The sequence below is a fragment of the Cheilinus undulatus genome, linkage group 2 (genome assembly GCF_018320785.1).
Source record: "Cheilinus undulatus linkage group 2, ASM1832078v1, whole genome shotgun sequence".
Taxonomy (NCBI): Eukaryota; Metazoa; Chordata; class Actinopteri; order Labriformes; family Labridae; genus Cheilinus; species Cheilinus undulatus.
The window spans coordinates 38,420,022-38,564,200 of NC_054866.1; the positions used below are offsets into that span (position 1 = coordinate 38,420,022).

Sequence of the window (144,179 nt, forward strand, 5' to 3'; positions counted from 1 at the left end):
TGCTAAATGCTAATAGGTTAAATAGTATTATGAGAATAGTAGTTCTCAGTCTCGTCATTTTTTTCTAACATTAAGTGTGTCAAATTTCTGATCATGCTCCACACCATTGTAAAAAGCCATTTACAAGTTCTACTCTTGGATATCTCACTGTATTTCTTCCTAGTCCATGTACCAGTTCCAGAAAAGAGTTCTAATCCCAGACATTCAGATGGGTCAGAGCAAGTCACCCCAGCCCTTCACAGGAGAAACTATCCCAGGCACTCGGTCTAAATATAGCGCCTCATTAGACCGCTTCAGGAGGCTGTGGTAATCCAGGTCAACCAGGGTCAAGACCTCTAACCCTCACACTCTACAAGCAAACAAGGAGCACTTGCCTCTCACTGACGGACAGGTCCCAGAGCCAGTGGGAGGAGGTTTTATCTGGGGCAGGTTGATGTGATTGGCCGTATGCTAATGGTGTGGTTAAGTAGATAAGGTAAATGAATAAGGAAATGGAAGCAGCACACTCAGCAGGTCGATAACTGCAGGATCACAGGCATGGGGAGGTGTGATTATCTCTCCGTGTGGTTGTATAACTGCAGGCTGGAGAAGTTCACTGGTGGAGCTCCCACTGTGTTGTGCAATAATTCTCACAGGGAGCTGTGAGGATTATAAAATTATTTTGTCCTACTTTACACCTCTGTATTTTAGAGTTTTAAGTTTTTTTTAGATCACTACTTTATTCATTTTTTAAAGACTTTCTATCTGTGGATGAGCATTGGCTTTTAGCTCAGGCTGTATTGTGTGGCAGAGGTTACTTTCTACAAGCTTGTCTCTCTATATATGAACATTAGATAAATCTCTGACAGCGACAAAGGATACAGAATATAGATTAAACTACTGTTTGTATGTACTAAGTAGCATGTTGAGTTAACTGATATCATCTGTAGCAGTGATTCTCAATTGGTTGAGTCAAGGGACCCACCATCAACTCCTCAAGGAGAATTGTGACCCAAATTTTGAGGAACTTTTCAGATGGAATCAGATGTATTTAACCATAGAAATAGTAGAGCTTGGGCCTAAGACAGTACAAAAGGTGTAACAAAACCAATGAAATAAAACAAAAGATGCATGTTTTATAGTCTCATAAACAATTTGGCACTATTTTTTTTTAGGCACAAAACCGCAACCCACTGAAAAGGGCATCACAACCCACTTTTGGGTCCCGACCCACCAGTTGAGAACCACTGATCTATAGCATTGGTTCTTAACTGTTCCAGCTTCAGGACCCACCAGTTTTTCAATGAAAAATCATGACCCAACTTTCCAAAAATATTCCACAATCCATGTTTATTTTATTGAATAATGATGCATTTTGGATCCTAAATTGAACAAAATACATGACCTAAAAGAGAGACAGTACAAACCTGACACATTTCACACCCCATTTCCCCACAATTACTGGTAAACTTTTGGTTATTTCAAGAAATCTTGTGAAATTATCTCACAAGAGAGGGAAAAGCAATTTTATTATTGCACAATTAAGTAATAAATGAGATGAAATGTTTAGAAAATATATTTTACATTTACCTATATTGAAAAATAATGTATAGTTGCATGTCCAATGCTTTTCATAGACTTTTTTCCTCTTTTTTTCCACACACAATCACGACCCACTGAAATCAGCCTTGCGACCCACTTTTGGGCCCCGACCAACCAGTTTATACCTGATATATAGTAAAGTTTATACAAATAACTAATTTGACCATCTGTTTTGTTTTAAAAAGACATTCAGAATGTCACTGGAAACCAGAGCTTTAAGAGATGGACTGAAAAATATGGTATTTTTGTCTGAACTGTAGTAAAGGTAAGGGCATAAGACTAATGCTTAAGTTGAAGCAGGGGTTTTTGTAGGTTTTTTTTTTTCTAGGAACATTTTTGGTTCTAACTGTTTAAAATCCCTGGAGCTGATCCCAGCTGTCGCTGGGCAAGAGGTAGGCCACACCTCAGATCAATTCAATCACGAGGTGGCATGAACAGAAAACAAGCAGCCATCCTCACTTTCACATTTATGGACAATTTAAAGTCACCCATCAACCTGAGGAGCACAGTCTGTAGTCTGTGGGAGGAACAGAATATTGTTTTCAGCGCTCTAATCAAGTTTTAGTTTGATGAGCAATAATCAATAGTGAAGTTCTGCACATCTTCAATATGATACTGTGGAAGAGATTTGACTCCAACACTAGGTGGTGCTGTTTCATCAGCTTTCATCTCAAGTTTCCTTCTCAAACGTAAGCTCAGTCCATGTGGTGTGGACAGGACAGGAAGAAAATAAGGTTGAAAAACTGAAAACAGTGGGAGGAACAATGGATTCATAAAGAGGGAAGTTCATAACTTAAAAGGATTACATGCAGCTTGTTTTGGCCATGCAGCATTTCTTAAAGTACAGACATAAGATGTGTTTTTTTTCTGTGTGAACATGGGTGTGTGCTTGGTGTGCACCACACCTAGTGCTCATAGTTGTGTCCAGGCTCTTCTGTAACCTTCAAACCCTCTGCAAACACTGATTGTTACTTCTGATTCTTATTGTGCTTGGAGTTGGTGAGTATTATGTCAACTTAATCAAACAATGCAGACTCTTTCATGATGCAACTCATTAAGAAAAAAATATGCCTTTACAGTCAAGAACAGAATCCATCTTTCCAAGGAGCATTTAAATACTATATTACACAGCGTCTTCCTCTTTGTTGATTCAGTCTTGCATGCTTATTTTGCAGATTGTGCAAACGTGACCAAGCAAACATTGTGCACACATTCACTCTCTCCTCTTTGACATCATTGCAACTGTTTCTTCCCATTTTTCTTTGTTACTGACACATTAATGGAGCCAAACTCAAATGGAATGTGCACCTTTTTGTTAAGATGTCCAAAGCAACCGGTCTGCACAGCACTGCTTCTGCACATCATCTGTCAGCAATCCGTTTTCAGCGTTTACAGAGAACAACATGGCACAAAGTGATTTTATGTGTGGGTGTGCCTTGATTCAGCGCTTACGTGCTGCTTTCATGAATTTGCAGAACATCTGGTCATGCATCTTTGCCCAGCATGACGCATGAACACATTCAGCACAACTGTGCTGTTTCCTTTGACGATATCTTCTCAAATAGTGACCTGAAAACAAAGCTTATGTTTTGTTTGGATTCCACAAGGGACCTTAAGAAGCAGAGCTTTCTCTCATGGTTTTTTTTTTTTTTTTTTTGTTATTTTCATCTTTACGGGAAGGCTGTTGGACTAAGAGAGGAAGGGGTATGACAGCAGGTCCCTGGCTGAATCAACCTGGGGATTCTGTGGTTCTGTGGTATCCTGTTGGTAAAAATGACACAAATTTATTCCTATACCTCATTTACCACTGCACTGGAAACACATGTTCATAGTTTTGCATTTCCCAGAGGCAACATTCCTTTACATTACATTTAAAAAAATCATGGATTGCATTGACAACAGGCTACGCAAGTTAATCCAGACCCTCTTCCCTGTAACATTTCACAACTTTTCCAGGGAAAAACTGAGACATACCAATTCCAGAAGGGATATTTTATCCTTCCAGTATATTCTGGATTAACCCTGGGTCTCCTCCTACTTAGAAATGCCTGAAAGCCCCCATCAGAAGGCTCCCAGGAATGTCTTGATTAGAAAACCACCTCAACTGGCATCATCAGATGTGAAGAAGCACCGGCTTTACTCCGAGCTCCATTCTGATTGAGCCCCTCACCCTTTCTCCAAGGCTCATTTAAGTTGCCTGTATCTCATTCTTTCTGTCATTACTTAAAGCTTGTGACCAGGTGAGAGCTTGGGACAAAGACTGATGGGAAAATCCATCCATTTTCTTCCACTTATCTGAGACCAGGTTGTAGTGCCAGAAGGCTACATTTTCCTCATCCTGGGGGATTTTAAGAGGTTCCCAGGCCAGTTGAGATGTATAATCTCTCCACTGAGTTTTCCCTGGAGTCTCCTCCCAGTAAGACACCTGGAAGACCTCTACAGGAAGGTGACCAGGAGGCAAACTAATCAGATGCCTGAACCACCTCAACTGCCTCCTTTTTAAACAAAGGCTTCTTTTGAGCTCCCACACTCATCACACAATTTTAATGCTTGAAACACCTGGTGATAATCAAACCCCTTATTCATACCTGAACATCATCAAAAGCTTTGTATAGCATTTTTTGTTTGCATCATATCAAAACTTTTCTTTTCAAGTGTTTCAAATTTCCAACAAAGAGTCCAGCAAGGACATTCAGCCTTTGCAGGTTTCATCATGTTTAAGTCACAGAAAGACATTTCTACAGCCGTAATTCATATTTTTGAGAAAAAGGACTCGAGTGTTCACGCAACAACTTGATTGTATCATATAAAATCACATTTCATATCTTTGCACTGGCGTGCTTCTTCAACAACTGTCTGTTGCACAAAACACGAGCTATGCGCTAACAAGATGTGAAGTCCACTGCTAGTTACTCTCACAGAGAAATGCTTTTAAAAAATCTCAAACTGGTTTAGTATAAATTGCTGTCAACACTGGTGTTGACATCTCAGTGTTAAACATTTTAAGGTTGATGTAACTCCCCAAGTGTAATTTTACCTCCATTCTGAGTGAAATTGGAGTTATTTGACAGTGCTTATTGATTTAAGCTCCGCCCACTGTCACTTCAAATCTGGGGATATGAGGGCAGTTTTCCCATGATGCCCTTGGGCAGGGTGTTTAGATATGTATAATTGTGTTTAGAGGTTGCCTGTTGTTCAGTGATCACTGGGATTCTTGTGCACATGTCTCTGATGGATTGTTTTTGTTTTTTATAGAAAAAATGAATTAGAATAGAATAGTCTTTACTGTCATTGTACAACAATGAAATCAAATGAAATCCTTATGGTGCCATGATAGTAAAAAGTGCTTTAAAATTGTAGCCATAAAAAATGAAAATAAATAAATAAATAAATAAGAACCATATTAAAACCCATAATAGAAGATATAAAAACCAAAGTTCCTAAAGAAATAGTAAAAACACACAACCACCATCACAGGACACATGATATTCACATTCTGCAGTTGTTGTTGCACAAATTTTCTTTGGTGTGCAAAAGATGCATATTGCACAAGCAGCATTCAAGACAGTTATCACTTTTGCATAAAAACATATTTTTTTAACCTAGCTGCTTTTAGTGTCCTGTATCATCTACCCAAGGGCGACTGTTCAAACAGATAATGTCCTGGGTGGGATTCACCACTCTATGAAATAATAACGTATAATTATGTAATATTACGACACATGAAGCAAATACTCGGAACTATTTCTTGAGTTAACCACTGGGCGGAGTGACACAGGGCAGCAACCATGTCTGGAGTGTAGTTCTGGCTTTGCATTTAACTTTAAAACATCTCCGTCTCATAATGTTCCATGATTATTTCATAGCGTGGTGAATGTGCAGGTCACAACTTGTCCACGAGAGTGTTTTGGAGTTGTTGGATTTTGTATTTGTTGAGTTTGATGAGGGAAAGCAAAAAATACTGTCTGCTAACATAGTGTTAAATGTGCAGCCGGGATATCGGTCACCCCAGATCTAGAAACAGCTTGCACCGACAACTAAAGGAAACAAACCTATTACTAAGACTATAGGAATTATGGCAATGGGCGAATTTGCCAAAATGTTGAAGTATCCCTTTAAGTTTTAACAACTCTATTCATTGTTAGTGAGTCTTCCAACTATCCTGGGCTCAAGCCAGACCCTTGACCTCTGCTCTGTGTGATCCTCCACTCTCCTCCCACATGATTTCCTGTTTTCACTGTCTTGTAAATATGAAGGCAATAATGAATACCCATTTGAAATATTAATAATTTGATCAACTAAACAGCCAATTTTTTACCTGGCATTACTCTGCATTACTTAAACACTGTTAAATACTACCTAACAAATGAGTGGTTTTACAAATCAGAGAATGTTCCTTTAAATATTTCTAATTTTGAACAAATTAAAGGAATCTTTGTGTGATTCTCCAAGAAAAAAAATCATATTTATAAATTCCTCCCCCAGCCTTTTGAAGCTTGGTTCCCCTAAGTTTATAATGGTTTCTATTCAAAAGGGACGTGGACTATTGAAAATTCCCTCATGACCCATTTTCAACTACAAACAGTACTACAAAGACTTTTTGTTTTTCTGAACTTTATAGACTTGATTTTTCTCCAAAATAAGCAACACAACTATGTACGAGTACGTGAAGAACACATAGTAATAAAAATAAAACTTCTTTAAGCTCCTGTGAGGAAATTTTAGCTCTTTGGAAATAAAAAAGACTGAAAGTATCACTGATACACAGGGCATTCAGAGAGTACTCTTTTGTTATGTTGCAGCCTGATCCAACAATCATTGATTCATTCATTTTTCTCTCATTAATCTACACTCAGTACCCCATCACCAAAAGCCGAAAACTGAATTTTAGAAGTTTTTTCAAATTTATTGAAAAAAAAACAAAAAAGAAATAGTATGACATAAGTATTCAGACCCTTTACTCAGTACTTAGTTGAAGCACCTTTGGCAGCAATTACAGCCTCGAGACTTTTTGAATATGACACTAGCTTTACACTCCTGGATCTGGGGATTTTCTGCCATTCTTCTTTGCAAATCCTCTCAAGCTCAATCAGGTTGGATTGGGGCATCAGTGGACCGCCATTTTCAAGTCTTGCCAGAGATAATAGTTTAAGTCAGTGCTCTGCCTGTGCCACTCTTGGACATTCACAGAGTTGTTCCTAAGATAGCCCTGTGTCGTCTCGGCTGTATACTTAGTGTCACTGTCATGTTGGAAGATGAACCTTCAGCCCAGTCGGAGGTCCTGAATGTTGCAGAACAGATTTCATTGAGGATTTATTCGTACTTTGCTTTATTCAGCTTTCCCTCAACCCTGACCAATCTTCTAGTCCTTGCCTCTGAAAAACATCCCTTCAGCATGATGCTGCCACCACCATGCTTCACAGTGGGGATGGTTTCTGGCAGGTGATGACATAAGGTTTAAAACTGAGACCAAACAGTTCAATCTCGGTTTCATCAGACCAGATAATCTTGTTCCTCACAGTCTGAGAGTCCTTGGGTGTTTGTTGTTTTGCAAACTCCAACCATGCTTTCATGAGTTTTGCACGGAGGAGAGGCTTCAATCAAGCCCCTCTGCCATAAGTCCAGGTAAGGGGAGGGCTGCAATGATGGTTGTCCTTCCAAAACTTTGTGCCATCTCCACACAGGATTTCTTGAGCTCAATCAGAGGAACCATCAGGTTTTTGGTCACCTCTCTTGCCAAGGCCCTTCTGCCCTGATTGCTCAGTTTGGCTGGACGACCAGCTCTTGGAAGAGCCCTGGTTGTGCTAAACTTCTTCCATTTGACAGTTATGTAGGCCACTGTGTTCTTGGGAATCTTCAGTGCAGCAGGATTTTCACAGATCTGCACTTTGCAACAACCCTGTCTCTGAGCTCTGCAGGCAGCTCATTTGACCACATGGCTTAGTTTTTTCTCTGATATGCATTGTCAGCTGTGAAGCCTTCTATAGAGAGATGTGTGCCTTTCCAAATCATGTCCAATTCATTGAATTTTCCACAGGTAGACTCTAATCAAGTCGTAGAAACATCTCAGCAATGATTACAAAAAATGGGAGGAGCCCAAAATCTGTTTTGGCTTAATGGCTGTGGTCTATATCCAAAAAGTTGTTCATCATAAGCAAGCCCAAGCCCAGAGCTGCTCCCTCACTTGCTCACTGATCCTCAAAGACCATCAGTCTGTCAATTACTGGTACGAAAGAGCAAACAGGAAATGAAACGTCTTTCTTTGAACACTTCTGGGAAGGGAAACTACACTCAATATCAGGGATTCTCCCTGTCTTGAAGTGATATTTCACTTTGGTGTTTTCTTTTTTCATTCAGTGGGATATGACGAACATCTGTTCAGGACGTCAGCAGAGACAGTATTTCATTTCTTATTTCTCACAGAATGTTTAGTAACCATGTTGATATCCCCCTGGAGTCTTTTCTGCATCCTTGCAAGGATTTATCAGTAGGGGATCTGGCGAAACTGTGCAGCCTTTTAGACAATCTCACCATTGAAGCGCTCATGAGGGGGCATCTATTTCACATGCACCCACCAACACACGATGTGAGGAATGAAAAAAGAGAAAGGGTCATGAGCACCTCATGAAGTAGCAGCCAAATAATCCTAACACAGGTAGACAGAGAACTCTGAGCCTCAGTGTAAAATGATTTAACAGGCTCTTAGGTATTTATACAGGTAATTTAAAGAACGCTATTATACCCCACTGATGTATGTTTCCTTTGAGCTCGGTCTTCCCAGGAGAGAATTTTCAAGATTGCATAAGTGAATCTGAAGGTGATGAAACTGAGCATCTTAAATGTCAGTCTATGTGCAGAGAGTGAAGTGTGAGGTGACGCCATGCCAGCGAAGGCCTGTTTAGACAGAGTCTGCAGCGAGAAGAAAAAATGTAGCCTCTGTTAGCAGAGAAACATCATCAGATTCCATTCCGTCTGAATTACACCAAACAAGGTAAACCAACGCAGGCCTCCTCCATTATTTCTGAATTAAAGGTGCCTGTGTACTGTCCAGCTCATTAGTATAACTCTCCTGTTCCCACTGTGCCATAACCACATCTGGGAAATCTTTGATGACTCTGCTGTATGTTATTTCAGCTTAATCACTCAGGCTTCAGGAAATCACTTTGTTTAAAGGCCTTAGGAGTTACAAAGTGTATTTCAAAACAGTCTGGCTGCAGACCGTAGCTCTCAGACCACTACAGTGGGATGCCACATGTGCCAGAACTGAAATATGCGCTAAAACTGTCTAAACAATCGGTTTGAACTTCCAGTTAGGGTTAAGCTACAGGTAAGAGTTTAGGATACCAAGAGTCAAAAACCTGACCTGCAACACCTAATTACACAATGCTTAATAAAGCCAAATAAACAGTTGGTTCATGAGAAAAGGATGTCTTCTATGCAAACACTTTAATGTAGCTAATGTAGTTAAGGCTCAAGCTACTGAAGCAGATGACTTATGAAGCTAACGTATCTTGATCTACATAATAAAACAACATTAGCTATATAGATGACCTATGTAACTTATGTAGCCAAATCTAAAGTTAAGAAAACTATGTTAGCCAAGTAGCTATCATTGCTAATTCTAAAGTTAGATATTATGTTAGCAAAGTTAATTTTCCATATATTCTTGACTTATCGTACACAAAGTGAAACATTTCACAATGTTTGTTTTAATCTTCATCACTGTGGCTTACAGCTCATGAAAATCAAAAATCCAATAATTTAAAATGTTATGATATATGTCCAGAAGACAATCATTGTCATCCTCCACATGGAGGGTAAGCCACAGAAGGTCACTGATGAAAGATCAAGCTGTTCTCAGAGGCTGTATCAGAGCATATTCATGGAAAGTTGAGTGAGGTAGGAAAAAGGAGCACAAGCAACAGGGATGAGCTCAGCCTTCAGAGGACTGTCAAACAAAGCAGATTGGAGAACTTGGAGGAGCTTTGCAAGGACTGGACTGAGGCTGGAACCAGTGTGTCAAGAGCCACCACACAGATGGATCCAGGAAATGGGCTACAAGTGTTGTGTTTCTAGAGCTGAGCCACTCCTGAACCACAGACAACGTCATAAGCATCTCACGTGAGCTAAGGAGATAAAAGTTAATTTGCATTTCATTTGGAAATCAAGGTCCCAGGGGAGGAAGCTCAGAGAGGCGGAGAATCCAAGGTGCTTGAAGTCCAGTGTTTTCAGTTTCCACTGTCAGTGATGGTTTGAGGTGCCATGTGATCTGCTGCTGTTGGTCCACTGGTCTTTATCAAGTCTAGAGTCAATGCTGTCAGCTTCTATCAGGACCTTTTAGAGCACTTCTTGCTTCCATCTCCATCTTCATTTCCAGCAGGACTTAGCACCTACCCAAAAGAAGCCAAAACTATCAGAAACTGTTTTTTCTGCCATCCAATTGGTCTGACCTGAACCACATAGAAAATCTCTGTGGTCTTGTAAAGAGGAAGATGAGACACCAGACTCAACAATACAGATGAGGTGAAGGCTGCTAGACTGATAGGCTCCATGCCACCTTGCATTGAAGCAGTTATTTGTGCAAAAGGCAATTAGTGAGTGCATAGATGGGCATGTTTCCAGAGGGTCAACATTTCTACATCATAAATCATCTTTTTGGACTGTTTTTTGTGATATTCTAATATTTTGAGATAGATTTTGTGAGCTGTAAGTCACAATCATCAAGATTAGAATAGAAAACGTCTTGAAATATTTTACTTTGTAATGATACATCTTGAATATATGGAAGTTTCATTTCCTGAGTGAAATCCCAGAATAAAACAAACACTTTCATATTGTAGTTTTTAGATGCACCTTTATTTCTCCATTTTTGTATCGATTTATAACTGCAGTGTGAGCTATTGTTAAATTCTGCATCTTTGAGGATATGTGAGGGTAGAAAGTTCAATCTGTAGTTTTAATAGCTCATTACACAGTTCTGTATTTCTCTGTATAAACAGTAACATGACCAATATGAGATTTATTCATACTGCAGACTCATTTTAATGTTGCAAATCACAGACTAGACTGGGGCTGAAGAGGTCAACCACTTGAGCCTTTTTATAAAGATCAAACTGCAGGACTTTAAAAGTTTATGGAAAGTTTAAATGAGCTAGAAAATTACACCCAGACCTCAAAACGGACTCACTTCCTCCATCACGAATCTCCAGGTTAACATGATGTCACTACAAATAATCATCAAGTAACTATTTTGTATCAAAAGGCAAAATATATCCATGCACCTTCACTGCTGTATCAGTGCTTAAATCTCTTTCTTATTGATTGTTTTCTCAAAGTAATAACAATGTAAAGAACTTGTGAGTGCTCATGGGTAAAAACCTCTCAGACATCATGTCTGAAAACATCTGCACACCTACTAAATGATTCAGTGATTAGCATTTCCATGACTTACAGGCCTGATCGTTATCAATCTATGGAAACACGCTGTTAAAATTACAGAGGAGACTCTTAACAAACAGCAATCATGCTGATTAAAAATAGAAACAATAGATGAAGGCTTGGATCTTGTTTTTATTTCCTCTTATTTTCTCTCTTTCAGCTGTTCTCTTCTTATCCTGCCTCTGCATTCAATTAGGAATGAACCTCAAATGCAGCCAAAACCAAACATCCCTGGGCTCCCTCTGTTTCACAATTCTGTTCTTGACAGTGCAATGTGATAATTCCACTGTCTTCAAGTGAATTATGAGTTATGATAAATGCGCAAGGTCTTCTGGAAAGTCATCCATTTTGTGGTAATTATGTTCATAACCCTGGTTCTTTCAGTGACAGCAAAAAAAAGATTAGACATGGTCATATCAGACCTCATTCTCTTCTAGTGCCGTATGGCAGGAAGATGATTTCTCCTGGATTTATCTGAAGGACAAATTGGAGTTTACCAGACCAAACATATCAATGTAATAGAGCAACAAGTCTTGACGAGACATGCATATGTGCACATACCACGGGTCATTTTTCTAATGCAACTGATCTAATTGGTTAAAAAAACCAGCAGTATTGATCTGGGGTTTAGATTCTCTAATCCTCTTCCAGAACAGAGTGCAGGGAAAGCAAAGTCATATAATTTTTTGGATATGATGTAATATGTTTTAAAGTTTTGCTCCAATAAAGCATGTATCTTAATGCAGTTATGTTAAAAAGCATTTTACTGAGCAATTTTCAATCAATTTCTAGTGACTCATTAATTTCTCTGTCAAGTGGGTGTAAAGAGATCCAGATAAATCAATATGTACAAATCTTCCAATGTTCTTTCTTCATCCTTGATTCTATCTGTCAACCAATCTAGTCATCATTGTCTCTAATGTTTAGCCAGTGTTTGGTCCATCTTTTAAACCATCAACCCAACAGTCGTTCATCCTAATCAAAACTCAAGAGATTTTATACATTGTAATTTTTTGTCTTTTACCCATCCATCCATCCATCCATCCATCCAATTTATCCATCTACTATCATCTATCCATCCACCTTGCCAATCTATCCATCATCCCTCATCCATCCATCCCTCCATCCATCCATCCCTCCATCCATCCATCCATAATCCATCCAATTTATCTATCTATCCATCCATCCATCCATCCATCCAATTCATCCATCCATCCATCCAATTTATCTATCCATCCACCCCTCTTTCCATCTATTCATCCATCCATCAATCCATCCAGCTAATTTATCCATCACCTATCTATCTATCATCCATCAATCCATCCATCCATCTGTCCATCCAATTTATTCATCCATCTATCATCCATCCATCCATACATACATCCATCCAATTTATTCATCCATAATCCATCCATCCATCCATCCATCCATCCATCCACTTTATCCATAATCCATTCAATTGATCCATCCATCCATCTATCCTTCCATCTATACATCCATCCATCCATACATCCATCCAATTTATTCATCCATCCATCCATCCATCCATCCATCCATCCAATTAATCCATCCATAATCCATTCAATTTATCCATCCATCCATCCATCCATTCATCCATCCATCCATCCATCCATCCATCAATCCATCCATCCATCCATCCATGTCTATCTCAAAACTGATCAATTTCTCCGGTTCACCTCTTCACCCATCCACCCACTTACTGGTCTAACATTAGCCATCCTTCCATCCATCCCATTAGCCTTCATACATCCTAAATTTGAGTCTCTATTTCATCTGTTCTGCATGTTTTTTTAAATAACCCCGAGTCACTACACACTGACAAACACCAGCAGCTGCATCATTCATTATAAACGTTATAAATAATATAAATTAAGCTCTGTTGCACTAAATGTAAACTGCTTATGTATCATTAAAATAGTTGTAAACTACCCATGTGTTATGATGTGTCTCAGGTGGTATGTTCACAAATTCTATAAATTGTACAAATAAATCTGCATCTCTGTCTGCTGTTTGTTTAAAGTTGCCATCCTGCTTTGTTCTATGATCACAGCCTCTGTAAACAATCTGCATGCCAGTCATGTCTTCAGGTGGCACAGTAGTGTTCAAAGTAAAATAGATCTTTGTCTTTCAGAGAAGGAGAAATGCTTGGAGAGATGAAGTGATACTGAAAAGGAGATATAATAAAAAATAAATATTTGCATGTCTTTGTGTAACGGTATAACAGAAGCCAGTGCCAGTGAGCTACCACCCACTACCAGCTGTGTGACTGTGAATCAACACTTTTATTTACTGCGTAAAACAGGAGAAACCCGACTGCCATTAGGACTCATGAAATCATCATGTTCTGACAATTTACAGAAACAGCAACAGGAAGTGAGCTGGTGGAAGAAACTGGTCAAATGCAATTACTTTGTTGCAGTTTGGATTCATGGTTATTTTCCTGGTTGTGGGAACCTTATTAGTGCTATGTCTTATTTAAGCTGTCAAGAAAAGAGACCATTAAGAAGTAAAAAAGGCTCCTGAAGTCCATTGTTCCCTCTGGCTACAGTAGTAAAGGTGACGTATTCATGTGTTGTTGCAATTTTCCACAGCGCAACTTTAAGAAGTTTTGCGGGTGTATCTCTAAGGATTTTGCATGCAGATGGTTCTCCTATAATCTGACCTCTGCTGAGGTTCAGTTTTGGATTAGATGTTGGAAATTTTATTCTTTAACATGTACCAAAAAGACTTTTACAATAGCCAAAACAGTGTTTTTTGTAATCTGCACCTCTGTTTTGGGCTGCAGGATCCATCAGTCAACCCAGTTTACTTGACTGAAAACTGCAAAAGTTGAAAAAGTACAGCAGTACTGCTGTATTAAAGAGTGCCAAAGTAGATCATATAATAAAACTATTGGGGGAAAGAAATGATTATTCAATCCATTTTTCCTCACTTTTATTGAGGAAAAAACATCTGGTGCAGATGAACTTCACCAGACACAGAAAACAGCATTGTTGAATTAGGTAGTTCTTGTTTGATATGACTTCAGGAAGTAAAACTTAATGATGAAAATTAAGGGGTTTTATGGAGCTGTAGAGGCCATAGAAGCAAATCAAAATATCCATGTACTGCCAGTAGATGATGGATTAGGGAGGCACCGTTGTATTGGTGATTAATCAAGGTCCACATTTAGTGCACATATTTTTTTTATCGCGATTAATCTCATGCTTTTTTTGGCCTTTTCACACACTTTGGTTAAGCCATGTCAGCGTCTTTCTGCAGCAACAGAGATGTAAAGTAGGTCCAACATTTTTCCCTTAATGTCCCATTTCACTTTAAAAACTCACAGACAGCTCAGTGGACAAGTTGGAAGTTATCTGCACCTTATGCTTCCTTTATGATCCATAACAAGTTCTTTTTTCTGTAGTTAAGTTTAGGTTTAAATGTTAGATCTTCCTATAAAAGTAGGAGATGGGGTGGGTGCTCCAGAGCAGGACCATTCTGGGCACGGCTCGGTGTAGCACAGCTTGGTGTGGCCAAAAGTCATAGTGGAAAAGCCTCGTTTGACCAGTAGACAGTACTGGCAAACTATGACATGCCCTCCTCTACCTCAGATTGGCTTACCTTAATATTCTTACCCAACCAACAAGGCAACAAGCAGTGCTAGTTAATTAGAGAAGATCATGCCTTCATCCTGGGAAGTAATCTGGTCCTGAGCTCCTAACACATATGGATCTATATCATTTATCACAATCAATTTTTTTTGTTTTATGCTGAAATCCTGTTTTATTCATAGAGTCCTTTTTCATTTCCTATTTGTTTCTCCATGTTCCCCTCCTTGATCACATGCTGTATAAGACATTCAACCATTTTTCATTGCAGTTGAAAAGGTACCAGGAAGAAAACAAACCAAAGGCGTTCCTTAGAAGACATCATCTCACAGTCTTCAGAGAAGGTTTAATCAAACAAGATGCATGTATAAAATGGTCAACTCTTATCTTGGCTGTTACTAGAGCTTCCCCCCTGGGTCAATCACATCAATCGAACCAAGCCTTAAAGACGTCACTCTGTGTTTTTTTTAGTCATCACGGGTCACACGTGGGCAAACACATGAATGAGGTCTTTCTCCTGTGGGACCGAAAATTTAATCAGGAAAACACAAGACAGACACAACACTTCCTGCCCTTGCTGTGTAACACATTTTTTAAATGAGCTTTCTGTATAGTTGATGACATTTCATACTTTTACTACACTAAAATTATGTAAGGAAAATGAAATATTCTATTCTATGATTCTATTATGATGAAAAGTGATGATTCATTGTATAATAATCAAAGGTGAGATCTCCAAACAACATCAAATTATCTTATCCCTCAGTAACGTGGGAAATGTTGCAATGGAATCCACTCTCAAATGATAAAATGGTAAATACAATTACAAAAAAAGATTACTTAAGATCATTACCTGTGGAGAAGCTTTGGTAATTATATCTAATAATAATTGTCAAATGTTTCTGTGGGTTTTTGAGTTTTAAAAAGTTCTTTAACTTGTGTAAAATGTTTTACTTTTCATGTGGTATAGTTTTTTGATATGATAAATGATGTAGAAATGGGTACTGTAATACGGGGGTGTTGTGTTACAGTATACTGTCACATTTAAACTGCTGACCTTAGGAATAAAAGCTTCTGCTATGCTGATTGGGATAAACAAAGACTGAGCTACTTCAGTTCGGTTCTAAATAGGAGGAGGACTGAGGACTCAAGGTAACTGCAGAAGCTCGGGATCAGACCTGACAACCTTCCGATTGCGGGACTTGACCTACTGAGCCACAGTCACCCCTAAAAATAAAACACAACTTCAATTTCCTCTTTATGTTATCATTCTCCAATCTGAATCAAATTGTGTTATGTGCAGTTCTGTGACCTGTGTGCTTCGTCTCATTCAGTTTTTCTCAGCTGGTGGGTTGGGATTTAAAACAGGGTCATGAAGCCACCTTGAAGTAGGCCACTAAAGTCTACCTGAAAAAAAAAAAACTGTGTCAATAGTCTACTATGTACAGAGGGCCTAACCTGACACGCCGGATAGAGCGTTTTGAAAATCCTCTGCATGGATGTATTTCACAGTCATCTGGGAAACCTCTCATACAAAGTGTTTAGGAAGGCAGGACTTTTCAAAAAATCCCCAGAAGGTGATTGGACAAATGTTCTGTCTGTCACATTCATTTGGGCCAATTAGAGCGTCAAGACGCAATGAGGTAGCACGCTGCTATGGTAGTAATAGGCGCTGCTGTAGTTTATGACATAGGATCTTGTCGGCGTAAAACACTCAAAACCAGACAGGAGAAGTGCAAAAACATCTTCTCTGTCATGAGAAGTTTTCAGTGTGGCTCTCTGCTCTTGTTTTAATAAAGAACTGCTGCTATACAATAGCGACATCTGAGCTAATCACAGCTACAGCGGCAACCATACATGCTGGTTTATTATACAACTCAACCCTCCCTTAACTATCAGAAACTCATGCCAAAGCAGGTCAGCAGAAGAGTGAAAACATCTTATCCATCATAAAAAGCTCTCAGTGTAGCTCTTTGCTCTTGTTTTAAGAAAGAAATGTGGTCAGTTTCTGGTAAAATTGCTGCTATACTATAGCTACTGTTCACACTGATCCTGGATAGATTAAACGTTACGTTTAATTTCATATATATTTTTTATATTCACTATTTTTGTATTTATTAATGCTCTTGTGTACACTACTTTTATTTGTCCTCTATTTCTATTGTGTTATTGTCACCAATGGCCCGCTTTGCCTAAAATACTTTTTGCTGCTGTAAATTGGAGTTTCCCCCTTTTGGACTAATAAAGGAATAACTTATCTTATCATAAATTCTTAGTGTCATGAAAGCCCATTGGAGCTGGGCATATGAGTGTATGTATGATACAGTAATAAAATAAAAAACACTTCTAAACTTACAAGTATTTTATTTTACACGTCTTACATGATACAAGGTTAGGTTGATTAGATTGTTTTCTAAAGACTGCAACTTATTTACGTTGTTATCTTGGCACAATAAAGCTGATTTTCCCATCATAATGTGCTCTCAAAAAAACAACTTAAATTTACGAGTTTTAATGGGAAACTGAGTAAAATGAAATGTAAACATACATGTCCTTCCAGGGCCTCCATAAGGAGGCATTTTTAACCATAGATTTTTATCCAGTCTTTATGCTTAATCCCATGTCTTGGTCCAGATAGGTCCAAAGTGCAGTATTTTTCCATAAATAAATAATGTTGGTTACAAACTTAAACTAAAGGTCATTATTTCTTACTATGAAGGAGACAGTATTCAGGATCCTGAGACTGGTCCAGTTAAAACCAGAGGTGCATTTGATGATTATTCCATACTTTTGTTGTGGTCAGATTTAAATAAAAGACATTTACTGGTGGATTCCCATACCAGTACTCTTAATCTTGGTGTGAAAAAAAATCTTTTTCCATGTTTTTTCACTGTCATGTAAACATTAGAACTAATTGTATTTTTGAAATAGCACTTTCTCTGGTTTCACTTTTTTCTCTTTTCAAGAGGGTCAAGACAATAATCTTCACCCTGAGGAAGAATGAATCCCCCCCAGAGTTGCTGATCCACATTGTTGAAGGATTTACCTCGTTTAGCTTTCAGTTAAGGCTGCACAAACATTAGTTAGGAAACCATTGTTATGGAAATATTTGCACATAAGGAGCTGTATAAAGACTAAATCATAAAATATTACTAATATTACTGTCACAAACTCTGTGAAAATACCAACATCAGAACTGTTAACCCTCTCCTAATGACACTGTTATGTGATCTGGCTGTGGGACTATGTGGGAAATGTGAACAAGGGGCTAAAACTGTTGTTGGTTGTGTTAAATGTGTTAACAAGACCAAGATAAACTCACACAATACAATCAATTGATACTAAACATCATCCAAACTCTAGAGAATAAAACTGCTGAGTCGTAACTTGTGCTGGAAATGTGAAAAATGAAACAGGAAGTTGCTTAGCTCACTTTCAGGAGTGTGGTTGGGCCATTTTCCATTTCCTCCATTACACACGGCATCCAGTATCACTCTTAGACACATATCTTACAAGATTTGCCTTTGCTCTGACAGAAATTATTTGATTGTTTTCGTGATTATAAACTTGTTTTTTTTTTTTTCTTCAGTGTCTGCTGCTGTATTTGTTTATGCCTACTGGATTTACATACTGGTGTCGGCCTGAATGGCCGTGCCATAATTTCTGCATCCTCAAAACACAAGTGTTTTTATTTCACGTGAAACACCTGTTGAAAATGTATAGTGTTTATTTGGATAGTTATTTTTAATCTTTGTCTTAGAATAAAATGTTCTATAGTTTTAGTTCTGTTTTAGTCAATAAAAATTATTTTCATTTTAATTTTTACCTTTGATTTAAAAAAAAAAAATCTATTCTCCTTACCTGAATCTGGTGCCAAGTCATACTTGTTTGATCTGTGCACCTGGGATCCCTGCCTTCTACAACTGAGAAGTAGAAAAGCTACAGATATACAGTGCTGTGAAAAAGTATTTGCACCCTTTCTGATTCCTGATTTTTTGCATATTTATCACACTTAAATGTTTCAGATCATCAAACCAGTTTTTATATCTCACAGACAACCCAAGTAAATAGAAAATGCAGTTTCTAAAAAAAAGATTTCATTTACTAAAGGAGGAAAATCTAAACCTATCTGGCCCTATGTGAAAAAGTAATTGCCCCTTCTTGTTGAATCATGACTTAACAGTGTTGAATCTCCCCAAGAGTGGTCAGCCAAGCAAAATTCCCCCAAGAATGCAATGATGACTCATCCAGGAGGTCACATAAGAGCCCAGAACGACATCCAAAGACCTGCAGGCCTCACTGGCCTCAGTTAAGGTCAGAGTTCATGACTCAACCATGAGAAAGACACTGGGCAAAAATGGCAGCCATAGGAGAGTTCCAAGGCCAAAACCACTGCCTACAAAAAAGAACACAAAGGCTCATCTCCCATTTGCCAGGCTTTGCTATGTAGCTTACATTACATAAATTATTCTTAATCAGGAAAACATTCTCAATATTTTGTGTTTTTAAGAAAATAAATCAATTTTAAGAATATTTATGCAAAGCTAGAAACTTGCATTTTAACTTAACACATAGCCTAATTTCTTTTTAAATCAAGGGAAACCACTGCCAAACCAACAAGCGTATGCAGAACTCAAAAATGGATTATACTGGGTTTTCAAACCTAATAATAAGTCAATAATGAAGCTCTTGGCAGATGAAAATCCAAATTCTAATCTTCTCTGTTTTACCGCGATAACAAATAATGTCCGTTTGATTTATATCTTGTTCATTTATGTCTTTTCACGAGATAGCACTAATGGTTTTCCCGTGATAACGGCTTAATTTCTCAAGAAATTGATAAAACAAATCAAATTTACTTTTTATCACAGGAAAACAGAGTAGAATAACTACCCTGGTTGCTTCTCGGGGCTTCCGTACAGTGCTAAACAAGCTAGAAGTGTTTACAGTTCTCTAGTTGATTTGTAATATTGAGGGGGGGTTTCCTATGCTGAAATGGAAAGGAGGTTTTATACAGATTTTTTGACACTCAGTGCCTTTAGACGCACAAAATATCACAAAAGAAAAAGTTGTTGCCGGGATACAAAGGAAAAACGTGATATTTCGAATTACCAAACGTGGGTTATCTGTGAATTTTCAGCTTCCTTCTGGGCATACATTGAGTACAGTAGGCGGGATTTAACATAGACTGGGAGGTGCAGATAGTGACAGAGGGTGAAAGTAAGCAGAGCCCACACGGAGCGCGTGCAGTCGCTCTCTGTCGGTTGTAACAGCGGAACGTTACCGGCACGCGGTACTTTTAAACTCCGTGGATAAATATCGGCTCACACAAGGTGTAAAAGTTTTTTAGCGACGTGTCTGAATCTTCTGAGAGAGAAGAAAGAAACTGAAGGAGAAGAAGAAGGAGTTTACAGCCGAGTGTGTCAGCTTACTCATCAAGATAAAGGTGAGTTAACCTGTCACAGTGACAAAGAAGTTAGCTTAAATGTTTTACATGGAGCTGAAAATGCTAACATGTCTAGGTAAAACGGTGCAGCCTTTTTGTACGAATTAGAGTTTTAGGAGTCTTAATATTTCAAGGTTTTACTAAGCAGCACTTCTTTCTTTCTTTCCAGAGAATAATGTGTGCATGAAAGAGCCCCAGACAGAGAGGAGGACAGATGTTTATCATGTTTCACGTCTACACAGCATAGTTGGTCTCACTAAACATCCCTGATTTCTTTAAGGCCACATAATGGTATCAAAAGGTCAGACTTCCCCTTTTCTGTCAGGGGATTTCTTATTTATCCCAAACTGAGGAGCCGTACTTCTTCACAGTAACTTAAACATTACCAAAAACATGCTTCCTAGTGAATCATGCCATAACATCACCTGCAATACCACTCTGACTGTTGATGGCGATGGCACTCCGGTAACAAGCACCATCATGTTCCTGGCTGCTGTGGTTGGAAACCTTCTGGCTCTCTTCATCCTCGGCGTGCACCAGAAGGAACATCGCTCCAGGTCCTCCGTCTTCTGCATCCTGGTGACCGGCTTGGCCCTCACTGACCTGCTGGGCACCTGCATCCTCAGCCCCATGGTGTTCATCTGCTACGCCCGCAACTTATCCCTGATCGGGCTGGGTGGTGAAAGCCTGTGCAAACTCTTCGGCTTTGCAGTGATTTTCTTCGGCCTGGCGCCCACACTCATCCTGTGTGCCATGGCTGTGGAACGCTGCCTGGCTCTCAGTCATCCTTACTTTTACTCAGGGCACATTCGCCGCAGCTTTGCAAAATTCACCCTTTTCTTTATTTATCTATTTTCTTTGACTTTCTGCCTCCTGCCATATGCTGGCTTTGGCAAATTCAGACAGTACTGTCCTGGGACGTGGTGCTTCATCGACATGGATGCAACAGGAGATGTGCGGGCCAACATTGTGAGAGCCTTCTCCGTGTCCTACTCCTCACTCATTTCTCTGCTGATCCTGGCTGTGTTTGTGTGCAACGGCTCAGTCATTGTCAGCCTCTGCAAGATGCACAGAAACCAGCTGATGAGACGCGGCTCGGTCGGGTCAAACGCGAGGAAGAGGAAGCTGAGTTTGGCCTGGTTTGGACAGGGAGAAGAGGAGATGGACCACCTGGTGCTGCTTGCTCTCATCACAGTCATCTTCGTTGTCTGCTCCCTGCCGCTCACGGTGAGTTCACCTCTGACCTTCCCTCAGTGTGTGGGGGAGCTTGATTTCCCTTTTTTTTTTTTCTATGGTTAACGCCCTCTGTGTCACACTTTGTGGCCTGTGCTCAGCATTTTTTAGATTTTGACCTCTGAATCACATCATGTTACTTGTGAAACAAGTACACTGGAAAAAGAAAGGGCTAACACCCTGGTGTGTCATGTAGTCCATGAGTTGAGAAACTTCATCATGCTCGGGACCCCCCACATGACATTTGCCTCTGGTGGGGCCGTCTCCTGCAAACTTTCTTAAATTTCTTGTACATCAAGACTCCATTTATGAAAAAATAAACATGCAGCCTCTTAATATATTTCCATTTTTAACATTTATGGTCTTGTTATTCATTTATTCAATCACTTCAATGTAAACAGTCTTTCGTAATTCATCTACCAACAGTACCAGCAGCAGTACTTGTTTAGAATTTCTTTTATTAAAATGAATTTGTTACATTCATCAAGCCTAACTTGATGCAGTAAAACCGTACTTAATGTATGCAGGCTCATACTGGTTGATCTTCTGCTGCTAAATCATATTCTGTAATATTCTCCAATTTTAAAACTTAAGATTTAATAAATATTTTAAACACAAACCAAACTTTCTCACGAAAACTAAAGTTAAGTGGTCAGCTTTTCCAAAATATGATACTTTGCTGGACCACCCAGCTTATTTTCAGCCACCCAAGGATATTTGCAGACCTTTTTTTCTTTCCTAAACAGTTTGAGAAGCGTTTTAATATGAAGATCCTTATGCCATTGCATTAATATTTTTCTGCAGCTGCTTGCTGCTTTCATATACCTGTATCCTGTGCTATAGATAGAAAGATAGATAAACTTAATTGACTGTCCAAGAAGTGACAGAAATTCTTCTTTGGCAAGGCTACAACATAAATAAAAACCTCATTCATTTGTGGTAACTGCAGAGGGAATTAAGTATTTTTTGTACATGTTTTTTCTGGATCAAGGGGACTTGGTATTGTCTGTCTGATGGCAGTTAGTGGAAGGAGTGGTGGAGGGGGTTAGAGGGCTCCTATGTGATCAAGGTGGCTTTCCTGATCACAGAGCAGTCGTACACTTCAGAAATAGGAGTTAGAGGTTAACTGATGCACTGCTGGTTGTTATATGCTACCTCATCAGCAGCTAGACTTACCACACGCAGCTCTTCTGTTATGATAACAGATCATCAAGTGAGTCATTTCAAAAGTTGAGTGATGGTAGCATCTTTGTCTAACATACTAATGATAAATGCTATTAAAGGAGTGTTAACACACAACAAAAAAACACTACAAAATGAGGTAAGATGGGTTGAACCCTTCTGCCATGCTGTTGCCTAAGTAAGGTGTCATTCTGTGGGAAATGGGGAACAGAAAACTGGAATTTTTAGACCATGCTTTTTTTGTTTAGTTATCATCAACATGAGTCTCAGATTGTGAAAGTGTCTTCTCACCGGCACTAGAGGGGAGTTTCCAGCATGAGACACAGATGTTTCACTGATTTGTGAATTTTCCCCTCAGATATACTGTGGATTTGGGAATCTACCTATTTCCAGTGTACTGATCGCATACCAACACCACCCGAAACAGCATCTGTGTACAGATAACACTGTATAGAGGTTAAATTACAACTGTCAGTGCTTTATTGCCTGGTTCAGTGGTTTTATGACTGAGGACTTCCTTTTAATTGGAGGTTTACCAGTCAGTTACTCAGAACGGTCATAAATGTGTAGAATTATGAATAAAAAAAAATCCTGTAACGGGAAAATGAAACAGTTCTTGGTCCAGTGATAACCTAAAAACAGGTAGATCAACCACAAACAAACTAGGATGTGCCAAAACTCCATTCTCAACTAATGCTACATGGTTTGTTTTGACTTTATGAAATATGGATTACAAAAATTCATTTTTTTTTGTTGCTTAATAACAATTGAAAACTTGTGGAGTATAAAAATGAAACCAATGCTAAACTATGAAGCAGCCCACTTGAGACTCTGAAAGTTACAGAAACCCCATTTTCTACAGCAGAAACTAACATCTTTACAGCCCTGTTCCTGCAGGGGGATTTTTTTATGCATAAATTTGCTTATCTAGGAGCAGTTGAGTTTATTAGTCAGTGGTTGTAGCTGTGTGCAAAGATGCTGAAGATCCGCCTTAGCCCAACCTGTCTTTCTGTTTATAGATTGATCAAAGTTAGGTTGTCATGCAAGCAGCTGGCTGGCTCAACTGTTAAATTCAGATCACTTTGTATTAAGGACCAGTTTTATAAGTTGGTTGATCTATTATTAACATTTTTTACAAATTCAGGCTTTTTTGTCAAACGCTCTTTCTAAATACAAAATAACCTTCTGCTACTTACAGTTAAAGAAGTTGGACTCAATGACTACTGCCTCGCTGCCACAGTGCTCTTCAATTCAATATAAACAACAACTAACTGTTTTGGCATTGATAGCATCTTATGGGAACTGTACAGTTTAGCTCTATTTTGATCAAGGAAATGGGAATGAAGTTGTCATGATGCAAGGTAGTGAGGGACCCAAAAGCAGGCTCCAGCACGGAAGATGACACTCAAAAACAGAACAGGACAAAAATTCGCTCTCTGGATAAATCACATACCTTATGTGTGTTTGATCCTAACACTTGAATATGGGTAATAAGTTGGTGAGTGTGTGAAAAAGTTGTTAACAGGTAGGCAGACCACAGCTCCTGCCGTCACAGAGCAATTGTAGCTTACAGTCAGAAAGAAAACGGCACCGATCCAAGATTTGCTCGCTTTACTCTGCTCTAGTTTCAGCTAAAACACACAGAACTGTTCTTTGACACTCTTGTCATTTGAAAAAAGCATATTTGCCTTAAATTACAGATTTTTAAATTTTTAAAGCACGAAACACAACAAAATGGCTTTTAATTTTATTGTGACCGCTGTTTTCTAACCTACTGCTATTCAATCTGAGGACTTGTTTTCCCCCAGACGGGGGTGAGGTCATACTGGAAAGCAGGAAGTGATGTTGCAATGCTCTTATTCATAATAATAAGTCTAAAGACTGCGTGAGGTTATTCTCTCATATAACTGACCATATTCAGCACAGGATCGTTGATGTTAACCTGCAGAAAGGATAAAAGGCTGCAGATGAAACCTCTGCAAACCAACTCACAGTGACAATACAAATATAATTTGCATTTAATCTGATGGGAAGTTTTTGCTTAGGGACATCACTAGCTGACATAGCATCTCCTTTATGCAGGGTTCCTCCAGATCTTTAAGAATTCTTAAATTGCTCATTTGAAATTTAATTACATTCTGAATTTTACCATTGAGAGGTAAAACATGTCCTTATCCAATCTTTGTTTTTAAGCCAACCTTACGTAATTCTAACCATCTTCCTGCATAAACTGTTTCATAAATATTCTCCATAAGTCAGGAAATTTAGTTTAGGTTGATCTAAATTTTCTGTACTGTTGTGAAACACTAGCCCAGTGCTCTAACGTCTTGGCTACCTGGTTAGGTACTTAAAGATTCTTGCAGCCCACTCTTATTTTAACAGGTCTTCCCTGAAAAAGGCATTATTCTGCTTTTTAATAGTTAAACTGTATAAAATTAGCTCAGCAACAAAATGTGTTATGATAATTATCAGTTTACTGCACATTGATAGAATATATGCATTAAATGTGCAAGAAATAGTCCCATTTGAGTGTTTCTGACCCCAAACAATCGCTCTGCCCTATTCCATTTGACATTTCGTAAATACTCATGAAATCAGAAAATTCAGTCCTGGTCTAGTGTACCGAGAAATCTCATGCCTCTCATTTTTGACAGTTTACTGTGCAAAAAGTGGTATTAATTTTTCTTCAGGTCTTAAAAAGTGTCTAAAGTCTCCCTGAATATGGTGGACACCATAATGCCTCTGCAGAAACCAATGGATGATGTCACTGAGACTACGTCCATGCCATATACAGTCACTTTTCATGAGTACAGTACAGCTTGGGGTGCTTGCATGTGGTACTGTTTCAGAGCGGTGAAAAATGAGTACTTTCATCTGAAACAAGTAGATTTTTTGTGGGTTATATGGTGAAAACTAGGTACTGTATTTTGGAAGTAGGCATTTCTGATACTGCTTTTGTTATTGATTTGGCTCTATTAGGAGGTAGGTTTGTTGAAGTCTGAAGGAGATTCCCAAACTCTTGAGCTTGTAAAAGTAGTTCCTTCCATCTTAGAGAATCGTTGTGTACTCAGAAAGCTCAGCTGGCATGGTGACGGTTGATATTTTGGTCTGTGTGCTCTGTCGGTGTCTTCTTAATGGTTGTGTTTGGTTGTTCTGGCTCCAGCAGTAAAAGGTGTGACTGAGAATGCAGCCTTCACCACACAAGGCATGCTGTCACTGTGCATGAGTGTATTTGTTTAGCACATTTGTCTTCTAGGCTCCAATAATGTCACTGTTGAGAAGAGTGTGCCAAACCTGGAGGACTGGTCCAGCCACAGGGCAGAGCTTTTCTTGTAAGAAACTTAGATGAACCTTTCTCCTGTCTGTGCCCCCCAGGAAATATTGTGCACCAGCTGAGAGGATGTGATTCATATGATTTATGTTATTAAGGAATCTCTGCTTTCAATTATTTTGGTCAGCCTTTTTAACAACGTCTATCCGATGATGAAGCCATTTACAGGAAGAACTTGGAAGTGTTTGTTCATGCTCTCAGTCTTTTCCAGCTACTCACTGTCTGCCCCGTGATGGTTTGTGGCGAACTCAGCCTCAAGGTTTGACTAAGCCACAGTACATGCGAACATTGTGACTGAGAGGGCCCCAGGGGAATGGACGGCAATGGGTATACACACTTGTCAACACCGTCTGAGTCAGACTTCAGGAAACTGAAACCATAACTTCAACATTTCTGCTTTGGCTGTAGAAGTGTGTGTCGTATGTGTGTCAGTTGGAAATGAACTGAGAAAACGTGCTGTTTCGAAAGGTCCGACCTATTTTCATGCTTCAGTTAATGGCCAATGACACAGTAAAAGGCAGGAGAATAACAATAAATTACTATACCAAAAAAAAGGATTTAAATATTGACTATTTCAATTGATTTGACAGAAATGTATACTGTACTTTTTTTTCTGTCAGAGGGCACGCTCTGCTTTTGGCTTTGTTTTTTCAACATCAGCAGCTAGAGAGAGGCGTACAGACAGGCATGTGAAAACTTTGCGGTTGGAAGTCATGGTCTTGTTGCAAAGTGGGGGTGTTGAAGTAATATGAGTAAGACATGGATAAGACAGAAACAGTCTGCAAAAACGCAAGAGAAGATCAACATGGCAGATTGCATATTAAATATTTTACAGCATGGTAAATGGCAATAAGCTGAAAGCTTGAGACACCAAAACATACTGATAAATTGGCTAAGAAGCATAGCATGTCATCCAACTTGTGATCTTAAGTCCAGTTCAGAATAAACACTGAATAACATGACAATATTTTATGAACTGGAGGATAAAGTGTGTGGTGTAGAACAGGAGGATCAACACAGCACACCAAACACTTACAAATCTACAGACTAGCCAGGCCTTGTCTCTCAAAACTGGTTAATGGTTGTTAACCAGATATTTAAAAAGGGATATCGAAGCTATATGCTCATGTAGAATACAAAAAACGAGTAAGATATTGAACGTGTTTTGAAAAAAACAGTTTATTTGCAACCTGGGGTGACAGCACTACATTACCCAGAATCCCGGAGCATCACAGTGATGTTTCTGATTGGCGGAGCTGCGAATCATGGCTGTCGCCTGCTACCAGTGAACTTAACAGGTAAAAAGTCGGCGATAACGTTGAGCTCTTTGATGACGACAGATGGCGTAGCATAGATCACATGACACAATAGAAAAATTTAAAAACAATTCAATTGCAGCAGACAGTTTCAACCTGTTAATATATATAATTTTAACACAAAATGGTGAAAAAAAAAAAATATATATATAAACAATTATTAAAAAAAAGTGTTAAAAACCATGTCATGAACCCAGCATTGTGATATATGTCATATCATGGCTTGAGTGCATTATTCCTCTCCTAATAAAGAGGCAGTTTTGTTTTAGAGCCTCCCTTTTTGTTGCTATGTGGCACAGTTTATCTTCTAACCCTAATTTTTAGACATTCTCATCAATTTTCATCAGTTAATCATCTCTACAAACCTGTCTACAGGTCGGTCAGATCAGCAGTTTGTCATTCTGAATAATTCAGTAGCCTATCATTAGGTAATTAGTGATTCATGTGTCGTCTTAGTTGGCGTGTATGTGCTCATGTGAGCCTGTTTGCTCCTGAACATGTACAAGTTTGTGGTTTTGACAGAAAGAAGTGAGACAGAGGTGATAAAATGCATTTCAGCAGACTTCACGTTTCCAGAGTTGGCTTCATGATTAACACCAAACGTGTTTGTTTTCTTGAAGCACAACAGGTGCTGAAAGAAGAAATAAATCTGTTTAGTGCAATGAAAATGTAGAATTTGGCATTTTCAATGAGAGCTACTTTGACACCTTTCACATACACAACACAATCACACTGCCGCATTTTTGTGTAGGTACATAACAGTGTGTCAACACCAAATGTGTTCCAGCTGCAGCATGTTTCTGCTTATCCACTTATTTAAGAGGACTTTATGTAACTGTATACACCTTGGAGAAAGGCGCTTTAAAATGAAGAACAGACTTCCTCGCAGCAGGTGTCTTTCATTAGCAGAGACGTAAAACAGGCAATACAAAATGTAGGCTTGTAAAAAAGCATGAAAAATTGACAATGACTAAGATTATTTCCCTTTCTCTTTATCTCACAGAAAGAAAAACAATATTCACTTGTATTTAAAGATCAGGTTGCAAAATCTTATTTTTCCTAAATTACTTTTGGATGAAATCAGAATGAGGGTATTCATCCTTGTGTTGGCAGAAGTTCACGTGATGCTGAGGTCTGGAGGTGGTGAAAGATGCTGATCAGATGTGTGGGAATTTCTCAGAAAAGGTTTGTAGTTTTTTTCGTGGCGGGTTGACCTGATTTCAAGTGCAGAATCCTCTGTCTGAAAATGTTTTACCTCTACATTATTCACACCAGCTTCCCAGGCTGGTCACTCTACGCAGGACTTGGATGTTTTATGTCATTTCTGGCTGATTTAAACCAAGTGTCGTGCAGTTACAGTAAATAGGTGGTAAAAGATAAAGTGTCATAAACCAATTAAAGCAGGTGCAATGAATGTTATCACCGCTGCTGGTCTTTGAAAGATGTTTGATTTGTTTGAGGTCACATGAAACATGCAAATCCTTGAATATAATACTACTGCTGGTCAAACGTGAAAATACAGCAAGGAAAATTCATCTCCACTTACTGTTAGAGCTCCATTATGTAACTTTACTGCTCTTCATTTACTAGATCACATGCATATTTTAGGAAGAATAGACGTGGTTTTGTTTGGTACTGTAGAATCTAAAACAATACAGTGTGATACAATATGATGCATTTCATTGTCTTCTTTGGGATAAAGAGTCAAAGCGGTAGAAATGTGAGTAATGTTCTGAGTAAAACAAAGATGCTTTTCAACAGATGTAGCTTACTATTATCCAGTTTATTATCTGTAGTATCTGAGCAGAAAAATAGCAACAGTAATACACAATATGGAGCAATATGGTCTGACGTGATGCTTTTAGGGATGAAGAGTAAAAGTAACTGTTTCCTATAGAGTTACACTGTAGTTCTACGACTACCAACTTGTATATGTTAACTGGGCTTTTTCCTTCCATTCTCTTAGGTTATGTTCACACTCCAGGCCTTAATGTTCAATTCTGATTTTTTAACAGATCTGATGACTAGATGACTTTTGTTTGTGCAAATTATAAGCATGTTATTATATCTTTTCAAGCATGTAGTGGGTCAATGAAAGCTTTCACATCAGCGACAGCAAAATTGTGGCTGATATGTTTTGAACCGTGGTTTATTTTTTTCATAGTTGCACTCCTGATGGACACACATGTGATCAATCAAAACACTAGTTGTTGCCTGAAGAGGAGTTTAAAGGCAGACATAGGAGCAAAACACTGCACGATGTTTGTCCCCTGTTCATATAAATATTTGTCTGTAACCAGTGTTAAGATGTTTATGTTTTAAATTAGATATATGTAGCACAGATTGAGACATGCAGCAGACAGCTGGAGCTGCTTACAAACTAATGGGGCTTTGCTTTTAAGACACATTAAACAACAACAGACACATGACTAATCACTGCTCGGGGTCAATCAGCTCCCTGATATTACTCCTCTGACCAGTCTGTAGCACGAACAGGTGAGCCAAATTCCCCTCACTGTGAACCTCAATGTTATCGTTAAAATTATTTATCTTACAGAATGAATAAAAAGTTTGTCCTGTCTGCCAACTTAGCTGAAAAGAGGGAGCACTGCATAAATGACAGTGGAAAAATGGGCACTGACCTCCTGGATGTGCGTACTCTATGCACATACTTCTATTTCAATTTACCAGAGGTAGAGCAAAACACTGCAGACATTTGCATGTCTTTTTAGAATGTGCATGATTTATTATGAAAGCTGGGTCACTCCTGGTTTGCATAGAAAGGCTTATCAAAATTCTCCTATGAATTATTTGACTTTTCGTGCCGTTTATTTACATGATCCCTGATTTAAAAAAGTCCTGAAGACTCCTAGTATACCAACATTTTCTCTCATGTTTGACCATGACATCAGAGCAGAGTTTGTCTAACTGAACACTTTTCTGCCCTGTAAAAATCTCTTATTTGAATAAGCAGCTAGATATACCAGATGCCAGAATTAAATTGAGTGGACACAACAGATAAACATCATTTATTGATATCCGTTCATGCCACATATAATGATGACATAACGAGGCATCGGTGCATCCCTAGTTTTAGAATGAGATGTTGCTCAATCAGGAGGGACATGCCAGCAGATATCTCTGTGCTGCTCTCTTGTGCGTTCTCTCACATTGATGCAAATCATAGAAAGATTAACACTATAGAACACTGAGTAGTAAAAGTTTTGTGTCTTAAAGTATGAAATTGGTTTGGCTTGCATTGAGTAAATTTAGAGACAGTAATATAAATCTTAAAATGAAACTATGATGCATCTGTAGTTATTACAATGCATTTTTTCCTGTTAGGGACAAGAAGTATAAGTAGTAGAGTAGTCCTTGTGAATATAGAAAGAGTTTTGGATGCTTGAGTAAGTTTAGAAACATAAATGGATACGACACGGTACAAAACAAAAGTCAAGTGCTGCTTCCACAGACAAAATGACAACTTAAAGCAGTTTTACTGATCTACTATTTGCTGATTCAACTTCTTTACAATTTTTTATTTGTTTTGTCCATTTTATCAAATAATATAAGGTAATGATTATTGGGTTGATGTTTAAGACAGCCACCTCTAATTACACCTCCATGTTCAATCACCCTTCTGTCTTTCAATTGGCCTTTTGGTCTTAAAGTATCTCTGGTCTTTTTTCCACACTTCTTGAAAGAAGGTTTCCTCTGAAAGGAAAATCAACATCAGTTCATTAGGACTTTAATTTCCTCCTCCTCGTCCTGTCCTCTGCACTTTATAAATGACCAAAGCTGTTTGTCTGGGGGGGCAGGTACCTGCTGATAGTGTATTTGACAGCCTCCACCACTGTTCCCATGGGAACCACAGAAGCTGCTTGGGGCCCCATATGATGCAGGTCGATACCTGGATCAATGAAGTGCTGCACTCCTGCCACTAGCTCTTGTTGAAATTGGAAGTGAAAGCTCTGATTTCTCCTGTTGTTGCTCTGATCAGTAATTAGATTAGACTGTTATAGGTAGCACTATAAGACCTCAGACCATGTTTTGTTTCTTTGTGACTTTTGTAGCTGTAATCAGAGCAGCCCTGTGGGACAGAGCTGAACCTCTAATGAAGGTTTTCATAAGGGTAGAGCTAATGTTTCTGAGTCAGCACACGAGTATTGACCCAAACATGTGTAAGTGAGATTATATGGCAGAGAGTGTAACGAGGAGTCATAAACTAAATTACATACCACTGCATGTTGAAAGCTTTTGCAGTAGCAGCTGTAAAAAGATATTCTAATTGATCAGAAAAAATGTAATCATTTCATTCATTTCATCATTAAAGTTAAAAATAAGAGACTACAAGCCTGAAAGCTTGACAGGATGAAGAATTAAAGAAGCCCTGTAGAGATTCTATACAAACACAGTTTAGTTTTCATGTACTGTTTTGTTTGTTTTTTTTTACTAAAACCCCAGTGTGTTCACTTCAAAGCAGCTCTGCTGAATGCATTAACCTCCTCTTAAAATAGTTATTTTTTCTAAGCCAAGATTTGGAGTCATGTGAAACCTCTTGTTTACAGCTTTGTTTGGTTTCCTGCTGTTTTCTATATACATTCACAGCAGACAACCAGCAGAACACAACTTTCTTTTACAGATATTTTCTGCCATTTGTGTCTTTTATTAGATGAGGCAGGAAATGCTGGGAGATGAGAGTCAGGGAGGAAATGTGGTGAATGTCAAGGGTCGGATCTGCACCCAAAGGCCGCACATCCTCATGGTTGATACGTTCTAACGGCTACGCCAAATTATCCCCACAAGAAGCAAACATTTTAACAGATATTCGAGCTCTATGTAAAGAAGAGATACTCAGTGGGATACCAACACACTGTGACCTCATCCCTGCGCTCTCACCCCACTATTTTTTTTATAACTTTATTTTTTCAAAATGTGCTCTCACCCCACTATTAACTTGCATAACTGACCACATAGTCCTTTGTGACCGTGGCAGAGCCATCGTCAACAGATGCAGGCCCTGTTCTTACAAGTGCCAGGATTTTGTGTCACTAATTAGCGATGCACGACGAGTATTTTTTTGAACCGATACCAATAACCGATAATTTCCCACTCCTGATGGCTGATAACCGATCAGAGCTGATCTTTTTTTTTTTTTTTTAAGTTGTTGATTTAACAAAAAAAGTTTATTTAATGTATTTATGCACACCTGGGGGGGTAAGAGGGGGTTAATATATAGTGAGCAAAGATATTTATAAGTAATTCTAACTAATATCACTTGGGATTTTCAAAAGAACAAAGAACTTTTCTGACTTTATAACTGTTATTATAGTTAACTTTTTTTTTTAGTTAAATATATGTATACCAAGTACAACATACACAAACAACTGACAGGTTTTTCCCTTGAAATGAATTCAAGTATCTTGACAAGTGGTCAAATCTGACATTTCAGTCAACTCAACAAGAATTCAGCTGACTTATGTCAAATCAGACATAAAACCAAAAGATAACAGGCTGTCATGCTTAACAAATAGAGATGCTTGGGGGTCTGGGTTTTTCTTTTTTTGCTGAATAAGTCAGAATTAAAGAGAGCTGATGTTTTAAATAACGATTAAAAATATACACTGATATAATTAATATCAGAAATAGGTTAAAAATGTCAAGTACACCGTGGTCTGTGGCTAAACTTTCTGTTCCTGACATCGATCAGACTGAATGAAACCACATCAAACAGAGCAGGCAGAGATACGTCTATGAAAGTAGCGGTGGATCAGGAGCCTGTCAGACTGATTTTCTTATTATAACTTTGCCTTTCGCCTCTGGCAAACTTTCTGTAGTTTCCAGTGCCTGCTGAATCAGCTGCCTGGCATTAGCCTTTGGCTCGGTCCTAATGCCTACGGCTGAGGCTAGTGGCTACTGTTGCTTCGTTTTAACGTCATTAGGATGATGACTTTTAGATCCGCCAGGGCAAGTTCTACAAACTTTGTCTTGTTATCCTCCCCGTAAATAATGAATAACTCCACTGTGTTGTAAGCCTCTTAGCACTGAGGCTGCTTCCTCTTCTTCTCTGGTGCTTAACAGCGGGTCTCGTACTGCGGCACCACCTACTGTTTTGGAATGTGTAGTCTCGTGAGGAAGACAACAAACGCCTTTATTATCGGTGGATTTTATGGGTTAATATTTTATTATTGGGATAATAAAATATGTAAAATATATGCAATATCAGCCGATAATTTATTGGTACCGATGATCACCGTGTATCCCTATCACTAATAGGGCTAAATGAAAAATATCTAATTGCAATTATTTTGATGCATCATTTGATATGATTGTTTCATTGGAAGGGAGTGATCATTTTCCTGTCATTCTCATTTTGATTAAGAAACATACAAAAAAAGGAAGTAGGTTTTTTGTGAACTATTTTAAAAAACACTTGATATCACAATGGCATGATGTGTAAAGGTAATGATGTTATAACACAAAGACACATGTAGCAGAGCAGAGACATTACTTTGCAGTGAAATTAATTAAATATGTTCCTGTTCTGTTGAACAAAAATGAGTGAAAAACTACACGAATTACTAAGTCCAACATATTTTGTGCCTTTTATTTAGACTGGCTGGCTTTCATTGAATTGGTACAGCACCAAAATACAGCATAGAAACTTTGTTTTGATTCGGTTTGGTAGGTATCAGACATGTTGGCACAGGTGCCACATTAGTACCAGACTTCGGTATTCATCCCCACGATTGACTAAAAAGGAAGATTACTCTGGAGTGTGTGTGTTTCACATCCAGATCACTGCGTGGATGGAGTGTGTGCAATCTGAGGGTTAGTTAACTTACTTGCATGATTTTGGATGCATGACATCGCCTACAAAAGTGAAAACACACAAGTACTTTAAAGGAGTCAACAGTAATCTGTCACTTGGCATTGAAGCCAGAGCTGCTGCTGGAAGATTTGTGTCCATATAATGGAAAATGTGTTGCTGCACAACAGCAGATGTAATAGGGGTTTGTTTTGTCTTGGCTTTTTGTACACTTCCTCTTCACCATGGCTTCCTAATAAAAATTGAAATGTGAAGACAAAACTCAGGGTTTCACAAGAGCACAGTACACTCTGTGATTTGGCAAAAAGTTCTGAGCAAACTTGGAAAACATGATGATGAGCACATTACAGCAGGGCATCTTGTCTTCAGGGTGCCATGCAGCACCTCATAAATCTGGGGTTGTGTACATGACAGACTGGGGAGAGGGAAAGAAACTGTAAAACAGAATCAAGCAAAACATTTGGTTCTTTTGAAATGTCAGACTTGATAGTTTGACTGTTTAGGGACTTCAGAGAGAAGCAGGAACCACTTGTTTGGAAGCTCATAATAGTGAGATCATGCTTTCAAACATTAAGACAATAGTGAGCGTTTATTTCCTCTAAGGCCTTTAATCTAGAGCACATAACTAAATCAACAATAGAAGAGTTACATAACAGCCTGGAGCTCTTGAGTCTATCGACTAGCCCCGACTTGAATGCCTTTAAAATATGCAGAATGACAGGGCGATAGCTATTCAGACACTCCCCACATCCAGATGTAGTAAAATCAGTGTGAGCCAATGGGGAAAATCCCCAAAACCAGACGTATCTTAGCTGACTCAAAGCTGAAATCCTAGTAATATCTTCCAGAGGTGGTATGGGATGAGTGTGCTCCTGCAACAACTGGAAATGAGGAGACAATGGATGAAATAGGTCTTTGTGTAGTGAGTGGTGACCTTTGCGTATGTTTGAGGTGAGAGGCGAGTCCACACTGAATGGGAGTGTTTCATTTAGACACGTAAAGACACAGGAAAGATAAGAGGCAGCTTTGTTTCTCAAACTGTTGTCCTGCCTGAGGTGTCGCAGGTGCTGCTGGGAGATAAATGTCAGTGCAGGTTTCCATAAGGAAAGATGATGCTCTGCAATCAGCAGCTGGCATTGTGTACCAAACAATGAGGACTAGTGCTTTTATTTAACGTATGCACGCATACAAGGATGATCATAAGCACACATATACTTCTATTACAGTAAACACAGGGCTGCAGCTTTTCATCCTCTACCCTTTTCATTTTGTTTCTTGCATGTTATAGAGGTTTACTCATTTAAAATAGAGCTTTCAGAAAAATCAAAGTCCCAGGCACCATGTATTTGGGTAATTTGCATTTTTATTCACCAAAATTACAAGTAAACTCATACACACTTCCTCTTAATTGACTTTCTATGCAATTTTGGCAGTATGCAGGAGTTTGCCTGTGAATTTAGATAGAGTCCTTCCTCCCTTATGTACCCGTCTCATAAAATCGGTGTAGATCTGTACTGTTTTTCTGTTTTTGATCAATAGAATAACAGAGATTGCATTATTGTTGCACTTGGTATCAAAAGTGGTGTATAGAAAAATTGTGACACCTTAATTTGAGAGAGTGGGCAACAAATGAAATCAGTATAGGTCCTCAGGTTATGAAGGAAGATGATATTATAGTGTTTTAATGTGTTATTGAAGTGAATTGAAGAAAATGTCTGCAGGGCAGGCTTTAATAGGAGAGGTACCGCTGCTGTAGAGGGTTGAAAAAGAGGTCAAAGACATGTGGAGATCAGATCACAGATAGAAAACAGGTCAGAAGTTATTAATCCTTTAAATGTTTTATTAACTCTTTAAATGAAAGGCTGTTCATATGTCAGCTGGTATGTCCTGCTGACCTAAACAAAGCGGATGCAATATCAGGGCTTCCTATGTTGTGTCAGAGCAAATAAACTTTATTACCTTCATAAGATTTTGACCTAAATCTGCATCTGAAACTGGGGCTGTCAAATAACAATCTGTAAATACTAAACATGAGCTATCTCTTTAATCAGAGTTTTATTTACTCTCCTGGCAGATACAGAACAGAATTTAAAATCATTTGGAGTGTTAATTATGGTCGTGTAATAGATGTCAGTTAAGCATTCACCCTCTTTGAGTTCTCTTTTTGGTCTCCTCTAACTTTTCCAGTTTAATTTCATGCTTCATCACTGCTGTTTGGTCCATTTTATCAAACCACTGTCTTTTTTCTTGGGCGGGGAAAGTGTGAAGTGAATCTTTTTAGCTTTTGTGATAAAACAACTCCCTGACATAGTTAGAAACTATCCAGAAATAGAAAAGAATTTGTATTAAAGAAAGCAAAGGCAGTAAGATGAACACATAGGGCTGAGCATGGAAGCAACTCGCTAAACACTACATAGAATAAAGAAGGCTTTTTATACTTACCCCGCCAGGGTAGAAACCATAATTTAATGTTATATTCATATTTTATATGCTAATATCTTCTTTGCAATCATGTGATCCTGAATGTCCGTTGAAGGTCAGGCAGAGGAGGACACATGTTAAGAATGAATGGGAGCAGAGGAAAGTTAGAAATACACAGAGCAGGGTAAAAAGGGTATTTTTACCACCATTTCACAGATTTACCTGGCGTGGTGGAGGTCAGTATCACTTATTAATCAGCCCTGCAGGCCTCCTAGTGTCAAGCGTCATTTCGCCAAATGAAGAGAGAAATGAGTCTTGAGGAGTCTTGTACTGAGCTAAGAGGCTAGCTGGGCCCACTTTGACATAGACATGCTTTTCACTGAAACGGTGATGCATGACCAACCAATTAAACCTTCTAGGGTTAGCGACCAAGTAATGATGTGCCGTTCACAAACGAGCCTGCTCTACAAAATGGCTCTTTGATGTGAGCCATGGTAGCTAGCTCCTATTTGAGTGCAGTTTCCTTTCCTCTACGCTTTGACGTTGTTTAATCTACATTTGAAAAGACAAACTGGGACCAAATGAAGAACCGTTTTGGAGTCACATAACCAGCTCTACTAAGCTGAGCGAGGTGATCTCTAAATAAGACAGATTTCCTGTCACAATGAGCGAGGCTAGAGGTTGGTGAGACGGACTTCACCATAAATAGATGGGCCATACATGAGCAGCGGTCCAGGTTCGAGATGGAGACTTTTTAAAGAAATTCCTGCCTTCTGCCGTTTCTCTGTGACTTTTTCAAAATTTTTAAAAACTTTTTTGCCTCAATATTTCACTACTTTTGGGACACCAAAGTAGCATAAGAATTGTGACTTTTTATTTCCACGCTTTGAACGTATGGCAAAGTCATAAACGGCTCATAAAATGGCCTTTTCGGCAACGTTTCTCTGTGTAGAAATCACTACTTGCCCTTCAAAGGGATGTTTTCTGCTGCTGCGTGACGTCATCTGCAAAGAACTTGTACAAAGTAACACCTTTTAATAAGCTGGCACACTTTAACATCCTAAATCAGTAACTCACTTGAAAAACACGACAGCCCTGTTTTCACCGTCTGCAAGTGGTACTCTCACCATCATGCCACCTATGGAGTGTGGCTGCTTGAGCTCCAGAGGGTTAAGCATGATGCATGATGCATGATGCAGTAGAGATATTCAGCCTGTATCGATGAAAGTACAGATACACAAAATCAGGGATGTCCCGATCCCGATCACGTGTATGGGATCAGGGTCAACCTAAAACCTAAAACTATTTTTTCTGTTCAGGAATGCAAGTAAATAACTATAATTTGACATATTAATCAAGAAATATTAATGTGCTTTACTATTTTTTCAGTTTTTTTGTAAGTCAGTAAATTTGAAAATTCATGGATAGCAATAATAATTATATTTTAGCATTAAAAATATCATTTGGGTTAAAGAGCTTCTACATATTGGTGTATTAACCATTGCAGAAATATAAACAATGATTTTGGTTTTTACCAAATTTTACCAATGCTGTTACTTTAGGGCAGCTGTGGCATAAACCTTACTTTGGGTGGTGGTCTAATAAATTTGTTATGCACTGTGTGTATATATATATATATATATATATATATATATATATATTAGGGGTGTAAAAGTACGTGTATTTGTACCTTATCAATATGGTACGGGCCTCTCGGTACTGTACAGACATGTACCGAATGGATACATGTTGAACGAAGCTCATACACATGGAAAACCACACAGCAACTCACTATCATACTGTCCTGGCAACCACACAACCCCAGCAAACGACAGCAGCAGCCTGAATATTCCCAGATAAGTGTCCTGTTTAGGAACACTTTGTTTCCCAGTAAAATACAACAGTGGACAAAGACAACAACAGTAGTCCTGACATTATTCAGCAGTGTCGTTGACAGCACGTCATCCAGCGGATCGATCAAAGCATTTGAAAAGGCAACACTCAAACAAAAACATCACTGTCATGAGGAGGAACAACAAAATGTCACACCAGCCAGTTATGAATTTCCCATGGTTCAAGATCTTTTATTATACTAATGGTGCTCTGGGTTTGTGAATCAAATTAATTCTAAATGCGTACCTTCAACCGTCACCCTAGGAGGAGGGGGAGAGAGGACTCCATCATGTCTGCAGCTGCGTCACAGGTAAAGTTATCCTCAGATTTCACACAGCTCTAACTGCTATATTCGCCAAGATGGGCAGTGAAAAGTTCTCACAAACTTTGTAGTAGGTCCCATAGGTGAAAAAGTAATCCAGTGCTGAAATCTGTGTTGAAATCTGCAGGATAGATGCTAATTAGCTTACTTGTTAAGTTAACGCATGGTTGTATGATGATGTGTTCAAGATGGCTGGGAAATTTTAGTGTTTAAAGAATGGGTATAAATATGTCAATATATCAATAACCTATTATTTCAAAAATGTATTGATTTATTAATATTTATATTAATTGAAGACCTTTTGGGAAGAAGTTGCAGCATTATTAATAATTTGAATGTTATTTATTCAGCCTATTTATTTTAGTACAATTTAATACAGTTTAAAAAATACATAAATTCTGTTATTTATTCGCTTTAATTACCATACCGAAAATGTACCAACGGTGACTTTAAAACCGAAGTATGTACCAAAGCGAAATTTTTCTGCACCGTTAGACCCCTAATATATAAATATGTACATATATACATATATATATATATATATGATTGTTCACATAGCCTTCTGTTGCACTTACAAGTCATCCTTTGTTCTCAAAACATGCTTTTTTGATTGTCTTAGAGCTCTGTTAAAAATTGAGCTGTTCTGTTTTTATCTTGAAGTATGAACTATGAAGCCCTTTCTTTAACCCTGTGGCAAATCTCTGAAAAGAAATTAGAGCAGAAATTCAGTTGAACACCAATGATCGACATCCTGTTTTAGTTTTCATGTTTCGTGCTCTTGTTTTTCTTTGTGGCCTGGATGTCTACCTCAAGTCGAACAATTTACCACATTTTTCCTCTGAAGACACATATTGAAACCATTACTTGGCAGTGTAATGGAAGTTAGTGGTGAGGAAATTCCTTACAGTGCTCTTACTTCCCATCCTTTTGTTTTGAACCGCCAATAACCCTAAAACTGAATGTCATTAATTGCTAAAAATCATTAAGGCCAAATACACTCACATCTTTCAGTGCTGTTCATGATCACTATGTAGCCTTTGAGAGATGCTCTATGGTGATAAATGATTCTTTTGTCAAAATTGGAAACATTGCATTGAAAAAATAGTGTAATGTTAGTTCAGGTAGGCCACAGAGTCAAGTTCTGCCACATCATTGAGATCAGCTGATCTCACGTTAGCCCTCAATAGCCAGCTGATAATAAAAAGCTTCCAGCTGGCTGAATGCACTCATGCTGCCTTATTCAAGCTCTTCTATCATGGCTACACTTTGCTGCTCCCTCTGCAAGCTGATTTTTGCAACATTCCTCCACCCCAGCTCCTATGACTCTTATTTATTTATTTATATATTTATTTATTTTTGGTACTCTATTTGATTATTAACAAACATTGAAACATTAGCCACGTAGGATTAAATCTTTTTTTTTTTTATCTTTTTCAATTTTTTTTTTGTTTGTTTTATTGAGTGGTGCAGGACAGAACCTGACAAATGAGGGACAACACATTTGCAACGATACTACGTTCACTGAATCACTGTCATTCTGTTGTCACTGATGCCTTCTCTGCTCTGAGATTTTGCTGCATCTCTCTCTACTTCAGGCTTTCCATGTATGAACAAGGAAAGGCAGGAACGTGTGCTGCTCCAAATCAAGAAGAGGCATGCTGCTTAGCTTCGCCCACCTCTGTTGCGTGCTTCGTTCTTTTTTCAATTCAGATGTAAAACCTATTTCCTTTGGAACTTTGCATTTATTAACCTTAAACATTAATTTTAATTGAATGGAGGAACTTCACATCATGAAGGAGGTGAGCTGTTAAAAATGGCCTTCCTGGTTTGTGCGGTGAGTGATCCCAGAATGCTTTGCACATTGCTGGTACCACAAGCTCATCCATGAAATGAAAACAGGGGTTTATTATTAAGTAAATTATACACCTTATGGCATGAAGTTTTTACTGTGAAGAGTTCCTAATATGAAAAAAATAAGTGAGTAGTGGTGATGAGTGGAGTCGAGCAGTGCGCCTGTACTTGACATCTAATATTGTTATTTGTATGGAGAGCCCCCGGTGGTGGCATTTTCATACCGATAGTTTTCATGCTGTTGGGCTCAGGATAAACATGGTTAGAGAGAAATCCTCTGTACATCAGTCGTAGGTTATCTGTGCAGTTTAGTTTTGCAGATTTCACCCATCATAGATGTGCCATTGATTTTCCATTTAGTGACAAATTTATGAGGTAATTTCTAAGAGATTAATGTCATTTAGAATAATCAAAATTACTCCAAGAACATAAAACCCAAGTGCTGCATCGGTATTAGACGACTTGGTAATAAAAATGGGCTGGTACAAGGAGTTCCCCAGCCTTCATCAAACCAGTTATTACATTGACCAAATAATAAAAGGTATTGATCGAGGTGAATGTTATTATCTGTGCTATTTCAGGAACAGCAGAAACGTCAGCTCAGAATAAATCAGTCTTCTCTAATCGATAAACGCCTCAGGCTCATCTTCATCCTCACTGTAAGTGAGCAGTGGGCTCAGCAAGACAAATTTGGTATTTTTTTAAAATGCTTCTACTTTTAAACTTTAGTTTTACATTATATCAAACACAAATTCTTTTGGCCTAGATTTTTACTCTGTTCTGTACCACCTCAGTGTGCTGTTTAGTTTTTTTATGATAAGCACTAGTCTATCTGATCTGATGTACATTGCAGCACTTGCAGCTGTGTACAAACACAGTTCCTCTCTAACGTGACAAAGGTTTCACTCTTTATCTAATCTAATGTCTAAATCATGACTTGATCTGATGTGGTCGAGGATATCTGCAGATAAAGATTGTTTCATGAGGAGAAAATGTTCATTCTGTTCAAGTGAGAGATCAGAGATTCAGTGATACACTCTACTAACAATAGGCTATATATCATGGTTCACAGTATGATTTAATGATATTTTTGTGATGAATTAGATTTAACTTGATATAATTGCATCATTCAATTGCAATTGTCATGCAAATGATTATATTTGAATTGGCGATGCGTCACGATTCATGCAAACGGCTGCATCCTCAGTTAAAAACAGGGGTTATAGTCTACTAAATTAAATTAAAATAATAATAATACAAATATCGAATATTCCCTTGTTTCAAGTTAAAAGGATTGTATTTAAAAAATACATAACAGACAATTTTTGGAAAAGCATATTACAACAGTCTTAAGCCTTCAAAAATATATAAAAGGGTTGGTTGCATTTTCATTTCATCATGATTTTTAGTACAAGTTTTCAAAAATATTTGTAACCTTTGTGATGTCCTCATATTCTGTGTACCCCACCACCCTTGTGGGTCAAAATATCCAGCCTTCACTACACCCCCAAAATAAAGCTGCTTTAAATTTTAAACACCACATCTATTCTGCTTAAAGAAAACAACCTGTCATTCACCATAAATTGTGTGAAGACCCGTCCTCACATGGCAGAAAGGCTGCATTTACTCAAGAGACCCCACTTGTTTCTATGGTGCAGTCAAATGTTTTCTTTGTATATTTATTCACTGTAGTAACTTTAATGCAGCATTTATATAGTATTTCTATAGCCAAAGAAAGTGGCCAAAAATACTTGTGAATGCATTTTTATTCATTCACGTAACTTGATCCCAATAACAGACTTTGCCAGAAAACAACAAAATTTACAAAACAAATATGTTCACATGTTAACCCAAACATCTTTATACGGTCAACTAATTTGCTCATGTAGTGCAATGTATGCAGGTGCACAGCTTTTGCAGTTGTATGCATTTTTTACACCTCCAGCATACAGCATGTATGATGATTACATCTTGGATCTTCATCAGTCCTCTCTGGTAGCAAGATCACTGAGTTGCATTGTGCTTCCCTCCTCATGTGATCTTGCACTGATTTGTGCAAAAGCAGCTTCAGTTATTGTTTTTAAAGCTTTGGATGCATGGCTATCCTCAAGTGTTTTTCATGTCGTTAGTTTTAGAGAACAGCTGAATCAGAGGTCTACCAAGTCTGTCAAAGTAAGCATCTAAAAGGTTTATAAATTATTTAAAATAATCTGGCTGTTGACAAGACTTGCAGGAAATACAGGTGGTGAGTCTTTCTTAACTAGCCAGTAGTCAGTACACAATATCTCAAGTTTTCTCTGTTTGGCCTTTTGGTTCCTTGCCACTCGTGTTCAGTCAGGCTTGTTCATCCATCTGCACCTTTATTGTTCACACTGCATTGTGGGAAATGTGCTCCACACCCAAGTGTAGAGTTTCTCAACTTAAGGGGTCACAGGGTAATCATGCAGACGCTGATATTTTCAGGCTCTATCATGTTAGAGGTACTTCATTTACAGTTATTGTCTCACTGCTGCTTTTTTCCTTTACAAGAAAGCCATGTTATCTGTCAAAAAATCTCCCCCTGCATTAACCCATCAGCTTATCGGACATTTTTCCCTGGAAAATGTACAAAAAGAGAGACTTTTTTGGGTTGCATTTTTTTACCAGATATAAACTCGTCACACTCCTCAGCTTTTAAACTCCCTCATACACCAGCTTTACAAATATTTAACAACAAATTCAGGAACATTTTTCAAAAGGTGATCAGCCAAGCATGAACAGCACCCATGCTGTTACAAGCCCATCCCTGTCGTACTTTCTAATTAAATCTTCAGGGAATGTATTGGTGTTAAGAACACAATAGGATTACGTGTTCATACCTCACTTTGCTGTCTGTCTCTGGAGAAATATGACCTAATAAAACTTGGCTGAGATGCAGCAGCGAAATACAACACCCTGACATCAAACAAACCATCAGTGAAGTAGAACGCGAGGATCATCTGTTCTCCTCATGTGGAAAAAGAAACAGCTGACTTATAGTTCAATTAAAGACTGATAAAATAAAACGCTCAATAATCACAAGAGTACTGGGGAAAAAAAAGCAGAGAAATGAGGAAGAGTAATTCATAAAAATCTATCTTTTGTTGTCTTTTGTCAGAGCTGGGTATGTGCCTCTTTGTCTGTTAAGTGCTACAATTTCTCAACATTGACATTATTTTGAAAAACAAAGATTAAAACTTTGGTCTTTGAGTAAGTTTGTTTTTGTTGACAGCGGTTCAGCTCATTTGTCTCTCAGCCCTGGAAGGGAAAGTAGGAAAGTCTGTGAAAGATGTTAAAAATGTTTTCCACTATGAGATGCCAGTGACTTACATTGCAACAGCTGCTGCAACAATGAAGACGCATTGAGTTTATCCAGCGTCTTTTTACCTGAGAAAGAAGGAGAACTCAAACCCTCGTCCACGCTTTTTTTTTTTTTGTTTTTTTTTCCCTTTACACTTGGGTGGCTGCCTCCTAATCTTACAGGACAAACTGTGCTATAAAGAGCTCAAATCTGTTGACTCTACAAACAGCGGAGGTTTTTTTTTGATAATGTTGATCCACGTTAACCTTAGTTAATAATTCTAAGTCAACATTTCTGTTAACACCTCGATGATTAAGAAAGTTAAACTTTGTCAAACTGTGCCAACCTCTGACTGCTATAAAGAAAGTACTGTTGTTATTTTAGCTAGTCATATTTATTCCATTTTGTTCCATGAAGTTGGGCGTGATTCATGACAATTGCACTGAAAAACAAATGAGTTGATGAGTCGTGTGGTTTAGGGCAGTGGTGGGTGTTTTTCTAGCAAAACAGTAATCAAAATCAAATTTTACAGACTGTGAGTGACACAATGCTCCTTGAATCACTTAGCTTTCTTTTTCAACAATTAATCATTCTTTTGTGTTCAAAAAACTGACACTTGCATGTTTTACAGCTCATTTAGACCTGGAACCATCCTCCTTTAAAATGTTACACGATATTTTACATTCTTGGAACAGCTGTTTTAATTTTGCTGTCGTGGTTTGACCGGAATATTTTCTGATATTAAAGAAACAAGCCTGAGTATGTGGTCCACCCGGACTAAGCAAATCAAAAGAGAAAATTGTAACCAGACAGTGCAGATTCTGTGGTTTTGGGATTTATAGCTCATTGAGCTCAAGCTGATGTTTACAAGTGCACAGGACCTGAAAATATGTGATGGGAATAAGATCCCTCTTCTCTCTCCTTGGAGACTCCCTAAAATACTGCCAGTGTCACGAAACAGCTCAGTGATAAGCTTTGTATAATACTGAAACAATGAATAATCCTCAGATGACTTTATTGTGTGTGGCAGGGGTCGTTTTATTCTGAGGGGTAGGGAGAGGAATTTGCATTGTGAGAAATAAAAATAGTGCACACATCAGGCTTGGTGAGGTCTTATGTAATAACTATTGTTTATATACAGCAGAGCTTTTTTTGCTCTTCTGCCAGCTCAAACTAGCCTGGTCATTCTCCTCCAGCCTCTGCCATCAACAAGATAGTTTGGCTCAGAGAACTGTGTTCACTGGATATTTTCTCTTCTCAAACCGTTCTCTGGTAACCCGGGGATGGTTGTTAGAGATGTGAATCTTTATATATCTCAAGATCTAATTCGATTCAGAATCGATTTTCACTTCAAATCGTTTCCTGATTTACAACACATTCCCTGTTTCAGTCTTACAGTTTTACTTGATGGAGAAGGCTCTGCTCAAAAGATGCTCTCTGGGTCAGTCAAGCAGCATGCTTTGACTTTCCAGGGAGTTAATAGCCAGAAGCCCCCACATGGATAGATACACTAATGAATGTGTACTGAAAACAATAAAGTTAGTTGAAAAGCCATTAGTAGCATGAATCTCAATATGAGGGTGTAACAAGCTTTATACTATAGAAGAGGAGGCTGGGGTGGAGGAGGTGAAGCTTTGCCAGTAGCTGCAGCAGCATGGTGCATCAGCATTAATGCAAGCGGGGATTAGTGAAAAGTATGTCATATTTAAATATTCCGCTGTGTAGAGAGAAAGAGCTGTGATTGGCAGTGGGAGCTGGAAGGCAATAACTGGGATCAGCTGGCCATCAGCTGATCACGGCTGGTCATAAAACTACTGTGTCCTGCATGAACTAACGCTGAGCTTCATTTCTTATAGAGGTGATATTTTCAGCATCTGCTCCGGTCTCTTGTGCATTAAAGGGCAGAATGTCTTCACTGGACTTGTAAAAGCTTAATAAAATATGCTCAATATTATTATTTTTAGCATATTTGTAGTGATTTTTTAGGGCTGACACCTTTCATTTGACTGATAGACACAGCAGGGGAAAAAAAATCAGAAATAAAAAGCCTTTACTGGCGATGGAGTGCAGTTGATGATGCTGTAGGACAGCAGGTGTTGTGCTTTAACAGGTGACTGTGTTAACTGGTGTCTTTTAAGCTGAAGGTCTCAGTGGTTGTTCAAGTAACGACATTGTTACAACACCTAATATTTTGTTATGTCTGGGATATGCTTAAGAGATATGAATTTATTGAGGTATTTATTGGGGTTCTTTAACTTTTTGATATGGGTTATTAACCCAGATGCATTCGTATAGTCACCAGTTAACATGGTCAGTCATTAAACCGTAACACCGATCATTGATGTGTAACCAGATGAAAGATCAACTTATTTTTATTTTTCGTTTATTTATTCTATTTTTAAATTTTTTTCATTTTTCTTTTATTGTTTGTGCTGGTGAGCAGTTTTTGGCTGGTATTCACTCTGTGTTTGAATGAATGTTTATGTATGATGTGAATTTGGGCATATGAACCATTGCATTTAAATGCAAGCAACTTTAAAATTTAATTCTCTTTCAGGAAATCTGGTTGAGTTGTGGGTTTTATGTTTTTCAGGAAAGCATGCTGAGTCACAGAATGATTAGGACAAAATAGGATAGAATAAAATACATACTTATAATGAATGGCTGGCTGTACAATCTCTAACAAATTAAACCATTCTGTCTTTGATGACTGCACTGATGAATGCCAGGTGTACATCCTCATTAACTGAATGTTTACCTCAGATGCCCCTTTAATGCTGTTTTCCAACTTTCGCCCACTCCACACACAGCGGGCACAAATGCATGTTTAGGATCCTCACAGCACAGAGAGAAAAACTTGGTTAGATGTTGATGTTGAGGAGTACTGGACACCAAATCTCCTGACAGGGATGGTTTTGAGAAGAAAAGGAATTAGCAAACTTTCCCAGGATGCAGAAATAATTCTAGCTAGATGTTTGTTTATTCTCTGCACCACTTGTCATGATGAAATTACAATAGGTTGTTTTTCTTATTCCATGTTTGCAGCATAAAGACGGAAATGAATCATTGAACACAGACAAAGTTAATGAAAGCTGCCTACAGAACAATGAACATTTTGTCCATTCTACTGTATATACAGTGACATGGGGGGTAAGTATAGTTTATTATGCAGCAGTTTACATAACTAAAGCAAACCCTAAAGTTAGCCAGGTTGTTTAGCCTGCGATCACAAAATTCAGCTTAACTAAAACAATGTGGTTACACTGTTTTCTTTTGTTATTTTAGTTTGACAAATAGTATCATGTTTTGTTTATTTTTGTAAGTCCCATATATCCAACAGATAGTCTGAAATGACAGATGGATTTGTCTGAGGCTTGTTAAAGAAACGACAGTCTGGCAGCACAAGTACAGAGTTGTTTTTGTCATCTGTACCTAAAGTACAGTTAATTGTTTTTAGAGTTTGTTTTCAGATATGTACAAACAGACCTGCCTTTTTAATTAGCACCTATCTATTTAAAGTGGCAGGTGTTAACAGACTTTATTGTTGTAAGTGCTGTCAGCTGCCAACTAGACAGAACATCACCGTGACAGCGTAATAAGCAGAAAGAGCCACAGTATAAGCGCCAGCCCTAAAATCTCACAATATTCCACTACAGACCAGCCCTAAAATCTCACAATATTCCACTACAGACCAGCCCTAAAATCTCACAATATTCCACTACAGACCAGTCCTAAAATCTCACAATATTCCACTACAGACCAGTCCTAAAATCTCACAATATTCCACTACAGACCAGCCCTAAAATCTCACAATATTCCACTACAGACCAGTCCTAAAATCTCACAATATTCCACTACAGACCAGCCCTAAAATCTCACAATATTCCACTACAGACCAGTCCTAAAATCTCACAATATTCCACTACAGACCAGCCCTAAAATCTCACAATATTCCACTACAGACCAGTCCTAAAATCTCACAATATTCCACTACAGACCAGCCCTAAAATCTCACAATATTCCACTACAGACCAGTCCTAAAATCTCACAATATTCCACCACAGATGACAGGAAATTGCTGTGTGTTAGTAAGTGATGGTCATTTTAAACAAAGTTATGATTTCAAAAGTCACAAGTTATTAAAAAAAAAACAAGAAATGGGGAGCTTTTGAGAGAGATTGTGTAAGTTGGTTAAGAACTATAAATATATGTATGATATGTTACTCCAGAGATCAGGGACGAACAGTCTTGTACAGAAGAGCTGGGCAGAGAGCAGATGGGGTCTGAATGTCCATTTGACTGCAGTGAAAGAAGAAGTAGAGGTCAGTGTTAGGCTGTGCACTCCACTGGATGTATTTTTTCCATCATAAAGGATGCATGGAAGCACAGTCTGTGAGGGTTTTTTTGTTCAAAGCGTAATAATCTGTTTTGCATTTGACCACGCTCACCCGGTCAAGTTCAAAGGACAGCCCCACATACTAATTACATGTACAGTGGGGGCTGATATACCACCAGATTTTTTAAAGTTCAACTTTTTGATTTTATTCTTTGTATGTGCAATGTATGCTTGTGTGTAGTCATGATGAATAATATTTCAAGTCAAAGATATTCTAACCATGCCATATAGGCCTGTCAAACTTACCACCCCCCTTTTTCCCAGGCTTTATCACTTTACGGAAATCTAATTCACCATTGGGGATTTTAATTTACTTCTTTAACCTTTATGTTGTCCTTAGGCCATTTTGACCCGCTTTCAAAAGTTTCTATGAAATAAATATGGGGTTCTTTGATGGAGCTGCCTAAAAATAACATGGACGGTTCCCTACCACCCACTTTACAAACAACCAGTGGTGATAAGTGCACAACTATTGTACTTAAAGTACAGTTGCTATGTTTAAAATGTACTTAAGTAAAAGTAGAATTATTGGTCTGTAAATCTACTCAAGTAAAAGTGAAAAGTATTTATCCAAAGTAAAATACACAGCAAAATCACGCTGGTTTAACTCATACAAGAGTTAAAGGTGAGGCTTTTAAAGAGTCTTTGCAGGTCCAGACAACATATAGTTAGACTACACTTTTCACAGAGCTAAATATTACACAATATGACAGAGTAGCAGTAACTCTTGAAAACATCTGGCAGGAACCAGAGAGTCAGCCTCATTGCCAGCCAATGCATACTGATTCTCTATACATCCTGTAGGAGCACCTTAACTCACAAGCGGAAACTCTAACCCAATGGATAACTTCACTCATGGTGCAAATGTGTCTAACATAAAAACGACAACAACAACATTTCTAAATGGCGCTTTAGGGCTGAGCTCATGATGGGTTAGTATAAGGCCTTTGTAAATGAACCAGAGAGTACGGTCTAGACCTGCTCTTTGTATGTACCGTCTTGTTATGAACGGGTGCTATGCAGTTAAAGATTGATGGATTGAATGTATGCTATCTGGCTGCCTTAGCCCCTGTCTTATAATTAAGAAACATTAACCCACTGAGTGCTGGATTTAAACTAAAATAACAGAAACCAGGTTCTGTAAGCACAAGCTGTGCATGGCAAATGTAAAGTTTAATTGTTGTCTTTTGCTGGCTGCAGGGTGTGGTTACTTTAAATGTTGACAAATGAGGTGTTTAAATGCACTCTGAAAAATGACAGACAGGTGATTCTGTGCAACTGGATGTCACAGCCAAGTTGAGCAACCTTAAAATGAAGTAGAAGAGCTAAATTGACTCCAGTGAAGGGAGTAAACACAGGATTAGCGCAATGATAAATGCACAAATACAAATCATGACCTACTTTCTTAGTATACGACTGATAACATCCCAGTCACCTTCCTTATGTCAGATAATAATCTGCCTTTATCTCAAAGAGACAACAAAATATCAAAAACAGTCATTAGTCAATCATCAGCAGCATCATGTACTGTGGGTTCAGGGTTTGCTTGGCATACTTGTCACTTAATCTCTGTTGAAGAGGAGCTGCGGTCAACGCCTGTTTAGTGTTCTTGTTGCAAAAGCAACAAAGTTTCTCAACATGTTCATGACCAGCCTTTTCACAAGCCCTCATGTCCCTCTATTTCTGAGCACGGTTTTCAGCTGTTCAAAGTTGCTTCCACTTCCTCTTTAGCACACAATTTCTGTCAGCAATTTCTATTTCCACATATAAAGCAAACAGAAACTCTTCCACTGTCTGCTCTTTAGAAATCTCATGATAGCAATCAGTTTGACCTAAATCCCTAATGTAAAGGTTGTTACATTTATAATGGATTCTTTTGCACAAAATGAAGTCGAAAATCACTTAGGCTCACCTACATTATGATCTCATTTCAACAGGTCTGCCCTTCTGCCACACACTCATCGCACCCTTTCTAGATGTCTTGTTTTTCACAGCTCGCCCTGCAATTTGTCTCTGTCACTTGCTAACAGAGCAACCCAAACAGAAAGTTAAAATCAGAAATTCACAGAGACAACTTCAAAACAAAAACCACCTACTGACTAACAGTCATAAATCCCATCATTACAACACTGTTACATCAAAAAAGGAAGCAAATGGACAGCCTTGGACGGGAATAGTAAGATTTTGTTCGTATGTTCTTTTTTTAAAGATTTATTTTTGGCCTTTATTTGATAGGACAGTGGATGGAGTTGGAAACAGGGGAGAGAGCGGGGAGAGACATGCAGGAAATGGTGCCACTGGCCGGATTTGAACCCGGGTTGCCTGCGTATATGGCATGTGCCTTAACCACTCGACTACTGGCGCGCCGTTTGTATGTTCTTTTAATTACCTGGTGAAGCTCTGGACCTGTGATTCACCTTGCTTGGACCCAGTAGGAGAGGGCCTGCGCTGTCAGACAGAGCAGAACCACCGCTCTGACAGATCATAGCACACATGATCTGTCCTATGGATTCAAGGGTAAGGCTATATCTAACCAAGGCTCTACATGAACCCCACTGCCAAACAGGGAATCTAGATGAGCAACAAAAGCCAACATGTCAAGTTCAAATATTCTTGATACCAGTATAACTCGTATAAGACAATAGCAAACCTGTGAGAAAAAAACTGAGAGGAGTCTGTAGAGAAATGTTAGAAAGATGACCGGAAAGGCAGAGCCAAGGAGAGAAACCTGTTGGGTAAGAGTTTACCCCTGTCAGGTTAGACTGCCCACAATTAATGCATTAAACAGCAAGCATGATTAATCAAAGAATGAAACTGTGTCTATAAAAACTACTCATTTCTAGACGTATCAGATAGCTGACAGTATTCAGATACACACTGCTGTTTGTTCTCTTGAGGATTAGCTGCTTCAGTACCTATAAAAAGTAGTCACCCCCCTTTTTATTGATTTTATAAATCAGTCATGGTTAGTATAATTTAATGTAAAAGTGAAAACTTACAGCCCCTGGAAAATAAATGCACCATCAACCATTTGTTCTGTCATGTTTTCCTGACAGCAGTCTGCTTGCATAGAGCAGGTTAAAGGTCTAATGTCTAACTCACCACAGCCTTGGGCACTTCTTAAAGAGAGAAACTCACTAATGGATATTCAGACAGAAGTATTCCCCTGGTGAAACTTGTCTCAAGAAAACACTGACTTTATTGCTTCTCTTTGCTCACTCATTAATACTTAATGTTGTCTTGCTCTTGAAACAGAGCACATTTAAATTTATCATTATATTTATTAACAGCTTAATATTGCTAATCATAAGCTCAGGAAATTAGAGATGGATTATCTGACCAAATAAAGCCTGAGGAGAAACTTGACTAATGAACAAATTGATTTTATGCAGCAGATGCATGCAAACACCTACCCACTCTTTCCTCCTCTCTGAAGGTTTTTTCTGTTCCTCAGATTGCACAAGCCACCTCCTCACGGACTTCTCAACAGCTGCCCGTGGAGCGATGAAAATCCCCTTTAATGTAGAAACGCTTGACCTTTATGTTGAAGTTTTCACTGTATGAGTCAAAGATCCATCAAGTCCTGCAGGAACGGAGCACAAAACAGACAGAGATGTTAATGCTCTGGCTTGGAGAAGAAGTTTTCTGAATTCTATGTGCTCAGAAGGTTTGCTATAAAATCATTTATTACAATATTTAACTGGATTTTACCAGTTTATAGTGGGCAGACTCTAACCCACTGTGTGGATAATTCAAAATTAAAGGCATACATATTGTGCTTTTTTACGGCAAAATTAAGAGGCTTAATCTATAAAACAAAAATAATTCTTTTAAACAGTTTTTAGCTCTTTAGTTATTGAATATGTGTTGCACTGATTCCAATTTGATTGGCCAATTACTATTTTAAATATTTCCTGGAGCATGCATAACACTAAGTTTCAAAGCTTTATCTCCTCTGCTAAAAAACACCCAACTTTTTAAGTAGATCTCAGAGTCTGCGACTGAGCAGCGTCTGTCCACACTGTCTACTTTGGTGCATCGATGACTGTATGCAGCATGAAAAAAACGTGCATGCATGCTTTTTGAATCAAAGCTGAGCAGGGCAGAAATCAGCCCTGTAAAAATGCAATGTTTGCATTGGCCGGCCGCTACAGTCTTGGCAGCAAATGAGAAATGCTAACATTGATATCAGTATTAGTAAGAAACAGTGACAGTAAGGTAAAATGTCACTTGTTTGTGAGGTTGGAGGATCAACTCAACTTTTATATATGTTATATATACTCCTCACCAAATTGAAGATGCGTGAAAAGATATTTGAGTTTGTGTTGAACCATTTCCCACCTTAAGGCTGATTTACAAGAAATGAGAAAGGGAAAGTTTCTTAGATTTAAAAGATTCTGTACACGAGAAAGATTGGAGGTGTGAAGGTAAGAGATCAGAGAAGAGGAAGGAACCATTATCAGTAAACACAGTTTCACACCTTTTTGATAACTAACTGTAAACTTACTTACCGACCGGATGTTTGTTTAGTGTGCTGAGTTAGACTGCTGATCATTTAAAAGGAAGAGTGAAATATTATTTAAAGTTTTTTAATCGTCTTTCATAAGAAAACACCAATCCTGGGGCTTGAACGAACAAATTGACAAATGAGTAAACAAATTAAAAGATGAATAAACAAGTGAATAAATAAATAAACGACCGACAAAGTAAATAAATAGATAAATAATCAAAGTGGGAAAAATAGCTGTCCAGTGACACAAAGTTAGCCATTTACACAAATTCGCCCTCAAGGCAATAGGATCAATGCTACTACATTCATTAAACTGATCTGAGAGTTGTGAGAGTCTGCAGGTGTCCTTTAGAGCAACAGTTCTCACCTGGTCTGGTCATGTGACCCACTGCCACCTCCCCTAATGTGAAATCGCTGGCCAAATTTCCAAAACTTTCAACACCTAAAATTAATTTTATAAAAAATGTTGTATTCTGGACCCTCGATAGAGCAAAACATACACCTGAACAAAGATATCAATGAAAACTTTGGGAAGACATGAATGCAAACATGTCATTCTGTTTCCCGTGATAATGTAGGCTAAGTTTTAGTTGTTTTTATGTTTCTGATAAATAAAGAAATTTCAAAAAACAGCTTTCTTGGTAGTATTTCTATCTGAGATAAACAGTCAAAATCCTAAGAAAACTAAATCTAATTTTACAAGCACAGAGCTGATATTCATTTGTTTCATTGACAGATGACTAGTAGTTAATTTGTAGCTTCCAAAAGGGTGAATTACTCCTTTGATTGTATCTTTAGCACTGCAGCATATACAGTATCTCCCCCCGTGTAGGCGCTACTGTAGATAAACAGCTGTCTCTACAGGATCTATAATCACCTCGATGCCTGCCTACACCCTCATAAAGATCTCGCAGTGAAACAGAATCAGAAAAAAGGTTCGGTAAGAGTCCTCCAGGACCAACAAGATGGAGATGATGGGCTGCAGAGTGTAGACATCCATTAGGTGGGTTGTTTTCTGAGAGACCCATCAGTCATCAGCCCTAAACAGCTTCTCATGTGTCTCTGCCAGGATGAACCCATTTACAGTTGAAATTAGGTACACCCAGAGTCACATGGGTCTAATAATACCTAGGGACCTCTGGTAATTTTTAATAATCTCACAGATTGTTTTTAATCCTGTGTGAATCGACCATGTCTGTAATTTGTGGTGTAAAGATTCCAGGGCAAATTACCTACCATAATTCAGCACACACAGAGGTCCACGGGTAATTCTAATCCCATAAGAATCAGCATCTCTGTAATTTAAAGTGGTAATTATGTTTTTATTATTTTTTTATTCTTTTTTTTCTTTTTTTTTTTTTGTTTGTTTGTTTGTTTATGGCCTTGCAGCTTTCTCTGCTCCTTTTTCCGATTAGAAAAAAATAGAAGAGGTTTGGCAAGACATTGTTAGCAAAGTTTTGACACATACAGGTTATAAATAGTGCCTCTCTTTCAGATAATATCAGCATGTGTAAAAATTCTCTTTTACTTAAATTATTTATTTAAATTCTCCAAATATGTGTGTGCACACCGCTGCTTTCTTCATATGCACAGCTCTTCTGCTCTTTCTGGTCTTAGTATTATGTAGCTGTACATGACATGCATAACACAATTCGTGATTTGAAATGTGTCTTCATTTGGCAATGAAGACATTAAGCAGCTTTTCTTTGATTTATGTGATAACAGAATTGATATCATGGGTTAAAAAGCTACTTCATGTTGCTTTGGTGAGGACTTTTCATTGTTTTTGTAATTATACAGTCAGAGAATCTCCTCTTACTCAAACAAAGCTACATATATTAGCAACATTTGAAAACAAAAGGAGTAAACCAAGCTTCAGAAAATGACTGCAGGTAAAGATGGCTGAGCAGTGACTGTGATGGATGTGCATGTGTTAATGAAACATGCCAAAGGCTGTACACTCTGTAATGTCCTGTTTACATCTGTTTGTTCAGGGAATATATGAACGTATTCACCTTCCCTTTATTGACATGTCTGTAAGCAAACTCATGGCATGTTCCCTTAAAAACTTCTCGTAAATGATGATCATGATCATCGTTTGCGGTCCACTGTCTCTGGACATCTCTTTGAACACTACAGTTTGAACACGCTCCTGTTTAAGGAGAGCCAGACACCTCATCATTCTCGGCCCCACAGCCTGCAGCGCTTTAAGAGGACAGTTTATAATAAGTGTCCTCTCTGCAGAGCTCCAGGTCTGCTCAGAGGACCATAAGAGGCAGGGTGGCATGCAGGAACAGGAGCAGGGCTGACGGTGGTAACCTGAAGGCGAGGACGGTGGCAGAGCATGTGATTCATGTCTGTTTGAAATGTTTCTCTCAACACTACATGATGGATAACGTGTGTTCTGAGCACAAGAGACTTTTGTCTTTGTGTTTGTGGGTGCTTTATTCCAGTAACCTGAGATTTAGTCTTATTTGTTCTTTTCTGGCCATTCTTTAAACAACAGATTGCTCACGACTGAGTCATAAACCAAGAAAGTTAACACCATTGTGATTGTCTGTTTCGTTGTTTTTGGAGCTTTCTGCTGATCAACAGTCTTTGAACTAATAACTGAGTAAAAGCCATGGATTTGGAGCAATTATAGCAGCTCTAAATAAATCCAATCTGTGTTTTTTATACAAATAAATAAGATTAAAGCATAATTACATTAAGGCACAATCTCACTTTGTTGTATTGAGACTATTTCATAGTCATGGTCTAAAGTTAAAGTTAGCAAGGTAACGGCTGATACAACTTTTAGAATAAGAAGTTGCAGAGGTAAGTTATGCTGTATTTTGTTGGAGTGTCACCTCTTGAATTGTTTTTTAAAGTCCTGTCCTTCCCAAACGCTTTGTACACTTGTGTTCAAAATAATAGCTGTGTGTTTTAAAAAAATGAGTAAAGCTCAAAATCATTATAGCTTTTATTTCCATACATGCAAATGCAATGGGAATGGGAACACTGAACATTCTATTCCAAATAACAACATGTAGAAAGATATATCACTTTTGTTATTACTTTAAAGAAAGTGAAGAAAAAGGAGCATTATACTGTTGAAAAAAATAACAGTGTTTGCATTTTTTATTTGCAAACTCAAATATTTCCCAGATGAATGGGAATTGTATCCATGCATTGGATAAATGAAACAATCTGCCCCACGTGTCAGGTTAAGATGTTTGATAAGTTTTGTGGGAATCCACCTGTCAGCCATTATGAGTGAATAATCAACCAGGAGTAGAGCTACTGATCTTAAAAAACGCTGTGCTGGTTGTGCACTGAGTTGTTGCAGAGGTTCAATCTAATTGTAAGAATGAGATTTCTACTTGAAAATCTTCAACCTAACAAACTTATTAAACAATAGTCACACAGATATAACAGTTCTGTAAGCTGGCATACACACATATTTATCAGTCCATTCTTGATCAAAGCTGGGATTTTCACACTCTTTGAGAGTGCAGTTTTCCTTGCTTGATGATAAAAACACAAGCCCTGTTTCCTGTGCCTGTTTTTCACCTGTCATGACAAGTGTTGGGGGTAACGCGTTACAAAGTAATCCATTAGAGTACTCAGATTACTTTTTTGTTGTAACAAATAAAGCAATGTGTTAGTTTTACAATTCAAGTAGTTACATATTCATAAAAGTAATCCATTATTGAAAGAAAAATCCCAAGTTTCCTCTCTCTTCTGTGGCTTCAGAAAGAGAGAAATTAAAAAAGGAAGCTCATTGAGACATCCGCTCTGTTTGCTTGTCTTTCTTCCTGTAGTCATTTGGCACGTGGCGCTGTACCATTCAGCGCGCATTGTTAGCTTGTTGAACCAGCGAGATGACAGAGAGGACAGCAGACCACTGTGGAATTATCCCCATTATGATGGATTTTTGGATAAAAGGGACAAGAACTAACCTTGCAAAGAAGATGGATTGCCCATTTCCTTGTTTCTCACTGGCAAATCCATCTTGCAAAGTTCCAGTCTGAACCATTTGGGCCTGGTTAGAAAGTGACAGGACCAATCAGCGACGAGGGGCAGTTCTTTCGGGCGCGGCGGAGTCATGACATAAGCAAGCAGCAACAAAAGGCCGGTACCGTTATGGCAGAAGACATTAGAGGGGATGCTGCTAAAGCGCCAGTTTTATCAGAACTTCACGACATTTCTTCGTTAGAGAAGAACAAAGAACAGCACTGAGCTGTTTTCTTTTCAAAAACTATAAAAGTCATGTACTGACATGTCTACAGCCACCATGGTGTGCGTTATGCAGTTCTATATGGAGTTTAGTCCTCGGGAACTGCGCACGCGCACCTCAGCAGTGGCGATGACGTCATGTGTTTTGTTGCTCTGATTAAACTGTAAAGATGTGACAGACAGAAAAAAAACAGACCAAAAATGAGTGTTTTTCCAGATGGATGTGTGAAACAAATCCATTTGGCTTGTCAGGGGAGACAAGAACAGCATCCTGGTGAAACGTAAGTTTAGCTCTGTGTGCTTTTATTGAATCAGCTGTGCAGCCGGCTGAAGTCAGGCCTGTAATGGCGAGTGATGAGGGCACTTTTGATGGAAAGGAGGATTAACACAACCCAGGTTGTGCGTTAAATGTCCATGCATGGGAGAATAATCTGTTGAAAAAATAACAAAACACACACCGGAGTAAGGGGTGGGTGTGGTTTAAGATAGTTGCAAGTGTATTAATGGTTTTGAGTATTTGGTACCATAGGTCAAATTCTGAAATGTTTTGTAGGTGTCTTGTGATCATGTTATAATCGGCTGCTCTGAAAGCAAACTCTGGCCTCCCAGTCTTCAGTTGTGACTGTATGATTATTATGTTAATCCTTAAGTTCTTTATGTAGTAAAACTGTGAGATCAGAGGAGCCAAACTTTATCCTCCATGACAACGGTTGTGCAATCCAAGAAACTTCTCACAACTTTAGATGAAGTAATTACTTCTGTAAAAGTTAAGACCATCTGGCTGCGTTTTGCCCAGCTTTGACCTGTAACCACTTCTGACACAACCAGGATGACAACCTTGTTCAGAGTTTAGAGATATTTTGCCGCTAAGCTCAGCATCTTTTAAGAACATGATAATTGCAGTTGTTCTGGGTTTGCCTCTTCTGTTTCCTCTCTCTCTCTCTCTCTCCCCCTCCCTCTCTGGTGGGTAAATCTGAACATCATTAACCTATGAGAGTGAGTAAATATCTGTGAGTTCAGCCTGTAAATGAGCACAGCATAGACATGCGTCTGGTCCCTCCATCATCCGGTTTGTCCTAGCTCTGCTCCTTCTCTCTTCTGCTGCTCTCGCTGTCTCCAGCTTATTAGTTTTCAGCCCAGGCCCTAGCAACAGGGAAACATTTACAGAAATGAACATTGTACTCAATCAGCACAAGGCATTGATTAGGTCATGGTTTGTTGGAAATCTCATAGAGGAAATGGAGAATTGTTGATAGAGATAAAGAACAAGGTGACAAAGATACTCTTTGAGCCAGCTGCTGCTTCTCCCTGTGTGATAAACTAGCGGCCAGCTGCTTCTGTCTGCAGTCTGTCATACCTTTAAGGTTAAACAAAGGAAACCTGTGGTTTGGTAATGTAGTATTGTCTTCATCTGTATTCAGGACACTTTGTACTTTTGAAATAAATGCATGCTCATACAGAGCCAGTAGTTTTTTTCTGTGTGAGGATGATGACATTTTGGAAAGCTTATCATAACAAGATGGACCGCAGTCGGTACTGACAACAAACTAAACACGTCACACATTCTCATCTGGTTTTAACACCAAAGGGCCGACAAGTTCGTCGTCTTCTGATCTCAGAGAAATGGATCTGGTTCAAGTTGGCTCCATCCAGCACACAAAATGTTTAATCTCATGGAGTGACATTTCTAACAAAACATGCCAGGAAATTAGTTTCCATTTTGATATTTTTTAGTGAATAAATCAGTTCTTTCACAGGTATTTTAATTTGTTTCTAGACTTATTATTTCTATATTGTTACAATCGATGCCACCCTTGTAGTGGGACATTTTTAACCACACGTCCAAGACGCCGCATGACCACGACTCGAAAGTCTTTTCATCGTAGTCTAGTTTGACACCCGGACCTGACATCAACTATGTGAATCCTGATGCCTTCCAGCAGGAGAGCATTTACTGGTATCTATGCATCATCATTTACCAGAGTGACATTAAACAAGTCCTCACTCTCTCTCCCTCCAGAGATTTATGTGTACATACAGTGATCTTCTTGGCATGTTATCACATTCATACCTCAAGTTCTATTTGAAGAAGAGCCAGTCCATACAGTCCTCCTCTTGATACATCAGAAGGAGTCCATAATTGCGTCTTGTCTGTTTTTTCTTCTTGCCAGAGTAAAGGACCACTTGTGTCACACAGTGCGCTTTTGTTGTAGCTATAATTCTCTGTCTTTGGCCCCACCAAAAGACCTGTGAACTCACCAGAGGTGGAAGAAGTACACAACTGTTTACTCAAGCTAAAGTACATTGGCTAAAAATTAATTGAGTAAAATCACAGATCTATAAATCTACACAAGTAAAAGTCAGAAGTATGTAATTTAAAGTTTACTTCAAGTACTGAGTAGTTACTGAGGAATTGTACAGTAAAGTATGACTAACCATATTGGCAACAACAACAAGGGAATAGATCTCCAACCAGGTCGCCCAGGTAGAGTCACACTTTTATATTAAAGTTAAATACACAGAAAAATCAACAGTGTTATTTAAAATGATTGAGAGCTCATTTTAGCACTGTACCATCTTTATTGGTTCACAGCACATACAGTTAAATGACACTTTTGAAAGTGTGAGATATTTTACAATATGACAGAGCAGCAGTAACACTCAAAAATCTGTCTCCAGGCAAAAACAAAGCAGAGAGTCACCTCATAATAACACAATACCAATGAAGAATACGTACTAGGGATCCTGTGGAAACACTCAAAGTCACATGCAGGATCTCAGTGAATAACTTCACTCATGGTGCAAATGCCCACATATCCCCCAGGTTTGTAGTAGTAGATGGTTTGGGCAGAGCTTAGGTCAGTTTACTCTTTAGAGAGTTGAACTAACACAGGTCAAAAAAACAAAAAAAAACTGATGACTGTTTCACTCAGAGTGGAGTTAACATTACACTTTAGAATTTAAAATCAACTCAGAAATGTTTAACCATGAGCTATCAACAGTTTTTGCTGTGTACAGCAGCTGTTTTTGGATGTGATGTGGAATCATTCTCTGCTACTTTGTCGTCAACAGAGATGAAAAAGTACCAGAGTACAATACTCAAGCAAAATTACAGTTACTCCAGGTAAAACATACTGAAGTAGAAGTGAAAGTACAGATTTCAAAATGTACTCAAAAAGTACAAGTAAATGTAATTAGTTACTTTCTACTCCTGGGACTTGCACACAGTCGCTCTAATCATGAACCCACTGCAGCGTAGTTTGCATTCTTCTGATACATGTTTGTGAATCTATGGGAAGAACTATTGATTATTATCAAAATTATCATTGATTCAAGGTGTTTCTGTAGTTATTACAGCTCCTGTGAGTGTTTTTAGTTAGTGTTGTTTGTCAAGATTTGGACCCTACCTGATCAACAGTATTACTAAATCCTTATACACAGAGGTTTGTATCAGAAATAAGTGTTCTGAGGGTTTGCTTTTTCTTTAATTGAATAAGAACAAAGCTTGCTTAGAGTTATTTTTTATTTGTGTTTTTTTTTCTTTTAAAGCAGGAAAAAAAATCACTGAAAATTGTGAAATTGGTTTGGTGTAAAAAAGATACCGATTTTATTTTTGGGCTTTCTCACTCAGCCCGGGCAACAAAAATAACAGAAATAATCATGCTTCTCCCTGATAGTCTAGTTTAGTTTACTTCTATAGTTCCTATTGAGCCATGAGTATTACTTTCAGTCTTTTCTGAAAGAGCAGTAAAAAAAAAAAACAAACAAAAAAATTCCTCCCAGGAGCTTCAATTAAACTGAACTTGTAGATCCACATAACTTTTGACAGCTTGTCCTGACTGCTTGTAATTAGTGAGAACATACGCCCAAAACACAGAAGAAAACCTGCTCTGAAACAGACAACACCTACACACCCACAATGCAAATTTCTCAAAGCCATAGTCTGTCTGGAATTCAAATTCTATTATATGAAGTTCCTAACATATGAGCTTACAAAACAAATTCTGATTACAGTAAGAAATAATAGAACATTGTCAAAGCTGTAATAAAACAATACAGGAGGCTATGTGACAGTTTTTAGAGTTAAAGACAGCAGATCTGCAGAAGAGTTAAAACAACAATATAAAGTATCCTTCAGGGTGTTTTGTGTGAACTAGGTCACTCATGTCTGACCAAACCTGCTCTTAAGTATGTAAATGTTAAAACCCTGCATCTTTAGTGTGCAGCAGCAACAGAACTGACCAACAGTCCAGCTCAATCAGCATTTCAGCCTGTCTAACCTCTGCTGTCTCTCCCTGTAGATCGCTGGCTTCATCAACGCCATTCATCCATTCTGTGGAGACACGGAGAACCTGACCGCCTTCCGCTTCTACGCCCTCAACCCCATCGTGGACCCCTGGGTATTCATCATCTGCCGCAAGTCCGTGTTTCGCCACCTTCGCTCACTGCTCAGCTGTCACTTAGGCAGACGAGCGGTGAAGACGACGGCACACTGTGCCCTGTCTTTACCTCTCGACCATCACATACGGGCCAATCCTCCTGATGTGACACTTCCTCAGACCAACATATACCCCAGTGTAGCCCTGTGACCCACAGAAGCCCTCTGCTCCACAGGGTGAGCAGAGGCCTGGAGGCTTTAACGTCTGATCATTCAGTGAAAACAGTTTTGAATGAAACATTTGGGTACATGTTTCATCTGAAGCCATAAAGACTGGGATGAAGAAGACAGAAATCTTAGGTTTGTGGCTGTTAAAGTTTCACTTTGAACTAACTTTGAAAAAAATGATTGCACTGAAGGTCTTAAACTTCAAATGAATGATGGACGCTGTTTCAGATTGTGCTGTAAACTAAACAGCATTATGAAATTCATCAAAACGTATCCTGTCATGGGTAATATACTGCAAATTGACAATGTATGCACTCAATTTACCTCTGTGGGTAAACTATATGCATGAATGTATTCTCACAATTTTCTTTTTGCTCTGTCCTTAACAAAGGTCGTAGTTCAGAATATTATTATTGTATATAATTATAAAACAATGTTATGTAATTATAAGTATAATTTATCAGCTACGCTTGAGCAGGATCTATAAGAGAGGCATATTTTATTTAAGTTAGACGATTTGAATAACAGAATTCAAACCTTTAAGTTTCCCAGATAAGATTTTCTGTATTACAGGTCAAATAACAGAAATAGCAACCTAATATCTAGAACACCTTATTGCTTATACCACCAAACGAAGAATCATTAGCAAATGCTAAACGTTATTGTCAGCACGCAAACATATTCACAGTGAGAATGCAAAGTGGCTCACATGCTGTTGATCTAAACTTTTTATCTGCACTAAAATTGTTATTAAAAAAAGCAAGGACCACCAAATGAAGCTGAGGCTTAGGGTAATGTTGCATAGTTTTTGTCATACACCAAAGCACCGAATAATATAAAAATGTGACCGTTTAATAGCTTTAAAGGAGAAGTTAAAAAGTATAAAGTAATTTTTGTTTATTCTCTTTGTGCCATAGGAAACTGAACAAAATATAACAACAACTAACCCCTAATTTCCACTGACTTCAAGAACCATGCAGTCTCCATTTACAAACATTTATGACACAAAATGGGTCGTTCTGAAGAGCTCAGTGATTTCAAGTGTGGTACTGTGATGGATGCCACCTTTGCAATAAGACTGTTGTGAAATTTCATCCCTGCTCTATATTACAGTCAGCTGTAAATTATGTTATTAGAAAGTGGAAGCATTTAGGAACAACAGCAGCTCAGCCACAAAGCGAAAGGCCACCTGGAATCACAGAGTGGGGTCAACAACTGCTGAGGTGCATGGTGCATAAGCCTCCAGCACTCTGCTGATTCCATAGCCCAAGAGCTGTGAACTTCCACTGGCATTACTGTAACTGCAAAAACGGTGTGATGGGAGCTCCATGGAATGGGTTTCCATGGCTGAGAAGCCTCACATTACCAAGTTCAATGCCAATTATCCTATGGAATGGTGTAAAGCACATCGAAACTGGACTGTGGAGCAGTGGAAACGTGTCCTGTGGAGTGTGAATCACACTTCACTGTTTGGCAGTCTGGGTTTGGCGGATGCAGGGAGAACATTCCCTGCCTGACTGTATTGTGCCAACTATTAAGCTTAGTAGAGGAGGAATTATGGTATGGGGCTGTTTTTCAGGGTTTGGTCTAGACCTCTTATCTCCAGTGAATGCCAATCTTAATGCTTCAGCAGACCGAGGCATTTTGGACAATGCTATGCTTCCAACTTTGTGGCAGTTGGGGAAGGCCCTTTTCTATTCTAACATGACTGTACCCCAGTGCACAAACAAGGACTATAAAGACATGGTTTAATGATTTCTTTATGGAAGACCTTGCTGGCCCACACAGAGCCCTGACCTAAACTCCTGACCTAAACTCCAGCGAGCTTAGGATAAACTGGAACAAAGATTGTGAGCAACAAATTCCCACAAAAACACCCACAATCTTCTGGAAAGCCTTCCAAGAGGAGTGGAGGCTGTTAAAGCTGCAAAAGCCGGACCAACTCCATATTAGCCTACATGTATTTGTATTTGTATTTGCAATGTCATTACAGTCCCTGACACTTTACATGGTCAGGTTTCTGAATACTTTTGTCCATATAGTGTACATGCCAGGTCTTTGGCCACTACCATAATGCATCAGTCCATGTAAAGCAGATCCAACCAAACAGGAGGAAGAACAAACGAAGTGTCCAGTCAACTTCACAATGTGAAGACTTACGACTGTATATCTCATCACTACTTCAACATCACGTCTCCTCCTGTGGAAAAAGCCACAAGTCATCATTCAATCAGAGGATCACGGGCTGTGTCCACTTCTTACACATTGTCTGTGTTTTTTAGCCATTTAATTAACATGCAAACATCATGGATATTGTGACCTTTTTTAGTGGTTTTGTATGAGTCAGGAGACTCAAGCTTCTTGGAAATCTGAATGTCTGCAACAGATTTCATGGCCATCAATTTAACAGCTGTTGAAATAAATCAGTCCAGACTCTGCTGTCGCAAAAGCAAAAAGATCATTCTTTGAAGACGCTCAAAAAAAGGGTGAAACAAATAAACACACAAGTTGAACCTGGATGAGCTCATGTGGGACTTTTGAGCCTGAGTTTGCTCCAGCTGTGTTACTTTTTGATCTTTGAATCTTTTTTTTTGCTACTGCAAGTACTTTTGAGACTCTTAAGGCTTGTTTCCTTTACTGTGATTCACCAAATGTTCCAGTTTTATTCCTGCACCTGTAAGAGATACAACCAGTACTCTGAATCTTGGGCAAGAACACTGTTAAAAATGCCACATTTTCAGTAAATTTTAAAAAAGAAGTGGTTATGAAAAAGGTCCCATCTTATCTCTTAATTCTTTGCACTGCATGAAACATTTGATTTCATCCCTCCTTTACCTTATCACTGATTTCTAAGCTACCTGATAACCTGTGAATGTTTTTAAGTCTTGTATTTCAAAAATGCTGCAAAAAGCACCGTGAGAATGTCTTTTGTTTGTATTTTGATGCTGTAGCTGCATTAAATGTGGTGTATTTATGGCTTTTGCACTGTGCTATGATGGTGTGTATCCTAACAGTTGAATTGCTTTGGTTCATTCAGTGGAGTACAAAAATATTCTGGTAACAGATGTGGTGTTCAAGCACATTCACGTTTTTGCTTTAAAGTCTGAAAAGTCTTAGTCATGCATGACCCTAGGTGAGTCAGTGAGATACGTTCCCACTCGCATATGGTCTTTGAGGGTATAAATGTGAGTTGTATAGTGTAAAAAATTATTCTTTATATGGTGCACATTTTGTTCATGTGGAATAAAGTATTGATAAAAGAAAAAAGGCTGAGCTGACGCCTATGTCTGTTCACAGAGAAACAGATTTGTTTAGGGACTGTGATATTTAACAGTCCTACCTGTTAAAACATACCGTTCTCGACGTAGTTTGTGAGCGTCAGGAGACTTCGCTGTGCGATTACAGTTCATGAAAAAGAAGCAATGACAAGATAAACAGAAGATCATCATGTTTAAGTTGAGAATGTGATTTGTTTTGATTGTCTGAATGCTAACGTAGGTCTCGACAGTATAAACTTACGTCATTGTGTAGTGTCTAAGGAATGTTAATAAACTGACAACTACACACCAAAAATATGATTGTGGAGATTATTGCAGCACATCAACTAGGGCTTTCACCAATAATGAATTAATTGTGATGTGATTAATGTCCATAATTCTGCATGTATATATATTTAATAGCTTGATTTCACTTTCAGCACACTGCAACATCTGCAACAAGGACAACACCACTCCTTAATGCCAAGTCAAGTCATCTGCACCTTGTGATATTAAACATTTCATTTTTTACCATTCCCTTGTTTCCTTTTCAATCCATAACAAGTTCATTTTTTCATGAGTTCATGTAATAATCTTCAGTCTACCTTAAATTGCATATTTTCAAAAAATAAATAAATAAATAAATAAAAATTAAAACAGGTCTGAATCCAAACAGGTGAAAAAATACTTTTAAGGCAGTACAAAAATGAAAGTTTAAAATGCAATAGTGGCATTTCAAAATGAGACCCCAAAAAGGGGGATGGGAATTAATCTCAGTTAACCACAGACCTACTGAGATTGTGTTTTAAAAACTGTTTGATACCCCTATAAGAAATCTGAAGATGCACGACAAGAGATGAGCACACAGATGTTTTGGTTCGGATGTCTGGCTGAGAAAAGAGACAGCCAAAATTTATTTGTTGGGAATATAATTCCTTCAATTACCCATAGTGTCAGTTTTGAGTAAGCCAGCCCAGTTATATAAAAGTATGTCAAAAGAGGCTCTTCTGAAGTAGAATTTATTAGAAGCGCTGCGTTTCAGAGTAATAAAAGCTGAAGTGCTTGCAGAAAAGCACTTGAAAGTTGATTTGTGTGAAGACAGCAATGTTTCAAAACATTTTTTTTCTGCTGAGGTTTCCTTTCAAAATCAGAAAAATCTCAAGTTACCCTAATCAAAAAGTGCTGATGATCATCCAATCTCCACATACCTGCTCAGCAATTTGTCCAGTAGTAGAATTAGCTAGATAAATCTCAAAGGCAATCTCTTAAGACAATCAAAATGCCTAAGCCTTTAGAAAAGAAAACTTAGTAAGCAGGTCTCACTGGAAGATTTTAAGAGGAGGTTGGTTGACTTGGAGGCAGTCACATCTGGCTGCAGATGTTTTGAATGAAATATTTGATTGTAGTTGCTCTTAAATACTTGCTTTTTCTTTCAGTGTATTAAGGTGGTGTTAGACATTTTATATATATATCTGCTCCTTGTTTGTTTGTAGCTTTGTAATTTGACTGTGATGTCACCTGTCTTGACAAGGATACTCTGGAAAAGAGATTTTTAATTTCAAGTTTTTCTCCTGGTTAAATATAAAAAATAAATAAAAACAAACATGCTTTGACATGCTTTTGGCACACCTGCCAAACTGGGGAAAATAAAACAAAATTCTTGCACAGTGTGTAATGCTGTGGGTGCATTCACTTCTGACCCTGATGCTGGCATGATATGAGGAGAAGAGCATGAGACAATTTGGATTATTTGGGCTGGGATAGCTAATAATCTGCATATTTATAGGCATTCTTGGATGAATTTAAACTACTGTGAAGGCCCCTGATGTCTTAAGGTACATGGGACTTCTAACAATTACAGTAAAATCAAAATCTGGGCAATGACAGCAAGAAGAGAAAAACTCATCTGTATCAGTATGCCTTCATAGAATATTGATTTACTTATTTAACAAAAAGTCTAAAATTACTGTGGGAGGTTGAGGATTAATGATGGTCCTACAGCACCACCTAGTGGTCAAAACTATACACTTCAATGTGAATATGAGTCTAACCAGTAGATTCCCGTCAGGCAAACTCCTCTGTGACTGTACCTTACTAGAAAGGATTAAATAAATACAGCTGCAAACCTTAATTTACTTTCCAGACATGCTTTATTCAAAGGTCCCCCACAAGGCCCGATAAATGAGAACTCATATGCAGGATTAATCATGGCTCACAGTGTGGTTTGTTTTATCAGATCTGACACGATGATTAATAGTAAAACCACAGCAGCTGTTTTACCTAGTTTATGCTGTGAAGCATTTATTCTGAGAAACTGAGGCTGAAATTTCAAAATTATTCAGTGTATTATCAGTGTGAAATTCAAGTTAACTCAGATGCAGCTTCTTCTCTGAAATTCTTTCATGTTGTGAAAACAGGAAAATTATCCATGTCTTACAGGTACATGACACCCAAAGAGTTTTAACAGCTTGTTTCTACGTGGTTTATAAGCAGTGAACTTGTGTTGATATAAACAGACTCTGTGTGGTTTTAGAGCTGACTAATTTTATTTTCAGTGACCTCTAAGCACATATCTTCAGAACTTAAAACCAACTCTCAAACATATATCATTGTTTGAGGAGAAATTCTCAAACCTCCTCAGAGAAGCTCTACGAGTAGCTTCCTGACTCAAACAGTTTGATGACGATGGCTTCATGGGGCCGCAGTTCCAGCAGGTCCAGAGTGGTCGTCCCCAAACGGTCCATATCCGTGCTGGCTGAAAACACCCCTGCTTTGGGCAACCTTGGCGCCCAGGCAGGATCCAGAGCTTGAGGTGTTGGCCCGACGTTGAGCAGGATGAGAAAATGGACACAACCCCAGGAGCGCAGGAAGGCCAGGACAGGAGGAGGTGAAGGGGACAAATTTGAGGAGGAGGAGGCGTTAGTGGAGGCGTTGAAGGGGAGGAAAGTGCAGCTGCCATACAGTAGAGCTTCTTCTCTGGCTCTGGAGTGACTGAGAGAGCTAAAGAGAGCTACAGCCAGATGCTTTCTCTTCTCCTTGTCCTAAGGGGTAAAAGGAAAGAGTTAAATATGACCAACAACTTCATTTGTATGGTTCAAAAAATGGCTAACTTTCTTAAATACTCACTGTCTGACTGTCTGATGGTGTGCTCGCTGCAGTGGATGAGCCGACTCTCAGAGACATGTTCTGTTGACAATATTTATTTGTCAAAAATGTTCTATACAACTGATAATGATTGAACTCAAGTCTGAAACAGAGCCTCACCTGTCTCCGGTCCAGGTCTTCATCATATTGGACTACAGGTGATCCAGGCAGTGTCATCATCAGCACCAGGAGCAACTTCTTCAAGTCAGGAGAGACTTTACCTCCAATCTACAGAGACATGACAGCTTAATACAAAAAAAAAAAATCAAAATCTAAGTGCGTATAAAACTATATAGCTTAATACTTCTGGTGTCTGTCGGTCTGGTGGACTCCAGCTGTTGGGGGCAGGGGCAGAAATGGTTAAATGGAAACCTGATGTATACAAAGGGGCACCAGAAGTGAAGTTACAAAACCTGGATAAGACTCATCATTTTTTATCATGATGACGTCTACTAGAACTCTAAAACCAGATGAACTATTAACCATATAACCATTTATTTCACAAAGATGCACAAGGGAGGAGGTTAGTGAAAATAAAGGTAACAAAGGTAAGGAAGGTAACAACCCTTACCCTGGATGGCGTTTAAAACTTGTCCACTGGAAGGGCAACATGGTTCATCATAGATTGTCTATTTAAAAGGCAAACTTAAGGGCACTTTGCCAAATTTTTCAAACATTAGGGCACCAAGGGGCTGATCACCCCACCAGTGCTTCTGCCTGTGATTAGGGTTGGAGTTATCTAAAAATAAATAAATAAAGGTAGCCCTCGCCATGAGCAGAAAAAAAACTGCAGTCAAAAATTAAAGCCAATTGTTTTTTCTAATCAAATCCTAACAGAGTATGCCTACAAGCCTTTACTCTGGCCAAAAGACCTTTGTATAACTACCACGCAAGTGTCATGGTCATTGTCATGGTTTTAGTGGCTGTAGTTCATATGTGAAAATCTAATTTTGACAACCTCACATCAGACAAAGCCTCACACCTATTTGAGATTTTTGTTGCAACCTCAGGGGTCTCAGATGACAGGTTTTCATTCAGTGACTTGTGCTGCACAGTTAAAGCTGAACTATTCAGTTACAAGCATTTTTTTTCAAATTTCAAATCAATTTCCCTTGTTCAGCTATATTACATGTTGGCAAATGGATACTCTTTGAATGTAAAGGGGTAATGGGAATATTCAAGTAGTCGTCTTGAGCTCTAGGGCAGAGTAATAGGCATTTCTCACTTTTGTTTTGACACTTGAGATAAAGTGGGCCAAGTCATGTGTATAGTATAAACATTATTGTCCCTTTATTAGGACTATCATAAGCATCAGCTTTTCTTCCTGGGGTCCAACAGTCTTGCACGCCTACACGTCAAAAACAAAAAACAGCTCCTCTTAGAACATATGAAATATACTGATATACTGATTAGCCCCCCATGAAAATTTCCTTTTTTAAAAATATTGCTCCAATACTATTAAACATGTCTCTTGAGGAGTCCCAGCCCATTCTTCTTTGGTGAATCTCTCAAGCTCCTCCAGATTTGATGGTCTTCTGACTCAGACCTTGGTCATCAGTTTACCCCACAGATTTTCAATGGGATTCACTGCAGGGCTTTGAGCAGGCCAGTCCACAGCACTCACTTTGGTCTTCTGGAGGTAGTTCTTCACCAGGAGTGACGTTATGTTTTGGGCTGCTGTCATGTTGGAAGACAAAGCAACAATCCAGACCCAGTTTTGCTGCTGGCTGCTTGAGATTTTCCTTTTGAAATCTTCACATATCCTCTCTATATGATTCCCTCCACCTTAATGAGGTCACCAGTTCCTGATGCACTGAAGTATCCCTACAGCATAATACTTCCACAGTGTTCTTCAGGTCATACGCCTCTCCAAACATAGGCAACATTTCTATGGCCAAAGAGCTCTAGTTTGGTCTCATCAGACCAAAGGACATGCTTCCAGAATGTATAATGTTTCTCCAGATTGTCCTTAGCATAATTCAGTCCAGCTTGGAGTTGTCTGTTCTGCAGAAGCACAGTTTTTCTTGGTCCATTCCTGTGCAGGGCTCTAGTGATGGTCTTCTTTGAGACTACAATTCCTGACTTGACTAAGTCATTCACTAGTGTCTTGGCAGTTGTCCTGGGGTCTCTAACTAGTTTTCTTTACGGAGACTTAGAAGTCGTTCTCTTCCTACCTCCTTCCTACCGTGCTGTGTTCATTCCAGTTCTTGACACTTGTAAACGCTGTTATAACTTTGTCTATCCTTCTCCTGCTTTGTGAGAATCAACAATTATCTTCTCAAGTCTAAACTGATTTTTGTTTTTCCCATGATGCTCTCTCCAGTTAGCTCAAACTCTTACTGGAGTTTTCATACTGTGTGTAAATTGGAAGGTATCTCTCAGTTTTAACTTGAATTTACAGGCTTTGAGCATTACAAAGTTTAAGCGCATCATTGCACAACAGTGGTTTGTGCTATGTCTCAACAAAAAGGACATTTCTGTAGGGAATTAACAACTTGGACCCTGCAGCATCCAAAATAAAACTAGGATGTTTGAAAAAGCTGTGGTAAAAGTCCTTGCTCTGATCAACAGCACTTGGGAAAACAAAGATGGAAATTTTCTTAGGGAAGCTAATAATTTTGACATCTGTAAATAATTGAGTCTAGGCCTGCGCTGTTTGAAAAATCTAACATTTATTGTGAATTGAAGCTATGCTAATAAAAAAAAAAAACTGGCTGGCTGAAACCCCCAGTATTGCAGTTAGGAGAAAGAAACAGAATAACTTTGATCTGATATGTAAAATTATGCCTCCTGAAGCCTAAAATGTTTTTGGTATGCTCCAGGTATTTAAAATGAATATTAATGATATATAGCAAACATATGGTTGAGAAAGGCAATATCTTTTTTGTTGAAAATGTACGTCGGAAATGACTACCATACGACCACGAACAAAAATCACTAAAATACTTCTGTTTGCTTCATTTGTTAAATACATGCGTCTTACTGTCCAGCTGGGCCATATGTCGCCTTCTCTTGATTGCAGGTGTTTCTCTATAGCATTAGCAACTTCTGTTGCAGACAGGAGGCTGTTTGAAGAGGGTAGAATTGATCTCATGACCACATCTACCAGTGTAGTGTTGTTTATAGGAAGCAGTACATCTCTGGTCTGTTTAACCACCACAATCCTGAAGAGACAGAAGGGCAAGAAGAAGATCGCAGCCTCATTTTATGATTATCAGAAACATCCACATGTGCATGCATAATCATACCTTTCCTCCCCCTTACTGCTGAATTCTGTGAGGACACTCCTCCACTCCAGCAGAGTCTGAAATGTAAATTTATGAGTTTGTGAAGTATCTGCTTACTGGAAACCAGAACATTACTGAAAGCTTGTTACCTTTTCTGAGTATGTCGCATCTGTGTCACAGATTGCGAAGCCTGCCACACCCTGCTGCAACCAGAACCGGAGTCCGTGCTGTGGAAAAAGTAAGTTGAACAACAGAAAGAAATGGCAGAAAGAAAAGTTGAATAGCATAGTATTTAAGCAGGTTATATCACGTGTTCTGTAGCTGAGTGGTTTGTCGACGATTTGTCTGTTACATCCTGAGGTCCAATGACATCCATGCCACAAAAGTCAAGCACCACTCTGAGACCTGAAGGACCAAAAAACTCATTATAAAAGAAGTCTGTCTCTGCAGCCAGTTTGACTCTGTAATGACTCTTTTACTCACCTGCTTTGTTGCTCTCTGTGATCAGATGCTGGATCTGAGGCAAAGTCCCCAACTTTTCATGAGATGCCGTGAGGTTTACAGTAGCTGCCCCCTTATCAAACAGTCCGTCCAGGATAAGAGCACCTATACCCAAGACCCTGAGGTAGGGAATCTGCTCACACAGGGCTAGAGAGAAAAACAGTCTATAACATTTCTGTTGCTACTTTATTTGAATACCTCTTCGCTCTTTACCCAATCTATTCTTTTAAGGTAAGGATTAATGTTTTAAGTATTCCATCTTGTTTAATGTTTCTTTTGTGTGTAAGAGACACTCATACTTCAGTGAGGGCATTGCAGGATAAGTGCTAATACAAACAATGATTCATGTAATCATTTATAGAGACAATCATATAATATAGCATGACATCTAGTTGACTAAATAACACAAGATGATCAAAAAGGTTTACTTCAGGATTAATGTATTCAGTCACTACAGGTTGGTCAAAGTTCAGCCTCTTATGCTTTATCATCACCCTTTTTTTTTTTACGCTTTTTATTTTCCTTCTTTCTTCTTTGTCTTCTGCTGATTTCCTACCATTACTGTTACCCTCATTTATTTAAGAAATGTCACCATAAGAAGAAATCAATTTGGTTTTAAAAAGTTCCACTTCATTTTTAATCAAAATAGTAGTATTTGGCTTTTGGTAACTGGACCTCTCACGTCAGGACAATACCACTTTATCAATATTCTGTCCCACCCATTCTCATGACACACTTTAGTCTAAGGTCTTCTGTTCTTCTGCCAAGTTCTGCTGCTTGGTTTACCTCCATAAGGATACATGGTATGCAATATTCATTGAACAAATTAAAAGCCATTCTTCTCTTTTAAGTCTACTAAATCAGTTTTGTCTTAAACCTTTACAAAGACACCTGTTTGTATGAGATAGTGGACATTTGGTTTGATGAAATAGATGTGTGCAGCTCTCCTGGGCCATTCATGCAGTGTTCAGCCATAGAGTATTTACACAATCATAGAGCCTGATCTAGCTATGTCAAAGGTTAAGCTGTTGAGGTTGGTCTGATTATTCCCATGCTGTGAGAACATGACTCTCTGATTACTTTCAGCGAGATTTCATTGGAAAAATGAAAACATCACCACTCATTAAAACAAAAACTCTTCAGGGTCTTGCTGTAAGCCAACTTTGCGTGTACAGATTTAACCCATTTAAGTCCACTGGCAACAATAGTTGCCAAAGTTTGTGCTTGTCATTTTCCCCTCCATGAAAACATTTTTAAATGATGTGCATGCTTTTTCTATCAAAGATATGTAAGTAGACACCTTGGGAAACAGTCTTAAGAAAATAAATAATGCTCCAACTCCATTTTATCAAGAGCATAACAACGCCAGCTCCCCGAAACAAAATATAATTTTCACAAAAATAATGTTTATGTGGTTGATTAACCTTGCAAAGCAGATGGATACGCCCGTTTCTGTGTCTTTCACTGACAAATCCATCTCGCCAAGCTCCTGTCTGAACTGTTTGGGCGCGGTTAGAAAGTGACAGGACCAATCAGCAATGAGGGGCAGTGAGGTGGAGTCGTGACGTAAGCAAGCAGCAACAAGAAACCGGTGCAGTTATGGCGGAAGAGATTAGCATGGATGCTGCTAAAGTGCCAGTTTTATCAGAACTTAACATTTCTCCGTTGAAGGAAGAACAAAGAACAGCAGTGAGTTGTTTTCTTTTAAAAACAACAAAAGTCGTGTACTGACATGTCTATAGTCGCCCTGGTTCGCGTCATGCAGTTCCCTATAGAGCTTAGTCCTCGGTAGGGCCACAGCTCTATAGCTGCTACGTCACGTGTTTTGTTGCTCTGATTGGCCTGTAAAGATGTGACAGACAGAACGTTCATCCAATCACACTCCAACTTTTTTTCAAAGGCCCTGACCTTTTCCAAATGCTGTGTATGAGTGGTTTCCCAGATGGATGTGTGGAACACATCCATCTTGCGTGCCAGGTTAGTGGTTGATAACATCTACGTAATCATGAGTCTGTACACTAACAACAAGACTAGGTTTAAACATAGATGGCTTACTGCAACTATCTGGGTTGCCTGTTGAAATGCTGGACAGGGGAGAGGAGTAGCTCTAACTTGACACGCAAGATTGACTGTTTGAAATATCCATTGCATGAATACATTTTTTACATTCGTCTGGGAAAACTCCCATGGAAAGTGTTTGTGAAGGACAGGACTTTCAAAAAAATTCTCATAAGGTAACTGGAGGACCGTTCTGTCACATTCATGATGGGCCAATCAGATTGACAAGAAAAAATGACGTTGTACATATGCGATGACAGTTACTGCTGCCATGACTGTCAATGGCTGAGCTTCTTGGTGAATAAAATTAATGCCAAGGCCCATCAGGAGACATGCAAAAATGCCTTCTATGCTAAGATAAGCTTTCTGTGTGGCTCTTTGCTCTTGTTTTATGAAGAAATGTGGTCCAGTTCCAATTAAACTGCCACTTTCCTACAGCTACATCTGAGCTAACAGCTACTGCGGCAGCAGCCAGTGGATACACCAGCAAACCCCACCCGTAACGATGGGATATGGATACAACCACTCACACAACAACTAACCCCTTCCCCCTGTAACTCTCACAAACTGATGCCAAAGCAAAAAAGCAAAACATCTTTCCTATCATGGAAAGATTTCAGTGTTGTTTTATTCTTTATTTCATGCAGGAACATGGTCTAGTTCTGCTAAAACTAATGCTATACTAGAGCTGTATCTGAGTAAATCACTGCAGTGTAGGCAGCAGTTGAAAATGGCTTTCAGTACAACTAAACCCCGCCCATAGTTTCTGCCTTGTTTTCCTTAATTAACCCTGATTGGCCCGAACAGTGTTCTTTCTGGTACAAACCTTGTGGATTGGAGCTTTTCATGATGGATTTGCCTGATGAAAGACATGGAGTCTGGCAAATCTATCTGCTTTGCAAGGTCAGAGTAGCTCCACTTTCTCCCAAAATAAGGTATCCATAGCGCTATAGACAGCAGAGGTCCACTATGCTCCATGAACCACCATTAGATATCACTACTCCTCCGCTGGCACAACTCTGTACAGCTCAGAAAGCATAGTCACTTACTCAAATACCCAGCCAGTTATTTAGGCAGGCAGACAGTCGCATACAGATCCATGTGTAGTGCTGACCCCAGCGGTCAGCCAAAAAGTTAGCTGACTGACATTTTTAGTCACAGTTTTAATCAACAAAATTAACACCGATCGTTATCATTTTTTTAAATAATATATAAAAAGTGACAGCACCAAGCCTGTAGCCAGTGAGGTTTGGAGGAATTGAGAGACCCACCTCTCTTGGCCAATGTAACAGAATTTAGACCGTTTTTTTTCTAATGTGTCCCCTTTAAAAAAAAAAAAAAAGAACAAAATTATGTTCAGGACTTGCCTATGTAACAATGTACAGCAAAGATGCAAGACAAAAACTGCATAAAGGCCCACATTTTTAGTGATGCACGATATTATCGTGGTGACATTGGTATTGGCAGATATTGCTTAAAAAAGTGAATTATCTGCATCAGCAGACATGAACATTTCTGAAGACATCTACAACATATTTTGGCTACAAAAACCTGGCTATATCAGCTGTAAATATTGGCTGAAAAAACAAAGAAGTTAGTGGAGTTTGAGGCTGGACCAAGTTTTTCTTCATTCATCGTCATTCCATCCACTTTAAAGTGAGTTTAAAGACTTAAGTTTTAGATCTGAAGTGCTTTTTAAATACCGGTAAAGGAAAAAATTAATATGTAAATACTGGCATATTGGATATAGGCAAAAATCCAATATTATGAATCCCTGCTTTTATTGGAATAAAAAGAACCCCTTCCACCGGGCTGACTACAAGTCAGAACAACATCATTAAATCACAGATCACCATAAATAAGACAGATAAGAGTAAAGCAAACGCTGAATAAACGACCAAACCATAAAACCACGGACATACACATAGGGTTATCAAATGGGGTTTTAAAATCTCCAATGATTTCTAAGTTATTTTTAGCTTTGTGTCCATGCAATAATTGGATTTGATGATAGTTTCTATTTTGAATTATTTTTGTTTCCTTTGCATTTGTGAACAAAATATCTGTCATTATTATTATTTACTAATCCAAGAAGATTTTTTCCAAAGGTAATTTATTGATAATGACTAAAAGACGTGTTATATGATTGGCTGCTGTATGTATGCATATATATACATGAACATATAAACGTTAAAATATTATACAGACGATATTTTTTCGGATTTAAAAGTATTACCTGTTGTCAAGAATACAAGAGGAACACTCTTTTGTCCTGGCGTGTTGGTGGGGGGGTTTGGAGCTAGAGCAAAAACACCCTCTATAAAGTATTATCCGATATTTTCTCACCATTGATGCCCTCCGACCTGTCGGCCTGCTTGTCCATGAACAGGTCTGGCTGCAGCTGATAAAACAGGGACTTCTGCCACCACTTGAGCTCAGTAGCGACCGGCCTTGGGCTCAATACTATTATTGCAATGGCGGTGGCTAGCATGGCAACCCAGGACATCCAGAACAGCAGCACCAGGTAACAACGGACCTTCCTCCACCCAGGACCTCCCGCGGCCGCCTCCAACTCCTCCTTGGACATGGGCACCCACCTTTGGACCGGCTCTGATGCTGGTTCCGGGATGAGCAACGGGGCTGACTCCGAATCCCCCACAGCGACTGCCAGCCCGGGGCCGGGCACGCTGCCGTACCCGGGGTCTCCAGCGTTCAGCGGCATCCTGCCCGGCTACAGGTGGGTTGAATAAGGAGAGATGGTTAACGTTTGGTTAGCACGCACGTTAAAAATGGGATTTTTAGCCGTTAGCTAGCGGCCACTGGGTGGAAGTTTCTAGGCTGTTTGGGGAGAGTTTTTGGTCATAAATGACAGAGGAAAACGCGAGGAAGAAGACACCTTTTTCACTGTGCACTTTGCGAAAAAAGGTCGAAGTTTTGAGAACTAAAAGTCAAAATGTCCTCAAAACGCCCAGAAAAAGCATTGAGGTAAACAGTCGAAATGTGATGTAAAATAGCCTAACTCCTAAAACGAGTTTTAAGATGTTCTCGACTTTCTATCGACATTTTAATTTGTTGTTTTCATTTAAGTGCATAATGATAACAACAAAGTTCAGTCCTGAACTCGGTAACTCAATTAACATACCGTTTTAACTGTCTCCTTAGCCGTCTCTTCTTCCATGTTAAAAAGCACAGGACTACAGCCAATTACACCGCAGGAGTTCACTTTATTTACGCTAAAACGCGGAGAAATTCGGCGTTAAGGACCACCATGGCATACAGTCAACCTTCCCTGTAACAGACTGCAGGTTTCACACAGGTGTTTCAGCTAATTAATTAACTGCGTCGACACACTGAGGGCAATATGGCACAATGGCCATCTCTGGTAAGCCCCCAAACATCTGTAGAACTACAGTCACTGATAATGTTTGGATGCAACTGATTTTTGGGTGATTTGGACACAATTATGACTTATTTTATCCATCAAAGAGAAGGCTAAAGTACGGATGGACAAGGCTACCTTTACGGGGGGATTAAAGTTTCCTGGGGCCCAGCCAAACAGGGGGCCCATGGAGGTCAGCAAAATCATGGCCCACTGTAAAATTAAGCTGTGGTAACCGTGTTTTATTTTTAATCTGAACAATAACCACTACTATCAAACAACAAAAAGTAAAAATGCATTTTATTAATTTAAGCTGTATTATATTCAAGACTTTCTCAAAATGTAGACATCTTTTTTAAAAATATAAATAGCTCTTTAATGGTAATATTAACAATGTGGATGGGCACACTCATGTAAACACTTAGGGAAGTAATGTCAGACAACACAGCTAAGGCAGTATGTGCAGAACTATCAGGATGCCAGAAAATAAAGTAGAGGAAATGGAGAAAACTATAATATAATAGTATTGAATGAATGTTAAAGGAAAAAGTAACGTGGCATAAGTGGCTTAAAAGTGGCAAAAAGAAGTTGCATAAATTGATGAAAAGCATTGATATCAAGTGGCAAATAAGAGTTGGGAAACAAAAATGGCTTGATAGTGGCAACTGGGTGAAAAGCAGCAAAAAATGGTTAGAAGTTTTAAAAAAGTGGCAAAATAAAGTAAAAGTGTCCAATAAGGGCAAAAAGCTAAAAAAAAAAAAAAAGGTTAGAGTGGAAAGGAAAGATGTGGGAGATTAGTCTAAAGCAGCAAAAATGGGTTTAAAGTGGCAAATATGGGTTTAAAAACAGGGAAAATTGGTTAAAAGTAGAAAAATGGCAAATAAGGGTTAAAAGTGTCTACAAGAAGTAGCTAAAATTTGTAAAAAAGTTGTGAATCAAGTTAAAAGAAACACAAATGAAGAATTTTAACATCATTCAGAACCCAATAATAGCTTCATGCACTTATTTAGCTCCAAAATAAGTTACTGCTAGCCAGGACGTTAGAACCAATGCTACTGATCCAACATGCATGCATTGATATCATCAGCAAATCACAACTGGGGAGGGTCCATTCACTGGGTTTTTCAGGGGCCCAGCCAACTCAAAATCTCATTCAAAAATCCTTTGGCTGGCAAAAAACTGGAATCTTAGTGCTCTTCTGTTGTCACGTTGTCAATTTTCAATAGATTCTGCTAACAAAGAGGAAAAAAATCTATTTATTAGAGACAAAGTCTGGATTATCCTCTTAGTACTTAAGCTTTTGTTTGGAATGCACCTTAGTTTCATAATTTGGGTTTAGTAGGACCTAATAAACATCAGCCTTGTCTTTGAACAGGGACTTCTCAGAAATTTTCAAAATCCACACAAATTGTCTAAATTTGCACAGAAATAACTTTAAATGTCAGTAAAAATTGTCTAACATATTTTTGAAATATCCCATAAAAGTGTCCCAAAATGTATTCAGACATTCCCAAAATGTTTCAGCGAAACTTTATCCTAAAGCCAAAACAATTCATATAAAAATTCCCAGAGAGTTATATTAAAATTTCCAGAAAAATTCCAAGCAACTTTCCCCTAACAATTCTCGGCATATTCCCAAACATTTGCAAATACAGTCCCCCAAATTACAGAAAAGTCACCCAAATTAACCAAACATTCAAACAAAATCCCTTAAATTTCCATAAAAATCTTTAAAATTTCAAAGGACAACCCCTATTGCCAATCTAGTTCCCAAAATGTCCAAATACATTTCTCAAGTTTCCATGAAAATGCCTGAAAACTCCTAAACAAATTTCTCTTAACATCCTAACAAATTTCCCAAATTCCCATGAAAATACCAAAATAAATTCAAAAGCAAATTTCCCCCAAACTTCCAATGAAACTCAACAAAATGAACACACAGATCCCTTTAATTTAAATGAAAATACTCAATATTTCCAACCAAATTGCCCAAAATATCCAACAAGTAAATTTTCATTTTTAGCAAAATTACCTAAACTTTGATGAACATTTCAGACATTATCTCAACAATCCTAATTACATTACTGTGTTATAGAAAAGCCGAGATGCACCGTCCTCATATGTACATGCAGGGTCTGGGTAGGTTGTAGTTATTTTTATAGTTAATCTGAAACAACACTGACATTTCACTGAGTCCATTTTTGAATTTGACATTTTATAGATAGAAGTCTAACCTGACAGTATCTGCCCAAAGGGCCACGACTTGGCCACTGCACAACCAAGAACAGCTAAGCTCACCAGTATGACTTCCTGTCTGAGAGAAACCAGAGCACCCAGAGGACACTCAAAATGCCACCCAAACCCAGTCTTTACTCACTGCAGTCTGATGTTTCTTGGCTTTTCCTCTGGTCCTTTTCTTCTTTTCCTTCTTCTTTGTTCCTTTTTCTTTGTCAACAAGTGACCAAAGCTGAACTGTGCTGAACTGACCTGTTGTGTATTTTAGAGGGATCTGAAGGGAGAGAGGTGTTTCGGCGTTTCGTCCAGCTGAAGCTCTGCACAGTCAATTAATACAGAGGTGCCGAGTCTCACCACACCCTCACAGCACATTCTGAAAAACCCATGACTGCTGAAGAGAGCCATCTAAAGTCATTTGTGATGGAGTCACATTAGATAAAACTGTGGCTACCCTCCATGTATTTTTGGTCAAATTTACATTGTACTTAGGCTACTTGGAGAATAGTCTTATGTTTAAACAGCTTTTTAAAATTTATTTCCTTTTTAGTTTTTAGTCTGTGTGCTCTCACATTGTCAAGGTTTGTGCTGCCTCGACACTTTCTGGTACCATGTTTTTTAGAATGGTTACATTCTTTTTTATTAAATGATCCATTGTATTAAGAAAGTGCCAAAGCTTTGCAAAACACTCAATATCTTTATTTGTCTGGTATTGTTGCTATGGCATCGAAACAGATTGTTAGATTCTTACTGGAAGTTTAAATTCTGTTTCAGAGTTAGAATACTGGTGTTGTGGGTGCTTTGGGTGCTGGTTCAGCTCAGTGGGTGGAGCAGATCTCCAAATACAGAGGCTATAGTCCTGAATGCCATGGTTGTGGGATCAGTTCTTGGTCTCTGCACTGTTTGGGGCATCTCTTCCCCACTTCCTCTGTCCTCATGTTTTCTGGCTCTCTTCAGCTGTCCTACTTAAAGAAGTTGATTTTGATGCATTATTAGTTTTTGTTTAGTCTTCAAACAGAATTTCTAATCAGTTAATTACAAATCATGAACAAAATTTTGAAAGAAAATTTCAACAATGCTTATATATTTCATGAAAAATGCTGCATTGCACTGTCAAAATGTTTGATTTATTTCCATTAATTAATCGCAGGTGAAAAATGAGATTAAAAATGTATGCTGATAAATCTCTCCCACTCTAACACGGTCATACTAGCAGCAAAAGTACCTTTGTAACCTTGAGAGCACGTTTCTGTGCCCTCAATTTTTATAGTGCAATGGACAAAATCCATATCCCACTGATTAACACCATCCTAGATTGACTAGTCTGTCCTCACCCTCCAAGTCAAGAAAAAGTTTTAATCCCATTCAGAAACAGGTCCTTTCTGATTGTTTTGTTACTATTATTATTGAATCTACCAGAAATGCAGTATTTCTCAAATTATTGACATATGCAAAGAATTGCAATGAATTGATTACAAAGCCTATAATTAATTAGATGATTTTTTTAAAATCAACTGACCACTGATTTCTGATCATTGGTGGATCACAATTTATGAATGAAAAGGAGACGGGCCAAAAAAAAACTACACTTCAGACCCCTTTTCCCTGTAATAATGTGTCGATTTTTGCCAATTCTCCAGAGATCTTGTGGAGTTACCTCATTATAATAGAAAACAACAGCTCTTTATCCCATTAAAAAGGAGATAAATGAGGTGACATGTTGAGAAAATATCTAATTTTGCCTAATATATCTCTAAGACAGGGTAAAATAAATCATGTGTGTCCACTTATGGTCTCAGTACTTCATAGGTTTTTGCCACCATTTTTTTTTCCAGGTAAATTGTGAGTCCTGACCCACCAGTTTAGAACCACTACTTTGGAGGTTTATCTTGTTAGTTGTATAACTACACAAATCCCCTGACAGTCGTACGTCAGTAGTCAGTATGTAGAATGTTGGTGTTGTTTGTAGTGTCAATAAAATTTTGACCGGGGTGACTTTAGATTTTTTTTCATGTTAGCTGTAATTAACTTATGCTTAGTTTAGACCGGGTTTCCTGTTTTTCCACACTTGATGCCTGAATTTAAATGTGCATTGAAAAACTGAAATTAGGGGCCCGTGAATATTCCCAAAAATAATACCTGAGATTTAATCAACAAATTACGAATGGAACTCTAACTTCTTTGAAAAGTATCCGTTCGTTTCTGGGATGGAAAGTGTTCCAAATTTAAAACAACTTTTGATAGTTTTAAACATGTATTCTCAGAATAATCTTCACTATCAGTGAGCTAAATCTATCCACACTAATCTGTTTCCTAAAACAGTACAACTCTAAAATAACACTGTGACATCACTCATGGCACATCCACTCTAAAGTCCCAGGAAGGTCCAGGTTTAATGAGCTATGTGTGCTAATTCCTGGGAACATCTCATCCTCTTTCTGAGTACAGACCCTCTCTCTCCCTCCCCCTTTCCTGCAGCTTTCATTCCTGCTTCCTTTATCCTTTCTTTTCTCTCCCTCTGGCTTTCTTCCTTTAACTGTATGTCAAAATTCTTGGTCTAACAAGTCAGTGCCATCCATGCCACCTTTGCTACCTGACAGCGTTGTGCAAAGTAATTATTTGCTGAAGGATACCGCATACTACGTTCCCTCATGAGAGGCTCTGATAGGCATGAAGCTCACGTGTGAAAACATAAATCTAATCTCCTTTTTCTCCTTAGAGTGGAAACATTATTAATGTGTGAGATTACATTCTCATGAGTCAGTGTCTGATTATTTTTTTCTGCAAGCACAGATTAGATACTGTGATAAAACTGATGTAAATTTGTCTGCCTCATACACCTTTAATGTGCAGACAATGACTTAGTGTCCTGAAGCTATGTATCATTAAATATTATTAAAGCTCTTGAGAAGGGTTTTTCACTTGGTTTAAAGCAGACTATAATTGATATTAATGCTTTTTATAGCTACATGTAGATGAGCTTCAAAAGAAAACATGACCATTAGCATAAAAATGATTATTATCACTATATGTTTATTTGGTACACTGCCTATGAAAAATTATTCATCCCCTTCGGTGCTTTACTCTTTTATTGATTCTATAAATCCATCATGGTCAATATAATTGGACTTTTTTTTTTTTTTAAAGTAAAAGAAACAAAATACCCTCTTTTATGTCAAAGTGAAAGTAAAAATATGTAATGTAAAATAAGTTACTGAATAAATATTCTACCCCTTCAAGTCAGTATTTAGTAGTCTGTGTGGATAGGTCTCCATCAGGCCTGCACACATAGACACTGCAATTTTACACCATTCCTCTCTGCAAAACTGCTCAAGCTCTGTCAGGTTGCATGGGAATCGGGTGTGAACAGCCCTTTTCAAGTCCAGCCACAAATCCTCGATCTGACTGAGGTCTGGGCTTTGACTCGGCCACTCTACAATATTCACCTTGTTGACTTTAAACCATTTCTGTGCAGGTTCCACTGTATGCTTTGAGTCTTACTGAAAAAGAAATCTTCTTTCAAGCCTTAGTTCTCTTGCAGACTGAATAAGATTGTCCTCCAGGATTTTCCTAGGTTTGCCACTTTCATTTTACCCTCTGTGTTTACAAGCCTTCCAGGGCCAGCTGCCGAGAAGCATCCCCCGTCATGATGCTGCCATCACCTGTGCTTCACAGTTGGGAAGGCATGTTTGTGGTGATGTGCAGTGTTTGGCGTCCACAAAACATGGCGTCTTGTCTTATGACCAAAAAAGCTCAATTTTGGTCTCATCATACCAAAGAACTTTCTTTCACTAATACCATGCATTTTTGCAAACTCTAATTGAGATTTAATCTGAGTTTTCTTCAACAGTGGCTTTCTCTTTGCCACTCTCCTATAAAGCTTTGACTGGTGAAGAACCAGGGCAACAGTTACTGTGTGCAGAGTCTCTTCATCTCAGCTGCTGAAGCTTGTAACTCCTTCAGAGTAGTCATAGGTGTCTTGGTGGCCTCTCTCACTAGTCTCCTTCTTGCATGGTCGCTCAGTTTGTGAGGATCTAGGCAGATTTACACTTGTGCCATATTCCTTCCATTTCTTGATGATGGACCTAACTGAAGTCCAGGGGATGTTAATTGCCTTGGAAATTATTTTATATCCATCCCCTGACTTATACTTTTCAATAACCTCTTGTCTGAGTTGCTTGGAGTGTTATTTTGTCTTCATGGTGAAATGGTAGCCATGAATTCTGCTTAACAGTGACTGGGCCTTCCAGACACAGGTGTCTTTATACTACAATCACTTGAGACACATTCACTGCCCTTAGGTGATCTCCATTTCACTACCTGTGAGACTACTAGCACCGATTGGCTGGACCTCTGTTGAACTGGGTTAGCAGCTTTAAAGAGGATATATATTTATGCACTCACTTATTTTGCATTACATATTTATTTAGATGACTCTTCTTTGTAAAGTTCTGTTTCACTTTGGCATGAAAGAGTTTTTTTTTTTTTTCATTTTTTAACACAAAAAAGCCACATTGTTTTGACTTTGATTTATAAAATCAATGAAAGGCAAAAACATCCAAAGAGGTGAATTCCTTTACTGTTTTCACTGCTCCTGTGGGAGCGGTTTTATGTTTTATTCGCTGCTGAAATAATCAAAGTTTGACATTTTTGCTTACAAAGATTCTTGATGAGTTATACATTCAATGTTTAAAAGAAAGCAGGATGATATTTTTGCCAACATTACTTGGGATATAGATTTACAGTACATACTCTCCTAAGGAATAAGAGGTACTGCTCTGTTCACAGGGGGCGCCAAAATCAATAGAAAAGGAAAGTTCTCCACAGGAGCTTTAATAAATAATTTAAAGAAATGAATGAAAAACCAGAACACATTGGATACTGATTTAAACTTTAATTTACCACAAAGAAATTTTTTAAGATAAAATGTTACAGACTGAACCATCATTGGTTTATGGCTCATCTAAAAAGTCAAGCTGCTTATTAAAGCTGGTTCCCATAGTCGTGGTGATGATGAGGATGATGACGACGATGGTGATGATGCAAACATTGATTCTGCTTTGACAGTCATGGCTTTAGTTTGACTCCTCTGATGATCCTTCAATGTCCTGAAATGAAACAAAATATTATTTTGAGAACCAGGATGACACAATGAAATCATTAAAAATCATTATCATGATTTTGGCCTTTGGAAAAAAAATCCATTCTGATCATTCGTCATCATTCTTTATATTTTAAAGTGTGTTTTAAGGACTGAATGTTAGCTACATTCACATATCTGTATGATATTGGTATTGGCTAAAACTGATCATATCAGATATTGACCAAAAATCCTGTATCGTGTATCTGTACTTGTATATGGTGCTTGTGTCTTACCATGGGCTCCTGGGATCTGTGAGCCATGACATGTTTCTGGTATGCAGAGATGATACAGTCTCTTCTGCACAGAGGGAAACAGTAGTGTTATATAATGTCAGATGTTTACATTTAAATTTCCTTATAAGAATTGAGTTTCACTTAGTAGGTAAATAACCCAAACTGACTTGCTGGTGATGCCTCCTCCAGGCGGCAGCCCCGGTAACTCCTCTGCAGCCAGAAATTTGATCACATACAAAAGATCAGGCTCTTCATCTCTGGACCTCATCAGCTGTATAATCTCTGTGAGGGGAGATAGCCAGAATAGGATTAAATAAGAAAAGTTGTTCTTGTTTTGCCTAAAGTAACCTGGAGTAAAAGTCACTCACCTTCCACTTTCATATCAATCTGTTGCTCCAACCTCGCCTCCTGCTGCAGCGCCTCCTGTGACACCTGGGGGGCGCCAGGGAAGCAGATAATGATGATGCTGATGTTATCCAAGCTGCCCTGCAGGGGGAGACAGAGTGCTGAATTAAATTATAAGCACTTAGCAGTTTTGACAATCGTGAGAATGAAATAGGCATTGTCTGAGAGTGCATTTACATTCTAAGGCAACTTTTTGGAGTGTTTTCATTAATACTACCCTTTCTTTTGCTGAAATTTTCCTCAAAAGGACAATTTTTCTTAACTAAATTAATTTGGTAGCTGTTTTTTGCTGTTCATTTCTAGTTATGCCGCAGGGGATAACAGATTCACCTAAACATTAGGCCTCTCTATCCTGCATAGTTTACTATACATTATTTCAATAATTAATATTAATGCCACCTCAGTCGGTTATTAAATAAAAAAAAAACATCAGCATTGCTTCAGATATTTCAGATAAATCTTACCTCTGAACCATTTAGAAATGTGGATGTGGCTGCCTCCCCTATTTCCCTTTATCCCTTTTCTTTTCCTTTTTTTTCTACTGCAGCTTTAGCCAGCTTAATACATCAGTCATCTTTTATGTCTGTATCCGTGAGATCTGTGGTTTGGAATTATGACTGCAAACAGCAGGTGTGTGGTCTAGTAGTCTGGCTGAATTACTGTTCTCATGTTAGAAAATGATTGAAATTGAGCTTATGATCCTGGTCTCTCACTTGTTTGAAATCGGTTAAGATTTTATGGTTGTAGCCAGCAAGAGGTGCAGGGGTTAGCGCTGTTGCCTCACAGCAAGAAGGTCCCTGGTTCGCTTCCCGGTTAGGGCCTTTCTGTGCGGAGTTTGCATGTTCACACATGGGTACCCTGTTCACACGGGGTTCTCTCCGGATACTCCGGCTTCCTCCCACCACCAAAGACATGCTCATTAAGTTTATTAAGGATAGGCTCCAGTGGTATAGGTAAGCGGTATAGGAAATGGATGGATAAATAATTCTCCTGATTCAAAAATGTCCCTTACTTGAGCCTAATATATCTAACTTTGTCAGTGATATGAGCTTAAACAAGAAGGTCTTTTAAAAAAACATTAATTTTCTCTGATGTAATGTAGAGTTTGTTATGGATATTGTTAATCCATTTTGAGAGTATTATTAGTATTGACTGCATCAATCCATGATTATTCAGCTGTATGGCTTCTGTAGTCTCAGCAGTTTTCTGCCATCAGCATTGACTGTGACATCAGATATGTGCAGTTAGGCTCAGTGTGTACTGGTACATGCAGTCTTTTAACCCCTAAGCCTTTTAAGTGAAATAAATAGCCACACATGTTGGTCAGGATAAAGCCTCTGAGCAGGTATGCGTGGATTTGTAACACTGCCGTCAATGGACTTACATTCAGTGTTAATCTGAACCATGTGTATCATTTCTCTCCTGCCATCCCATATCCCTGCATGCCTAGATGCAGCTATTTATAGGACAAGGCGGTTACTAACAAGCATTAGAAGGACCTGCAGGAGAAATCGACTTACATAACATCAACGCAAGACCTCTGAACAGAGACCCTAACCCTCTGTTTACACCTGGTCACAACACGGGGCTTAATGTAAAGCTTCCCATTCATAAATCCACCGGCTCTAACACCACGTCCTGGAATAACCCTGTACACTACGTATGTACAGTCCCTGTAAAGGATAACACCATGTATGGACTTAGATCATCAAAACTTGCAATGTGTCAGTACTTTCCGTCACTATGTGTTTTTCCACCTGTTATTTGAATTATCGATAACGTGCAGGAGTTGGATCTTTTCAAATGTAGTCTGAGAAGCAACTGTACAAAAATCTGTAATTGGTCACTTGTAGATATGCTTGCTGTCATCAAAGGCAGTGGTTCCCAACCTTTTTCCCATTAAGCCCTCCCTACTTGTATCTAAGAAGAGCTAAGGCCCCCAGGTCCCACACAAAAAAGAACTGATATACTACTGTCAAAAATACACATCGATTTGAATAGTTTCAAACGTTCAGATCCCAACAAAATAGCCCAAAACACAAGTTTTCTTTCCTGACCTTTGTAGAGCTATTCATAAGTATATTATTGTGCTTTTAGTTTGTATAACAGCCTAATTTTTACAACTTCAGAGCAGACAGACCCTCCCACCCCTTCTAAAATATCTGGTGCCTCCCTAGGAGGTCCCAGACCCCAGGTTGGGAACCAATGATCTATGGTATCTAAGGTGTGTATTGAGTCAGTTTGCACTTAAAATTGTAAGTCAATTTTTTATCCAGAGGCTGCTACAAGAGAAAGAAAGGGAGCAGTGTTGCATTAATGTTTGTTCAATATAGAAACAAACAAAAAAACAGTTCTAAAAAATCTAAAATAAATCAAAATTTGAGACCATCTAACACTGCCTGGGTATCAGGACCCACCAACACTATTCCAACCACTCAAGTTGATTTAATGAAAAATGTTGTACTTTGGATCCCAATTAAAACAAAACTGAAAAAAGACAGAACATGTTTAGAAAGAAAATCATTACAGAAGAAACATGCATACATCTCATTTTACTGCATTTTCCAAGACATGTGGTTGAAATGTGATCATTTCTTTAGGAATCACCTCTTATCTTAGGAAACCAGCTTTATTATCCAAAGCAAAAGAGAGGTGTGAGCAGAAACCTTGAGACAAATACGGAAATTTACTCATCATCATATGAAAAACTAAGAAATAGAATTATTAATTTACTATATATCCTCTTTGAGCTTTCAAGCATAGATTTTTTGTTTTGGCACAAGTTTGTTACCCACCGGAAAGAGCTCTGCAGCCCACTTTTGGGACCTGCCCCACAAGCTGAGAACCACTGATCACAACTGTGGAAACTGAACTGATGCATCAACTAGAATATATAAAAAGCATCTACCTCTATTTTAAGGTCATTTTCCATCTGATAATACTAAGAAAATGTACTTTGATGTAGTTTATTTCCTTTTCCTCCTCTCACAACTGCCCCTAAGCAGTGTTGGCAAGCTTTCAAAATTAGTAAAAAAAAAAGTAAAACAAAAAATCTCTTCCTTTATTGGCATGTTTTTTTCTTTAGGTCACACAGAGGCCTTAGTTATAGGTTCAGTGTTTTAATGACCAACTAAAAACTCCCTACATAAGCTTTAGAGTGTTATTTATCCAAACATTTCATTTTCCTTTGTTTGTATTCTCTTTTGACTCCTCACCTTATAGAGACAGAGGTCAATGACCTGAGTGCAGATCTCTCTCAGATCATCACACACCTGCAGACGGCTGCGCACAAAGGCACACAGTTCCTCATTACCAATGGCATCCCACACACCGTCACATGCCAGAATGAGGAACTCGTCTTCAGGCGTCCTCTCCATCTCGTACACCTCTGGCTCTGGCGACACCAGCTGCTCTGTCTGAGGCCTCCAGTCCACCTCCTTGAAGTCAAAGTCCCCAAGAGCTCTGGAGACGGCCAACGAGCCATTGACTCTCTGCAGGGTCACGGAGCCTCCAGCGTTCTGAATGCGCTCTTTTTCTCTGGGGTTGAAGGGCTTGTGGTCCTCCGTGTAGAAGACGACCTGGCCGTTGTGGCAGAGCAGGGTGCGGGAGTCCCCACAGTTGATGAAGTAAACGTGACGTGGGGAGATCATGACAGCTGCTGCAGTGGAGCCGCTGCGGTCCCAGTTGTCCTGACGAGCCAGTTTGTGCATGTGGCGATCGATGTCCAGGAAGCCTTCACGGATCCCCTCCTTCACCTGCTCAGGATCCTCACTGGCTTTGATGCCACCTGTGGGGTATCAGGAGAAACATTTGATTTTCACACCTTTTTTCTTGTTTACTTTTTGGGCTTTTTGGCATTTATTTGACAGGACACGTAAAAAAATAGGGCAGTTTGCAAAGAGAGGGAGGGGAGATGTAACCTCTGCTCTACCAACTTAAGCCAGCCACACACTACAGGATTTTAAGCCCGATTTGCGGCAAGATTTCCTCCCCCCACGATCGTGGGGGTGAATCCTGGATGGAGCCTCGCCGCAAACAATTATTTGTCTGAATAATCCTCATGTTTGTGGTGTCATCACCGTTATTTTACTGCTCCAAATCGCGTCGTAGCCTCCTAGACCCCAAATCATAATTATCAAACGTGTTTGATATTTATGACTCTAGGTCGTAGTGCCTCTGACGGAGTACCCACAACAACCAATGAGAGCGAGCAAAAGGGGTAGCATCACCAGCCGGATCGTACGTACTTTCACGGCTTACAACCATAAACACAACTACCTTCATTTAGCCAGGACTTCATCCTGAGTCTTTCCCTTGTTTTATGATATGCTGCACTTGTAATGTATACCAAAACAGGAAATTGTCCTTTTGTCTGTGGTCTCCCATGGTTTTGAAATTGTATACGATTCAAAAATTGTCTAGTGTGTAGCTGGCCTTAATCAATCAGTCAGTCTAGTGTTTCTGCTTAACCCCAGTTCATATCAGACACTATTAATCATAAAGACCCAGCATTAATTCACCATGAGCACTCGTCAACATTTGGTAAAGTTACAGCGGCACGGACGACTTTCTTTTTCACACAAGTGGAAACTTTGGCAGAACCAAATGCATGTCAGTGCTACTAAGTCAGCTGAGCATTACTGGTGCTTGTTCACACTATTATTTATGATTTCAGTACTGGAGTAGAAAACAAAACAAAAAAGAACAGTTTCTATATAACATAGTATCAGTGTTTGATTCAGTCTGGTGCAAGGCATATACCACATTTTAAGAGTTACAATAAGCATGCAAAACACAAAAAAAGTAAGACAAAATGGTACTAGAGTGAAGTTTGTAGTACAGTGTAGAGCTGAATATGCTGCCCTTTTTGTTCTATGAAGGAAGCCTGCAAAATATTTGGCCTGCACAGAAAGATGCAACAAACAATACAGAATGTGTGAAAAAATACACTTTTTTATTTATAATTTTTTCCCTTTAAACCATAGAAGTCCATGATCACATGGTGTAATGTTATGTTCTTTTTTTGTTACATGATCGCATGAAAACAGAGCCATATTTTGCATTGCAGTCACTTTGTTTGGGAAATTTTGTTTTATGTCAATAGGCCAATTAGAAGGAAATATGATCATTTAAATTTAATATAAAAATGATTTTGCTAATGGGGTACAGTGTTGCATAATGTACATGACTGACACTGGTAATTTCTTCATGACTTTGGCATTTTGTTTTTCTTTTTTTTTTTGCTTAAAAACAAAAAATCTTAGATTTCTACTATCTGCTGATCCTTCATTTTGTAGAAATGCAGTCCTTTTAATTTTTTCTTCTTCTTCTACATAGTTCAGTGGGACAGTTAAAAATGGAGGAGATGCCTGTTTACATGAATATATTTTTTCTGCATTTTGCTGATTTTGGTTCACTTGTATGTCTGTGTTGTTTATTTCACACTGTTTGTGAACCTTTCAGTCTTGGAATGCAAAGAGTGCAATATTTTTCTCTGTATAAGAGTTAAACAGAGAAAAAGTATAAAATATAAAACTTGTTATCTGTTTGAATGCCATCACATGTATCTTTATTCCTGGCTCATTCATTACTTTAATAATTGTTTTGAGCAAAAAGTACCACATTATTTAGTGTCTGATTAAAGTATGATGCCATTTTTCTTACATCTTTCCAGTTAGCTTTAGGACTCTTTAAAATGATATTTAAACAAGGTATTTGCACTTTTAAAGTAAATGCTTCTATTGTTAATCTGCTCAAGTTTTTCCCTCTGTATTGTGTCTCAACATTCAGTGTTATTTATATCTGGTATGTAACATCAGTGTTTGTGTTTATATGTCATTTTAAATTTCCACATCATTGCACTAGATTGATTTAGCTTACTCTGTCATGCAAAATGACTTAAAGTCAGTGTGTGAGTTAAATGTCATTGAACAATAGGAGGTACATCCTTTCCAAACAACCAGTTAAATAGGTTTTCAGTGTAAGAGGAAGCAATCTGGTCATCTTAATTAGCAAGATTTATCTAATTACTTGTTGATTAATTGTTCCATACCTGTTGCCAGGATGTGATCCAGTAGGTTTCTGGCACAGTACTGTGCCACTGTGGTGCCTGCATGTCCATCAAAAACAGCAAAGTACCCCCAGTCTATCAGGTCTCCTCTCAGCTGAGGCATGCACGTGTGGGCATCCTCCATCTGAGCCCTCCATCCCTGCATGCTCGCCACGGCAAAGTTCAAGCCTGACTGAGACCCCCCCTCCGACACAAGTTTCTCCAGGATGGGCCTGTCCAGATACGGGCTGGGCATTGAGATGTCCTCATCAAAACTGTCATCATCCCCGTTCACTGGTTCCCTGGTTCCCCCTTTGAAGAAGAAGGTGACCACTCTCTCTGTCTCTTTGACCAGCTGACGAAGGAAGGAGGGCACCTCCACATTGCTGGCACGCCTGGCCGTCCTCATCACGCCGCGGAGCCTCCTCTCGAGCTTCCTACTGGGCCTGGCAGCAGCACGTCTCCTCTTGACACCCCTCCTCCGGCCCTGTGTTTTCCGCAGCAGGTCCAGGGCAACAGGTAGGTTATGGCTTACCAAGCAGATAAACAGAAGGTCCCTTCAGACAAGAATTATCCTCTTAGATGAAAAACGGAGCAGGTTTTAAAGTAATCAGGGCCATCTTTGTACAGTCTAAAAATCCTTCTTCTGTCCTCTTTGTTCTATGACAGAACCAAAGGATGTTGTCCTCTCTGTGTCTGTCTCTGTCTGTGTCTATTTCTCCCTCCTCCTCCTCTTCTTTACCCATCCCGTATTAGCCCTGCGCTTCTATTGGCCTATCTATTTCTGTTGATTGATCCCCCCCCCCCCCCCCTTCTCTGTCTGTGTAACACTGCTTGATAATCACCTGGCCTACAAGGCAGCACACATAACTGGAGTCTGCACGCAAGAATGGATTATGAGCACAACACTTTCCACAACAAACAGGGATGTTGTGGTTAGTCAGACATGTCTGTACAAATATTACAAACTTAAGTACCAAAAAACTTTGTGTTTTGAGATTTTCATGTATGAATGTTGCATATTTGGATGATTAGAATAGAAAAAGGAAACATTACTGCCTGCTTCTACTGACTTGGTTAACAACTTTGTGCAAGAAAAGATGTATAAGTTTAAGATATGCAGCAAAATTAAGGGCAAAAATGTATTCTTGATAAGGGAAATGGCATTAGATGGAACAACCCAGTTACAAGGTTAGTATAAAAATTCTGTATTTATTCTCCACTTTTAATTCCTCAGCTGTCTGAAGTGGCCCCAAAATCAATCCTGTCTAAGATGTTATACTGATGTGCCTCTCGCTGAAAATTGCTAGCCCTGCTCAATTTGGCATCAATAAAAAGCTGTGCACCTCCAGTCCAATTTTGAAAATGCAACTGTGCAAACTGTATTTGAAAACCCATCTTGGATAACATGAAACTTTCCACACAGAATCTCTGGAGCTCCGTCACAGTGACCATCAGGTTCTTGGCCACTTCTCTTACTAAGGCCCTTCTACCTCGACTGCTCAAGATGGCCAAGTGACCAGCTTTTGGCCATCTTGAGTTGTATGCTAATGACATGCAATTTTATCTACCAGTTTAACCTATTAGTTACTGATCACTTAAACCTAATTTTAGTGTAAATGACTTACCTCAGTGGCAAGCTACTACATGAGACTTAATCAAAATAAACTGAATGTATCTTTGACCTTTTAACCAGTAGCCTTGGTGAGAAATACTCTTTGTCCCTCCCCTGAATAGTTGCTTCATTTGATAAATGAGCTTTGTATAGTGTTAGACCCTTTATTATATTCTAATCAAAAATCAGCTTGGTTAGGTTATTAAAATAGTAATTTAAGTCCCCATAGGACCATAAAACTGTAATCTGTGCTTTAACATTAAAGGTTTTAGTTTATCCTTATTGCACTTTGATGACTCTGAGGGTGTAAAATGCTGGTTCTGACCTTTAAACAATAAAGGCGACACATCAGTTGTGCTCTGACAGACACTAATGGTTATCAGTGGTACACAGATACATTCATATAATACACAGTTACATATAAACAACATGATGAATAAAACAAAAATTGTCGGGGGTCAAAAAACACTCCAACTTAAATAAGATTAACTGACTTAACTTTTTCCAGTATGTCAAAAATATTATTATTTATCCATTTTAGCAGACAACCAAATTAGCAAACATGTATGAACAAAGTTTAATGACAATCTTTAGAAAAATATTTTTATGTCAACCACTTTCTCAGACTGCGTCTACCCAATACCAGAAGTACTGGCTGAATCTGTGTTGATCCTCTATGTCAGCTGAGCATCTAAATCTTGTTAACTTCTGGTTATTTTGGATTTCCTGACCTGGTTTACATGTAGGAACTCTTGAGGTTTTGATACTTAACCGGCTATAAACAGGGCTAAACCTTTTACCAGCTGACTTTGCTCCCTGTTGGCAGTGTTTCATGTCAAGTGTGAGTTTGTTTGTCTTTGTAAGGATGAGCACGCACAGTCAACGCTGAATGTGGGATTCTCTTTGACTTACTTATATTGGTTTATTATCTCCAGCACAACATGAGTGTAGACGCGTCTGTTTTAATGTGTTGGTTCAGGAGATTAAGATTGTATGAGCTGCCTTGTTGGAGATTGTTTTAATTCAAGGATAAGAGCCTGTGTAATATTGGAAGTTTATTTCTTTTAAAGGAAGCCATCTGTTACTAAATTAATCCAATCCAACTAGCATCTTGTCTCCAATAAGCTGATTTATTCCAAGCAGTCTGCGAAAATCACTTTCCCTGCATTTCACGCCATTTGATAGCCATCTGTCAGCAACTTCAATACAAATATTTTAATCCATATATAGTTAGATGTAATTGCCACTCTATACACCTCTGATTATTGTTTTAAAATGTGTCATTTAAAATACATTGTAAGAATGTGTGAAAGCCTTTAAAACTGGCCGAATTTTCAAGAGTTTTTCATTAGAGTACATCTTTGTAAGTAAAGGGGCAAAGGCCGGCATATCAGTAATTTGTGTTGTGTCTTCATTTTACCAAGGAATAAAATAGATTTATAAATTGTATTGCCTTGGGGAGATGCTAATGCACTAATTGTTACAAAAGACACATTAGCGATAACATGATTTGGCGCTCTATGAAACCAGATAACCTTGTAAATTAATGTCAGCTTGAAATGTATAAAGATAAAATGTTGGATGGCCCAAAGTTTTTTTTACAATTAAATGACTCAAAATCTGAAGTAATTTTATTCAACCACCCAAACCCACAAATCCCTCAGATCCAAAGTTCCCTCAGTCCACTGTCCTCAAACATCACCACCACAGCCAGAAATTTAGGAGTTACCTGTGATACAAACCCACCTTCGAAAAACATATCATAACAGTTGTACAGTCCTGCTTCATCCACAACAGAACAATCTCAATAATCAAACCCATCCTGCCCCCTGCTGATCTGGAAAAAAATCATACATGCCCTAATATTCTCCCGACTGGACTCCTCTCTGGCATCACCAAAAAAATCCCTCTCTTGTCTCCAACTGGTCCAAAACACAAAACACAGCAGCTAGGCTTTCGACTGGTTTTAACAGACGGCATCACATCACACCTATCCTCGCTTCCTACCGCTGGCTTCCTGTCACTTTTAGAATTGATTTTAAGATTTTACTGATCACTTTTAAAGCTCTCATGGGTTTAGCCCCAGGTTGTATTACTGAGATGCTGACCCCTTATGAGCCTTCACGCAGCCTTAGACTCTCGGGCGGGGGTGCCTGGTCATTCCAAAGTCAAGACCCAAATCTAAAGGAGACAAGGCTATTGCTGCCAGGACCCCTCGACTTTGGAACGGCCTGCCCGAGGAGATAAGGCTAGCAGATTCAGTAACATCTTTTAAATCACTCCTTAAAACTCACTTTTACAGAATTGCTTTTATGTGACACTTCCTTTAACTTATTTTTATTATCACTCTTTTGCTCATTTTGCTGTTCTTACTCCTTTTATCCTCGACCTTTCCTTACATTGCGGTCTCAGTATCCTCTATTTTCAACATTTTACCTGTTCCTTCTCTTTTATCTGCTTTTAATCTTCTTATTTTTGTTTTATTGCCATTGATGTGACGTCGTCGTCTTATATACGTATATACAGTTTTACTTTCATATTATATCATACTGTCTTTTTCTGGATATTTTCATCTTTTAGTATTCTAATTACCTTCAAGATCATCTGTGTAATTTCTATTCCTTTCAACTGTGCTCATTTTGTAGACTTTTGTGTTTCAGTTTGTTTTGATTTTCGGTTTGATTATCAAGACTTTCTCTGTTTGGTTTATTGTTAATTTGTTTTCGTTTTTTGTTTTGTAAACATCTGTTTTTAAAGGATTATTAGATGATATAACAATACTGTACATCTGTTACAGAACATCAGCAGTGCAGAGGTGTTTATTAAAATATATTCTTTGGCAAAATTGAGACCATGCCTCATAGTCTAAATCTTTGATTTTCTTTTCAAAGGATGTTGCTTCTTTGACCTTCACTCTACTCTTATTTCTGTTGTCAGGCCAGTTATAGCCCAGCAGTTGTCATTTCTCTTTCACTTTCCAAACATTTCCATCTTTTTGTTATGTTTCCATTACCAACTTTTTTTTTTTTTTTTTTTTTTTTAACCCCCTTAGCCTCTTTGGGTTGGCCACACAATACGTAATTTTAAGTCCGATTTGAGGCCAGATTTGCCACCCCTGATGATCGTGGGGGCATATCCTGAGTGGAGGCTCGTCACAAACACTTCTTTGTCTGAATAATCCTCAAAATGTAGTGCCAACACATTTTTAATGCTTCAAATCATGTTGTGGCCACCCAGACCTAGAATCGTAGTTGTAGAATGTGCTTTATTTACAACTTTAGGTAGTAATGCCTCCAACAGTAAACCCTCAACAACCAATAAGAACAGGTAGCCTCAACGCTACCTACTTTCACTGCTCACAAAATAAACCCAACTGTACATTACAGCCAATATTTCATCCATATCTTTACCTTTTTTTATGATTTTTGTTGCAACTGTAACACATGACAGCCAGCCTAAGATATCAGTAGACATATTTTTTAAATTTCTATTTAATTTCTAAGTCACAATTTATCAGACCAAATTCTGTGAAATCCTGTGTGGTGAACACTGATAAAAATTTCCATCCAGATCTACTGAAAAAAAAACAAACAATTATTTATATAAACTACTCAAAAAGATATCAAAGTCACAATATTTTACAGTTTTTGAGCAGACTGAACAAAACTGGTCTTTGTCTAAATTACTTATTTTTTCTTTAAAATAAATGTAATTTCAAGTTAACTTGTAGAAACATATCTTACTATTCTAATAAAAGTTTCACCTCAATCCTCTTTTTACCCTTGGTTTCACCTCATAACAGGTTATCAAAGAAGTTTACATATGTAAGAATGAGACAGTCAAAACTTCTGTCAAATTTTAGGGATAAATCAGAGTTAAGAGACCTCTTCAAGATATTCCAGCACATATTTATTTTGCTTTTCTCTTTATTTGCATTATCTGTGGTTCTTCATCATCTACAGTTCCACGCTGCTGCCCCCTGCTCTTCGCTGTATCACAGGCCTTATGTCCCACTCTAGCAAAGTTAGAGTTCAATTTTTATGTTGTTTTTTTTATCAGCTTGCATAATTAACAGTGAAAAATTGTCATTGTTAAGATTGTGAATCCCAGCATTTCTAACATGTACAACCCCAATTCCAAAAAAAGTTGGGGGTCTGTGTAAAATGTAAATTAAAACATGATGCAATGACTTGCAAAACTCATCAACCCATAATTTGTTCACAATAGAATATAAACAACATATCAGCAACCAGCAACTAGTCTCCTCACTTCCCAGACATTTACACATTGTTGTTAAAAGAAGAGGGGATGCCACACAATAGTAAACATGGCCCTGTCCCTACTTTTATGAGATGTGTTGCTGCCATTAAATTCAAAATGATCTAATATTTTTAATGAAATGATAAAATGCCTCAGTTTCAACATGTGATTTGTAGCTCTATTGTGAAAAATATGGGTTTATGAGATCTGTGAGTTATTGCATTCTGTTCTTTATTTACATTTTACACAGTGCCCCAACTTTTTGTGAATTGGTGTTGTAGAATTTGGGCTATGACATTAACTGTAACCTAATTAAACGCATGAAAAAGCCTGCAAACCTAACGTTCTTGTAAAGCACAGTCCTAACAAGAGCTTGAGTCCATCCCTTCCACTTTATGTTTGTATATGTTTAAGTTATTCATTATTAATGGCCCGTTACTCCCTCTCCTGGCTGCCCCTATAGGATCCTGAGATAAAATCACATGACAAGGGAGGAAAAGAATCACACGAGCTGTGAATGGGAGGCGACTACAGGCTCAGACAGACGCAGAGACACACGCTCTCATGCCTCTGTCGTTTCGCTGTATTACAACCTCTGCAGCTAAAATGATGCTGGAGGAGATGGAGGGAGGAGGGAGGATGGTGGAGTGAGGCAGGCAGGGCGGGGCTGCTGAGTGACGGAGCGGGAGGCTGAAGAGAGAGAGAGAGGGAGCTGCTCAACAGAGGACCAAGAAACAGAAGGAGGAAGAGAGAGAGAGAGAGAGAGCATATCTGGAGGATAGGACTTGAGAGCCGGCAGCAGAAGAGGAAGCTGGGAGGGGGGGGGGCTTCCAGACTGGATGGGCCCAACGATGCCTTGATGGAGCATGGGCCAGGTTTTAGGATTCTCCCACTGCCGTAAGTCTGCTTTTGTTCTGCTGCCTCCACCTGAATTTGTTTATCTCACTTTGGCATCATTAAATATTCCAGCTCCGCATCTTTGCTGGCTAACTGCTGTAAGCATCGTATGCGTTAGCCCAGCCCCCCCCCTCCCCATCCTGCCTACTCTCCATTCCTCTCCCCTGCTTCTACCTTAATAAACACATGGCTGAGTGGATGGATGCAATGCAGAAAGGAGACCTATTCTGTTGTTTTGCATCCCATTGAGTTTTTGGTTTATATGGTGAATGTGCAAGTTATTCTTCCCTAAAAGCTTCTGTTTTGCTTCTATATCCATGCTTTTACGTTACAATATTCTCCTGATATGGTGTAAAATAACACAAGGATAGTTTGTTGTTATTTGTGTTAGAAGGAGAGCAGAGCATATGCTGAACTGTTTGCCCTGCTCAGAATGATTTACTAGCCAATGTCAAGCTGGCTATCTAATGTAGTAAAGGCCTTTACTGCTGCCAGTTCAGCTCTGAATGGAAATAAGTCATAGTCTTTGCAGTACGCAGCTAGAATTACCATGTTCCTACGGCTTGATGCTGTCATACAAGTAATACTGTGTGTAACAGGGTTATTGATATGGCAATGTAGTGTAATTCTGACTCATGATACTGTTTTGAATGGGTGGTGCTAATTATTGATGTTTTAATTAAAAGATATGCTATGCTCCGTGATAATTTAACAGAAGTTAGATGGCCAAAGTAAACGTTGACAGTAGGATTTCAGTCACTGGGGAGAAGTTCAGAGATAAAGCATCTTAGGACATACTACTGCCACACCAGAGTGAACAGATACTTAACTCCTTCACTTTCCCTTTAAGCTGTATTTTTTGTTCTTCAGTTAATCAAATATCTCACATATATTTATCTAGGTTATGTAACGTGTACCACATTATCACATGGTTTGTTATTGCACTGAAATATTACCATAGTATCACATTTCGTTGTGTTGTGTAGTGTCATGCAGTATTGCGTGCCATTGCATTTTATCTTATCGTGTTGAATCTTATTTTCTGTTATTGTATTGTATCAGATGTTTCATCAGCTCTGAAAAATCTGAACCCCATAAACCAGCCAGTCCAGAAAATTTGGAGCCCCCCCTCTTTAAAGCTTGCCTCAGATATTATTGCTGAACCACTGAAGCCACATTTTTAATCTCACTTTTTGTTAAAATAAAATCACAGAGGTTTGGAAATCAGCCTTTCTAATCCCCCTATCTAAAGGAGGTGATCTAACTGTTAATTATAGACGGGTATCAAAACTTTGTCTTATCTGAAGTACTAAAAAAACCTCTGTGGCCAAGACTGGTGGTCCACAGCACTTCCACTGCTGCCCCAAAAGTTTTGGATAATATTCTGGAGACCTTAGATAAGAAACATTGTTGTCTGTCTCTTTCTATCGGTTTCTCTAAGGTCTTTAACGCTGTGGATCACAGAACCTCATTGGAAAATCTTCGAGCTACTGAGTTTTCAGAGCATTCTGTTTGGTGGGTTGCAAATTATCTCACTGGCAGAACCCAGGCTGTTCAGTCAGAGGATGTAACATCAGAGGTTCTACAGATCCAAAAGGGGGTACCTTAAGGTCTAGTTTTGGGACCACTCTTATTTACTATTTATATCAATTGCATTGAATGGAACATTCCTAATGCTTCTTTTCACTTTTATGCTGATGATACAGTTATCTATTGCCATGCACCTACGTCTGCACAAGCTTTGCAGATCTTCAGCATGATTTTGACTTATTCTAGATTAGCTTTGCCAGTTGCAACTTGTTCTAAATGTAGATAAAACTAAGCTCAGGTTCTTTAAATCCTTGGTCCCAACCTGGGAACCACCCTCCTTAGGGGGTGCCATAGATCTCGGGGGGTGAGGCTCTGTCTGACCTGAGGTTGTTTTAATTAGATTTGCACATATTAACAGAAATGATGGTATAACGCTTAGAAATGATTCAAACAATGGTTGTTGGGTGAAAGAATTTGTGTTTAAGGCTACTTTGGTTGGATTTACACAAGAAATTATAGAATATACGTTAATTTTGGCCACCTTTGCTTCTTTTTTTTTTTGGTGGTCCTGGTGGAGCTCAAAGGAATAAAAGGTTGGGAACCACTGCTTTACATCCTCTAGGGCAACTAAAAGACCATTGTCCCAGACAATTGTTTCTAAATATGGTCGAAATAGAGTTTGTATCTTTAAATATTTTGCATTCTTACTTGATGAAAACTTGTCTTTCAAGGAGCACATTTAGTAGGTTGCTAAAAAAACTGGAGGTTCTTCTTTTCGTTTCTCCTTTTATGTCAACAAATGACTTGTAGAGTCCAGTTTTTTACCTGTCCTTGATAGCGGTGATGTTTTGTACATGAATGCCTCTGCTCAGTGTGCATATGTTTGACAGTGTATATGACTGAGCTCTGAGATTTATCACTAACTGTAGATTTCTTACTCACTATTGTACTCTATATTCTAAAGTCAGCTGTTTTTTTTAAGTACATGTTGTCTTAGACATTGGTACATCTACATTTACAAATCCATTGGGGGCAAAATTCTGGACTACCGTTCCTCTATTTTAATTTTGAAAGATGGATTGCACACCCTGCATTTGACTTTGTGCATTTTGCTGTTCCCAAAGTCTAGACTGAGTTGGGAAAGAACATTCTGCATGATATTTGCGAATATCTGATATGCCGATATTTACGAATTAATTTTAGCCAATACCAATATGGGTATCGATACCTTTAAAGTGTAAGGAACGATCGGTACCATATTTTTTACCCTATCGTATTTTAAATCATACTGTATCGTACTGTACTGTATCGTATGGTATCGTGTAGTAACATCTTGTATCGATTATGTCGAATCGTATATCACATTGTACTGTGCCATGATGCTTCATATTGTCAGTTAACATACGCTCCCCAACAGGTGTAGAGGATGGATATGTCAAAAAGTATATGAGGCACTTTGCAAGATGTCTAATTATTTTGCTCCATTTCTTTGTTTTGTCACACAGTTGGGGATAGGGTGGGTTGTACCTTCTGAGGTGCAAACTGCGCACATTTTTTATTAAATTAATCTGACAGGTTGAAATTTTGGTCCCAATTTTTAAAGAAGGAGTTGGTGATGGGTCCTGAAGTTATAGCAATAGAGAAACACTGTTATACAATCCATCCTTTCTTACTAGCACTTCAACAGTGAATATTTTGTGAAGAATTTAATGATGAATGTAAGATGACAGAAGAAATTGGTTAATAACATGTAAAAGTAGCAACTCCCAGTTGAATTATCCATGTGTCTTTTGCCACTGCATGTTTACTCAGTCTATGTCATGTTGTGTTTTCTACCAGAGGAATATGGCTCTGTGGCATCCACTCCTGACTCCACTCCCCCGTGCACTGATGGTAAGGAAGCATGTTTATCTACTAAAAAGATCTGTAAGGCAATACCTGTGAAAACACCCTGGGATCCCCGCTACCTGAAGCTTTTCTTTGAACCTAACATCATAAAGCTGAGCGCCTCTCTAACCTTTATGACACAAACACTGAGGATCCAGGTTTAAACAGGGTACATTTTTAGAAGGCAGGATGCTTATCCACTCATCAAAGACAGTTTCATTCACTTTAGATGTCACACTTCTTTTAACCAACATCAAGAGACACACCTGGCTCCTTTTATCTGTCAGGTCTTTTTATTGTGAGTTAAATATTTGAAGCTAAGCTCGAAGCAGTCTCTCTGTAATTGGGAGTTTTGGGATGTCAGCTTCTCTTTGTTTTGTCTCCACTCAGGTGGAAATGAGGAGTCGGAGCTGTGTGAGCTGCAGACGGCAAGGGAATGGTCTGACGATGATGAGGGAGTGAGTGGAGATCCAGACGACGATGATGGATTGGCCTCATCTCCGTCCATCTGGGGCACGCCACGACAACACTCTTTCGAGCTGACTTTCTCTTACATCGCCATCGCAGAGGCAGAAGCAGTGGGAGCCTCACGACACCTCCGTGATCGGCGCAGAACTGGCTCTCGTGGAAGTCGCACTCCACTGATCCGCACAGACACCCTAGAGACACTGTTGGACTCTCCTGACGTGGACTGGGACCCCCAAGCCTTCCTCAGTAGAGAGGAGGAAGAAGAAGCATCTCAAAGGAGAGAAGAGGAGAGGGCGGCGGTGAGGAGGGAGCCACAGAGACAAACTGAGACTATCACAATCCAGCCCTCGCCCCAACATCTGGACCAGGAAACTCAGGAGAGAGAAGCAGGAATCCAAAGAGAGGAGCAGACCCAGACTGTCCAGACTTCTTCATTGTCTCCGTCTTCCCAGGATCAGAGTCCCTCACATACACCGCAGGGTGAGAAACACATAGATGAAGTAGTTTAATTCTGAGTGTCACAGTGGCCATGGTTACATGATGATTTTTAATTCTGAATTAATTATTCAGAATTAAATAATTCGGAATTAAAGTGTTCTCCTTCATGTTTACATGGAAATAGTAATTCCAAATTGAGGTTTACATGGAAAACATGTTTAATCGCCTTTATTCAATTCCGCTTAAGGTCTGGGGGTTGGGAAGTGTTGTGATTGGACAGGGGGCTGACATGGCGTATTTATGTCTACCGGAAGAAAACAAACTCCGTCTGCTTCCGTCCATCCAATCTTTTCATTATATCCATATCCTCTAAGGCGGTGTTTCCTAACCATTTTTCCTTGGAGCCCCCCCTACACACTCCTCAGAAAAGCGGAGCCCCCCTTGGACCCAAGAGAGAAAAAAAAGTGACACATTGCTGCCAAAAATCAACATAGATTTTAATTGTTCCACTGATAAAACCCTAAAAAAGGTCCATGCATACTTTTCTTAACAAAAGACCTTTGTATGAACTACTTTATAACTGCTTTATCATGGTTTTAGTCAATATTGGCAAACCTATTTTTGGCAGCTTCAGAGCAGACAAAGCCTCGCGCACCCCCTAAGATCTCTGGCGCCCCCCCCCCCTCCCCCGGACCCCAGGTTGGGAACCAAGGCTCTAAGGCTCTTATTAAATAAATAGTCTTGGCTTGAGTCCAACGCTTGCTTCGGGCAGCCGTCCTGGAATATGTGCCCGCTAGTGCGGAATATGTGCATCATCGCGACAGGACAAGGGAACGAGGGGTGGTAATGCACCAAAGTGATGAATGCCAACTGCCGTAAAACCTAAGAAGAAGAAGAAAAAGACAAGGGGTCGAGCATGCGCAGAACGACCGGAATTAATTTAAAGCGGAATGAATATATACATGATCGAGGAATTATTCAATTCGGATTTAAAATCAGAATAAACCAGCTACTTACTTCAGATTTAAGTTTAATTCGGAATGGTCATTTTCATTCAGAATTAGATGTTACAAGGCCTTTTTAAAGAGGATTTAATTTTATTTCTGAATAAAAGGGGAATTAAAGATCTCATGTAAACGTGGCCAGTGTTATCATGGTTAGGTATTCAGAATGGGGTCATTTCTTGTCATCAATTACCCAAACAAAGTCCCATATAATGTCTAAGATGCTCAGACAGTTGGTTAAGCCCAGAAAGTTTTAAGCCCAGAAATTCTGAGATTGGTTTCTTGCTAATATATGATTTTAATAATAATAATGAATTTTTCAATTCAAGTTCTATGTAAATGTATAATCTTTACATGAATGCCAGATCTGGCTTTTGCTTCCTCTGATCTTGTAAGTGTTTCTCCTTCTTCTTAGCGTGGATATCTTCTTCTTTTCCTTGCCTCCTGTCTGCCTGCAGGAATGTTAAGCCATTACGTTCTAGTAACTATTTATATATTTTTATTCTTAATGACCTTAAATGTCTGACCTCGCGGCAGACTTGATGTGATGTGGCATGAAGGCGGTTGTTATACTCGTTACTACATGTAAAGGGTGCTAGGTTGTCATTGGGTCTTTATTTGGAAAATCCCATTGAGGCATTTAAGTACCTTAAAATATGTGAGAAATTACACATGCAGATGCAGGACATTATTTTGAGCTTTTTGTCTCCAAGTAGAAACAGTCCACTGTTCCTTGCCGGTGTTTCTCTGTTAGTTAGTATTTTTGCTGCATGATGGTATTAAAAGCACTTAACATTTTTTTGAGAAATTATTTAAAATGAATGAAAATAAATAAAATACTCTCAAAGTTAGCTTTGGTTAATGAGCATGCAGCAAACAATATGGATTTTTGTAAATAATTTCGAGGGTATTTTCATGACTGTTTTTCCTTGGTCATTTGTGTTCAGAGATTTGATGTAATTTCCAAACTTCAGTCATTGAGTCATAACTTAAATGTGGCATAATTGCTCCAGCAGGAACTGGTTTTAATACTTTATAAGAAATTTTAATTCAAACTGAGGATGCTCATGTACTCAGTGGTGGTGCCATCATTACAATGACATCATCATCTTTTGTTTCCCAGCAGCATCATCCTCACCGCTCCACGAGCCTGAGTCTCCCGTCTCCAGGGAAACCATTTCAGTCAAGTTGCTCACATCTGTGCGACCCCGAGGCCCGGCGTCTTCATCACAAGCTGCCACCGGTCTAAACTCTCAGGAACAGTTGGTCAGCGATCACTGGTTTTCAGCACTTAGCCTATCAGAAGAGCCGACAGCATGTACCCACATAGCAGGTACAACATCTGTATCTTTAAATGTCACGCTTCTGTCCTCTCCCCTCCTCCCCTCTGTGTCTTTGTCTTGTTGCTGAGTGAGATGCTTCCACTTTGCTGGTTGAATCAATACTTTAAATAAAGAAAATATCAGATTTCGCTCTCAGCATGGGCTTTCAACAGCAGGCAGACAAAGATAGACCCTCCATCTTGTCTCCTCGTTGTAACTCTGAATTTCAGGGTTGATTGTGCTAATTGTGGGGAAAGCATTTTTGGCATTAGCTGAATTCTGAATACCGTCACTGCTGATGTCAGAATGAATCACTTATTGACACAGAGAAAGAGGGATGGATGTTTAGGTTTCTGTGAGTGTTTTAGCACTTCTAGAGTAAGAGAGACAGAAAAACAGAGAAAGAGACACGGGAACACAACATCCTTGCTGGTATTTTAAGTGGACGTTCAGCCAGAGTAGAGCGCAGTCTTATTTTAGTGAATGGGGAGGGGGGCTGAACCCACATAGTGATGAATGTGTGGTCAGGCTGATGACAGAGTTTAGGGTGTCCTGAATAAATAGCACACATGCATCCATTGGAGCATCAGATTTCATCTGGTTTTATTATCAACTTTTAGAGGCTGCAAACTAAACCTCCATACTTTATTGGCAACTGATATGTGATTCTAGCACAGAGGGGGGTTAAATGCCAAATTTAAAAAACTGAGATTGATGCGTCAACAGATTTGGTATTTTGTTATTATCTGGGAATAATTAGACTGAATCATTGTACAGCTGATAATTTGAGACAACATTTAACATTTTGAAGCAGCTTTTGGTAAAGGAAAAAGGCAAATTTTTAAGTGAATCTTTATCTTTGTACTCAAACTCTTTGAACATTACAGCCCCACTACTGAACCATTTGAAATAAGAATCAAAGTATATTTGTTTATAAATGCTAGGGCTTTCTAAATACTGGCTCAATGTTTATAAATTGCCTATTAAAAGTATTTCCCCTTGGATGTTTTACTCTTTAATTGATTTTCTAAATCAGTCATGGTCAATATGATATGACTTTTTTGGCAAGAAAACTATTTAATGTCACTTGGTGCTAGCAGTCCACAGCTAGTGAAATGGGGATCACCTGAGTGCAGTGAATGTGTTTCAAGGGATTGTAGCATAAAGACACCTGAGTCTGGAAGGTCCAGTCACTGGTTAATCAGTAACTCTGGCTACCATTACACTATGAAAACAAATGAACTCTCCAAGCAAAAGTATAAGGGATTGATATAAAATAATTTCCAAGGCACTGAACATCCCCCAGATTTAGATCAGGCCATCCTTACAGACTGAGTGACCGTCTGACAAAAGAAGACTCCAAGCAACTCAGAGAAAAGACCAAAATAGTGCTTTCGACTGTTAGAAAAGATTCTATGTTTTGAAAACAATCTCTGCACATCACCACAAACAAACCATCCCCACTTTGAGGCACGGTTTTGGTAGCATCATGCTGTGGGGATGCTTCTCGGCAGCTGGCCCTGGAAGAGTTGTAAATGTAGGTATAAATCCTGTTCAGCCTGCAAGAGAACTATGGCTTGGGAGAAGGACTTATTTTCCAGCAAGAAAATGACCTGAAGCATACGGTGAAAGCTAAACAGATATGGTTTAAAGACAACAAAGTGAATTTTCTTGAATGGCAGGCAAATTCCAGACCTCAAACCAGAAGAGAATTTGGGGATGGACTTGAAAAGGGCCTTCTCATGCTCAATCCCAGTCCCCCCCCCCCGACAGAGCGTGAGCAGTTTTGCAAAGAAGAATGAAGTAAAATTGCAGTTTCCAGATGTGCAAGCCTGACTGAGACCTATCCACACAGATTCAGTGCTGTGATTGAAGCCAAAGGTGCATCTACTAAATACTGACATGAAGGGGGTGAACATTTATGCAGTCACTTATTTTTTATTCCATATTTTTAATTTAAGTTCCATTACTTTTTAGACATCTGTTTTCATGTGATGTTAAAGAGTTTTATTGTAGTTTTTTTTGTCAAAAAAGCCATGATTGATTTATAAAATGAGTAAAAGGATAAAACTTTTAGAGGGGTGATTACTTTTTATAGGCCCTCACACTTAGTACAATGATGTTATTGGCTCAAATATATCTATAAATATTGGTAATTTGGATATCAGCAAAAATCCAGTATTGTGGACCTGGTCAGGCTTATTTCTCCTCTAGCTTTTCTATCCTAATAAAGGCAAAACGCCCCCAAAATAGTATATTTTTAAAGGTATTACATATTTTGACAACCTTTATACCATAACTAATAAAGGGGAACATATTGGGAAACAGAAAATTATCAATTCAGGATTATTGCTCAGCATGCAGGTTTTTATTTTAATGCTTTTTTATGATGAAAAAGTTTTGTTTTAGCAGCTAAAATAGTAAAAGTGTTATTATTATCTGTAATTCTAGCTAGTCATCCATGTATTTTTTACTGTATGCACTGGTTGCACTGTCCGTTGCAGTGACATAACAGAAAATAACCCCTGGCTCTCCTGTTTCAGGTGTTAGACAGCACATGAATATGAACACAGCTCTAAATAACTCCATCTGGATTAAAGCATTAAACCAAATCAAACCAAACTGGCCACAACATGAACTTTCTTTTCTTAAATATAGACAAAGTAATTTTAAAAATGTTGTAAATCATTTTTCTATCGTCATCTCTTGATGTGTGAAGCTCCTGGAGTCTTGTGGAGTGGTGGGCGTTGCTGCGAACAAGATTATTTTGGGCTGTCAGGCCTTTGGACTGCTGAGCGAGCAGAGCCAAAAACAGCTCAGAGGGGCAAGGGGGAGCTCAGCGGGACAGAGAGGGACAGAGGCTGTGAGGGGGAACACTGGGAGCTGCAATCAAAATGGCCAGTAAAGGTGAGAGATTGGTCTAAAGCAAAAAGAGGATAACTCATGTCCACCTACGCAGATGTTTGTTATTCATTTATAGTCCTGAGCTGATGCTGTGTTTGAGTTCAGAGAAGAAGGAGAGCTCTAGATTCACGTGTTCAGGAGTTGATACCCTCCCAGTCTTTAGCAGTGAACTGTTGAGCTGCTTAGTTTTGGTGTATAGTTGAGGAAGTCGGACTCTCAGGGGACTGAAGGTGGGAACTGAGTGGATTTCTCTCTTCTCTCTTATCGTTTTACAAGTAGAGTCTCTGGAGACAGCAGCTTCTGTAATCAAGAGTAGAGGCTGGCTTTTCACTCCTAAGCTGTTCTGATGAAGCAGATGGGTGGACTTTGTATCAGAGGCTTTGATGTAAATTTCCCTCGTCCATTCAAATGAGTGTAATCTTTCTGGCTGTGGTATGCTCCCTGCAGATAGCCGCTGTAATAAGTCTGGCAGCCGGGCTCTCTTACATTTTAGTGCTTCCTCTTTAGGCTGAAGAGCTGGCACGAGCAGAGACATTTCAGACTGTACTACTAAAAGTTGTCTGTGACATACGTGATGTCGGTATTAATAGAAGAGTATATTAGGCTGGGGTTACATAAAGTGTAAATGAGTTATATGATTAATGTGCTTATTGGTTTGATTGCTGCATTTAATTACTCTCTTAATGTTCATGTCTATTACAAGTAACAGGTTTAATATAGTCAGATAAGGTCTGTGGCACATAAAGTACGTATTTCAAGTGTATTAGCATTGGTTCAGATTAGTTTTAGATCGTTATAGAAAGAAAAAAGTTTTGAAAGTGTTAAAAAGTATCAATTTAACCCATCTTTACGAAAAACTTTGGAGAACATAGAGTTTAAAGGAAGAGTTTTCTTTTTGGGGATTATTGACTTTCACTAAGGGTTAGGAAAGAATATTGATACCACTTTTGTATAAGGGTTGAATTTTAAACTGGAGCAAATAAAGAGTTTGCTCCAGAGCTTAGTATAGAGAAGATTTTGTCAGATTGTTGTTCACTTGCTACATCTGCATGTGCTCCTCTGTAGAGTTCAGTACATCATCCTTATTATGCTGAAGTAGCTCCCCACAGGCAGGACTAACTGTGAGGGTAACTTCACCCATGGGGCAAAAGTGTCCAATGCCCAAAAGCATTCTGGGAAAACCTCTGATTTAGGGATGAATGTTATTAATTATAGTACAATGACAAAATAAATACTCAAAGTGATTGAGTTTTGTTTTCTTAAATGTGTTCTATCAACTCAGAAAAATAGAGCTGAAATAGCTATTTATGTGTTGTAAGTTAACACAACTTATTTTTAAACAACTTTATATTGTTTGGTCTTATAGTGCATAAGAACACTTCTACTGTGACTTCTGCCTGGTGAAGTCTTCTTCTGTGAGTCAGGTTTTAGGTAGACTAGGTGCCAGCTTTAAATGATGCAACACAGAAACACACCGGCTACACAGCATCATTTGCTTGTGGGGCGCTATGTCTGCAGGGTGATACCAGTGTTTAACTGTATTAAAAGGAAATAGTATTCAGCATGTAGAGCTGTTAATGTGCTGGCAGCATGTTTTTGCAGTGATTCCTATAGTTGCACCATACTTGGGTGGTAGGGATGAAAGAGCAGGTCATCCCACCTGATTTATTTTGTTTTGTTTATTTTTGTGTGTTTCTGCCCTATTCATCAGCAGGAGAAAGACACTCAAATAACATCACTCACCTTTTAAAATGTTATACTTGATATTCTTTATTCATAGTAGGTGAGCTGTGTATAAAGGTTTATTATTCATAAGATAGCATATTGTGACCATCGTCTTCAAGCAGTGGTTTTCAAGTGGTCGGGTATCAGGACCCACCAACACTTTCCAAAGAGAAATCCCAACCCAAATGTTTAGAGATTTCCAGCCATTCAAATTTATCCAAATTTATCCAGTGTCGTTCGGATTAAAACATAACAGAACAAACAAAAAAAGCAAATTATTACAGAAGGACAAGCATGCATACATCTCATTTTATTCCATTTCCTAAGACAATTGGTTGAAATTTGGTCATTTCTTGAGGAATTTCCTCTAATCTCAGGAAAAACAACTTTTTTTATCCAAAGAAAAGGAGATGCATAAGTAAATATATTAAATCAAATACTGAGTTTACTTGTCATATGAAAACTTAAAAAAAAAGATGTAATCATGTACTGTATCCACTTTCAGTTTTGGTACATAGACTTTGTTGTCATTTTTTATCTCCTGACCCACTGGAAAATGCTTTGCAACCCACTTTTAGGATAACATTGGCAGCAAACAACTGCAAAAACAAGTTAAGAGGGAGATTGTTTTATAAATATGTTGCTCCTGTAATAGTGCACTTATGTTTAAATGGACACCTCACTTGTGCATAGATGGAAATGATATTTAGAGTTTTAAAAAATGGTTGGCAAATGTACTTGGGTGGCAGTAGTTATACCTGGGTGGCCCACTAAAGTGTCATATGTGAGGTTTTGTGTCCTTTAAGCAGAACCAGACTAGCTGTTTTCCAGTTTCCTGTCTTAATGCTAAACCCAACTAGCAGCTGCTCTCTATGCATGTGTTTTATCTGATCAATCAGTGATTTAAATCCTTTCATCTAACTCTCTTTAATAGGGGCAACACAGGCATTGGTTTCCCAGGGCTATTACAATACCATTAACAGTAGTTCATGAGTCCAATAAACGCTATTTAAAATGGATTTGCATTTTTTAAAAGCATGAAGGAATTAAACAGTTTAGCCCGAGCTCTATCAGCAGGGGAAACGGCACAAAGCAACACAGTAGTGGCAGGAAAACAGGAAGTGATGCCATACGCTCACTGTGTCATTGGCTCCCTAGCTTAAGTGTTGATTGGCTAGTACTCATGTGACATCTAGCCAATGAGATTGGATTGTATACAGGACATAAGTTTAAGGCTCAGTCATACACTCTGCCATCTCTTATTACTAACGCTGTGGTAAACGTCTAAGTTTTGCATGAATGAAAGGCCTGGTTAGTTTTTACATTCATGTACACTATCTGTTTTGTCAAATATAGCATCTGTTCTAAGTTTCCATTGTTAGATACCCGGCCCGCTCAAACAAACATGTCTGACAGGTGTGCTCCAGGAGCATCATGGGCTTTAATTGTGTGCAGTGATGTTTATAAATAATCCATCTGCTGTCAGAGCACTCTATTCAAAGAGCCCTTCTTTTATTGTTGTTTAGGCTGAGCATTATACTGAAGGATGAGGAAAAGAACAATGTACTGTCTGACAAGTCTGCACTAAAAACATCTTCACAGAAACACTGCTGTCACTGTGAGCAGTTTTAAATTGTCCTATTGTTTTCGGAAGTGCATCATGTTTTCATTCATAAAGGTTTTTGCATTATTTAGAGTAAACAATTACGTATGCCTGCATACTGGAATTTTTGGAGGCTTCAGTCTCCACAGCAGCTGTTGCTGGGAAACGATAAGGGACACCAATGGGGTGTGGAAAAGGGCCTGCTGACGGCCTGACATGTACCAGCAGGTGCTGTGAAATGCTGCATTTGAATTCTCCTCGACCGCTCTCCTCCCTCTTTCATCCTAGGGCTAAATTTAGCCCACGCTGGAGTCTGACGTGTCCTCGTAGCTGCTGCTGTGTCCTCTCACGCTGGAGCTAGAGGCTAGAAACCCCTCTCTGCCTTATGTCTGGCCTTCTTTTCCTCCTTTCCATATGTCTTAACTGCTCTATTCTCCTGCCTCTTTTCTCTTCCCGACTCTGTCTGCTGGAAATGAAAGATTCTTTGGCTGACTCAGGGGCTTGGATCTGAGGGGTGTTGCGGCAGCTGCTCTTTGAAAACCAGCATTGGCGCAAGACTGTAGTGAGCTGTGTGCAGATAAAAGGAATCTCTAATTCGATGATTTATAAAGACAGTTTCTTTAAATTTCGACAGAAGTGACCATATAGGGTTCCCTTGTCCCATAAAGGGTTAAACACCCCACCAAACTTGTATTCTTACTTTTTAGTTCGACCCATGTTCCATCTGTTAACATAGAGGTCAGTTATGAGCAGTACTGCAGCATATCAGCAGGGGGAGCTGTAAATATTTTGGCTTCACTCCCTGGCAGCTGTATCTCCATCTTAATATATAGTCTAAGATGCAGACAAACAGAATGTCACTCCAGTATCTGATAATTCATATCTACTGTTTCTTCTTGTTTGCCCCACTCTCCCCCCACTCTGTACTTTATATCTCTATCTTCTCCACTACTTTGCCTTCAATATATCCTCATTCACCTGTCCCATCTCATTTTACCTTCTCACTGACTCTCTCCTCGCCTGTGTCTCAGTGATGGACCTGATCTTCTGGAAGGAAACAGAGCGAACGGGCATGGTGCTCACAGGGTTGGTGGTGGGCCTGCTGTCCCTGTTCCAGCTCAGCATCATCACCGTGGTCTCTACTGTCTCCCTGGCTGTCATGTGCTTCACCATCTCTGTGAGAATCTACTACCAAGTCCTCTTTATCCTCAGCTGGGGGGATGGAGAACACCCCTTCAAGTAAGATGTTGAGCTTTGAATTATTTTTCAGTTTTAATTGTCGTATTTTGGCCTTTTTTCACCTTTACTAAAAAAGATAGACAGAACTTGACACAGTCACAGTGAGCAATCAGTCAATGAAACTGTTCTACAGCACCTTTTAGATTAATTCAGTTTTAAGTCAGAGCGATTTCCAAGGGAGTGGAAAAGTGATTGACAAAAGGTAGAATGTTAAAAAGATTTCCAAACTAATGCACACCAGCAAGTATTTAATGTGTTAACAGTAGATCAATGATGGATAATTGATATAAGAGAAAATAAATGTTCTACAAAAACTGGGAGAAAAACATGACTATGTTAATAGAATAGAATGAAATGATGATAAAGTATTAAACACTACTAAAACCACATAGTTATAAACTGTTAGGCTGTTAAAGTGGTCATAAATAAATGTTTTTCAAAACAGGATACTCAAAAGCATATTGGGTGTACTTTGAAATAACCTTTTCATTAAGCTTACAACTGCAATATAATCAATATTTGACAATGTGACAATAATGCAAGCTGGCATTATGTTTGTGTTCAGTAAGCTATTGATATTGAGACTGATGTACACTATATGGACAAAAATAATCAGTTATTAATTTCAGGTGTTTCAATCAGACCCATTACAACAGGTGTATGAAATCAAGCATCTAGCCATGAAGTCTCCATTTGTAAACATCGATGATACAAAATGGGTCGTTCTGAAAAGCTCTGTGACTTCAAGTGTGGTACTGTGATGGATGCCACCTTTGCAATAATACGGTTTGTGAAATGTTATCCCTGCTAGATATTCCACAGTCAACTGTAAGTGATATGATTAGAAACTGGAAGCATTTAGGAACAACAGAAACTCAGCAATGAAGTAGAAGACCATGTAAAATCACAGAGCAGGGTCAACAAACGCCATAGCACATGGTGCATAAAAATTGCCAATGCTCTTCTGGTTCCATAGCTGAAAAGTTCTGAACTTCCAGAACATTGATGTGACATTGATGTGAGCACAAAAACTGTGCAACAGGAGCTTCATGAATGGGTTTTCATGGCTGTGTATGCATGTTGGTGTTAGCATTTTGCTTCACAGAGCTGATAGCATTGAACAGTGGGAGTCTTGGATTCCACTAAGACTGAATGTTTGTTTCATATTTAAGATACTTTTTTTGGATTTGTTTTGTTCTTTGAATATTTTGACAGATGTGTTGAAACCTTAACATGCATGAGGAAACAGGGATGCATCCCATGATGCACCACTGTCTTGATCTATCAACTGAACAGAAACCATTGTGTCATTTTCCCCATGGCCCTATTTTGTCACCACTGCCTTAATACAAAACTGGACATTTAAAGGGCTGTCCCTGTGCCATTATGTCACAGCCTGCTTCTCTCATGGCATAGTCAAAAAACATTTTGCCTACTAGCTGCATTTTTCATTGTAAGATACTCTATGTCAGGACTATCCAAACTTTTTCCATTGTGGGCCACATACAGATATATATAAGGATGGTGGGACCCCTTTCATATACCTCCCCTTGGGTTTAGATATTCTTAGTTATTGGGTATGCCAAAATGATTAGCTAATGGCTGAGAGGGAAATAGCCAGCCATTTTAAGGATTTGGAGGTAGCCAATCATATTTCAGGGGGCTACAGTCAGTCTTGGCTACCACTAGCTTGACCCCTGGAATGTCACTGGTGCTGCTATTTGGTTCCATGATCCATTAGGGCAAAATAAGTTCAGATATTGTTATTATTTGGGTTGCAACTATGTTTACTATGTTTGCAGCTATGATCCCCAAGCAATGAAAATTAAACATAAAAAATGTACAAGTAAGCCAAAGTCAAGATGAATGCATAAAAATACAATTATATAAATAAATATGCATTTTTTTTTCCTTTTTTTAAACCTTCCTGCTGCAAAATATTCTATGAATACAGTTACAAGGAAAATTACATGGACTGAATTTTTACAGTATGAATGATTATCAGATAGTAAAGATATAGGGAGTATTTTTCCTTTTCAAAAAATGACATAAAATGCTGAAATTATGAAAAAATTACCATTGTCACTCCTGTCCAGTATGGACCACTGTCCCCTATGTGTAGAATTAATGTTATATTTGACCTATTAAAATCAAACAAACACCAAAAGAGAGCTTAAAGATCACACACAGTGATTGCAGTGCAAATGTGGCTTTGTTTGCATGCTTTCATGTGACAAAATTGGCTGATGATGAAGTCACGCCAGCATGATTGTGGACTTCTAAAGTTAAAGATCAAAAGTTCTTTCTTGAATGATATGAGGTGCTGCCAAAGAGCATGAGATAAGCATCATAGCTTGATAAAAATGAAGTTCAGCTGCACCCAGGCAGCAGCCTCTTGTAGTGAAAGAAAGAAATCAATGTTAAAGTCCAAAAAATCCATTTCGGTAAGTCTTCATCAGAGGTTTTCTGTAAAAAGCCAAGAAATCCCAATTAGAGCCCATATTGAAATGCCTGTTTTTTACAGCAGAAATAAACACATTTTGCCTGATACAAAATATGTTTATATATTTTGTCTTCTGTAACTCGCTTTGGTATAACTGTTGTGTAATTAAGGATTCTGCCAGCATTTTATTTTGTTGTAGTCATTAGCCAGGAGGCTAAATGTCTGCCTCTCCTCCAACTGTTCCCTGATACTAACTGTGCCTTGGTCACCCTACACATTATGAGCATGGTTTCACCAAAGTAAGGTTGCACCAGCTGTCAGCTGGTCTTCCAGTGTGGTTTGACATAGTAAATTACAATCAAGGCCAGTTCTTAGACACCTCAACCTCCTGACAGAAAGTCTACCATGTTTGATTATTCTGCCTTCTATGACTTTTTTTTTGTCATAGCAGTGATGTTTGCTATTAAAGCATAAAAGTTCAGCAAAGGATTACAGTCCTGTTTCCAGGTTTCATGGAGCCCCTCTTCCTTCATGTCATGTCAGTCATGATAACTGGTTCAGGTACAGCCATACTTGTTGAGATGTCTGTTGGTCGAGCCATGCACTGATTAACATGATCATATAATCTGACACATGACCATAGCAGACAAAGAGATTGTGTAGTCTGACCTGGCTGAGCTTCATAACCAATGACAATGGCACTGTAGATAAACCTCTGTGTTTTTTTTCTCTCACTTCCTCTCAGGTCATACTTGGACCTGGACATCAGTTTCAGTGGAGAGGATGCTGACCGCTACATGCAGAGAGCCATCGTCATGTTTCTGTCTGCAGTGGACACGCTCAAGAGACTCATCTTTGTTGGAAACCTCTTTGACTCCCTCAAGGTGAGCTATAATTACATTTTTCCTTCAACTTCAGTGTGTGTGCTTGCTGTCTTCACTGTCTTAATGACCTGTTCTCAGAGATTTGCCTCACCCTGTCCAGAACCTCTCCTCCTAATTAAGCCAGGCCTAGGTCCATCTCTGCTCTCTTTTATTTTGCTTTTATCCGTCATCCTCCTCATCCCTGGAGATGACATAGCCATGCAAGCCGTCTTTCTCATTATGCTGAAAGCTGAAGATGGCTCCTGAACTGGGACAAAATCACTGAAGGCAACTGTCAGCCTGATATTTCTATAATCGCGTGTAAAGAAGTGAGTGCCTACAAGTAGGAAATCCTTTAGGATTAATGTGAATTGATACAGACAGAACAAATAGAAGGCTGTTTACCCTGACTTCTGTATTATTTCCCTTCCATCCTGCCTCAGGATGTGCTGCTAATGTTAATACAGCAAAACAGTAATGTTCGTTTTAACAAGCCTAAATGTATCTGCCCTCTACATTCGTATGATTATACTGTAGTTGAAAGTAGTTGATGATTGCACATGAAGAGCATTTCTACTGGTTCTGTTTGCATATTGTCTAAACAATTCCAGATTTTTATGTATGAGCTCTTTCAACCCTATAGGAAGTGTATAGGAAAGGTAATAAATCCAGGTAGCCTCCCTCTTTCTCTACAGGGGTTATGTCAAGAGTACTGAGAGTTGTTCTTAGCCTGGGGTCTGGGCACCCCTATGGAGGGCATCAAAGGTCTCAGGGGAGATACCAGCTGGAGAAAATCACATATGCTCAAAGACTCCAGAGAGAAATATTTTTTACTAGATGGAAACCTGCTGAGGTCATACTCATGCAATGAAATTACTTGAATACACCCACATATTCTTAACTAATTACTCTCATTCCTATTCCACTGACTCCTAACCAGGTATAGGCATGCCCGTCTTGAGTTTTCCCACCTATCTGTGTTTTTACTTATTTATCTATTTTTAATCATGTGTTTTTATGTATTTATTTTCTAATTAAGATTGCCTAATGATTTTTATTTTATTTTTTATTTATTTATTTTATTTTATTTTATTTATTTATTTATTTTTTCTTTTTCTTTCTTTCATTTCTTGATTTATGTTCACCTTGGTGTCTTTATGAATAACATCACCTTGTCTAAGCAGTGTATTTGTAGTTGAAATGCTCGGATTTGCTATTGGAAAAATCTGACTGATAACATTAACTACTTACAAACCATATGGATAGAGCTGTAAAAATTTTAGTTAATGGAAAATGTTAGAAAACGGTGTATATAAATGTACAGTTGTTTTCTTTGAAATAAAAAATAAGGTCTCAGGGGAGCATGAGGCTTTGTCTGGTCTGATGTTGGCAAAATTAGATTTTCATTTATTAAAGAAAAAACATGATTAGAAACATAATGCATGATGAGGAATTAGGGCCATCTGAAAAGGAAAAAAAAGGAATATCTGTTCATTTTTGGGCTGCATGGTGACGCAAGGATCAGCGCTGTTCCCTCACAGCAGAGTTTGCATGTTCTCTCCATGCATATGTGGGTTCTCTCCAGGTATTCCTGCTTCCTTCCACCTGCAAAGACATGCTCGTTAGGTTAACTGGTGACTCTAAAGGTGTGAGTGTATGGCCTAGTCTCAATGTCCACTCTCACACACTCACTGACTTTGAGGCGCACTCCTGTTAAATCCGTGAGGGCTTAGGGCTGTCCTTTATAGGAGAGGCACACTAGTTTTTATCTTTTTAAGCTGTGCAAGATGCCGACTGTCAACAAAAGAAAAGGGCTGTCCTGTTCCTGTTTCTACCACTTCGAGCCCTAGCAGCCTCATGCACTCAATAACTTTCCAGATGCAGTCAGTTAAGTCAATAAGGGCTCAGGGTTTAGGGAGGACTATGAGTGCCTGGTTGTTTGTCTCTGTGATCTGTGTCTCACCCTGTGATTGACTGGCGTCCAGTCCTGGGTGTACCCAGCCTCTCGCCTAATGACAGTTGGGATAGGCTCCATCCCTTGTGACCCTTACGGGATAAGAAAATGGATGGATAGATGTCAATTTTGAAGCAAAAGAATTTAAATTTTTTCAAAGAAAACTCAAATATTTAAGTTTTTAAAGTCATACATTTAAGACATTTTAAGCCAATACGATTGAAAGAAGCCAAACAGAAAACATTGGTTGGATAACCCCAGTTTACAGAAATGTCTACTTTAAGTGGAGATGATAAGAATATTGTAAAGATTCTGGCCTTAAATTAAACATGTTTACCTATTGATCAGTACCCGTAAAAGTACCATTAAATTATGCTCTCAAACACAACTTTTAAAGTAAGACATTTTGATTTTTTTTCTTGAAAATTAACAGATCTTTATTTTTAAAAGTGACCTTAATACACCGTGGTAATAATGGACAGTTTATACATAGATCTTTTGGCAATAACCTTTTAAATAAGTAAGCCTATTATGCTGGGATTTTGTTAATGAATATGATTAAAATGAATGTTTAAATCAACTGGGTTTTTTTTTAGGTCCTAAATGGAGTGGCTAATGAAAGGACGTTGGGAACCACTGGTGTATAGACATCGCAAGGCTGAAATGTTTTAGAAGAGCAGTTACAGTGAATATTCAGAAAATGTAGACATCACAGCGTAACTCACAACACTGCAATTCTGCAGTAGCTGATTGTAGGTGTTGCAATCGTAAAAATATCTTACTATCATGATTTATCAAGCTATCTGATTAACCTTAGACTGTGACACACCCCTGGAAAGCTAAAGTGCTGGATCAGTGCATTTGTTCTGTGTAGTTTTACCTCTATCTATGCTGCATTTCTAAACTAACCTGTACCACTGCCTGACAACATGCTACTTTCTTCTTCTTTGACCTAAAACTCCTATTCTGCTGCCTTCATTCATGTGATAATAGTAGCATAGCACAATGCACCTTATTATGTATTTAATTATAGATATTTGCCTCAAGGGTTTCAATAAATGTCGTAAAGATGTTGATATTTTACTGTAGATGTACTGATATTTTGTCCCATCCCCACTCAAAGTGTGACCAGAGTACTGTAAGGTATCTAACGGTGAGATTTGTTAAAGACACACTTCTTACCGTTGATGCATTTCAGTGTGATTGCCCTCATTTCCTTCTATAAATAAATATGACATCAATCATTGTCAGCTGAAACGCCAGGTAAGGGTTTATCCACATCCAATCTTTAGAAAACAAACCACGACCATTAGGTAATGAACAGCAGTAGTTAGTGAGCACACAGATTAACACATTTACAGTAAACGCTGGGTCAGTGGGAGCTGACTGAGCCCCTAAATCCCAGCACCTCCCAGCCTCAACCCTGACCTGGCCGGTATGTGACATGGCACACGGAAGGAGGTTACACGGAGACACCCGGGATCCGCTGGAGTCTCTTTCCATCTGAGACAGGGGTGTCCCATATCAGGACGACACTGGATCCCAGAACAGGAGCTCTGACACGGTGGGATATAAGGGGAAACACTGACAGCCATATTTGGAGTCTGAGACTTTGAGCTCCAGTTTTTCCTCATCAGGGAAAAAATAGATGGAGAATGGAGTCATGTAATTAGTATCTATGAGGTAACATGTCACTGGGATTATGCAGAGCTCTAGCATGATTGACTGCTTTTAAAAACAGTGAAATTAAACATAAGAAAGCTTTTTGCTGTGATTGACCTGCTTCTGCCTCTTTCTGTCTTAGTTCCTGGTTCTGATGTACCTTGTGACGTACCTGGGACGGCTGTTCAATGGCCTTACTCTGCTCATCATCAGTAAGTCACAGTGGAAACAGGAAACAGAGAACCTGCAAACAAACTTTAATACATCCACTTTAACATGAGTACTGTCTCTGCCTTCTTCAGGTGTGATTGCTGTCTTCTCTTTGCCACTTTTCTACAGGCAACGTCAGGTAAGAATGCTCTAGATCAATGGTTCTCAACTAGTGGGGTGGGACCTAAAAGTGGGTCACGGCGCTGTTTTCAGTGGGTCACAAAGGTGTTTGTGTAGAAAACTGCATTTAACAGTCCATCAGCTACAGAGGACCAAAACCAAAATACATTTGTACATTTTATTACCTCCACCAAGGAGGTTATGTGATCAGCAGGGTTTGTTTGTTAGCAACATAACTCAAAAAGTTATGGATGGATTTTGATGAAATTGTCAGGTTATGTCACAAATGGCATACGGAAGAAATGATTTTGGGAGGGATCCCTATCACAGTCTGGCGGAGGTCTGCGCTTTCCGAGTGCCCTTATAGTTGTACTCTGTTTTTTTATTATAACAACTACATATTAGTCGTTTTCGTGAGATCTACACCTTTTTAACTCCTTTTCTGAGGAAAGCAAAACTGGCTTTCTGGCTTAAATGTTTTAGTTTTCAAAATTTCTTGAAAACAACCAAAATTTGCACCTTACCATAGGAAATGGAATAAAGTACAATCTGTGCATGCATATCAGTTTCGGGTTTTTATAATGACATGCTTGTCCTGTCTCATTTCTTTGGTCATGTTATATTCCAAATAAGATACAAATTCTGGCATTCATTGTTGGTTGAATTTGATTTGTTAAAATTTTAGGAAATGGGGGTCCAAATTTATCTTTCAGGAGGTGGTGGTGGTGGGTCCTGAGGCCAGATCAGTTGAGCCACTGTTCTAGATTACTTCCTAATAATGGTCCTTTGTTTTAGAGTCTATGCCTTTGTTTGTTTATTGCTTGATTTATTGATTTATTTGCCATTTTACAGGAGGAGGTGGACAGCTACATTGCAAAAATCCAGGCTCAGTATGACAACATCAAGGACATGTAAGTACAGCGCCATCTTCTGGCCAAATCATGACATCACCAATAATGTACTGATAGTTGTCAGATGGTTCAGTTTATGCTCAGCTGGTTTTATGGGTTCCAACAAACACAAGCAATAAATCATTCTATATTATAACCAACACAACATTAGATAAAACTAGAGCTGAACAATTTTGAAAAATATCTAATTTTGATAATTTCGACTTGGATTGGAATTGATGTATTGAAGGGAGTTATAATTTGTATGTCATTCCCTTTTTTTATAACAAAAACGTACAAAAAAGTTTTTTTAGACTGTTCAAAAATTGCCTGTGGATGATTGCATGATCTGTAATGCATAACATCTCTGCTGCAAAAAAAAAAATTAAACTGCTATTTGACACAAATTTCAGGTTAAAGGAATATTGCACCTTCTGCAATTTGAAAACTGCAGCAGGCCATATTGTGATTTAATCTAATTTCGATTTATTGCCCAGCCCTATTTTGCTTGTGAGCAAATTGCATTGTTTATTTCATGGTTTCCTTGATGAACACTATTGAAACAATTTATTTGAATTTTAAAATATAAAAAACAATAATGCTATTATTATTAATATAACTATTAATATATTTAAGGTCAAATAACACCTTCAAGGAAATCCAGTTTCCTGTAGTGTTCAAAAAACATTGTGTTCTTTACATTAAAAAACTGTTTTTTTTTTCACTTAAACTGGCATAGAAAGGGTTAAGTTCCAAAACAAAATATTTTAATCTTTGATATTTATGATCATTATCTTGATTAATGCAAAAAAAAAAAAAGTTATTTTTCTTATCTATTTCTTTTACACTTTATTTCTGGTCTGTCTTAAGCAAAGGTCATGCAGTGACCTAGTGTATCGTTATATTTGGGTCTTTGTATTTTATTGTACTGTCTATGTTGTCTGGTCTCTTGGTGTTGTCTGATTTTTATGTAGATTTTTAATGTACTCTTTGTTGTATATACCTTCAACCTGCCGGGGACTATAGATGGAAATTAGCCTATGGCTTCAATCTGGCACATTTACATGTCCATGTTCATTAATGTACACTGTCCCTTGTAATAAATTAATAAATAAATAAATGAATATATATATATATATAAATATATATATATATATATATATATATATATATATATATATATATATATATATATATAGTGTAACAATTTTTAAAAACTTGAAATTCAGAAAAAATGGCACATTTACATGTCCATCTTCATTAATGTACACTGTCCCTTGTAATAAATTAATAAATAAATCAATGAATAAATTCAGAAAAAATAATACACCAAAATCAACGCTCCTTATTAGCATATTCAAAGCTGTATAAGATGTATTAATAAAGGAAGAAAAGTAAATGGTCAGTCTAGCTGACATTAAAGCATTGCTTGTTTGCACGTGTTGCACATCACAGCAAGGAACTCCTTCCTTTTTTAGAATTCTTCTTTTTCTATCATAGGGTTACATTCATTGACAGCTTTCGTATTTCTCCTCCACAGCTTTCAAAGACTTGCCCAGGGCGGTGGCCCTCCTCCAGATCCAACTCCTGGTGGCGCCAAACCCAAAGCTCAGTAAACACTGATGGACAAGAACTTAGAGAAAAAGCTCCCAGAGTTACAGGCTGTCACTCAGATGTCTTACCCAGCAGTCTGTACTCAGAGCTCCACAGCACGGAGCTCCAGAGACTGAAAAAAGGAAAGGGAGGTTACTTAATGGACAATGATGATGAAGAAGACGCATGGTACTTTATACTCTAACTGTATATGGGGTTGAAGGATTTGGGGTTGCGGGGTTAAAGATGATGAAATCAAGGTGTATGAATCCTGGATGGGACTCCTGCTGCGGACATCAGAGATGCATGGACGCAGCTCGTCATATTCTTGGAAATAATCACTGTTTTTATGTTAGTACGACTCAAGAAGTGTCTTAGATAGTGAAAGCTGTAGTCCAAATGAGGTACTAAGACCAGGAATGAGAAGTTCCCACACTGACAGCTACTCAGTGAAGAAAAAGACATCAGATAAGGTGAAAAACAGGGGTTTTCATTATTCATGGCAGCATAGACCTGGCAATTATGGATGCATGTGTCACCACATGTACTTATCTGAATGCATATTCATTCTCTTGACAGTTTATGTGGGTATGCAAGTGTGAGTGAGTCTGAGTGTGTGTAATTCCTCACGTATCGCTTGCATTATGAAAATGTTACCTTTAAGCAAATACAGACACTTTTCTTTTTATTTTACCACATTTCTGTTTCTTCTCAACCACGTGTTAGTCACAGGACTGTCTGTTTTTTTAATCATGTTTTCTTTCATCACTTTCATTACAAGGGGCAGCTCTCTTTCACTCATGATGTAAATTGGAAATTCAAACCTAATATCCAGAGATAAGACATTATTCCTCTGCTACAGATGTGTCATATCAAGATGTATGATAATCACATCACTCAAACTTCCCCACTGATCCTCTCTGAGCTTTTATTGTGAAAATTTCCAGCCTTGTGAAGGAATGTGGGAGCGAAATACAGCAGGTGCCTTTCTAACTGCAGGTTATAGTGCATGATGTGATTCACACGGCTGCTGACAACAGCTTACTTCTCCTCCCATTGCCTTCCTGAGAGCAGTGTTTTGTATGTGTATAACTGTGCGATAGAACATGTGTGTCATGACAAGGTATCTTATACAGAATTGTAAGTAGGTCAATTTTAGGAATAATAAAATGATTCAGGACACTGCAGCTTCACAGTTACCTTGATTCCTTTTGTAGCACTCACACATGTCATCTTATGCCTTATTTTGGTGTAATTTTCATGTTGCATTAACAGACATGATCCATGAAAACTCCAAACATAATGTCCAACTATATCTACACTTCAGCCTTCAGTTGCACTTAAATGTTAATCTGTAAATCACAATAATGACTTCTCTAGGTTTTCTACAAAGAGAGCTTCAGCAAAGAGAAAAAACAAAATAATACAATAAAGGTCACTAGTTTTCTCATTATTAAACGAGATTGCTGCTAGTGTAGTCACAGTCACTTTCTTTGACTCACAAAGTCTATTTGTATGTTTTTTGTTTCTGCTGATGAGCCAAAAACAGGAAAAGTCCCTTAAGTTTGTTAAAAACCAGTTAACACATGCACTAGAGTATTGCACAAACATAAATAGTCGTTCCAATTTAATTTTTTAAAAATGAACACTCCAGATAAAGTAAGGATGAATGATGTTGAAATTTTGCCGATAACCTGGTCCTGCCTAACCCCCCTTTATTTGTACATATGGACAATATTTACAATATTTACAGCTGAAATATGACTTGCAAATATCAGCAGTAATGTTCATATCTGCAGATATCTGTAATTTCTGTTTTAAGCTTTTGTCTGCCTGTTACATTTATCATGTTGATAGTATTATGCATCCCCTGAAAAAAAGCTTTAGTGACTTATAAAAACATAATAATATTCTTCATATATATTTCTCTCTGCAAGACTTTATACAAAAATGATACAAATATAGAGGGTTGGAAACTTGGCCCCATGTGAAGAAATTTCTCAAATTTCACCTGTTGTGGACTCCTTCAGTGGATTTCGGTTTTGACCTAAAACTGTCTAGATTATTTCAGATAAATAGCAATGATTGCTTAACGTGCCACAAACACAAAGTACACAACTCTCATGAGTTAACACGTTGCCAAAAGAATGCAATGGTTAATCAGTTCAGTTTGTAGGAATGCATTACAATTTTATGTTCCTTTTACGACTTGGTCTTAAACTTTTTAACCAAAACCTTTGGTTCCAGGAACTTCTCTTCACTGAACTAAATAGTTCCTGTGACCCATTCTTGACTGTGTTTCCACTAGAACCTAAAGTCCTGAGAAGATAATATGCATCAGGCCAGTGACATAAAGAAGCAGTAAAAGTACAGTGCAGTGAAAAAGTATTTGCCCCCTTTCTGATTCCTGATATTTTTTTTTTTTTTTTTTTTGCATATTTATCAAATTTAAATGTTTCAGATCATCAAACCAATTTTAATATTTCATAAAGACAACCCAAGTAAATAGAAGATGCAGTTTTTAAATGATGATTAAGGGAAAAATTCCAAACCTATCTGGCCCTGTGTGAAAAAATAAATTGCCCCCTGAACCTAATAACTGGTTGTGCCACCCTTGGCAGCATTAACTTAAATGAAGCATTTGTGATAACTGCTGATGAGCCTTTCTCATCGCTGCAGAGGAATTTTGACCCACTCTTCTTTGCAGAATTGCTTTAACTCAGCAATATTGGTGGGTTTTCCAGCATGAACTGCCGTTTAAGGTCACACCATAGCATCTCAGTTGGCTTGAAGTCTGGACCCTGACTGGGCCACTCCAAAACCTTAATTTTTTTTTTTTAGCCATTCAGGGGTGGACTTGCTGGTATGTTCTGGGTTGTTGTCCTGCTGCATAACCCAAGAGCGCTTGAGCTTTAGGTCATGAACTGTTGGCCAGACATTTTCTTTCAGGATTTTCTGGTAGACAGCAGAATTCACTGTTCCATCAATCATAGCAAGTGGTCCAGGTCCTGAAGCAGCAAAGCAGCCCCAGACCATCACACTGCCACCACCATGTTTGACTGTTGGCATGATGCTCTTTTTATCAAATGCTGTTATTTTTAACTCCAGATGTAACGGGTCACACAACTTCCAAAAAGTTCAACTTTTGTCTTGTCAGTCCACAGAATATTTATCCAAAAGTCTTGGGGATCACCAAGGTGTTTCTTGGCAAATGTGAGACGAGCCTTTGTGTTTTCTTTTTTGTCAGCAGTGGTTTTGGCCTTGGAACTCTCCCATGGGTGCCATTTTTGCCCAGTGTCTTTCTCATGGTTGAGTCATTAACTCTGACCTTAACTGAGGCCAGTGAGGCCTGCAGGTCTTTGGGTGTTGTTCTGGGTTCTTTTGTGGCCTCTTGGATGCGTCGTCTTTGCACTCTTGGAGCAATTTTGTTTGGCCGACCTCTCCTGGGAGGTTCTCAACAGTTAACTCATGCTTCAACAAGGAGGGGGGCAATTACTTTTTCACATAGGGCCGGATAGGTTTTGATTTTTTTCTCCTTGATAAGTAAAATCATTTAGAAACTGCATTTTGTTTTTACTTGGGTTGTCTTTGTAAGATATTACAATTAATGATCCGAAACATTTGAGTGTGATAAACGTGTCATAAAAAAAAAAAAAAAAATCAGGAATCAGAAAGGGGGCAAATACTTTTTCACTGCACTGTAACTGGACAACACCAGCAGTCCAGTAGGTTTCAGAAATCAAAGTAAGCCAGTATAATCATCTGAGGCCCACTAATCGAGAAGTAACAATGTCGAGATCTAATAATTTACAGAACATATTTTGGCTAAACTGTAGCTATATGTTTTACATAGATTTGTTAGATTTATATTGTATACACCTTTTTATTCATATTTTGATTTATTTAACTCACATAGAGTTAAATTTAACAGTTTAAAAGTGTCTATATTGGCCCACACTACTTATAGTTAAGCTACACTTTGAAATTGCTAAATATCTGACAGTCTGACAGAGCTGCAGCAACTCGAGGAAATGTGGCAAGCAGGTCTCCTCTGGCAAGCACAAAGCTTAGAGTCAACCTCAATGCAAAATAAGCACTGTGTCCTTTAGGAACACCTAAAGTCACAGGCAGAAACTCATAACTCAGTGGAAAGCTTCACTCATGCTGTAAATGTGTCTCAAATCAAAAACAACAATCCACCAGAAACAAACAAGAACCACAACAGGGATCACTGTACAACAGGAAACATCCAAAAACAACTAAACACTGCCAGAGGGCATGATGGGAACTGCGCCAACACATCCCCCAGATTTCAAATCTTAGATCAGCTGAGTTGAATTAACACTGGTGACTAAACACTGATACCATTTCACTCAGAATGGAGTTGAAATTACTCTTTGGAAGGTAAAATCAACTTCAAAATATCTAACCCTGAGATGTCAACTCTCTTTATACATTATTGATCCTAAATGAAATTCAAGAGTTGCATGGCATACTGTATGCCCCTTAAATCTCAGATTTTCAGCTCCTCTGCTAACAACATTATCAAAAACAGTACCGTCTCTTCAGAGGAAAATATTGAAGCTTGAATAACTTGAATTAGTCCAGTAACACCAGCAGGACTTTCTGGCCTGGTAGTGTTGTGCTCTTCTAAAGCATAACCGAGTTTTTCTATCATCTTCAAACCAGAAGAAATTAACATTAATGGAAGATTTTTCAAAGAAGCACATGCCTTGTGTCTCTATAGGTCTAATCTAAAGTTTACTTTTAAAAATACATTTGTTAAACTTTTTACGTCAAGGCTTGTCCTGTTAATGTCAGGCAGGGAGATTTGTCATGAGTCAAACCACAAGGGGGCGCCAAAATTCAAGATATTATGTGTCCAACAGCTTTAGGGAGGGAGACAAGATCACCTTGGCCACTTATAAGTGAGAAAACTTGGAAGTTACTTCTTCATGTCTCAGTTTCTCTCGTAATTTCATTCTGAAAGGACCGTAATGGAGTCTTAAAGTGGACCAGTTGAATACACAGTCTGTAGCTGTAAATTTAGGACTCAGATGGCTATAGATAAAGTGGGTCAGAGGGTCTGGGCTGAGAAGGTTTGAAATTACAGAACATTAATGTGTCATTCTCAAAATGGACATCAAGGCTGTCTGCTTCTCACCGATGAGAACAAGTGTGGACATGCCTGCTCAGGAAAAGTCAAAGTCTAGTAGGCCTGGGAAATGACACCGCTGGTTATGTTGAGGAGTTTTGGAGTCAGAGATGTGTATACATTACAAACCCTCTGTAACAAGGCATTTCCATTAAGCCTTGCAGTGATTCCCCCAAGAAAAAAAAATAAATAAGAGTCTTCATTTGAGTCATTTAAATGGGCTGACATTCACTGGAAAACTCACCTTAACCTGAGTGGGCTCGGCCGTCCTCTTCAGGGAGCAGAGTTGGGCGGAGCTAGTCAAATTAAAGTGCATTTATAAAGCTTCAGACCCGCCCTCACTTGGTAAACGGCACAGTCGCAGCTCGTTCGCCTGATGGTGGGATTGCGCGCGGGACAGTGGCAGAGTCTTTACGCACGAGCCTCTTCGCGCTCATTCAAGGATTTAGCAAAGGAAGAATTTCTGCTCTCATGGTGGCTCCTTTCTGCGCCTGCAAAGGAGAGCGTGGAGAAGAGCTGACCGGTTGAATGTCACCTCCTGACGCCATGGACCACAGCCGGCCTATGGCCCCCCCAGTCCCTCCTCACAACCCAAAACCCGCCCGGCCGGGGCAGGCTCAGGAGCGGCTGCTGAAGTGCATCCTGCTCGGTGACGGAGCTGTGGGCAAAACCAGTCTGGTAGTCAGCTATACGACGAATGGATACCCGACCAAATACGTCCCTACTGCATTTGATGACTTCTCAGGTGAGCAAAGTCTAAAAACTAGCCAAACTATTGCCTTATTCATTATTACTCTAAAACAAGGAACTAATTATTTTTTCAAGGATTTTTACCCATCATTTTCCTGTATCAGAAGTTCTCAGAGACATCTTTACCTTTGCTGATATAAATTAGCCAGGGTGTCTGCAGATCCTTAAAATGGCTTTACAAATTTAAGGCCATAAAAGTATTAAAGTCTTTTTTACTAGTGTGTGGTCTTACATTTTAGAGGGCACTTTGACTTGGATGTCTCCTTGTCCAATCTTTCTTGTCTACCTTCATTTAATTGATTTGAATCATTCTTTTTTGAGTATATGCTTGTTGTATTTTATGATAAATATCTCTATACTGTATATTGTCAGAAAAGAGGGCTTTAATTTGCCACAAATCATCAAATTTGGTTGTTTATGTCCCAAAGATCTCTCCTATATCAATTGAGATTTCATTAACAGTTAATTAAACCAGATAATTCAGCTTCTTCCAGTGTACCAAGAAATCTCACATGCCTTTAATTTTTGACTATTAGCCACAGGTAGTATGTTGTTAATTTTTCTCACCTTAGGTCTTAAAAAGTCTTGAATTTGGTTCTTAAAAGTGTGCAAGAACCCTGTTAACTTTATTATCTACTTGTCTGTGTCTGCTTTTAATTCTCTTCATCAACCTCAGATTATAGAGCATTCAGTCAGCCTGTCCATTACACCATTGTTATGATAGGTGTGTTTGTATTTCCCATTATCTGTTTCCAATCTGCATTAATGCACTCGAGCTCCCCTCCCTGATGGAGTCAGCAGGTTTCCACCTGGCTTGGATCCACTTTCCAAACTGCCTCACTTTTCCCAGCAAGCTGGAAAAACGAGCACAGAACAAAACCTTTTAGAGGACAAACTGATCAGTGTTGGCTTAGAGAAATACACCTGTGACCTGTTCTTCAACTTTATTTCATCATGTTCCAATTAGGAATTTCATTTCTTGGCATTTTGGGAAATTAGTAAGTTTGATCACCATTTTCAAAAGTTTAAAGTGACAGAATTAAGTTATGAAATCAAATGTTGGACTAACCAAATATGGTTCAGAACAGTGGTTCTCCATTAATCAGTGTCCAGATCCACAACCATCCCCTTCATTGAGAAATCATGACCTAGATTTCCCCCAAAAATTAAACCACTTAATTTTAGACCTTAGATGGGACAAACATATGACTGAAAAAAGAACAAAGACAAAAACCAATCCTGTTTAAGAAGCACTTCATTTCACAGCTCTGAGGGACACGCATACACCCATTTCCCCCAATTTGACTCAATTTCATATTATATCGTGTTAATTTCTGTTGTTTTCTTGAGAAATTAACAAACCATCATGGAGGGTCCAGATTTGTCACCCCAAGGTTAGGTGATTAATAGTCAAATCTAAAGAATTAACCAGGAAAAGGTTGTTGTCACAGCAAAATAAAATTTGCAGATAAAGCCCATTTATGACTTCTGTGTATCATTGTCCAACAAAAAATTTCAGGCACACAATTGCAAACCACTGAGAACAGCACATGACCCACCTTTGGGTCCCGACCAACCAGCTGAGAGAACCCCTGCTTTAGAACGTAGGTTCTGTGGAGACCAACCTCAGACAAACCCATTATCAATGTTCTTCTACTCTGTTCCAGTCCTTTTTATTTCAATAAAGCATTTTTAAGAAATGCTTGGTTTCCAGTTTTGTCATCACATTTGTTTTTGTAAATACTGTTGATAGCTATTAATGACGTATCAGGAACTTGAAGGATCCTCGTCCCATTTTGTAGAAGAAGATATCACTACTTCTTCTTGTAACTCTGTTTCTAGGGCAAGAGAGCTGTCAAAATTACAGCACGATCTGACACAATCCCGACACGATATTATAAGACACGATATTATAAGACACGATATTATAAGACACGATATGACATGTTATGATGCGATGCGATACGATACAATAAGGGTGACCAGATCCAAACCCACCAGATTTGAGACAAAGACTACGTTTGTATGACATTGTGGGATATCTGCATCAAGGTAGTGGAGGTAGTATTGAAAAATAAACATTTCTATTCCGCCCTTTGGTCTCATATCATTTTTATGTTTTGCCATCTGGCTTATTCAGTAGCACACAATAGACTTTGCAAATAAAAACTTGTTTGAGCTACACATTTTTGTTACTTGCACTGCTTGCACTTTCTGTGCCATTTCAAGTCATATTCACCTCCATGTGAAACTGAAAAAAATTACTCAGTCCAAATTTCCTTTCCTTTGCTATCGTATTTTCCTCCCTGTCCTCCATGTATCTTCTAGCTGTTTGTTATTGGGCACTCCCCGAACCTTTGCGTCCTAGTTAGATTTACGTGATCACAGGGCCCACCCCGCCCTCTGAGGACAGGCAGCCCTGGCTTCTTTCTCCACACAGCCATTAGATGAATGCCAGATTTAAAATGCGCACTTATAAACTAGAGCCTTTCGATCATAACGGGGGACAGCATCTCAATTTGCAGGACCTGTGAAAAATAATGAGAACGCGGGACTGTCCCACACAAAGCAGGGCTGATCTGGTCACCCTAGATACGATATAATACGGTACGATTTGGTACGATACAGTCAATACAATAGGAAATGATACAATACGATGGGATATGATGGGATACGCTAAGTTACAAATACTTTATTGGCCCCTTGTGGAAATCTGTCATGGTCACCAAGTGCTGTACACATCCACCCATACCAAAAAACCTATACCAGTGAAAACACGGATAAAATGTTGCATGTACCCATAAGATTTGCTAAAAGTAATGAAAATTAAAATATATCCCAATAAGGAAAGATAGAATACAGCACTATAAAATGTAAGAAGGTAAAGGATAACATTAGTAGTAAATGTTGTTATTGGAATTGAGCCTTAATCTGCAGCTGTGGTTATCAAAGAAGCTTTTAAATATGAACAAAAACCCTGACAAAACACTAATTAGAACATTTAGTCAAAGGTTTGTTGGTTAAACTGTGTATAAAGTACTTCCTCACTTCAGAATATCAGTCTTCTTAGTCAGCTACATGTGGTAATAATGAATCAGCTGAAATTTAGGTCATTTATGTTAGTGAGCTATTATATTTTGTTTGTGTGATGTCCTGCTTTAGAAACCACTGTTTCAGAAGAAGATTGAACACAGTTTCCTGTAAACGTATGCATCAGTTTAGGCATTCGTCACCAACCTCATCAATTTTCTATCATTATGCCGATGAGCTGTAAAACTAACGACTTGGCTCAAAGAAATCCAATAAAACACTTTGAAAACACACAAACACAGCTCTGGGACAAGCTCAGGCTCAGCCCTGGTACAGAGCAGAGAGCGTCTCTGGTTCAGGGGTTTAGGATTGCACAACTCTGCCTATTGTTGTCAGCCTTGACCCTTGGAGCCCTCTTCTCTATACTGGAATGGGCACATCTGTTGCAGCGGCTCAGAGGCAGAGATTGTCTTTCAGCCGAGGCCTGACAGAGACTGATTGTGCAGTTGAGGGGGCCCTTAATGGTGATGTCATTTCTCGGTGCCTGGAATCAGAGCGTCCTCTTGAAAGCTGACTTCTGGGCTGTTATGCAACACCACAGGTGGTGGCAGAGAGGCAGAGGAGAGGGGACGATAAGGGCGGTTTTTGGTCTGGAAAATCAAAGAAGTATCATATGTCAGGGATTAGGAAATGATTACACAATGGCAGCTCTCTCACTCTCTCTCTCTCTCTTTCCTTTCTTCTTGGTTTCTCCTTGCTTTTGTTAAAACACGGTGCTCCGATGCCTGTCCAACTACTTGAATAGTTCCAGCGGACTCTTTGATCAGGTGGCACGACCGACCACACACTCCAGGCGTATTGTAAATGTTTCCATGTGCCCGCTGCTTGCCATTGTGCTCACTTTTCTGAAAAGAATAAATGGCCCCATAATGAAACTCGCTGTAAGATGACTCATCCACTTTTCCAATCCTGAAATGAGGCCTATTGGAAGAGAGTCACGGCACAAACAACAATCTGCTCTGGTTTACCCCCCTGTAGAAGACAAGCTTTGAATGGGTTCTGTCAAAACACAAGAGAGTACAAAGCTCACAGAGACTGTAAAGTGTTATGGTCCCGGCAGTGACAGAGGCAGGGTGGGTGGGCGAGACACAGCAGGCCGTCTGTGAGCTGGAAGAGCGGAGCAGGGGGTCTTTGTGTTTTCAACTGGCAGGCGTTGTTTATTCCAGAGAACGATCTGCTGTGTGTGAGCGTTAACTACTGAAGCATCAGGTGGAAACTTAGCAGCAGAGACAGTTTTACTGTCATCTCGACAGCTGTATCTTATTTTCTCTGTTTCTGTCTCTACAGCTGTGGTTCAGGTGGACGGAAACCCGGTGAGACTTCAGCTGTGTGACACAGCAGGACAGGTGAGTTGTGTTAACATTCAAACACAATCTGCACCACTACAGGGCTGATTAAACATATATATCTGGATTAGTGATTCGTTTAGGACACTGGTCACCAACCTTTTTCAACCAAAGATCCTCTTTGACCGTAACATGGAAATATAGATCTACCAGTCTAGTGACTATAAAAGTATTCATCCCCTTTGGATGTTTTACCCTGTTGTTGATTTTATAAATCAATCATGGCCGATATAATTACATTTTTTGACAAAAATACAAAAAAAAAAAATCCATGTAATGTAGTGATGCACGATGAGTATTTTTTTGAACAGGTACCAATAACTGATAATTTTGTACTCCTGATGGCATAAATCATATCAGAAATAGGTTAAAAATGTTAAGTACACCGTAGTCTGTGGCTAAACTTCTGTTCCTAACATCGATCAGACTGAATGAAACTACATCAAACAGAGCAGGCAGAGATACGTCTATGAAAGTAGCGGTAGATCAGGCTGCCTCCTCTTCTTCTCTGGTGCTTGACAGTGGGTCTAGTACCACGGCGCCACCCACTGTCTCAGAATGTGTAGTCTCGTGAGAAAGAAAACAAACGCCTTTATTGTTGGTGGATTTTATTGGTTAATATTTTATTATCGGTATAATAAAAATATGTAAAATATATGCAATATCGGCCAATAATTTATTGGTACCGGTAATTATCATGCATCCCTAATTTAATGTAAATGTAAAAAAACAGATTTCTACAAAGTAATGCAAATTAGATAAAAAATATATAATGTAAAACAAGTGACTGCATCAATATTAACCCCCTTCAGGTCAGTATTAAGTAGATCCACCTTTGGCTGTTATCACAGCACTGAGTCTGTGTGGATAGGTCTCAATCAGGCTTGTACATCTGGACACTGCAATTTTACTCCCTTCTTTTTTGCTTAACTGCTCAAGCTCTGTCAGGTTGCATAGGGATCGGGTAGGAATAGCCCTTTTCAAATCCAGCAAGAAATTCTCTCTTGGGTTGAGGTCTGGGCTTTGACTCGTCCACTCCAGAACATTCACCATGTTGTCTGTAAACCATTTCTGTGAAGCTTTTCGCTGTATGCTTCAGGTCATTGTCTTACTGGAAAGTAAATCTTCTCCCAAGCTATAGATCTCTTGCAGACTGAATAAGATTGCCCTCCAGAATTTTCCTATATTTTGCCACATTCATTTTACCCCCTGCTCTTACAAGCCTTACAGGGCCGGCTGCCGAGAGGCATCCCCGCAGCATGATGTTGCCACCACCGTGCTTCACAGTGGGGATGGTGTGTCTGTGTTGATGTGTAGTGTTTGGTATCTGCCAAACACAGTGTCTGATGGCTAAAAAGCACGATTTTGGTCTCATCCGACCAAAGAATTTTCTTCCACTTGACCATGGAGTCTCCCACATGCCTTTTGGTGAACTCTAGTCTGGGTTTTCTTCAGCAGTGGCTTTCTCTTTGCCACTCTCCCATATAGCTTTGACTGGTAAAGAACCAGAGCATCAGCTGTTGTATGCAGAGTCTCTCCCATCTCAGCTGCTGAAGCATGTAACTCCTTCAGAATAGTTATAGGTGTCTTGGTGGCCTCTCTCACTAGTCTCCTTCTAGCATGGTCTTTCAGTTTGTCAGGACAGCTTGATCAGATTGACACATCTGCCATATTCCTTCATGTCTTGATGATGGATTTAACTGAACTCTGGATGTTCAGTGCCTTGGAAATTATTTTATATCCATCCCCTGACTTAAGCTTTTCAATAACCTCTCATCTGAGTTGCTTGGAGTGTTCTTTTGTCTTCGTGGTGTAATGGTAGCCAGACATACTGCTTAATGAGTGACTGGACCTTCCAGACACAGGTGTCTTTGCTACAGTCACTTGTGACACATTCACTGCACTCAGGTGATCCCCATTTCACTACCCGTGAGACTACTAGCATTAAATGTCTCGACCTCTGTTGAATAAGGTCAGTCACTTTAAAGAGGATGGATATTTATGCAGTCACTTATTATAGATTACATATTTCTGTTTAACTGACATGTAGCAATCTGTTTTCACTTTAACATTAAAGGGTTTTTCTCTTCAAACATGTGATTTATTCATTTGTTCCTTGGGTCTTTGCCTGCTTTTTCATGTAGCTCATCACCATATAGAAAATTCCTTAGCTCTGCCGTCAATCTCAGCTGCAGGTAAAGGCTAGTCTGAGGTGTTGCACTAACAGGATGCTGAGGTAGAAGGAAAGGTTAGGCTGAAGTTGACACACCAAAGACATCATGAGGATAATTTCTCTGCCATGAATAACTGTGTGGTACAGGGAGTGTGGCAGGCGAAGGTTATTGACTCACTATTATGTTTGTGCTGTGGGGCAATGTTGGTCAGAACTTGTTGTGAAAGAGTGCTTCTATTTCCCCTGGGGCTTGTGTGGGCTTTTTACAATTCAGTTTGCTAGAGCCCCGCCTGAAAGGGAGGAGAATATTTGACATTCACAAACGCTGCGAGGGCACTGCCAGTTTTACGCACAATCAAAGACAACTTGGCTGTAAAGAGGAGTGAAGCATTAAAACAAGCTCCTGATACGTGAAAAACCTCACAGCATGTTGCAAGCTGCACACAGTATCAAAACCGCACGCATGTACGGTTTTGCAGGCAAGCCTGGGCGAACACGGGCAGCTAAAAGTCAGCAATCACCTACTGTACCTAAGCAATTTCATAAGAGAGGAGCCTGGGCCAGGAGCAGGTTGGGTGTGCCAAAAAAGAGAAAGAGAGAGAGAGAGAGAGAGAGAGAAAGGCTCCAGATAAGAGTTGCCGTCAGAGCTGATAAACAAACTCGCTCCATGAGATGTTGATGTGTGTATAATCTGCAGATGGACTCACGTCATCAGATTGCAAAGTACAGCCAAAGCCTGTGTTGGATTCAAGTTCATAAGAGTACTGCACTTGAACCCACATGATTTATTGTTGTCCATAAATTAGGTCACATTTGACAGGAAGAAAAGAGCAAAACCAGGATTATACAAGCTAAGAGGAGATGAGAGAATGTGTTGCGGACAGGAAAGGGTTAAAAGAAGGAGAGGTTTGTGGAAAGTTTCCACAAACCTTAATCTGTGTGCTTAAAGGTGTGGGAGGCCCCTGGTTAGTCATAATTGCGTGGCTCCAAAGTGTTAATTTAAGTGATTACTGTAGCTTATATAAATGAGTTAGCTTGTGTTTACTGTATTAGCACAATATCAAATCCTTTGAGACAGTTTGTAATGAACGGTTTTAAGCTTAATCCAGTTCCCTGTGACGTTAAAACAAATTGCGGAGTTCACAATAAAGTGAGGTCAGTCTGGGTGAGAAGAAAAATGAAAGAATTCATCATAATATAAAGGTCCATCCATTTTCTACACTGCTTATCCCTTTTGGGGGCTGGAGCCTATCCTAGCTGTGATTGAGTGAGAGGCAGGGTACACCCTGGACTTGTCAGTGTAGAGTGAAATCAAAGGCAGAACATCAGCATGATACCAAAAATGAGGCTAGGTGGGTAGTTCACGCAGGACGTGAAGGTCATACCCCCAGCCATGATCAGATGGCAACACTGCATATTAATTTTGCAATAAATGTTAAATATATGATGAGAATATTCCTGACTGTTCTGTTTCCATCGCCACCAGGACGAATTCGACAAGCTCCGCCACTTCTGCTACAGCCGCACCGACACCCTGCTGCTCTGCTTCAGCGTGGTCAGTCCAGCCTCCTTCCAGAATGTCTGGGAGAAGTGGGTCCCGGAGATCCGCCGCCGCTGCCCCCTCACGCCCATCCTCCTCGTGGGAACGCAATGCGACCTGCGACAGGACGTCAAAGTGCTGATTGAGCTGGCCAGGCGGAGGGAGAGGCCCGTGCTGGAGGAGGATGCTAGGGCACTGTCGGAAAAAATCGGAGCAGTTTCGTACATTGAGTGCTCGGCGCTGACGCAGAAGAACCTGAAGGAGGTATTTGATGCCGCCATCGCTGTGGGGCTGAGGCACTCTGAAAGGAGAGCGAGGAGGGAGCGGAAGGTCCGCAGCACAGCGGATAAGATGAAGATGCTCTCCAAATCCTGGTGGAAGAAGTATGTTTGTGTCCAGTAGGAGGAAAAGGAAACAAATGTCATGTGCCTGATTATAAAACTGGAACTGCTGAGTTTTTACAAGGACTTGTGTTAAGTACTCTGGGATGATCTGAGATGTGGTCAGAATTACTTAAATTCAATGGCACAAACAGCAGCATGTGCCGGCCTGAGCAAAGTTTGGCTCTTTTAAAGTTTGACCAGAAATGAAACTTCGTTGACGCCTAAGAGACAGAGATTTTATGGCTGTGAATATCCTCTAATCCACGGAGAGAGTGGGAACTCTTAACATGACTGTGACCAGCATTCAACCAAAATAATTGAGACGATAAAGTCTGAAGGCACATGGACTGCAGATCAAACAGGACTTGTCCAAATAAAATCTGAGCTGACTTTAAAAGGAGACAATGCCATTGTTGTAAAATATTCTCCTCCTTTGTGTCTGGTTCAAAACTATTTTGTAGCAAAGGATATGTTATGTGTTACAGTGTAATTCAGCCCCTAAACTCCTGATCGATCTTTTTTATATTTACTCGAATCAGTGCATATAAACTGCTGAGCTTTAATACCAAATAAGAGATTCAATAGTAATCTTCCTAGTGAAAGCTGAAGGCCGTTGTGCACCTTGTGATCACATTTATTTGAACTCTTGGATTACAATCAAATGTAAATGAGTATAAATTCCTTTGATTTCTCTGGGAGCTGTGGTTTGAACATGTTGCACATATTTGAAGTCCAGCTATTCAGATTCATATTTACTCAGAGCTCCTGTAGGGATTTCTCCACCTCAGATTGTGTCCGTGCCACATTTTGATGTGTTTAATACAGCCGCCACATTGTATATCGACCACACAGTTAGAGGTCTGTAAGCTTCCCACCAACATACGCCTACTGCAAGAGATTAATGCAACAAAACATGGAAAGGTTCAGAAATCCTGACATTCACTTTCACCAAAAAGAAAGCCAAGTTTGCAGCAATAACTTGGGTGGTTCCACTGTACAATGCACTTAAAACTCACCAATCACATCACTTAAGTCATGTCATGCAATGGCCGTTAGACGAGTGATGTGAAATAAATTAGAAAAACAGCCATTAATGCTTGATGTAGATTTAGAGACACTGAAACCAAAGTGGCTGTGAGGGAATCTGTTTTTTCTTTCTTGTCACAGTCAGGGCCTTAAACAGGTTATAACCCTTGGTTTGAAACTTTCTGGTAAATGAGGTGAACTCACCAAAGAGACTGATTCTACATTTGCTTCTTATTTTTCAGAAGCCTGTCTGCTCCATCTGGGCCAATAACCGATCAAAGCAACACAGAGCAGATGTATGAAATATGTATGTGGTTATGTATGTTACATAGTAATCAATTATGATGTTTGTAATGTCATCAGGATAAATCTGTGTACAAAGTGACTCAGTCATTGTCTAAATGGTACTTAACAGTATGAGTGTTTCAGAGAGCGGTTTGTTGATCTGTATGAGCGGAATAAAATAAAATGTGAAATATTTAACCCTGTGTGTTTCGAATGTTTCACCTCTCATTTGTAGTCAGGGGTCATCAGAGCATCAGCAGGTACTAAAAAGCTTTGGTTCTTAAAGCTTGAGTATGTAACATTCGATAAGAGCCGTGTAGAATTAACTCTACTCCCCCTCCCTTCCTGTTCTTCTCCGTGTATGAGCGCCATAGCTCCGCCCCTCTTCTCACATATCTCCTTGCGAATGTGCATGTCTGCTGAATCCAATACTGATGGAAGCTCTTGTGGAGTGATTTTGCTCAGCTTTTCCACTGAAATCAATGGTCGCATTACAGGTAAGAAAGCACTTTGTCTCAGCATGAACAAATTCTGCATAGGACAGAACACCGCCGGTAAATCCGCCATTGTATAAACTTCTCACTGATCTGAGAGGTGCAAGCGCACCTACTACAGCAGCCAATAGATACACCCCCTCTGACCTGAACCTTGATTGGCTGTGAGGACTGAACGGTTTTGGAAAATAATCTTACTGCAAATTTTTTCTCCAATAAATAAATAAATTTCCATTTGATATGCGATTATTCCTCAGTTTTCTTTTATTCCTAAACAAGAGCTAAACAAGCATTAAAAAATATCTAATACTGACATTTTTGATTCATATTGTCATTCTCCTGTTTAATAAGAAATAGGTACAAAAATGAAGGTAAGATTTTTTTGTAGACTTTTCTAAAGAATGGCACTTGAATGGTTGCATATGTCATGCATAACATCTCTACTGCAAAAAAAGTTACAAACTGCTATTTTGACACAAATTTCAGGTCAAAGAAATAATGCACCTTAATATCGCGATTTAATCTACTTTTTGATTAATTGCACATCCCTAATAAGCACAAATATGTTTGCAACATTTTTTTTGCTATTTTTTTGATGAAGTAAATCTCAGCACATTTCCACATACCCATGGCATTGGATAAACTGTGCATTCAGAAAGTTTTCCAACACCCTTCACTTTTCTTCAGTTGTGTTATGTTACAGCCTGATGCTACAGTCATCAGGTTGCAAAGATAAAAAATTCCTCATGTTTATTCCGATTAATCTACACTCAGTACCTCATCATGACAGAGTGAAAACAGATTTTTTTTTTTTTTTGGCCAATTTATTAAGAATAAAAACTAAAATGTCACATTGACATAAGTATTCTGACCATTTGCAAGAAAACACTTGAAATTAAGCTTAAGTTCCTCCCACTTCTTTCAGTCTTTGCTGAGATGTTTTTACACCTTGATTGAAGTCCACCTGTGGTAAATGAAGTTAACTGGACATGATTTGGAAAGGCCTCACAGCTGACAATGTTTATCAGAGCAAAAACCAAGCCATGAGGTCAAAGTGAATCACACCACCAGAGAAGGAAAAAGGCATGTTCTATCAGCACTCACTTTCCAAGGGAGGAAAGTGAGTGAGAAGTTCGGATTACCTGGTAAGTTGTGAAAACATTTATCAGTCACTTTGTCACAGTAGATACAAAGCAGCAAAGCTCCCAGTGTAGTAAAGTCCCCTGACATTCTGTGGGCACTCTCGTATGCGTGATTAGAAATATGAGTGGAGTGAGTTATTCATGTGAATGTAAAAAAAATTGAACAAGTAAACTCCCTGTATTCTGTATGCGAATAGGTGATCATTTGTGTCTGGTGTGAACACAACATTAGTCATTAGTCATACACAGCTGAAAAAGTCAAGAGCAGCCAAGACTTAGCTCCAGTCTGGTCCTTATCAAAGTTAAAATACTGCCTACAGAATCTAGCATAGGCTGTAGCATGCTTGCTAATTTTAGCAGATATTAAACTGTATAAGCTAACTCAAATTTTCAAAGTCTGTGAAAGAGTAGTGTATGTTGGTCACAAGATAAGCATATTACTAAAGATAAAATAAAACCTAAAATAAACAAAATTAAGCTGAAGTTGTGATATGATTTACTGCACAGTCCCTTTTATATCAGTACTGTGAAGAAATTTGAGGCATGTTTGGGCCTAAACGTGAGACTTAAGTAAGGCATAGGTGCAGCAGACAAACTGCCTCAGGGCACCATTGGGCCCTACTTGTGTCCTGAATGTCTTTTAATAATACCAGATTCATTAGGAAACAATCTGTTGAAAAAGAAAGCCCACACCTTTAGGGCAGAGCAGGAGGTGGATGTGTGGAGTTAGCATGGTCTGGGGTACTGTCAAAGCTGGTGGTGAGATTGCCACATGCCCCTGGTCATGCTGTGGATTTCCCAGGGGCTCGAAAACTGCCAGTGGCTTCCAGGCTTACCAGGTGTGGTAGAGAGATGCTGTCGAGCTTGACCTTGGCTGCCATGCATCACACATGTGTGTCAACATGTACTGTATCAACCTTGACTCTGCCCCCCACCCCTCTTGAGCCCCAGGTTGTGGTCCCTGAGATGAATGCTTAGGGCCCGTAATACTTATGCATAGTGCTGTTTAGATAAATAGTAATAGAGTAAAAGTTGATACAGTAATTTATGATATATCTATTTTAGCACAATCTATCAAGTTAAAATTCATTTAAAGTTGGATAACAGTTGAATAAAAGTTCAAAGATTTTGCGTCACAGCTCAAACGAGTGCAGGCCTTCAAGTTTACAGGATCAGATCAGTATAATTGCCTGAAATAAGCTTTTTTTACCTCACCTTGCTACGTGTCTGCACCACAGTATACAACAATGGGCAGACAATGAGGCCTAGTTAGCTAACTTGTACTTATTTGGAAGCACTAATGACAGGCTAGGCAGCTGAAGGAGAGTTTGTGTCGTCTGGCAGGCTGCAGATGAGTATTTTGTCCAACCTCAGACTTGGTGAAATTAAGGTAGGAGCTGAGCCAAGTAGTTTAATTATGATTGTCAGGCTGACAGCAATTTCCACCCATATTATAGCAGGCATTGTTTTATCCTAGCAAAGCAGCAATCTTTTGAAAAGTTAAGCAACATGTGTTTGACTGTAGGCTTACCTGTCTGCTAGAAGTGAAGGTTGAAGGAATTTTAAAGCTGTCAGTCATGAAACTGACAGACAGGAAACACATCAGGGGTGACGTCTACATATCTCTCAAATAGCAAAAGTGCCCCAGAGGTAGAAAAGATAAAATCTCAGGAGAGCTGAAGTAGGAGAGGTTGGTGTGTTTTTCTTTCTTCCCATATGTAAACGTAGAGCATGTCAGTGAGCCAGTAACACCAAACACTTTAAGGCTCATGTGGAACTGACAAAATATTATCATTGTGTGGTTATCTTTGCATTGGGTCTGGGAGCAAAACCAACATTTAAATGACCTTTGTTGTTGAAGGTGGACACTTGCTGAAGGGAACAGGTCCAAAGTCAGGCTGAAGAAATACTGAGGTCACAAGTTCAAACTCTCAAGGTACAACCTCAAAACCTTAGTGTAGATTAACAAGACAGATGCAATTTTAGATCTTTAAATTCACTAAGGAAGAACCTGCACGCCATTAGTTTAGCTTAGTAGGCTTTAGCACAACTTAGCTTAGCACAAAGACTTTTAGGAGTCTGAACCTTAACAAACACTTAAACGAAATTAGCAAACTTTAGTTTTAGCTCAAGAACAAGCAGTCTATTAGCTTAGCTTAGTTTAGTATAACATAACCTGCTTTTATATCTCCAGTTAAGCTTAGCTTAACATAAAGATTTATATAGGAGAGAGTAAAAACCAAAACAAACAGCTCAACAAGATGAACAGCACAACCTGTAAAGTCGCTAATTTAGGAAAAGCCGAAAAACACTCTCCATTGCTTAGCTAATGTAGCATAACTTAGCTTAATTTATCATGAGGATTTGCTTTTAAGAGTCAAAACCTAAACAAGCAGTATCACATGAAGATGAAAACTTGAATAGCTTTCTGTTTAATTAAAGCTGAATAACTTAACAAGTATACTTTACCTCCTATTTCCACATACAGCGACCGCTATGTAGCTAACTAGCTAAAGCTAACGCAGCTACAGAGCTAACATAGCTAGCTACGTAGTTATGCTAACTTGAGCAGATGTAACATAAGCATACATGGCTTTGTTATCTTCAACTTTGTTGTGTTAGCTGCGTTAAGAGGTTTTTTTTTTTAAATGGATGACAAGCTTTTCTCCTGTAAGCAGACCATTTACTCAGCTTTATTAAACATTTCCTCTCTCAGATTTTGCAGTTTGTAACTTTTAATCTTGGTATCCTAAACTTTACTTTAACCCTTACCCTAACCCTAACCTTAAGTTTAACCGGTTTCATTTTTAAAGTTTTAGCATGTACTTCCATTCTGACAGAGATTGCGTATCATGGTGGTGGTCTAAGAGCTGCTGTCTGAAGCCAGACCGGCTTGGCAAAGGACAGCCTTAGCTTGGCTTAGCATAGTTTAGCTTAACCTAGCCTAGCTTAACTTAGCATGGAGATTCAAAACTGTCAGAAATGGCTAGCTAGGAGCTGTCAAGTACATAATCCCTTTAAAACCACATATTTGAATTTTACTAAATTTAAACAGTTTTTATGAAACAAAAAGCAAGCCTGTTAGCTAAGAATGCAGTTTGGGACTTTAACTTTCAGGGCATAAAGGTTTACAGTGTTCATACTTCTAAGATTACCAGCTTATGGTCATACAGTGAAAGTGGTGTCTATCTTATCTATTTAAAAAAAAAAGTACTTCTTGCTTCAAGCTAATTCTTTATGTTATTAAGACAGCCTTGAATGAAATTACTCTGCGTGATATGAGTGTGTTTTTACAGCATGTGGACTTCAGCATGTGATTAAATCCCCCTTGATCTGTTTCTGAAGTGTTAGTGGAAGCTATGGGTGTAATGGAAACAGTTTCAAATATTAATGGTTGTGAGATAATAGTGTGAATTGGGTGGCCCAGTCAGCTGTAGCCCAGTTGAGCAGTAAAAACTTTGATGGTCGTTGAACTCTTGAGACCTATAATCCAGCTTTCTTACATAACTTCGGAGAAACATTTAGGTAACAACTGAACTCTGACACCACATGAAAGAGCAGCTCTGTAATCAGTTTTGATGTCTTAAAGTTGGTGAAAGATTTCTCCGGCACCCCTCAGATAATTGCCCCCATAATATCTGGAGCTCTGCCCATTGGTTGGGATTAGTGAGCAACTTGTCTATCAGTTCTGCAGGGTGGGAAGGGATCAAACCAGTAGTCTGTGGTCCACTTTGTACATTGTCTTAAGGATTAACCATTGCTCAAGCTCTTGTAATGTAATGCGATATGTCTGGGGCCCTGATTAAAAGACACCCACACATTGTCTTACCCAGCGATTGAGTACAGTTCATTATACTTGACATAAATCTGCTTTAATAGTACTTAAAGACCTCAGTCTCTCTCATGTAACTCTACTGTAACCAGCTATTAAAGCGACTGGCTCTAATGTTCTCATATGTTCACTATAGCTTTAAGTGTGCGGTCTCTGAAACTGACCTTCAGTTTTAGTGAAGGTCAGACTGGTGTAAAGGTTTAGAGTGCTTAAAATGAAAGCAATAAATTACCAAAATGATAGATATGTAATGAATAAACAGACAAATAGTCAATTCAACCACCTTTAAAGATGCCAAAGCCTTTAAAAATTGGCTTAAGTAGTAGGGTGTATATTAGTTGGCTTATATTGGCTTAACCCTCCAGAGCAGCTTTGTTTAAAAGTCCATACAAAAAGAAATGCAATTCCAGAAATAAGAGTATAAAAAGGATTCCTCTGACCTACAGTTATAGCAGCTGTATCCTTAGAAAATCAGTGAAACTGAAAAGTCCCCCTCACTTAGGACTGGGGGATTTTCTGCCATTATTCTTCGCAAATCCTCTCAAGCTCAGTCAGGCATGGATCGGGGCCGTCGCTGGACAGCCATTTTCAGGTCTCTCCAGAGATGTGATGACAGGGTTCAGGTCAGAGCTCTGGCTGGGCCAGAGGACACTCACAGAGTTGTCCCTAAGCCACTCCTGTGTTTTTTTGGCTGTGTGCTCATGGCCCTGAACAGTCTCTCAGTCCCTGTTGCTAAAAAACACCCCCACAGCATGATGCTGCCACCACTGTTGGGATGGTATTAGGCAGGTGATGATGCATGTTTTCCAAATTTCTATAACAACGGTGCCTGGTTTCCCACAAAATTGAGGCCAAACAGTTTAATCTTGATTTCATCAGACCAGAGAATCTTGTTTCTCACAGTCTGAGAGCCATTCAGGTGTTTTTTTTTTTCCAAATACCAAGTGAGCTTTCATGTATTTTGCACTGAGGAGAGGCTTCTGTGTAGCCACTCTGCCATAAGCCCAGATCAGTGGAGGGCTGCAGTGATGGTTGTCCTTCTGACACTTTGTCCCATCTCCACACAGGATCTCTGGAGCTCAGTTAGAGTGACAGTCGGGTTCTTGGTCACCTCTCTTACTAAGGCCCTTCTCCCCGATTGCTAAGTTTGGACCATTGACCAGCTCTTGGTTTTTCCTCTGATATGCATTGTTAGTCGTTAGGTC

At 38.9% G+C, this 144,179-nt stretch overlaps 5 protein-coding genes across 7 annotated transcripts; 3 read left to right on the top strand and 2 right to left on the bottom strand.

Annotated features, from left to right (window-relative positions):
* Window positions 1–19,862: 19,862 nt before the first annotated feature.
* Window positions 19,863–65,285, top strand: ptgir (prostaglandin I2 receptor). Its single transcript, XM_041811750.1, has 3 exons — window positions 19,863–20,076; window positions 20,246–21,303; window positions 61,199–65,285. The coding sequence occupies exons 2-3, from the start codon at window positions 20,470–20,472 to the stop codon at window positions 61,484–61,486; spliced, it is 1,122 nt and encodes a 373-aa protein (XP_041667684.1). The 5' UTR covers window positions 19,863–20,076; window positions 20,246–20,469; the 3' UTR covers window positions 61,487–65,285.
* Window positions 65,286–66,891: 1,606 nt separating this feature from the next.
* LOC121516099 (4F2 cell-surface antigen heavy chain) lies at window positions 66,892–77,011 on the bottom strand. Its single transcript, XM_041797198.1, has 10 exons — window positions 76,833–77,011; window positions 76,037–76,421; window positions 71,615–71,779; window positions 71,442–71,536; window positions 71,281–71,358; window positions 71,153–71,208; window positions 70,888–71,068; window positions 68,025–68,132; window positions 67,887–67,946; window positions 66,892–67,801 (listed from the first exon to the last, which is right to left on the bottom strand). The coding sequence occupies exons 1-10, from the start codon at window positions 76,866–76,868 to the stop codon at window positions 67,409–67,411; spliced, it is 1,557 nt and encodes a 518-aa protein (XP_041653132.1). The 5' UTR covers window positions 76,869–77,011; the 3' UTR covers window positions 66,892–67,408.
* A 7,365-nt stretch (window positions 77,012–84,376) lies between these two features.
* ppm1na (protein phosphatase, Mg2+/Mn2+ dependent, 1Na (putative)) lies at window positions 84,377–91,540 on the bottom strand. Its single transcript, XM_041810418.1, has 6 exons — window positions 91,135–91,540; window positions 88,298–88,869; window positions 85,046–85,163; window positions 84,845–84,959; window positions 84,678–84,741; window positions 84,377–84,409 (listed from the first exon to the last, which is right to left on the bottom strand). Exons 1-6 carry the CDS (start codon window positions 91,538–91,540, stop codon window positions 84,377–84,379), a joined length of 1,308 nt encoding a protein of 435 aa, XP_041666352.1.
* A 6,272-nt stretch (window positions 91,541–97,812) lies between these two features.
* On the top strand, window positions 97,813–122,940 carry rtn2a (reticulon 2a). Of its 3 annotated transcripts, none has more exons than XM_041808694.1 (10): window positions 97,813–97,903; window positions 101,273–101,326; window positions 101,711–102,268; window positions 104,354–104,563; window positions 111,816–112,023; window positions 115,212–115,350; window positions 119,088–119,157; window positions 119,248–119,294; window positions 120,128–120,186; window positions 121,706–122,940. In XM_041808694.1, the coding sequence occupies exons 1-10, from the start codon at window positions 97,873–97,875 to the stop codon at window positions 121,779–121,781; spliced, it is 1,452 nt and encodes a 483-aa protein (XP_041664628.1). In that variant the 5' UTR covers window positions 97,813–97,872; the 3' UTR covers window positions 121,782–122,940. The 3 variants fall into 3 exon arrangements, with proteins under 3 accessions (XP_041664628.1, XP_041664639.1, XP_041664648.1); XM_041808705.1 differs by having other exon boundaries at window positions 104,357–104,563; XM_041808714.1 differs by lacking the exons at window positions 97,813–97,903; window positions 101,273–101,326; window positions 101,711–102,268; window positions 104,354–104,563 and adding an exon at window positions 107,349–107,459.
* Window positions 122,941–127,272: 4,332 nt separating this feature from the next.
* On the top strand, window positions 127,273–137,704 carry rhoub (ras homolog family member Ub). Its single transcript, XM_041808771.1, has 3 exons — window positions 127,273–127,658; window positions 132,041–132,099; window positions 135,759–137,704. The coding sequence occupies exons 1-3, from the start codon at window positions 127,442–127,444 to the stop codon at window positions 136,212–136,214; spliced, it is 732 nt and encodes a 243-aa protein (XP_041664705.1). The 5' UTR covers window positions 127,273–127,441; the 3' UTR covers window positions 136,215–137,704.
* Window positions 137,705–144,179: the final 6,475 nt, after the last annotated feature.

What these genes read in the sequence shown, in the direction of transcription:
- rtn2a (XM_041808694.1), top strand. Translation starts at nt 97,873, where the DNA reads ATGGGCCAGGTTTTAGGATTCTCCCACTGCC. An exon ending in CACTCCCCCGTGCACTGATG is followed by an intron (nt 101,327 to 101,710) that starts GTAAGGAAGCAT and finishes GTCTCCACTCAG; the next exon opens with GTGGAAATGAGGAGTCGGAG. An exon ending in ACCTCTTTGACTCCCTCAAG is followed by an intron (nt 115,351 to 119,087) that starts GTGAGCTATAAT and finishes TTTCTGTCTTAG; the next exon opens with TTCCTGGTTCTGATGTACCT.
- rhoub (XM_041808771.1), top strand. Translation starts at nt 127,442, where the DNA reads ATGTCACCTCCTGACGCCATGGACCACAGCCGGCCTATGGCCCCCCCA. An exon ending in TGCATTTGATGACTTCTCAG is followed by an intron (nt 127,659 to 132,040) that starts GTGAGCAAAGTC and finishes CTGTCTCTACAG; the next exon opens with CTGTGGTTCAGGTGGACGGA. An exon ending in TGTGTGACACAGCAGGACAG is followed by an intron (nt 132,100 to 135,758) that starts GTGAGTTGTGTT and finishes CATCGCCACCAG; the next exon opens with GACGAATTCGACAAGCTCCG.
- LOC121516099 (XM_041797198.1), bottom strand. Translation starts at nt 76,868, where the DNA reads ATGGAAGAAGAGACGGCTAAGGAGACAGTTAAAACG. An exon ending in AGCAGTAAGGGGGAGGAAAG is followed by an intron (nt 71,069 to 71,152) that starts GTATGATTATGC and finishes CTGTCTCTTCAG; the next exon opens with GATTGTGGTGGTTAAACAGA. An exon ending in AAGACCTGGACCGGAGACAG is followed by an intron (nt 67,947 to 68,024) that starts GTGAGGCTCTGT and finishes TATTGTCAACAG; the next exon opens with AACATGTCTCTGAGAGTCGG.
- ptgir (XM_041811750.1), top strand. Translation starts at nt 20,470, where the DNA reads ATGCTTCCTAGTGAATCATGCCATAACATCACCTGCAATACCACTCTG. An exon ending in TCTGCTCCCTGCCGCTCACG is followed by an intron (nt 21,304 to 61,198) that starts GTGAGTTCACCT and finishes CTCTCCCTGTAG; the next exon opens with ATCGCTGGCTTCATCAACGC.
- ppm1na (XM_041810418.1), bottom strand. Translation starts at nt 91,540, where the DNA reads ATGAGGACGGCCAGGCGTGCCAGCAATGTGGAGGTGCCCTCCTTCCTT. An exon ending in GGAGGAGGCATCACCAGCAA is followed by an intron (nt 84,742 to 84,844) that starts GTCAGTTTGGGT and finishes CCCTCTGTGCAG; the next exon opens with AAGAGACTGTATCATCTCTG. An exon ending in ACAGATCCCAGGAGCCCATG is followed by an intron (nt 84,410 to 84,677) that starts GTAAGACACAAG and finishes GTTTCATTTCAG; the next exon opens with GACATTGAAGGATCATCAGA.